The sequence below is a fragment of the Trachemys scripta genome, chromosome 11 (genome assembly GCF_013100865.1).
Source record: "Trachemys scripta elegans isolate TJP31775 chromosome 11, CAS_Tse_1.0, whole genome shotgun sequence".
Lineage (NCBI taxonomy): Eukaryota > Metazoa > Chordata > Testudines > Emydidae > Trachemys > Trachemys scripta.
The window spans coordinates 7,809,372-7,937,722 of NC_048308.1; the positions used below are offsets into that span (position 1 = coordinate 7,809,372).

The 128,351-nt window shown below is 45.2% G+C and overlaps 1 protein-coding gene across 2 annotated transcripts; it reads right to left on the bottom strand.

The window, feature by feature from the left end:
• Window positions 1-39,870: 39,870 nt before the first annotated feature.
• Window positions 39,871-80,626, bottom strand: TFCP2L1 (transcription factor CP2 like 1). 2 transcript variants are annotated; one of them, XM_034786464.1, is made up of 15 exons: window positions 80,517-80,626; window positions 74,385-74,536; window positions 57,806-57,882; window positions 56,283-56,388; window positions 55,910-56,016; window positions 55,085-55,237; window positions 53,351-53,461; window positions 51,441-51,532; window positions 49,891-49,939; window positions 49,700-49,793; window positions 47,848-47,938; window positions 47,004-47,104; window positions 45,635-45,777; window positions 43,179-43,230; window positions 39,871-42,212 (listed from the first exon to the last, which is right to left on the bottom strand). In XM_034786464.1, exons 1-15 carry the CDS (start codon window positions 80,576-80,578, stop codon window positions 42,175-42,177), a joined length of 1,428 nt encoding a protein of 475 aa, XP_034642355.1. In that variant the 5' UTR covers window positions 80,579-80,626; the 3' UTR covers window positions 39,871-42,174. The 2 variants fall into 2 exon arrangements, with proteins under 2 accessions (XP_034642355.1, XP_034642356.1); XM_034786465.1 differs by lacking the exons at window positions 57,806-57,882; window positions 80,517-80,626 and having other exon boundaries at window positions 74,385-74,509.
• Between the last annotated feature and the right edge of the window lie 47,725 nt (window positions 80,627-128,351).

Consider the following 128,351-nt stretch of genomic DNA (forward strand, 5'->3'; position numbering starts at 1 on the left):
ACTTCTTCGGGATGCATCCGAAGAAGTGGGCAGTAGCCCACGAAAGCTTATGCTCTAATAAATTTGTTAGTCTCTAAGGTGCCACAAGTACTCCTGTTCTTTTTGCGGATACAGACTAACACGGCTGCTACTCTGAAACCTGCTTTGATCTGTTTGCTATCTCTTATAGAGACTTAAAATCTATCTTATGTAGTTAATAAACTTGTTTTGTTTAAAACCAATGTGTGTGGAAATTATAACCTGGGGCAGAAAGCTGTTGCATCTCTCTCTCCACATTGAGAGAAGGGACAAATTTCATGAGCTTATGCTGTACAGTTCTCTGTGCAGCGCAAGGGGGTATAATTTTGGGTTTACGCTCCAGAAAGGGGTCCGTGCCTTAGGAATTGGGAGGTGCCTTCGCTGAGCCTTCCCATGCAGAGCTGATCTCAGCATGTGTATGTTTAGCTGCAGCTGGGTGTGTCCCTACCTGTATGTGTGCTAGTAAAGCGCTGTCTGAAGCCTGGGGAAGGGTTTGACAGGTTGCATAGTAGTACAGTGTAAAGGGAGCCCAGGCTGGTGGGTTAGGCAGGCTCAGTGGTACCCCAGTTCCAAGTGGCACCCAGGGGGGAACCGGTCACAGTTCCATAGCATTTTCTTGCCTTTTGCACTCCACCCCAGCAATGGCTTCATCCCATACACAGTGGCTGCTGCTAAAGCCAGCAGATTCTACACAGCACAAAGAGATACCATTACCACAGATTTCCACTGTAATCAAATAGGAAATAATTTCAATAACTGATAGCAAATATGGATAATGGCAACAATTCTCTATTGATTTCAATTAGTAATAGAGTCTGGGATCCTTCACAACGCAAGGCACTATTACTAGGGGCTCATCGTTCTCTATATAATGCCTCACTAACAGACCTTGAATTGCCCAAGAAATGCACAAAAACTACATAGTAAATTTACAATCCGGACAGGGATCATGTCTGGACATTAGTATTTTTGCCTCTTTGGCCCAAGCAGTGAACTAATATTTAGTTCCTTGAGAGTTGTTTCTATTTGGATAAGGTTTCAATGAAACAAGTCAGCTATATTATTCTGTAGTGCAACCCCATTTGTTTTCAAAAAGCCCTGTTTACCAGAGCACAATGCAAACAACAGCAGGTAGTTTCCTTGCAATGCAGCAAGCTCTATGCCCAAGATGCTCAGGGCCATGCTCACAACTGCTTCTTTTGGCTTTCTGCCTCCAACACACACAGGCTGCAAAATACTGCCTAGCCCCTGCATTTGCAACCAGAAAACTGCCAAGCCACACAGTACCTCTGACCTGTCATTTGCCTTCGGCAGTCCCTCCATTCTTTGTAGCTGTCTACCACCACCTACATGGGCTTAACTGTTCTGAAAATTAATCTGATAGAGAGCTTTGCACTCCCATTGACTTTTGTGAATGGCTGTCAATCAAAACTGCACCCAATTGTAACCATCTGCACCTTTCAGCATAACCGCACTGTGGAGACAGTGCAGTGTGCAACACACCTCTGGTGGCCCTATGGTCCCTCATCCCTTGGGAGCGTGAAGTTCAAATGTACCCACAATATGGAATCAGAGAGGAACTGGAGAGGCAGTGGAGGTTTTAGAAAATACATTTGCTGTATTTACATTTTAAAAGTGTGCCCACTTTCACACCCAAACCATTTCCAAGTTGTTCCAAGAGCCCTTCAGAGAGTAACAAGCCATGACTGCATGAAGCTTTAATTGCTCCTAGATAGGGGAGCCATCCCAAACTCATGCTGGTGGAACCTTTGTACCACCCCACCCCATCATTCATCATCTCTAGATGAAGCACATGTTATGCTCGAGTCCTTAGTACACTTAACCTGCATCTGCCATTATACGGAAGCATCCTAAAGCAAAGTTCCTAAATCTATGCTGTCAAGTATCAAAGGGGTAGCCGTGTTAGTCTGGATCTGTAAAAAGCAACAAAGAGTCTATAAGGTGCCACAGGACTAACAGATGTATTGGAGCATAAGCTTTTGTGGGTGAATACCCACTTCAGACGCATCTATGCTGTCAGCCAACCAACCGAGTTGCCGTGTAGCAACAAATTGTTGTGTTGTATACCTATCACAACATTAGGGAGGCACATTTTGCACCTGGATGTTTATTCTTGCTTGCCCTAAGCCACCATAGTGTGCAGTGTTGTTGTAACCAAGGTTACACAGAGCTCTTCTTCAGCTGCCAGAAGAAGAGCTCCGTGTAGCTCGAAGGCTCAGTCTCTCTCACCTACAGAAGCTGGTCCAATAAAAGAATATTACCTCACCCTCCTTGTCTCTAACAGTGTTAATGCTGAACAAACAGGGAGCCCCTCAGGTTATTATTCACTCTGACTAGCTTCTAAAAATACCTCTCCTCCCGCTGGCTACTGCCTTAGAAGTCTCCACTCCTAAGGCCATAACAAACGCTGACACAGCAATTTCTGCCCTCTGCTTAACCTGTCACCTCACTTAACACCTCACAGGGAGAGGCTGCCTAACTCAAGGAAGGTTTGTTCCTCCTGCTCATAGCCTCCACCGGCAAGACCCTGAATGTCTCCTACCAAGGTCTGAGCATGGCAGCCACTCCCATTAGACTGGATCTGAAGAGTAACATTAAAGTTGTATTTAGCATGTTTGTTTGCATCATTGTTTAGTCACAACAACATTAACGAGTGGATATAACTGTCATTGGGAATGGAGTCCATATTATTGTAGTCTAGCAGCTAGAGTAGATTGTAGCTTCTTTTCCCTAATGTGCTTATACAAGAGGTAGAAATCCAGTACTGCACCCCTTCTGAGTTACTACCAGATTCAATTTTTATCTGCTGATTTAAGGATATTTACTTCACGTATTTTGACATGAGACGTTGGCAATTTGTGTTTTGATAGTTCTGAAGTTTTAACTTTTTCAATCTCAACGTCTGTCATTAAATAATGGTATGATCCCTGGCCCTTTGTCTGACCGTCTCTCCCCACCCCCACCCCACACACACAATTTCCAGCAACCGAGTAGATAATTGAAAAAGCGCTTAAAATAAATGGATACTGTCAAAACCATAAAAAATAGAAGTTGCATTCTGCCAATTCTATTTATCAGTCATTTGTTCTTCATTCCCCACATCATGTATTTATAAAAATCTTCTTCCCTTCAGACTTTCACCCCTCAAAAAACCTTATCTCCCCTCCTCCGTTTCCTGCACAGTCTATTTATATAAAATAAAACAGTCATTCATGCAGCCACATTGGCCATTTACTGTCCCTTCTCATTCTTCCCCAAAGTTACCTCTGAAATCAAACACCTTTGGTTTGCTGTGCTCTGTGAACTTTTTTTCTTTCTATGTTCAAATTCATGACTTCTTGTCTTTGGGTCCAAGCTTCCCTATTGTGTTCATGATCTGCACCATTTCCTACCTACCTGGAAGAAGCACGCATCTCTGCTTTCTGAGTCACTAAACTGTCGTTTTCAGAATCTGTCTGATGACGGGTGTTTAGTTGCTTTTGTTACCAAACAGGTATCCAAGTATTTAAAATTCCTTATATGAATATTGTTCTGCTGTTTGTTAGGGCATCTTTAGAGTTGCTCCAGGAATATTTTGTTCTTACTTTTTCTAGTCCTGAGGGTCTATAGCACATGCCAATGGTCACATCGCCTTTGTTTTCAGGTCTTAACCATTACCCAGAGTTTTCACCCCTGCTTTATGCATGTCATCTGTAGCTCACTAGCATCAACCTGTAACATGCTATAGCAGCATTCACCACCCCTTCTTACTCCAGTTATCCCACTAGATCATAACCAGCACCATGTATTAATCTTTCTTTGATGTAGAGGCAGTTTAGTACATTCATGTTCCATTGCAGGATAATTCCATTTTCTGCCTTGTTTCGTTGGTTGGAATTACATGCCAGATTAGTTGACCTGAACAAGGACTTGATTTTAGTGTAGTCCCAAGAGAGGCAGACTAGCAGTTGGCATGAATTGTCATAGCTTCATTGAAGCCAAGGAGCTATGACAATTTACACCAGCTGAAGATCTGTCCCTTGGAGTTAATGCCTCATCTGCCCATGTCCCTAATCCAGAGTGTTGCCTCACCTCCCACACTGCATTGCTCCAGAGACTCCCGACCCGCCTTTCTACTACACTGATCTCCAAGATATGGGCTGATCTCTCCAGGGCTTTTGGTTGTATTGATTCTTCCTCATGGCAGATTTTATTTTAGATCTACCTACCTCGGTTCTTTTACTGTGCCCTGTTATCATTGCAGTATTAGTTCTGATGTTACTTTACAACCCACTGCTAGTGCTGTACCTTAAGTTTCTTTTCCATGAGCTCAGGCTCTAATGTCTCAAAACTACACAGGATGTAAACCTTCTATTTTATTAGCCATGAGCTACCAGGTAAATTCAGCTTACAAAAAAGTCAGCTTTGTGTCTTAGGTTACAGTGACAATATTGGTGAGTTCACGACTGATGTGTCAACAAGATTCTGAGGACACTGTCACACAGGTGGCAATAAAGATGTTAGAGAAACAAGGTGAGTGACGCAATATCTTTTATTGGACCAACTTCTGTTGCTGAGAGACAAGCTTTCAAGCTAGAGCTTGTCTCTCGCCAACAGAAGTTGATCCAATAAAAGATATTACTTCACCCACCTTGTCTCTCTAACATCCTGGGACCAACAGGACTAAGACACTGCAAACCAAGTTGTTCATTAACTTCCAAAGCCGAAATTGTGTTAGTTTAGAATCCCGTCTCCCTCCCCCAAACAAAGACAGAAACAGAGGGAAAGAAGATGCTTGCTCTGCTACAGTCTGATGTGGGTGGCCAAACCTGGCACCCTCTTCTCAAGCAGACAGGGATGTCCTTGTCCATAAACAATTAGAGAGACTGAAAGTCAGGGAGCAGGAGGCGGGGTCAGTTTAACAGACAAAGTCCCCTCTCTCTCCACAGCAGGAGGATCAAACAAAGCCGCACCAGATGAGCAGGCAGGGACCACATCCAACATGGCGAGATTACATTGTCAAAGCTCAAGAGACACCATAACCCCAACGCTCAGTTGGCTTGATGCCAATTAGACCTACAACTTGGAGTGGAGAATAAGAGCAAAAGAAAAGGGACACAGCAAGAAAGGAGGAATAAAACCCAAGGGAAGGGCTTATCCTCTGTTATCCCTGGTTGACCACTAGCCACCTGGAAGCCACTGAGAGTTCCAGGAGTCCTTTCCCCAAACCATCAGGACCTTGACTTTTTCTGGAAAGCATTTAAGGCTAATATTGTCAAGGCATATAAACTGTCTGAATCTATCAAAGAACTCCCAGTTCCCAAAACAAGTCCAAGTAGATCAGCCTCTCAGCATGACTCTGGTCAAGGAAGTGGAGCCATTGTTCAAATGACTTAAGTCATTAGAGTCTCAAGAACAGGTGGGTGGGTTCTATTGTAACAATCGTCCTCTGCCATGGCATCCAAGCACCTTCATTGTGGTATCTGAATGCATCAAGGTACATGAAAGTAAGAGTCTGGCCCAATGGTGGAGGGGGTCTCAGATTATTCAAATTCCCTTACAGACTTCAACCTTCCACATCCCATTTTGTACAGCACTGTGATCAGATGTTAATATTTCATCTACTAATGTGTGCTGTGGTGGGTACCTCAAAACCTATAGCCGATTAGTGCCATAAAATATATTTTAATAGTTACAAGCTGAATTAATTTGTATGCCCTCTTATCTAGGAAGCATGAGAACAGAATTCTTGCACTAGGCAATGTGGTTTTTATCAGCAGCCTTACCTAGAGTGCCATGCTGAAATGGATCCATTCATCACAAGCAGATTTTTAGCTTTATGGGATCTTGTGCATTTTGGTTTTGGTGTCGTTGAAGTACAATTAATTTATTTTGACTAACTGCACATGACAATAAGGAGTTATAACCCAAGATGTCACAAAATTAAAGGAAACAATTAGAACACAGAGATCAAGGCTGCGTCAGAGGCATCCCTGGATGCCTCACCTGAGCTCAGACCCACCTCCCTCAGCACTTGAGAGCCAATGAACCCCATGGAACAAATCTGTGGGAATGCTAATTCACAGTAGTGCCAGGGAATGTTCCATATTAGCTTGTGTTGTTCACACCCACATTACAGCCATGATGTAACTCTGCATACATTTCCATCAAATCCAGAACAACTGATTCAATAAGAACGTTTGTCTCAGGAAAACAATGGGGTCGACACATCATTCTGGCACCAAACTCCGGTACCCACCTGTTTTTTCACATGCCCATCCTTGGTGATTCTTCATTATCCACTATGTGAAGAGTGCAGGCTGTCAGCAGCGCTATTAACGAGCCCCATACAGTTTGGCATCTGCAGAGCGTATTTCGTTTCAGAATGATCAGAAGTTAATACAGCAGCAGATACAGAAGCAATGGGTGGGGAGATTGTGTCTCAACCTTTCAATCAAGCAGCTACCTGTCAGCCTACAGGACAATAGGCCAAACTCAGCAGTGATGTATAAAGTGATGTATAAAGTGCTGTGTGCTACCCTAAGGGAGTCCCTGGTAGGGGAATGAATATGCCGAGGGACCAGGAGAGCTAAGCATGGGAGTGAGCTAATGTAGGCATGAGCATGGGGAGGAGGGATAGCTCAGTGGTTTGCACATTGGCCTGCTAAATCCAGGGTTGTGAGTTCAATTCCTAAGGGAGCCATTTAGGGAACTGGGGCAAAAAACTGTCTGGAGATTGGTCCTGCTTTGAGAAGGGGGATGGACTAGATGACCTCCTGAGGTCCCTTCCAACTCTGATATTGTAATTTCTACCATCTATCCCTCTTCTGGAAGGCTGGTACACCTCCTCTCCTTTCTGGTTCCTCAGACTGCAAGATCCCAATCCTGCTCTGTAGGGATACCCCTCTGTCCACACAACCCCACTGAACTCCAGGGAAAGTCCCCCCCATTTTTTGTTTTCCCACAGTCAAAAATAAAAGTCATTTATGGGAAGAGACTGTCTAGGAAGGAGTACGGCAGATAGGGATCTAGGGGTTATAGTGGACCACAAGCTAAATATGAGTCAACAGTGTGATGCTGTTGCAAAAAAAGCTAACATGATTCTGGGATGTATTAACAGGTGTGTTGTGAGCAAGACACGAGAAGTCATTCTTCCGCTCTACTCAGGCCTCAGCTGGAGTATCGTGTCCAGTTCTGGGCACCGCATTTTAAAAAAGATGTGGAGAAATTGGAGCGGGTCCAGAGAAGAGCAACAAGAATGATTAAAAGTCTTGAGAACATGACCTATGAAGGAAGGCTGAAAGAATTGGGTTTGTTTAGTTTGGAAAAGAGAAGACTGAGAGGGGACATGATAGCAGTTTTCAGGTATTTAAAAGGGTGTCATAAGGAGGAGGGAGAAAACTTGTTCACCTTAGCCTCTAAGGATAGAACCAGAAGCAATGGGTTTAAACTGCAGCAAGGGAGGTCTAGGTTGGACATTAGGAAAAAGTTCCTAACTGTCAGGGTGGTTAAACACTGGAATAAATTGCCTAGGGAGGTTGTGGAATCTCCATCTCTGGAGATATTTAAGAGTAGGTTAGATAAATGTCTATCAGGGCTGGTCTAGACAGTATTTGGTCCTGCCATGCAGGCAGGGGACTGGACTCGATGACCTCTCGAGGTCCCTTCCAGTCCTAGAATCTATGAATCTATGTTGACAGCATGTTCCTGGGACCTTAAAACCCCTTCCCTGAGGTCTGACCCAAAGTCAATGTGAGTCTTTGGATCAGGCCCCCAAAGCAAGCTGCTTGCCCTGCAGGATGAATTCCATTGAATGACGCTGAGAATAAGGCACCCCCTTTCTACAGGGTAAGTGGGATTTTAAGACACCAAGAAAGGGTCCAGGACAGGGCTTCCCTGAATACCATAATTGACAGCTGCCATAACTGCCCCTTGGGGATTATTGGCAACTGGGCCATGTAGAGTATTTACTGTAAACTTACAGCAGCCCAGGCTGGGGGAGCACAAGCCCTCCTTTGCACACCCCCTCCCAAGCTCTCTCTCCTTCACACTATTGGTTCGCGTTCCACCAGATCAATTTTCATTTCAGTTCAGTAACATGCATATAAATTGTTGCCAGAGACATTCTCAGCTAGGTCCAGTCTGCCCAGGATAGCACGTTACGGTAGCCTCATTTTACTATCCAGCCAATGGCTATATCCAAAACGAGTTGATGGGCTTCAATACTATACTAGCAGATAGGTAGCCATGTAGATGGCAGTCTTAGCAGCCTAAACGGACATGGTAACTTGGCCACACTCATGTCTGTGTGTGGTCCATGCAGAACAAACGTGAGGTCCATAGGAAGGACAGCATGAGAGAAGCTTATGCTACCACTATTGTATCTTTTCCAGTGGATCAAGAGAAGATTTCAATCTTCAGAGGTCAAATAGACTCTTAAGATGAATTTAATGGTCATAAAAAGCAAGAGTCTAAGAAGAGCAAAAAACAGTAATACTTGCTGTGTTCTAGAAAACAGCTTCCACCAGAGGACACCATTATAAATGCTGGAGGCAAAGCGGGATTTGGGGTGGAGACTGACAGCACGTAATACTCTCACAACCCCCTGAGGGGTCCTGACCCCCAGTTTGAGAACCCCTGACCTAGAGAAAACAGCACCTTGTGCTTCTGTAAAAGGGCCTAACTAAAGAACTAGTCAACCCTTGCTAGAAAGAAAGAAAGAAATATTTGTAAGAAAACTACCTTGAACGAAGATTGTAGCTTGGTGAGTTAAGTCTTAACCATTACAAAGCACATTTTTACTTTTGTTTGTGTGCTACTCTTTCTATCTTTATTCCTTCTATTTGGTATCCCTTAGCATAACCTGTGTCCTTTTGTTAATAATCTTGTTTTATTTTTACTATAACCCCACTCAGTGCTGTGTTTGAAGGGAAGGCTGTGTTTACCCCCATTATTAAGCTATAATGTACTTTAAAAGAGCAGCAAACTTAATATCTTCTGTGAACCTACAGTGCTAGGGGTTATGCATTCCAGAGAAGCATCTCTGAGGAGCTCAGGGGCTGGAATTCACGGATTGTCACCTGCTAGGCAAGCTTTGGGCTGGGAGAGCTTTGAGGAAGATAGGCTGGTGGGGCAGGGAGCTGACACACTGTCTAACCTCCAGCAAAGCTCAGTCTTGCTTGAGGCAGGGAGGTAACTCAGTGACTCACAGTTCTGGGTGACACCAGCAGCATGTTACAGTAGCGTCCTAAGGGGCCCAGCCCTGGAACTCCTGAAGGGGTTTTCCACCTTCAATCTAAAACAATCCTACGTCACAGGGTAACTTCCTACAGGTCCCATCTCTACCCCCCGGCTACATTAGCACAACCCTTCCAGGCTGCTTCCCAGAGTTCTTATCACCCCAGGCTTTTCCAACCCCACCCAGGCACCCTACCTGGAGAAATCCCAAGCAGCTCCTTCCCTGGCTTTCCTAGTGGAGAGTCCTACAACAGGTCTGGCCTCTCCTAGACTGGGCCTTATATAGTCCTGCTGTGATTTCTCAGCATGTCTTGCAGTCACCTGACCTCTCTGGCCCTATACTCCAATAGAGCCTCTCCTTAAAGGGTCAGAACTCACTGCAGAAATGGGCAGGGTCCAGACCTAGTCTTAAAGGGGCAGCCCACTCTATAACAATGCCCATTCCAGAACAAATCTGCCTTTGCATTTGGATCCCAAGCAGAATCTTTTATTTAAATTTATAAACTGAGCAAATTCAATACGGAAATTAATGTGAGATGATAAACATAGAAGCCCACAACGCCCTTCTGGAGAAGAACCACACTCTAAGCTTCAAAACAGCCCAATGCAGTTTTTACAGAAAGGGAAACTGAGGCATAGAGCAATTAAGTGACTTGCCCACAATAAGCCTGTGACAGAGACAAGCCTGGAACATGGATTGCTTAATCCCCAGGCCCATGTTTTAACCACAAGACCATCCTTCCTCCTTATGGCTCCTGACCAGGGCCCCATTCTGCTAGGTGCTGTACAAACACAGAACAAAAAGTTGGTCTCTGCCCTAAAAAGTGGACAGTCTAAGTAAATACAATTAAAAAAAATTATTGCAACATCACCCTCAAATGCTTCTTTTTCTCAGAGTACACATATAATTTCTCTGAGTAAATGGCAGATGGACAGAACCCAAACATTGCTATTTTTTAAATCTCATAATTTTAAGCTAATATGATTTTGGGGACTGAATCATGATTTTATAATTCATTTATTTCTTTGCTTATTTTAAACATTTGGAATTGGCAATACTATGTACGTACAATGTACTTATGTTAGGAACTTGTCAGCCAGATTTTGCTCATTGATAACAAATACATGTGCAATTGTAGTTTTAAGTGGGAGACTGAAGGTTATAATGCCACAGTTAAACTCTCCAGTACTGGCTATGTCAATATCTTAATTCCAGAGCTTGGTGGCAAAATATATGTAATAGGGATTGTCTCAAACTGCAAAATTTGCATCTGGATTTCTAATGCCCTGAAGTTTGGGGTTGTTCAGAATCTAGGGCTTGGATATACCCATTATAAAGAAAAAGCACCATCTGCAAAATTCATCTCTAGGTTTGCATTATAACCACTGTCAAATATTGGGGTTACTTGCATGCAGAGTTTTGATTCATGCCCCAGTGTGGCTGCTCTCACTTATGCTAAGTTAACTCACTCAAGTGAGCGATGTAATGAAGAGAAAGTTTCTGACCTGAAAACTGCTGTTCACACTTTGTAAACTGCAGTTCTTTATGCAAAGATCTATGTGCTTGTCTTACCACCAAAAACAGACAATCTAGTTCAAGTCTTGGCAGCACTTCAGAGATAATTGTAAGATTTTACGCGAGGAAGGCATTAAAGATTTTCATAGCCCAGTTTCTCTGGTGTTTTGAATTTTGTTTTTAGCTTCTTAACAAGTTAGAGAACTTTTCCTTTATACCAGCAGCGAAACCAAACATGCTGTTTAAAGTTATTATTAGTCATGGATGTCAGTGCTGTCTTTTCTGCAGCTTTTGTTTCATGAAAGATTTTCCTAAATGTGACTCTGTAAATACCATAGTCACAGCACCTAGGTAACTGGAGAGGAGAAAAAACTATCGAGAAATAATGTTTTGCATTGATATAGCACATTTCATTTATTGATCCCAAAGTACTTTTGATAATGGTAATGAAACATCTCAGTCCTCCTGGGAGATAGGCAGCCTTGTACCCATTTTAAAATGAGGCACAGACAGGTTAAAGCCACGTTTTCCCTCAAAGCTTGCATGAACGCATAGAGCCACGTGGGTGCCCAAACCCTGCCATCAGTTATACCTAATTACATTGGCATCTTGATCTGCAACTTGGTTATTAGATAGGTCAGATTCTGATCTCAGTGACACCAATGTAAATGCAGAGTAGCTGCCCTGTCGTCAGTAGAGTTAGTCCAGATTTACTCTGGTGTCACCGAGATCAAAAGTTTGCTTTGTGGGTTTCGAAAAATTCAGAAGACTTATAAAAGTATAAATAGCCTTAGGGGTAGCAACATAGCGAAAGAAGGAACAGATTAGATCCTGGATAGCCATATGCAACAAAACGCTGACCAGGGACGACATCACAGCGAATAGGGGATGAATTTTTAAAACCATTAGCACAGTATTCAGCAGCAGTAAATACAGTCCTAGGGATCTGTAAATGCTGGAATTTAGCATAAGCGAGCAGGCCACATCTGAAATATGAGGGCAAGTCATGCTGCCAGCACTTACGCCAATGCAAGTCCCTGCCACACATCCGCACCGCCTTCTCTGGAGGCTCCCCCTGCCCCACCAGCATCACCTTTGTTTAATCTGGATTCAACGTCATTCAGCTCAGTCTGCCACTGCCCCCGGCCTATCCATGTTATTCTGAATTGTACTGCTCTCCTGCTTTGTACTAAGCGGACTGCGGCTTCCTCCACCCCACCACGCTCAGTTTGGTCTCATCAGACAAAGTACCACCTCATCACACGCTCCTCCTTCTGAGCTAGCTGTATGAGCCCATCAGAGGTCTTTGTGGCCATGCACTAGCCCCCTCCCTCTGAATGAGCCAGACTTTGGGAAATAGCTTAGGTGATTTATAAGGCCAACTCTAAGCCCCCTAGGTCAGAGACTGTCTCTTTGTTCTGCATTTGTACAGCACCTAGCACAGTGGGGTACTGATCCATGACTAGGCTCCTAGGCACTATGGTAATACAAATACTAATAATACATCACATACTTTTGCTTGTGTGCAGTGCCAATACTGTCAATCAGGAGTGTGATTCTTTTTTTTTTTTTTTTTTTGCTACATTTTCTACCTTCAACCTTTTCTTGTACTATTTGTGGGTATGGGGACAGCTGGGTATAGGCCTGCCCAAAACTAAATGCCCCCCCCCTCAACTAAGGGGGAGGGACCATAGGCCCAGTTCACAAGTGAGTACCTGGGACAATGAAACAGGAAACGGGCATTGGAGAGAGGTCAAAGGTTAAAAATCAGGGAACCAGAGGGGGCCACTGAGCAGAAAGCCCCGGACAGCACCCACTGTCCCGCAAATGTGTCTAAGGAGTCAGTAGACACTGCCCTGAGGAAATCTGCCTGGAGAAGTGATCGGGTGAGGGACCAGAAATAGGCCCCACACTAACAGAGCGCAAACACACCCCCATCTGCCTCCCGGTATGTTTGATGGCCATCTTGGCCACAGCCAGGAGGAGGTTGATGAGGAGGTCCTGCAATTTTGTGGGGCCACGGATGGGATGGGCATGAATTAGGAGGTGCAGGGAGAAGTGCACCCAGAACCTCAGTAACAGGTTCTGGACGAGCCGGGAGAGGGGCTGCAACCTGACTCATCCTATACAGATGCGCGCCAGGGTCTCCCTCTCGCCACAGAAGGGACAGGTGTCAGGGAGTTTGTGCACCGTGTCAGGTACACACACATGCTCACGGCTCCCTGGAGAAGCCTCAATCTTTTCTTGTGTAGACCAGGCCTAAGGGTCTGCAGAGCTGGTTGGATAAGCTGAAGATCCCGGCGTTATTTCATAACCTCAAGTTGCTTGGACAAAACAGTTGAAGGTGATTGCAAATGGCTTGTGCCCCTTTTCCTTCTTTATGAGGTAAAAAACAGGCCTGGAATCTTTGTTGTAAATTGATTTTCCCCCTACTCGTTTTATACATTGGAAACATCAGGAATTTCAAAGCCTGGCTTTGCTGCAGAACCCCTGGGGGCCTCCAAGCATGTTTATTAATAGTTTTAATATCTTAATGGAAGGGGCTGGTGAGCTGAATCGTTTAACAAACGCTTACTTTCTGCTCAGTGTTACGTAAGCATTGACATTAAATGGGTGACAACAACAAACAGTCCGACCAAAGAGCTCTTCATTAGCTTGACTTTCACTCCCTCAGTTCTCTTGTGACAAGTCCCGAATTATTTTTATTGTTTCAAAAAAATATCAGGGGGGGAAAAAAAGAGAAAAACCTTGCAGGCCTCCTTTACTTATCACAAAGAAGAATGTTGAAACATGGAAAGGGTTCAGAAAAGAGCTACGAGACTGATTTGAGGGCTGGAGACCACGTCTCAGGGCTGGCCTACGCTTACAAGTTTTACCGGTGTAACTATGACGCGTGGGGTGTGATTTTTGTTGCTGACATGGCTGATCAGTAAAAGGCCTGCTGTAGAAGTTATCCCAGTATTATCATGCCTTAGACCAACATAGCTTATTTTGGTTTCCAGCTGACACAAGTTAGCTGATTGAGTTAAAGACTACAGGGGAGCCTAGGGTTTACTTTTACTTGCCAACTCGTGAGGAAACTACACACTGCCTTGCCTTCCACTAGGATTTTGCCTTAACTCGAGTTACGGACACTCCTTTTTCCTAGTGAAGACAAGGCCTCTGTAACACTGAGGTCTTGTTTAAACAACAGTTTCTGGATGTGTGATAAGTCAATGTAATTGCCAGTTAACTTGAGTTAACCAACAGAGTGTTAAAAGAACAGGAGTTCTTGTGCCACTTTAGAGACTAACAAATTTATTAGAGCATAAGCTTTCATGGGCTACTGCCCACTTCTTATGCATCCGAAGAAGTGGGCAGTAGCCCACGAAAGCTTATGCTCTAATAAATTTGTTAGTCTCTAAGGTGCCACAAGTACTCCTGTTCTTTTTGCGGATACAGACTAACACGGATGCTACTCTGAAACCAACAGAGTGTTGAATGCTAATATAGCCACAAACCTTTGTTCCTGGTGGTGGCTTACCCAGGAGTTCCTATCTCTACCATCCTTTGTCTCACAGATCTTATCTTTGAGATCCTGTATCATTTTTGTTGCCTATTTCTGCAACATCTTCCTTAAGACCAGCATTTCATGCAGTATTCGAGGGACAGCAGGACCATGTAGAGTGGCACTATAATGCCTCTGATAGTCTATAGAATCCCTCTGTAAACACATAGAGCATACCATTGTCCATTTTGTAACAGCACCTCAGTGAGATCACATAGTTTATGTGCTATCACCCCTTGGTCCTTCCAAGATCATGTCTACACTAGCAGGGCTTTGGAGCTGTGCTCCGGCTCCGCTCCAGCTCCAGGCAAAAACCTGCAGCTCAACTGCTCCGGAGCTGCTCCGGGCTCCAGCTCCAGGCTCCGCTCCAAAGCCCTGTACACTAGGAGCACTTATTGGTACAGGAATACCAATATAATATACCAGCAAAGCACTCCCAGTGTGGACGCAGCTACACCAGCACAACTGCACTTTGTACCAGCATAGAAAAACTCCCTATCCCTCCAAGAGAAACAAACTATACCAGTAAAAGCCAGTATAGCTGTGTCTACACTATGATTTCGTTTCTCCTAGTCTGGGTGTGTGCTGTGCAAAACTCAGTTATGTCAGGTTGAAAGGGCTCACTGGAACCTTTCCTTTGATTTAGAACCGCGAGTAGTTAATTTCACCTTCCCACCCCCTAAGATTTGGTCCTGGGTGTGAATGAATACCAGTGCTCCCATGAAACAGCTGAAGATGACACGATCCAACTGGTTTCACGAAGCCTTGAGTTCCATCTGACTTTGATGTGAAATGACATTGGCCCCAAGTACACAAAGCTTATTGTGAGCTCTATTCTCCTCTCCCCAAGGGTGTGACTATATATTTAGGACCATGTTCTGGCAGTGCATGAATGTGTGTGAGTGCCACGGTGGGGAGAAAGGCCCAGGAGCTCACAGCACCACCAGAGATGCTGGACATCCCAAAAGAGGGTCAGGCATGCTTGTAGATGGCTGTGGTCCTGCAACCTGCCATCCCCTATACACTAGCTGGCATCCGCAGGAAAACAAACACTGCAAACCTTTTGAAGGGTGGAGCAGCCACACTGCTAGACATTCCTCCACAGACAGACAGGAACTAGTCCAGCACTGAAACTCAGTACTCCTGCCTCTGGCTTCTCCATTCACGCCTTCCTGGAGGGCTGACAGTCCATTTTTAATCCATGCTTTGGTATGCTTTAACTATTTGGTACTCATCCAGTATTTGTCTGAGTTTTCTTATGTGGCACTAAACTGAATGCTTGTCGGTGATCCAAATATATGCTGTCTGCTGTATTCCTTTATCTCCCAAGTCAGTAATTGCTCCAAAGGAGGCTATATGATTGAAATCAGCAGTAACACTTTTTTCTCCCCTGCCATTGTCCTTCAAGATTAAAAAATGCTTCAGATGACAGTGTGGGGAATGAAAAGTGCTTGTAATGTGTGGGAATGGAAGGTTCTGAATACTGGGAAGTGCTTATCAGCCTGTGAGTTGTAATAGCATCAATTAAATCACAATCAAGGTGTGCCACATTAGAGGGGGGAGGGGTAATATTACACAAAGGAATAGATTAATAGATTTTACAGCCAGAATTACTCTGATAATCTAGTCTGGCCTCCTGCATAACATAGGCCAGAAAATTTCACCCAGTAATTCCTGCAGTGGAGGGAATTATTGTTCTATAACGTCTCTAAGTACTGACCTGCCTTAAGGCATATGAATGGAAATGCTGAATATTGATCCAGGGTGGCCCATATAGCCTCTTTCAAGCAAACTGTATCCCATTGTTAGCAACAACTGTTAAAAGGTTATGAAAATATTTTCACAACTAATTATTTTCATCTGCTTGAGGTCCAGGCTCTACCCCCAAGAATGAAGACGAGGCAGGTATCTATCATGGAGAGAGTATCTGCTTAAAAACATAATGTGGAACTCTGCTTTAGCAAGTGTGTGGCTGTATACGGTTTGTCATCATGGGTCACAGAGTTTACGGCCAGACGAGGGCCACCAGATTACCTAGTTTGACTTCCTGCACATCACAGGCCACCAAATCCCACCTATTGAGCCCAATAGCCTGGATTAGACTGAAGTATTGAAGATCCCAGGAGACTAAGCTATTGTGTGCCACAGGCAGAGAACACGATGGGCCAAAGTGTTCTCATGTCCAAGGCTTTGCCATCAGTTTCAGGTCTGCAGCAGCCAGTGTTTTATTTGCAGTCATTCGGATGGTGCACATTCCCTAGTATCTGAGCACCTCACAAACACTGCTGAATTTTGCCTCACACTTATGAGGTAGGGACATACTAACTCTATTCTACTAGAGCCTGCTGAAGACATGTCAAAATCTGGCAATGAACAATGCCTTTTCTACAAAAGGGAAGTTTCCATGAGACAATGTCTGTTTTGTCAATATCTGTCAAGTTTTTGATGAAAATCTGAAAAAGCTAGTAAAAGTTTTAACAAAAAAGAAAAATATGTGTTATATATAGTCTTCAAAGTCTGTTGAAGTGAGCTGCCTTTCCCAACCAGCTCTACATTTTACATGTGAGGGAAATGGGGGTACCAAGGGGTTAAATGACTTGCCTAATGCCTCACAGGAAGATTGTGGCAAAACTGGAAATCACAAGTCTCCTGACTCCTAGTCCAGGTTTTAATCACTGAACCCAGGGCGAGCTCCAGGGTTTTGGCCGCCCCAAGCAGCCAAAAAAAAAAAAAAAAAAACCCCACGATCGTGATCTGCGGCGGCAATTCAGCGGAAGGACCTTCGCTCCCAGCGGGAGTGAGGGACCGTCCGCCGAATTGCCGCCGAATCGCTGGACCTGCCGCCCCTCTCCAGAGTGGCCAACCCAAGCACCTGCTTGACAAGCTGGTGCCTAGAGCCGGCCCTGACTGAACCACCGAGAATAACATCTCTTACCTTCATGCCACAGTGGATTATGAGCCTTCAGGCTCTTGTAAACTAAGTGGCATTGGGTCTTTTAGTCATATTTGGATGGAAGAACAGACAGATGGTGGAGAATCAGTCAGTACTAAACCTGCACCTCCATGTGATATTAAGAGGCAGTAGTGGTGATCTCTTTCTAGTAAGACATTTTAAGGTTGAAGTCCTGACAACCTATGCGAAAGACAGAGTCTTAACTTCAGTGACCTAGCTCAGGCCAGATTATTGGCCTGTTCTGTTTATCTAAAGACCCCTCCAGTTTCAACTAAATAGGAGAGTCTTCTTCATTTCCTGTTCTGAACTTTCATAAAGTGTTGCTGTGCACTGATAAATAGCTCCCATATTCCACACCCCAGGGTGACTGCATTTCAGTGGTGAGATAAGTGGTCTCTATTTAAAGTGCATAGTGAACAGATCAGCTTGATTTTCTAGAGTACTTTATAGCATTGTTTAAGTTATCATTAGCCACACTGAGTGTGGGAGAGATTTTTTGTTTTGATTTGAGCTCATGTGGTACATTAACTTGGCTCACAATAGCAGTCACATTTCTGCTGCCCTTATCCTGACTCGCTTCTTGTGGTAACTGAGTACTTACCTTCAGAGACAACTCCAGAAGACAGAGGACAGGCGCATGGGCCTGAGAGGGAGATGATTAGATTACAGTAGGTCCTTGTTAGTCTGTGCCTTTGCTAGTTTTAGCACTGTGTCATTCAGACAGCTGTCTGACTCCACATCTCAGCAAAGACCGAGGAGCAAAGGATACAATTCTGAGGCCTCATATTATTACAACTTTTGTATTTTTACAGAATATACCACAAAACATTAATTAACACTAAATGTCCCCTGCCAGAATAAATGAACAAAGAACATTCTAAATGGCATTAACTTTTTTTTTTTTTTTTTTTTTTGTGAGAGGGTTGTTTCATTTGACCCAAGACTATTTTTTTTCAAGGGGTGGCAGTAGACTCCTTTATGACCTTTAGGCCATTGGTTACAGCACTCACCGTGGGATGTGGAAGACCCAGGTTTGATTCCCCCTGACCCAGTGACTATTCATAGTCATTCATAATGGCAGTTCATCAGGCCAGGGAAAGACAGTGAAAATGATTCAATGGTTAGGGTGCTCCCCCAGAGTGTAGGAGCCCCAAGTCCATATCCATGCTCCAATAATGTGTTATAAAAAGTGGAACAGCTTCAACAGGAGAAAAGCCTTGTCCTAAAACATCCTGTAGCCCACTGGTTAGGGCTGCCTCCTGAAATTTAGGAGACTGAAATTCAAATCCCTTCTCCACATCAGGCAGAGGAGTGGGGGGATTCAGCCCCAGGTCCCCTGCATTGTGGGTGAGTCTTCTAACCCCTAACCAGTTATGGGGAGCGCATTTCTGTGCAAAAAGAACAGGAGTACTTGTGGCACCTTAGAGACTAACAAATTTATTAGAGCATAAGCTTTCGTAGACTACAGCCCACTTCTTCGGATGCATACAGAGTGGAATAAATATTGAGGAGATATATATACACACATACAGAGAGCATAAACAGGTGGGAGTTGTCTTACCAACTCTGAGAGGCCAATTAAGTAAGAGAAAAAAAACTTTTGAAGTGATAATCAAGATAGCCCAGTACAGACAGTTTGATAAGAAGTGTGAGAATACTACAAGGGGAGATAGATTCAATGTTTGTAATGGCTCAGCCATTCCCAGTCCTTATTCAATCCTTTGTTGATTGTGTGCAAAAGGAGTCTGAATACTGAAAACAAGAATCTTGGCCATAACTATTCAGCATATTTTTGTCAAATTTGAATAGTTTTGGGTTGACCAAAACAGCATTTTTCAGTGATCAAACTATTTGTCCAAGAATTCCATCCAGCTCTACTGCAAGCACAGAAATATGGACGGCTACAGTGCAGCTCTGCAGGGGTGAGGGGCTGCCCCCTCCACCCTGCTTAAAGCTCTATGGGCCAAAGAAATGACATTTCATATGACTGAGCATATGACCCCCTTGCCATGATGAAAAGGCAAGTAAATAATAACACCTTATCAAATCATGATTTTTCATAGCTTTCCTTTGGAACTGGGTCAGCTCTTTCCAAATTCATGCGGCTAAATCAGCTAGCAGTAAACAGCTGTGGTTTTTCCCTTCGGTTAACATGGTGAGGTCCATCACCTTCACAACCCAGAGGGACAAATCCTTACTGAATCCTTGTTCAGACAAATTCCAAAAGGTGCTAAGATTTGACCAACCACACAAGTCTATGGCAAATCCAATCATGGGCAGATACACTCTGGCCCTATCTGGATTTGTTACATTGTCACTGCTTAACCCTGCACCTAAAAATGGATAGTAGCTTGTTTTTCCCAGATATATGGCAATGCATCCTAGGGACCCACTTTGCAGCTAGCCCTGTGCCGATGCACTAGAAGGGGAGAGGACGTGGGAGTCCCTTCCCAAGGGGATCCATGCAGGAGGCGGTCAGAATCCAACTGCAAAGCTCCGGGGAACAAAATGCAGGGACAGAACCATCAGTCTTGCACATGGGAGCAGTCCCCAAAGATGTAGGGAGAGCCATCCCCACTGCATGCTCCCATCAGGAACGAGGAGCCATTCTGATTTATACAGGCGCAATGCCTCTTTTCACTGCACTTGAGCTGAATGTGCCCTGCCCACAGCTATAACTGAGCCCGACATACGCTAGGGCAGGACTGTGTAATCTGTTCTGCTCGTTTTAAAAGCTATGAAGTCACGTTCTGATCATGGGCACTTTGAAAATGTCTCTTCTGCTTATATAGGAAGTGGGTTTTTTTTCCTTTCATCCCTTTGCCCTGTCCATGATTGTGTGTTAACTCCTTACGCTAACCAATCTGTTCATCTTGTATTTATCTGTGATACTCGGAGTACATTCCCCAGACTTGAAGCAGAGCTGCGTGTAAGCTCAAAAGCTTGTCTATCTCATCAACAGAAGTCAGTCCAATAAAAGATATTACCTCACCCACCGGGTCTCTCTCCTGCGCATGGCACATTATAGTGGCATAAATTATAGCTGTGTATTTAAAGGGAGAAAGGTATGTATCTTTCTACTTTTCTGCTTAAGAATATAATCATGGAACTTGGGCTATAAGAATTCTGTCAGAAAAGCCTCCATTGAGGTTAGGGCACTGGTGGGGGACGGGTTCAAGTCTCTACTCCACCTCAGACTTCCTGGGTGATCTTGAGCAAGTCACTTAACTTCTCCGGGCCTCAAATTTTCCATCTTTAAAATGGGGCCTTAGCACTTCCCTACCTCACAGGGGCTGTGTGATGAAATACTGTGAGGCGCTTCGATATTATGGAAATGGGGTTCCCACAAGTACCTTTGATAGATAGTTATTACTATTTATTATGATCAATGCCCACCATCCTCTGCAGTACAGAGACAGAACACGATTAGAGGTGGGCAGGAACTGGCATTTCCAGCTGCAAGAAATTTCACATTTTCAAAAAAAATCCCATTCTAATTCTGAAAGAAAAGTCAGAAATACAAGATTTCCTGGGGACTGGGAATTCTCAAAAAATCCATTTCAGAAAAACCAAAACAGAACGTTTCAAAAATGATCTGGGCTGGCTCCCCAGGCTGCCCACCCAGCTCCCCGGCGACTTGCCAGAAAACCAGTTGGGCAGCCCACCCATACACTAGGCAGGCAGGCCAGGGAACTCTGCACTCAAGGGAGCACAGCAGACAGACAACCTAGGGACCAACCCCACTAGGGATCCAACCCCGCACCCACCAGGGTAGCTGTGGTAGATTCAGGGAGCTGCAGATACAGGTAAGCTGCCATGAAGCTGGGGACCCCCAGATCTCAAGTTCCTCAGCAGTCCAATTGGTGAGAGCCTGGAAATCCAAGCCCACAGCAGCCTGCCAGGGGGGTGTCAGTGGAACTCATTACTCCTGGGAATGTTTCAATTCCACTGAATCAGCATGTTCCCATGGAAAAATGCTGCATCAGAACATTCCAACCAGCTCTAGTCAGTGACACAAAACTCCTAGAACCAGTAATAAGTTTTACTTTGGCCAGACTTCAGGAGGAGGTGGGAGACAATCCTTTCTTTGAGAATCTGCCTGCAGCCCCGATGAAGTTGCCTGTAACAATCCGTCATTGACAACGATTGAATAGCTAGTCACAGGCTTTGCTATAGAATGGCAAGATCATCACGGCAATAATCCTGATCCATTTTAACTCACTAAAGTTGGCAGAAACATGAGTGTGTCGCCAGTGAGGTAAAGAAATTTACCTCCCTGGCCTGATGCAAAGGCCCCCGTTGATTTCAAGGGACTTTGGATCAAGCCCAGAGATTAGATGCTTTTCAAAAGATACGAGTTCCTTTAGAACTCTAGCAACCTACTTTCCTTGAGCAGAGCTGGTTTTACAACTTTTCCAAGGACAGGTGAGAGTTTTCTAATGGTGGTGCTGGTGGTGGGGAGAGTAGATGGGGAAGGGAATGTGGGACACCAGTTTGTCAACAAAGCAGCCAATAAGCAATTTTTTTTTTATGAGGGCCACAAGGGGAGGCTCTGGACAGGAAGATCTAGACAAACCTGTTTGCCCAAAGTTCCTGAAGTTGTGTGAGCGATGTTCCTTGCCTTGCTTTTTATAGCTCTTCCATAGCTTAAGGCACAAAGAACCGCACACCCATCCTCTCCAGAAATATGTCCTTTCCAGGCCAGAACTTGTTACAGTCGCAAATAAAATCTGTCAGGTACCCTGGTCAAGTCAGTAGCATTTTAAGATGACAGTTTACATTTTGAAAGCAATGAGAACAAAATGTCCAGATTAAATAACTTAATAAGCAAGAATGTACCTTAGGCTATCCATGTTCTACCCTGCTCCACTGCCCTTCATGTACTGAAGTGAACAATGAATTAAATTAGGTCTTGCCAAGGGGAAAAAAAAATCTGCTGTACTGTTATGTCGTAATAGCCCATTTAGGAAAGGAGGCAGTAGTATTTTTGGATGGAAAAACGTTTACATCTGGGATTGTTACATGCATTTTTAAAGTGGCTCCGTCACCCCAGATTGATATGAGAGAGAGAGAAATCTTTCCTTGAAAGGCTCTGAAAAAATTATAGTGGAAATTTTTTTTTTTTTTTAAATGAGTAAACATTCCAGGGCAGTGTTTGCAACTGCAGCACTGACGTTAATGCAGGGAAAACTGGGTTAGATGGTGTAAAATTAATTACATGTTTTGAAAAGTTAAATTCCTCATCCAGCCCCTCAAAAACAAACTATTTTATTAATTATTTGTATTGTCGTGGCCCAGGACCCTACAGTCTGTGCTCCAAAGAGCTTACAATCTACCTACTTAAGGACTCTCATTCTTCAAACACTTACAGATGGGTTTCAGTGGAACTGCTCGCAGTAGTGAAGTTAAGCACATGTGGAAATGTTTGAGGATCAGGGTCTAAGCAACAACACAGCTGTGTTCTTAGGACTTCGTCTTCCCCTCCCCTACTCTCTCTCTCTTATGTTTCTTTCTTTCTTTTTTTTAAAAAGACTCTGAGCAAATTGTAAACTCTGAGGGACAGGGACTGCCTCTTAAATTTGGCCCTGCTCCTGCAAAGGGAGTCATCTCTGCAGAGCCCCTTTGAAGTGAGTGGGATGCTGAATGGACATAAGAACCAGGCCTTTGCAGTCTGCAAAGTGAAGAGTGTTGTATAGTGACAACTGTGCTAAAATTACAAGCTGTCACTTTAAATTTAAGGGGTTTCTTGGTCCTGCTTTCAGGTCTAGGGGGCTCTGTAGGGAAGCAAGCAATCTGGCTCTTGTGGAGTTAGACTGCAAAGAGCCAGCCTCTAGCAAGGTGGGATGAGTTGTGCCTCTTTGGCTAGGGAGCAGCCTGCTTTCTCTCTCTCTCTCTGTTTTTTAGGTTCTTATGTTAGGGTTCTTGATTCTAAGAAATAAAAATAGTGTTACTCTGGAATCTTCCAGAAAGCTAAAAACATAAAATACTCCAACTTCTCTGTTTATATGCTGTGAACAATGTGTAAAATAACCACCTGCTGGGGGATCATCACAGACCCCTGCACTCATGTGGAGTCCCCTTGACTTCACAGGACAGAGGGCTGTGCTAGAGGATCTCAGGGCCTTTGAGGTAAGATTTGGAACAGATAAAAAAATAGTTTAAATACCCAACAAATTAAATGCTATTTGATTTTCAGGCTGAACAATTGTTCTCCACATTTTAAAAATCAATTATTCTTTACATTTTAATACTAGGTGATAACCATCCTGTAGGGTAAAATCCCACTCTGGATTTCCCATATACACTTTGTGTACGTTTTACAAGCTCCCTGGGGCACTGGTGCTGGGCCCTGCACAGAGTGGAGTACATCAGCAGCACTAAACTAATAACACTAATAGTGAGAAACACACTAGAACTTGACCCTCTTGAGTATGCCTGTAAGTAGGGCCCTGCCAAATTCACAACCAGGAATAATTCATCACGGACCATGAAATCTGGTCTCTCCCCATGAAATTTGGTCTTTTGTGTCCTTTCACCTTATACTATACAGATTTCATGGGGGAGACCAGCATTTCTCAAACTGGGGATCCTGACCCAAAAAGCAGGTTGCTGAGGGGTCACAAGGTTATTTTAGGGGGGGTCACGGTATTGGCACCCTTACTTCTGCGCTGACTTCAGAGCTGGGCAGCCAGAAGGCGGAGGCTGTTGGCCAAGCGCCCAGTTCTGAAAGCAGCAGCACAGAAGTAACAGTGGCAGTACCATGCCATGCCATCTTTACTTCTGCGCTGCTGCTGGCAGCTGCTCTGCCTTCAGAGCTGGGTTCCCGCCAACAGCCACCACTCTCTGGCCACCCAGCCCTGAAGGTAGCACTGCCACCAGCAGCAGCACAGACGTAAGGGTGGCAGAACCGCAACCCCCCTACAATAACCCCCACAACTCCTTTTTGGGTCAGGACCACTACAGTTACAACACTGTGAAATTTCATATTTAAATATCTGAAATCATGAAATTTACTATTTTTAGAATCCTATGACTGTGAAATTGACCAAAATGGACCATGAATTTGGAAGGGCCCTACCTATAAGCAAGGCAATCGTCTTTTCCTGAGACTGGGCCCTCCCATTGCGTTGGGATCCCTTTTCAGAGTTATGGCAACTGGGCCAAATTCAGCCCTTCTATAAACAGATATAACTTGTGGTCTTAGCAATGTGGACTCCTGTCCATTGTGACATGGATCTGTTAGCCAATATATATGTTTGTTATGAATGTGGCACAGCACCCTAATATCTATTACATGCACAATGTTAACACCGTGCATATTATATCATGTATGAAGGTTAGGTAGTACCCTTAAGCTGTATAAACAGAGGAATGTATTATGCTTTTCCCAGAATGCTGGTCACTCTTGTTCACACATGCTAACGTATGTCCCATAACACTTTGTAATACATGTAGTTGAACTCTGCTCTTGACACAAATACAAAATCTGTCAGAAATAAGATGTATGAATAATATGTCCTGGTATAGTTTGGAGGTGCCTCCATGGCCCAGGGACACCTGGAATGTGGTATAGAAAACAAAGATAAGGAAGATACAGCAAAACAAGAAACTGATACAGATTGGTGGGTTGAGTCCTGGGTGATGTACAGAGTACTTTTAGCTTGCAAACAACTACAGTATAAATACAGGTAAGTTGAATGCATACTTTTGAAGCAGACCTTCTATATAAGGTGAACGCTGGAAGATTGCTTCCGAGAAAGGATGGTACGTATTTCTCTTTTTCATGATGTACAGCTTTGACTTTGACTAATAAACAGACTAAGCTTCGCTATTTGGTTTCTCAAATATTCTTAATATTGAACCAAAAGTGTAATCAAGTAATTGGCTATACCTAGTTAACAAATCCAAACCACCAATATCCTTTCACACAGGTCAGATTGCCATCAGAGAAAAATGACTTTCACCCACATTGAATTCAAACCAGTGACCTAGAGTTGAGAATCTCTGCTCCCACTAACACAGAGGTAACAGGTTCCACCCTCCCCAGCCATGTATTCCTTTTCCAATCAAGAAAAATGCAAAGATGAGTTAGCTCAGTCATTAAGCCTGATGTTATTTCACTTCTGTCATTGTATAGTGACACCATCAGTCAGTTCAACCATAGATTTTCCAGCTGCAATTAGCATGTGTTCATGCTTCTGTCAAGACAAAACACCGACTGATGACTGTGTCCTCACAAAAACTGCCAGATTTAGAATGAAGTGTCTGTCAAGTTACGTTCCTTCCATTTACTGAAGGAAAAATATGAAGTTAGCAGATACACCCCGTTTTTGTTTTAAATGGTCATTACTAAGGATAAGATTATGTCACGGAGGTCATGGCTTCATCCCCCTTCCCCTGCACCCCCCCTCAGGCTTCAGTCATCCCCCCCCGTCAGCCCACCACCGCCACCCATTATTTTTAGTAGAAGTCACAGACGGGTCACGGGTTTCCATTAATTTTTGTTTATTGCCCACAACCTCTCCATGACTTTTCCTAAAAATAACCATGACAAAATCTTAACCTTAGTCATTGCCAAAGAATGAGCTGGTCTAAGTGATTATACCTAGACACTCTTATGTTGTTTTATCCTTTTCCTCCCACCCAACCCAGAAGATGCACAAATCTTCCTTAATTTTTATATTCCTAGATTCCTTAAGGCCAGAAGGTGCCATGATGATTATCGAATCTGACCTCCCAGATAACACAGGGCATGGAATGTCACCTAGTGATGACCTAGGCCATAACTTCTGGTTGAACTAGAGTATATCGTCTAGAAAGACATTCAATCTTGATTTAAAGATTCCAATGGATGGAAATTCACCACATCCCTTGCTAGCTTCCAATAGTTAGGGTTGTGGTTCACCTCAAAATCTCCTGCATTCTATTTATGTTATGTAGGGATATTTTATGGTGTTCTTCATTGTATCCCAGCAAGACCCTGTCAATACCATTTCATGACCAACAGTTAGCAACTCAAAGAATCAGAAGACATCCAGAGACAAGAATAGCAAGAGATCCTTGCAGCTCAGTTGCTGGAAGGACATAGGTAACAGCACATTGCACCCAACTCTATCAGCCGTTCCTGGTCCCTGTGTTTACTATGTTGGCTCTGGAAAGTATTTGGCTAGGTTATCATTACTGTCCTCTAGCCAATCTTGCAGAGGTACAGTTTTTATTGAGTCTGGGTTGTTTGGGAATCATCTTTAGCTTACAAACCTAGTCATGGCAAAGTCTTATAATGTTAGACTTGCCCAGACTGGCTAAGCCAGACTTTTAGTAGCTACAAGGCAAAAGGAGAGATAGGAAAGAGAAATAAGAGGATGGAAATTGACACACCAGGAAAAGATTAGCAGGAACCTTAGATGTTCTCATCTCAGGAGCGGTTCAGGACATAGTCCTGGAGACAACGATGTCATCTGGTTCCTTCTCCTCATCTGACCTAAACCTATTTCATGATGCAGAAGATAAGGCCCCATGATGGGATGGTAAATCCCTTGGAGAACAGTCAACAGCAGTGAGGATACTGCTGCCTCCTGTGGAAATAGGGAGGGGGAGGGGGAGGAAAGAACAGGGATTTTTTTTAAAAAAACAACAAGGGTTTGGCACGCCCCAGACCCTACTTCCCAGCGGGAACTCGAGGGCCGGATTAAAATCTCTGGAAGGCCAGAAGTGGCCCGCGGGCCGTAGTTTGCCCACCTCTGAGCTAGCCTGAGTGCTGTTTGTGTCACTGCTGACCCACTACTATTTTTAGATGCTAGCCTGAGCAGAGGTAGCACAGGAATGTCTACACGGGATGGAAATCACAACTCCCAGCTCATGCTCTTGGAGTCAAACACACAGCCCAAAGCCAACCACCTGCAGACATACAGAAAGGGATAGCTCAGTGGTTTGAGCATTGGCCTGCTAAACCCAGGGTTGTGAGCTCAGCCCTTGAGGGGGCCATTTAGGGGATTGATCCTGCTTTGAGCAGGAGGTTGAACTAGATGATCTCCTGAGGTCCCCTTCCAATGATGATCTATGTGGTGGAAAAAATCCCCAAAGTTTTATTAGCAGATCGAAAAAGGATGTAAAGGGGGTGGGTCATTGAGGCTTGTGGATGAGGGGCTCTTCAGGCTACAGCGTGGAGAGAGGGCTCAGAGAAGGAGGTGGCATCCAAAAATGGAACAACTTGGTCATGATGTTCCCTCCATTTTTCTCTGTGTGAGACAATTGAATAGAGCTGGTTGGAAAATTAGGCTCTTTTCCCCAGGAAAAAATGTAAACTTTTTGTTAAAAAGCCAAAAATGGAAAATTTCATCTAGTATCTGCCAGAAATTAACAAATTTTGATTTACAGACCATTTTGGGTTTTACGTTTGCTGGCAAATATGTAAATTTTTCTAGACAAGTGGACACTTTCCCACCAAAAAAGTTTTGACAGAGATTTTTTTCCAACCAGCCTTACAGCTGAATAATTGCAGAGCTCAAACACGACACCTTTTGCATGAGCCCAGCCTCTCCCACGCCTATTCGCTCCCTCATCCTATCTATGTCCCCAAATGCCTCTCCCACCAAAGACTCCCTCCTTATTCACCCTGTTCGCTCTCTCGCTCTGTTCTGTCACTCACCCTCTGCTTCTCCCCCCTTGCTTTCACAGTGGAAGAGAAAAGAATAAACGGGTGAGGGGGGAGAAATAAAGCCAGGCGAAGGAGAAAGTAAAAGAGAGGGAGGAATTAAGAGAGGTGGGGAAAGAAAGGGAAGGAGAATGAGAGAAGAGGCGGGAAAGAAAAGAAGAGAGGGAGAGAAAAGTGGAACTGAGCCTTGGAGCACAATCCCCCTCTCCTGCCCTCAACCTGACAGGAACAGCTTGGAAAGGAGCATCACCAGACCCCTTCCCACCCCTTGTTCTGTCTCATCAGTGGCCCTCAATCTCTCCTTTTGAAGCTGTTCCACTGGGAATAAATCATTTTGAAAGTCACTGGAGCGGGGGGGACTGGCTCCTGAGTCTCCCTGATGTGTGCTCTAACCACCTCGCTTGCCTCTTTCTCTCTGCCCCAGTGATTCTTTCATTAGTTATTCACAGTGAAACCACTTCAACGGGAGAGACTGGGGGCTTCCCCACAACAGAATATCCCACAGGCCAAGGCACTCCCCTGAAAGGTGGCAACGCCCTGCTCAAATCCCTTCTCCCCCTCAGGAGAGAGGGTTTGCATCCAAGAGGGGCAGGGGCAGAATTTAGGCCTTGGCATCTCCCACTGGCTAGCTTAGGCAGGGAGCCACCTAGCATGGTGGCTTTTATGAATCCCATTCTGAGACACCTATCAGAACATAGGAATGGTCAGACCAATGGTCCATCCAGCCCAGTATCCTGTCTTCCAGCAGTGGTCAGTACCATACACTTCAGAGGAAATGAACAGAATAGGGCAATTATTGAGTTATCAATCCCCTGTCATCCACTCCTAGCATCTGGCAGTCACTGTAGCCTAGGCGCCTAACTCAGTCTTTGTGAATCCCGATGATTTTCTAGGTGCCTAAAAGTTAGGCAGGGTCACACTAAGCATCATCTTGCCTACGTTTCTTTGTGAATCTAGCCCTAACTCTCTGGTGTTTCTTGTTTCCCTAAAGCCACGTTGCACTATGCATTTTGAAGACAAACTCCCTGTTTCAGTGGGGAGAGTTCCATTTCAGAATCCAAGGCATGATCTTCAAACATCAGGAGGTGTAACTCACTGCAAATCTTGCTCCACTTTTTCAGACCCTCTTAATTATTTTGGATGAAGGTCATCTCAAAGCAGTCTCCTCTTGTGCACCAAGTATGAACCCAAACCCTTTGATCGTTTGTCATACCTACTAAGGTAGGTATGCTCTGTGAGGAAATGGGCAAATCCTTTCACCTCTCTGTGCCTAAGGTCACCCAACAGACCATGAATAGAACTTAGGTCCCTTGCCTCTCAATCTGGCGCCTGTCAATGTGGCTATGCATTTGAGGAAGTGGTTTTTTTACCCATGAAAGCTTATGCCCAAATAAATCTGTTAGTCTTTAAGGTGCCACCTGACTCCTCGTTGTTTTTGTGGATACAGACTAACATGGCTACTCCTCTGATATGGGGCTGGTGTCATTCTTTTGCTTTGTAGCTGTGGGGATCAGAGAAAAAGAAAGAAGAGCTTTGAGACATGATTTTAAAAAGCAAGGTTCATGGGACATGGATGAACTGATTTCAAGGAGACTAGACTGTAGTTTATCAGAAAACAAGATTTGGCAATATCCTTAGCTAAAATTTGGATAACAAAGCAATTGACCAAATTCTCCCATGATTTTGCAACATCATAGAATTCAGTGAGGTTATAACATAATTGTGGGGTTAGAGCAAAATTGTACTCAGTATTTTCCGCTAGTTTTTTGTGTATTTTTACACTTTTTTAGATTGCAATGTTTTGAGCAGCAATGGGTTGCCACTGTATCATTCTCTTTCCTTTCAATTGGGGGAGAAGAAGAAGTGAGAGGATTTGCCCTTGTTTTGCTTCTTTAATATATATTGAAAGGACCTAATCTTGTTGTTTTAATGTTTGGTTCTTTTATATTGGAAATTCAGGTCTGGTTTTCTAACAGACTAGACTGAAAACTTCAGGGCTAGCAGTATTATAATATCAGAGATACCTCATAAATGGAGATGATTTCCCTACAGACTGTGTGTTAACATCTGTTTAGTTCTACTCCAGTTATAAGAAAAGAACACTTTGTTAAAGTTTTGAGAGCTCCACACATTCTGTTTAAGGATTCTGCATCTCTAGGTTCTCCATCTGAGACCACATGCATACACAAGGAAGACAAGACTAGGCATTCCTGATATTTCTCGGCGTTTGTCTAAACTGACATGATAAAGCCAGCCACCTACCTGACTGCAAAGTTGCGATCAGCATTGCATTAGCTAACGTGACTCTTCCAGGGCACGTTCTACTTCAGTGTAATTTTCTAATGAAGGCAAGCCCTACAGTAAAAAACAAAAGCCCAAATCCTCTAAATTAAAAACAAAACATAAACCTTCCAGGTGTTCCTTATAAAATATAAAGAAGAAATAAAAGAGATCACAGATTATTTGCCTCTGCAGTTCACCTTTAATTCGGATTCTATCACAATTAAAATTTGCCACAGCCTCATACCACTTTAAGATGTTTCCTGTTGGAATTACATGAATTAATTCCTAAGCTGGCACTAAATGCCCAGAAATTGCTTATTCTGGGAGATTTCATGACTCCCCAAGGTGACCTTTAAAATTCTCTCACATGGCAATGCTTCATAATTTTGCATTTGCGCAATCGCATCTAGCATGTTGTTACTCCAACCAAAAAGGTCACATTCTTAACCTCATTATTTAATTAAATTTGAACCATATGAAAATGGTTTCTCAGTTACTCACTTTCTCCGATCATTCTATATTGTTGTTTAATCATCATGACTGGAGATTCCGATTTTTAAACATCTGACTTGAGCCCATGACTGCTCTTCATAATCTTCCTTTTCATGTCATACTTCATCCTTCTCATTTCAAAAACAGAAGAGCCAGGAAAAATCTGGAAAGACAAAGACAGACATTTTCTTTTGCCATGTGGGAAAAATAATATACATTTTTAAGAACAGATTTAAAAATTTTATTAAGAGGATGTTAAAAAAAAAGTAAGCAGAGTTTGAGCATAGATGTTTCTGGTTATCAGGGAATAACGTACAGATTATCGAGAGTGCAAAGTTTGGTTTAAGATCAGGTGGCATAAGGAATACATAATCTGCAATATCCCCGATTGGGGGTAAAGGGTTGATGGGTAAAAGTACAGGCATTGAGATATGAGGGTATGAAGTTCATAAAATGCACAGAATTTTTCAAAGGAAATAATTCCATCTGCTACCTATGGAAAAGATGATGTTCTTGGGCAATTTGTTTAGTTGCTCTATGCTGCAGTTCCCACACTGGTGTAATTGGGATAATAATGGTTAACTGTATTTTCAGATAAATAGTGCTATATAAATAATGATTAGTAGTAAGCCCATTTTTCTGTAATTCTTTCATTGCAATGTCTTGTGCATTCGCTCTGAGGGTGGCATTCATCCAAGTGTAGAGAGCCAGCACAAGGCATAGGACCACTTACGTCCCCACTTAAGGACAAACACATAATTGATGCCTAACCTTGAATGTATTAGGCCTGTCTTTTACCTATTATTGGTTTCCGTTTTTTCCCCCTCCTCAGGCAAAGGTCAAGAGAAACACATTGTTAATTATCAGTCTTTATGTTGGCCTTCAAATTGGGTTTTGTTTCTTTTTTGTCTTTTAAATAATGCGAATTAAAGTTGCAGCACATAGCTTCAGATTTGCAGCCACTTGGCTTGACGTGCATTAGGCTTGTAAGAAACTAGTAGGAAGCCGGGTCTTTTGGGTGAGGTGCTGGAATGAGCCTTGAGCACTGACTATCCATGCTGGGAGCTGCTGATTCTCAGCCCCTTTGAAAACCAGGTCTCCGGTGTTTTTGGCACATTGCAGCCAGCAGAGCGAATGTCAGGTCACGTAACATACCTCCACTCATGGTATTCTAGTTAGCTCACTAAAAATAGAACGGAGGATGCCAGGGTTGGGAATATAAGTGAGTCCATACCCAGGGAGGCAGGCTTGTGCAGCTGGCACTGAACCCCATATCGTGGCATCCTTGCTAGATACACGCTTAGTTCCCAATCTGTAAAATGAGGCTACTACTAGTGTCTTTCTCCCACCTGTTGTATGTCTTACCTATTTAGATTGTAAGGTTTTCAGAGGGGAGAGCCCACCTCTGATGTTTGTACAGCACCTAGCCCCGTGAGACCTTTATTTGATTAGGCTGCCTAGGCTCTACCATACTATCTATAATAATAGAAGAAGGGTATAACCCTTCTTCTGCCAGTACCTATGGAAGCTATTACTCATGGAGAGAGAGCGAGAGAGAGAGAGGTTTCCATGACTGTGCCAGTAATCTCAACTGAAAGACTACATTGTTTTATAAGGTGGAAAAAGTCAATTAAAAAAATAGTTTGCTTGTTGTTGTGGATTTAAATGAGATTAGTCCAATGCTTTGACCAAGCAGTTCTAACCTCAGCACTTGGCTTGCCTCACGCGTGAAAGGCTGTTTTCAACTCTTGTCCAGCCTTAACACAATTACAGCTATTGTTTTCTGGTGAATTTGCAGAGGGTTTTTTTTGTTAAATCTGTTCTTGTAGGTCATTTAGCAAAGACCTCAAACTTACCAAAGTTGACTCTTACCCTAGTTCTAAATCCTTCTTATTTAGCTAAAAGAGGGATCAAGAATTCATCTTTGGTTTTAACTAAACCCATCGGCTCTGAGCTTCGGTCTTATCACAGAAAAGAAACAGCTTTGCTTCAACTTGGCGATGTGACATGCTGGTCTCAGCTGAGCCTGGGGGACATGCACCCCTCACCTTAATAATGTGGATCATGCTCTATTTGACCAATTAGTCTGTTCTCGGTCCATACTTGCCTTGTACCATACATCGTTACTACTGCCAAGACCTTACCTTTATGAGGCTCCTACAGTACATTACAGACTTTATATATGCAAAGAGGGATCATTTCATCCATCACGAACATGTAGTCACCTCTGGAGAAGTGAACAGTGCATAGCACGCCACTGCATACTTGTTCAGGACAGAGAATGAAGAGAAATATCTCCAAAGCCCATCTACACTAAACTTTATTTTCATAGAGTTTCCCACCAGCACTACCTTCAGTGCAGCTCCACTGGTAATAGAACCAGGGGGTGCACTAGCCAAGAGAGGCTGCCATGTCCTCTCAGGCTACGTCTATGCTATGAGCTAGGGGTGTGACTCCCCTGCTCGTGTACATAGACTCACGCTCCGTCAGTGAGAACTAGCAGGAGTACAAATTGCAATGTAGCCGTGCTAATGGCACTAGAGGCACTGCTGAGACGTGCAGAGTACAAACGTGCCTGAAACTGGGGGGTATGTGCTCAGCACAGCTCAGCCATGCCGCTGCTGCCGCCGCTACCCTGTTATTTATGCTCAGGCTAGCTCAGTGAGAGCTAGTGGGAGTATGGGAACCATGAGTAGGCGAATTGCACCCCTAGCGCGTAGTAGAGACGTAGCCTTAGTGTAACCTGTGCTTACATGCGAGTTTCCTGCTCACTCACTCCTGGCTAGGTCACGGACAGGGGTTGGTGAGTCTGCAAGTGCTTCTGGGTGAGTTGTTCTCATCCTTTAGCTGAGGCTTATGCTTTTGGAGCCAGAAGTGCTGGGTTCAATCCCTGCAGACAATCCAGCTAGGGATGTTATGGTTTGTACGGTATGACCGTGCCACCTAGGAGCCGTAGTCATGGACCAGAACCCCGCTGTGCTAGGTGCTGCACAAACAGAACAAAGAGCTAGCCCCTGCCCAAAGAGTTGACAATCTACACATAAGACAAGAGACAACAGATGGATAGACAGACCAAGGAAACAATGAGACAGTATTGCCTAAATAGACAAGACAAGCCCGGGGGAGGGGGTCTAACACAGACAGTGAACAATGTGGTGGCAGCAAAAGTCATGTTAGGTCCTTGATTTTGGGGGTGGAGGGGTTAAGTTAGAAGGGAAGAGGAAACAAGGCAGGGGAGAAAAGGGTAGGAGGGCTGGGGCAGATGTTCAGGGAAGCTAAGATGAAGAGACTGAGGGAGCGGAAAGAGAAAGGAGCAAACAGCCAAACCTGCACAGGACAGAAAATCAGAACTCTCTACAGTTTTGACTGGAATGTGCAAAGGTCAGACAGAAATTCCCAGCTTTGACTTGCTTCTGTCATACCAGGTAGAGTCTCTGGCCAGCTCCTCTCTGCAGCCCATATGGCCGGGGGGGGGGGGGGGTGTTTTGAAGGGAGGTCCTGCATGGATCCTAGCACCCGCAAAGTGCCTGTGGAGGGTCTCCCATTCCCAGTCCTGGGGTCTGAAGGGTGCTGGGAGGAAGAGGTGGCCCTTGCCGGGCCCCACCAGTGCAGCAGTCTCTGCTCCTGCTACATAACCCTGCTTTGAGTGGCTCGAACTTCTCAACAATGGGAGCCATGGCACAGACTGGCAGCTCACTCCATTGCAGTTGCACTCACGGGCAGTATCAATGAGTAATTTTAAGGACAAGACAGCTAGTATAGACAACTCTCTCCCTTCAGAATGCAGTGGTTATATCCGTTTCCAGTTCTCTTTGGAGAACTAATCAGGGGCCCCAATCATTTTCAGTTCAGAAGCAGCCATCACTAAGCCTTGTGTAATGTTTTCTGTGCCACCATCCACATGCAGCCCTAGGTTTGTAATTCAAATACTTCTAACTGGAAGTCAAAAGAACAAATTGGAATTGCTCTCGGACATGGCATGCCAAGCTGAGTCATTGAGTGAGTCTTGGAAGTGTCTGCTGACATCAGAAATCCACAACCTTTGAAGAAACGTAGCTAGCATCCCAAGCAGTATGTAATTAACAGAACTCTACAAGGAATTATAATTGATATCCTGATGGAATCAAAGGGAAGGAGATATGCTTCTTCTCCCTTTGCCTTGTTCTTGCTACTCGGGCTGGTGAAAAGCATTATTTGTATGCAATTCGGGAACGGTTTTCTCTAACTGCCCGTTATTAATATATCCATGTTTCAATGTTAGCTCAGCAAATACATATTTATTAGAGACACTGCTCAGCTAGGCTAATAACGTACACACTAAAAGACAGATTCTAGATCAGTTTCAGGTTCTCCTCTCTTGCCACCACTTCAATATGTTCCACCACATAAGAATTGTCAAATGAGAGATGGCTTTACAAGTGAAACAAATGCTTTTTCTTTGCTGGACTCTTCTTATCTTTTAGGACGTAGGTTCTCAAGACTGAGAAAAAGCCATTGCATCTATTGATTAACAAAACTGAAGTCAAAAGTTGTGCGCTAAGTGATTGAAAGCACTGATCTGTTATTAAAGACTTTGGTATTTGTAATTATTTTTACATGAAAGAGATATATTTTCCCACTCCCTCAACCCAGATTAGATGTGAATATTTCGCTACATTGTAGATTCACTTTATTTCCCTGTCCAGGTCTACGCTATAAACTTACATCGGTATAACTACATTGCTCAAGGGTGTGAAAAATCCACCCCCGAGTGATGCAGTTATACCGACCTAACCACCCGTGTGGACAGGAGAGCATCTCCCGTCAATATAGCTACTGCCTTTCAGGGAGGTGGATTAACTACACTGACAGGAGCAGCACTCCTGTGTCTTCACTGAAGCGCTACAGCCGCATCGCTGTATATTTTAAGTGTAGACCTGCCCCCAGGAAATAACTTTGTTTGCAACAAACCAAAATGTCCTAGTGTAGTTTAATGACTGTGGTTCTCCAACACCTGCACTCTGACAAATAGCGATGGTGCTTCGCATGGGGTTCTAAGCTCCCTACCTTCAGGTTCAGTTCTGGAGGACCTCAATCCCCTCGTCTTTAATGGACTGAAGACAGTCAGCACCTTGCAGGAGGCGGCTCCTGTTCGTGAGCTGCGTTGGGCATCCATCTCGCAGTCACTTGGTTGTGCATGTGCTACTCCAACCCGCAATGGAGCTTGAACAGCTCAAAGTGGAGGGTGCAGGCCCACACTCTACTGCAGGTTAGAGCTCACTAAGCGAATAGGAACTGGTGGACTCTGGGTGGTGCAACCGAGGATTTGGCACCTGATGCTCCTTTCCGTCACAGCATTTTAAACACAGAGCATTAAGTCATCGGCATTAAACAGTCTAGCGAGAGAAGAGCCAGGCCACCAGGACCAAACTAATGGCTGCCCCATGTGGCCACTTGACACAGGCTCCAGCTACATAAGGTGGCATCCAACCACTCGCAGGACCCCTTGAGGAGTTCCCCTGACGTAAGTATCAGGGGGTAGCCGTGTTAGTCTGGATCCACAAAAAGAACGAGGAGTCCGGTGGCACCTTAAAGACTAAGGGATTTATTAGGGCATAAGCCTTCGTGGGTAAAAAACCCACTTCTTCAGCATGTGCTGACACTGCACAACCACCACTGCCTTCTGCAGGAGCCTCCAGCATAGAAGACATGTGGTTGCTCCTGGGAAGAGGAAGGGGAAGGGTGGCATGGCCCATAGTGTTTCTATAGCCCAGTTATTCCCCACTGCTGGAATGGGGCATAGAGACTTTTGGCAGCCAGGTGAAGTTAGAGCAACCCCAGCAGAGGAGCAATGGTAATAAACCCAACTTTGCCCACTCCTTCCAGGCTCAACCCTGCAAACATTTTGGCCCTGTTCAGGCAAAGCACCGAAGGGCTAGAGCAATCAGCACATAGCAGGATCAAAACCTTTGGTCCCTACACGGAGCTGAGCTCAGGCAGGGAGATGAATCTAGGCCTTTGCCCGGCAAACTGATAGTGCCATCTGTTAACGGTGCCACAAGACATCCTTCCACAGCGAAAAGGACCATCCGCCTCAACCCAAGTTTAAAGGACAATATATTTCATCAGACAAAATATTTCTTACAAACAAGTTTATTTGCATTTTGACTGGAGCACAGATTCTAGATACAGATTTCTTTTCTTCTGCACAACAGTACAATAGCCAGTGCAAAATATGCTTTTTATTTCACGTACAAAAAAAAAAAAAAAACCAAAAAGGTGTGGCAGTATTACTCACAACTGGTATGCCTCAGCCTCCATTCTAACCACCTCCATTCACCCTTTGCTAATCACAGACTTACTGGTCAATGGCTGCATTGTCAGCGAAGAGAGGGGACTCCCATAGCCCTTGGAAAGAAAAACACCTACCCCAAGCAAACTGGGAAAACAACTTTAAATTTAGAGAAATACAAGCCATTAAAAAAAAAAAAAAAACCCTGAAAAACCTTGGGGGAGAAGGAAGGGGGGGGGGCGAGAGCTGAACAAATTTTAGGGAATTACCAAAAAAAGGCACAAATCTGAAATGCACAGAAAATTAAGCACTATCTTAACCCATTTTTAAACAGACGGGTGAATTAAAATATACGCCCAGTCTGCCTTTTCATATGCATCCATAGAAAAGATACCAATCCCAGTACAACTTTTGCCCCACTCAGAGTACATTGTGCTGTATCATAATCTTAGCAAAGTATTAAGGAGTATTGGCTTATTATGCAGAAAGTTAACCATTTCATTTCATAGCTGAAGGAGGAAGAAAATAATCACAATCTGAGCAAGCATTTCTTTGAAAGTACAGTCAAATGAAACCCCTAGCACTGTGATCCTTTGGAGGATTGTTGGAATTACAACAAAACATTTAAGCAATACATCATCAAGCTATCATAGTTGCTGTGTGGTTGTTCCGCTCAGGGAATAGCTTTTATTCCAAAGCTTTGCCCAATCTATTTTTTTAAAACTGTATTTAACTCAGTCTTCCAGAAGCTACAATATAGAGTAACAGAATTAGTATAAAAATATGGTTGTCTTTACCAAGGCACTGTTTATACCATAGAAACGCATCAAATTTCAAGCGTACCAAGCTTAATTCAAACCACAGCAATGATTACATACTTTTAAATTTCTACCCAATGGGACCAGTTGGGTCTCTAAGCTTGATCAACCAGAGTTCATTACAGTGAATAGAAATTAAACAAAGCAGAATGCCAACTAAAGCCAAAGGACACAGCAAATACCTAGCTCATATACATGTCAATATACACAGGACAGTATATATATTACATTATTAGGAAATTGCCCTCCATAGATTTAAAAAAAAACCCAGATATTCTTCAATGTGTTGAAGCGTTAGATTTTATATCCAGTTAGATCCCACTTAATACAACTAGAGCCAAGTCTGAAAAGCATCAGGAGACATCTCAGACTGTTTAAATTCTGGCCAATTAACATAACAAGGAGTGAGTACCTGGGGAAGCAAGTGGAGTTTGCATTTTGTCTAACAGCAACTGTCTCATTTTAAGAGGAAGGTACTCATTCAAATCAGCACATTTGTACCTTTTCCTCCAGAAGCTGAATAGATGCATATTTAGGTGCTTTCAAGACTTCTCTAACCACCACCAATTAGGCACGAATTGTCCCAACACACTTACTCCTGTATGCCTGTCGATAAAGTGATTTATTAAATAATTTCAGCTGTTGCTCTGTTTTGGGAATATGTTCGTGCCTTGTTACACGCTGGGAGGTGCCAAACTGCTTTCATTCACACCCATCTATCCCGCTCTGAGCCAGAGATTGCATTGTGACTGTTGCAGATCCCATGACCATTCAGGATACAATGTGTGGTTTCATTAGAACCTCCAGGAATCTAAAGTTCTACTGTACACATTCTGGACAAAAAGCTGGAGAGAGGCAAACTACAGAAATCTCATTCTCCTGAGAGACTGAAGCAGGGCTTTAGTTTGGGTTTAAAAGCACATCAGAGAGGGCAAAATCACAACAGGTTTCAGACATTTAGGCACTTGTATAGATTCCAAATCTGCTATACATTAAAACTAAGTTATTCTAAAGTAATTTGAGCATAGTGGAGATTTTTTTCCTTTAGACATTTAACACACATACAGAACAGCCAAGAGGACAAAATCTGAAGTCTTTGCTCAGTCTTTACTCAGGCAAAACATCCATAACTGCAGTGGGAGGTTTGCCTGCATCATGCTCCTAGATTTGACCCAAAGATATTGCTCTGACTGGTGTCCCTATATGCATTGGCAGTGTATTGATAAGGATTTTTGGTCTATGCATCCATCACAGCATAGTCTGTGGATTATACAGCATGATCTTTTTAGTCAATGCAAATTCCCATATAGCCTTTAGGACGTAATAGATTAATAACCTGTCTATGTAGGCGTTCTAAAAAACCCCAGTAGCCCTGAAATCGGGCAGCAGGAAGTTCTTAAAATGCACCATTATAGCCAGGATGCACTTACACAGATTTGTACGGATAGGTTTTCGTTACGCAAGTGCAGTCTCCCAAGCGTCCCATTGAGTCAGTGTAATCCCAGTAGAACTATAGTTATTCCTTCACAAGTTAGGGCATTTCGATACATAAAAGTTGTATCACTAACTATAGGACATTTCATTTCAAAATCAAAGACATTCCGTCCCCCTGACTTGTGCCCAGAGAAGTTCTGCGGCACTGCCTCGGATTCACACTTCATCTTAATCAAGGGGTCCATATAAGGGAATGGAGCACTCAGACTGATAGAACTACGGGGCTCAGATCTTGCACCCAGGAAACAAGGGGCACAAGTAAAGTTCCCTGCTCCAATCTGAATAAAATTCATTCAACCAGAGTTTTGGCCCACCTTTCTGCACAAAGTTTCAGCTGGGGCAGCGTACAAAGCAGCCAATTGGGCAAGAGCAGGGCCTGTATTTGAAATGTTAATTAGCAGAGGAGGCTGGGAAATATCTGTAGTAACTGTTCATTGGGGGGATGAGGGGGCAGGAAGAGGTAGGGTTTTTTTGTTTGTTTGTTTTTTTAACAGAAACACCTTTCCATTGGAAAATGTTGGTTCTCCCTCTTCCCCCCCCCCCCATTTTATTTTATTTTATTTATTTGAAAAAAAAATTAAAAAATTGTTGCGTGTCCATTAGAAATTAATCAATCTGCCAGAGTGCCCTGTATCCCCATTTTCCTCTGTGGGCTGGACTCCATCCCACATTACATCTTCCATAATGCACTATGCCGCCACACACAGCTCCCACTCCACCCCCACTGGCTAAGCTACTACACAATGCATCATGGGAACTGGAGTCCAGCCCACAGGGGAGAAGTGGAGCAGGAGGCACCTGAACTACAACTCATTTTGACAATGTTTTGACACTTCCAAGTTGAAATGTTTTGTTTCAACATTTCCAAAACGGCTGTTTTTCAAAACTTTTCATCCTGTGAAACGTTTTGTATTTCAACTGTTCAGACCAACTCAGGGCAAAAAAAAACAAATGGCAAAGTCTCAATTGCCCACAGGAAAGAAATTCTCATTTTCAATCAGCTCTCCTAATTAGCCACCAAAAAGAGTGAAATGCAACAAGGGCCTGATCCAGCATCAATTGAAATCAATGGGAGCCAGATCAGGCCCATAAAGATGAAAAGGAGAATGGTAGATACAGGCATGCAAACAGGAAGCAAGAATGACACAGCAGATGTATGCGAGGAGCAAGTATTCGGAATGCCCCCTTACCTGATCTTAGATTCAAATAAACTGATTGCATAAACTAACACGGCTACCCCCTGATACTTGATTGCATTTGCTACAGCAGATAGCTGATGTAGAAAACAGAAGCTACCACAACTAAAACCTAACATTTACAGCAAGTATCAGTTACCAAAAACTTTCGTTGAATGGAATAAATCCAGAGTTAAGTTGTCAAGAGATTTAAAGTCATTCTCAAAAAACAATGCACTTGACTGAAGCTATTCTAAGCTAAAAAATATATAGTGTGAATTGTTCCCCTTGATTTGTCCTCATTTGCATCCTCCAAAAAAAAAAAATCATTGGATTGTATGTGTGTACATTTCCATCCATGTGGAGTCCTTCTGGCAGCATGCTAAAATGGAACAATACACATTCACCTCTAGTAGCAACAGTGGAACAGATGAAGCTACCAACAAAAAAAACATTTTTTTTTTTGAAAGCAGGTCTTACAGCTGAGTGAAAAAAGAGAGAGGGCAGCTGGAGAAGAGGTCTAGAGAAAGCTTAGCAGGGTACCAAAAATGGAAATTAGCCCAGTATCTGCTGTGTTGTCAAATTGAATGGGAAGGCAGCAGGACGAAATGCTCACCAGGAGCACCGAGAAGGAGAGGAAAGTGTTGGTTGGTTGTTTTTTTAAAGAGGAAAGATAGAACAATGCAGTATGAATCACAAACAGCCATAACTGACTGGTTATAGGAACACAGGACGGGATGCACACAGATACTTAAATATTTATTGGGCCAGAAAACAAACAGACTTAGGCATCTAAAGATTCCACTTTAATTAAACAATGGAACAACTTCAATAGGAGAAACTGAGGGAACCTCACCTCAGAATTTTCCACAGCCTGGTGGGTAGGGACCTCACCTGAGAGAATCTGAACAGGGATCTTCCATGTTTCTACCCCTCAGGATGAGGGGGGACACTTGCACTGGGGATCTCCCACATCCTGTGAGTGTACCCTATCCACCAGGCTAACGATAAGGAAGGTCTTTCTCCCCTCCCCACAGCTGTTATGTTTTGGGTCCCACACGGGCAGCCAAACACCTGTGTTCCTCCAGTTTGTGGATCACTAGCCAAGATAGGTGCCTCCATGCAGCGTGTTGACTTTGTGGATCGCAGTCAAAGGTGCCTATCTCTCCCCATTCATTGTACAGGGAGCCAAGGTGTCTAAATTGGCTTTGTGGCTCGCAATGTTGTTCCAGGGATTTTCTAGGCACTATGACACTCAATGTTGTTACACCTACGCCCGTTCGTGGATCCCACCCATAGTCCTCTGTCTAGAAAGAGGATAAGAGCTTGTATCTGAGATGAGACTGGTGCTGAACGCAAGAGTACTCAGAAGGCACTGTAGATAAACCAGTTCCAGCCATGAGAATTGCTTTTCGTTTTGCATTTCCCTTTAGAAAAAGGCAGATGTATCTGAGCAATAAGCAGGACCCTCAACAATTTAAAAGCCTAAATAGGAGGGAAGGGGTAGAAAAATACACAGACGCTCTGAAGATATTCTCATCTCCATTCTCAGAAAACCACTTGTCTACGAAGTTTGTTTTTCCTTAAGACCTTTGGTATTTTTCAGTTCAAGGGGGCGCTTTATCCAAATGGATCTTCATGTTTCCAGTCTGGGTTGCAGCAATCTTGGTGAGGCATTGTAGTTTTAGGCTGTTACAGTCCTGCTAGGCCGAGTGGTCATTTTAAAATGATGTGGTAGCCATCGTTGCTTTCAGCTGTAATAGCAAAATGCTTTTCAGTGCAAAGATTATTGCGATCTATTTAATATAAAGAAGATGAAGAAATGTAACATTCTGGTCTTTCCTCTAATGCAGCTTACCCTCTGCTACCATAACTAATTAATAAGGATTAATACTGAACGTTCATACAAAAGCATTTTTAAAAATGATTCTAATAGGCGATTAAGGCTAAATTCTGATAATTTACACTAGTGATGTCAATGGACTTATGCCAAATTGGCACCAGTATAAACAGAGAATATGGGCGAGATCCTCATCTACTGAAAATTGGCTTCCATGGAGCTAAGATGGTTTACACCAATTGAGGTTTGGGCCTTTGAATTCAGTGGCTTTAGAATCCACCTAAATTCAATGTAACAGAGCAGAATTTAGTTTCAGATTTACACTGGTATAAGGGAGGGCAGCATTTGGCCCTAGTACTTATTTTTATGCATTCAGCTACCACTCCAGTTGTGCTTGATGCTAGAGATGCAAATCAGAAAAAGTCAGCCTTTTCCAGATAGCTTAGAAGGGATTCAAGGCTTCAAATGCTTCATGAAGAAGTTAGTCTGAGGATTCATTTACCTGTATACTCACTCTCAGATTCTTATCTCAGAGGATACAGTGGTTCTTCATAAATAAAATCCTTCATTAAGAGGAATAATTACTTTACACCTCAGTTATGTCTAGGCTTATCAGAATATGGATTTAAACGGGGATGAGAGATATTTTAGTCGATTAATGCATTTGACTTTTGCAGTGTTATTTGCTACACATTACTTAAATTTACATGGCCAACAAAGGAAACCAAAGTTTCATTTACAGAACTTTTGGTTATTTATATCTGTCATATCCCATCTTTCCATTTCTCAATTCCCCCCCCCCCACCCCATTCTTTCCCTGAAGTTCTTAGGCAGTTGAAAGCAATAATATAAAACGGTAAGTAGCATCAGAATAGCATACCTTTTAATGTGCTGATAACAAAACAAGACTCATCCTGGAAGTTTTGCACCATCTGAATGGCAGGGAAAAAAAACAAGAACAAAAATTCTTCATAACAGTTGATGTCTTAACATTTTGAGCACAACAAGTTTTAATTCAATGCCCAATATAACTTTTAAAGGGAAGGTCAATCAACTGAGCATCAGATCTTACAAAGCACTGAGCATTTTGCCCCAATACAGCAAAGCAACTGAATATAGGAGTAGTCCATTAAAGCCAATGGGACTAACTCATGCTTAAGTGTTTTTCTGGATCAGACCTATAGTGCTCCTCATTTGCAGGATCGAGTCCAAAGATTACCACACAAATTCATTTTTTCCTACTACATCAAGTCACCCAGTGCATCCCCACTCTGGATCGGGTGAGGGTCTGGCCCTTAAACTGGCCTACCTCCATTGACTTCAGCAGGTTTAGGCCAATTTACATCAGGTGGGGTCAGGATCGTCATGCAGGCTTATTATACATTTACTAGTTTTTCACCAGTCTATTTTTAAGTGTCCCAAGCACCAGGGCTTCTATAACTTCCTTGGGGAGACTATTGTCCCTCTCCAACAAGGCCTGATCTCGCACCACTAAAGTCAGTGGCAAACACCCTTTGAAGTCAACAAGGCCTGACAAGGGCCACAGATCTTACTGTCAGGAAGTTAAAAGTCCTGGATCATATCCTAAGCTGGTATATTTCCATTGATTTCAGTGGAATTATGCCGATTTACAATTGCTGAGATATGGTTCCTTCTTTTAAAGTCTAGTTTACTAGTGAAATATTTGTCCAATGAAAGGACGCCGCTCAGTTAAGAGTAGATCATTGCTATCATTTCATTCTTTTGAATATGAGAGGATGTTTGCTCCTAAAAAAAGGAAAAATGGAGTCCTTCCTGTACATACGGAATATCATTAATGTCCTTAAATAAAATAAACTAGACAGCATACATCGGATTACTTTGCTTACATGTAACATTTGCCTGTTTCTTCCTCTCTGCAAGTAGACAATACACATACACCTTGACCAAAATCATATGACAAACTCAAAGAGAAGAGTGAGATCTCTGCTGGTAGGGTTAGTAGCTAACCTAAGCAGAGCTAGTTACTCATGAGAAGCAAACAGATTTTAAAGAAAAGTCCAGCTTCCATTTAAATCCCCAAATAACTGATCAGGTTGGGCACAGAGTGATGAGCTCCTCTGGAAAAGTGTTACAATGGGAGCTGAGGCCCAGAGCTTGGAAGGCAGTTAAGTGCCTAACTTTTTGAGCTTGTTTGAGACGTTAGCTCCCATTGTGTGCTGAGCACTTGAAAATCTGGCCCCTACCTGTTTAAACTTGACCCCAGTGGCAAGCAGAGCAATTCCACTTCCATTCTCTTGAAGTTCTCATGCTAAGCTCCCTTTCCACCTCTGGTTCCCCTCAGGCTAAGTTAACTCCCCTACTCTCTCTCTCTCTCTCCCCCCCACCCCAAATTAGACTTCACTGCACTGGATGTGTGTGCACCTAATGATGCATGAAGTACATTAACTCAGTGCCTCTCCTTTGCATCACTTGTGCCTCTCTGCCACTAGAGCACAAAAGACCAAAAATAAAGTAATAGATATTGTTAATAAGTAACTTAAGTATTTAATTAAGGCCCCTCACACCAGAGGTAGTTGAGGCAATTCCCTCCCTCACAGGTTGCCTCAAAGCACTTCATGCTTATTAAACGCTGAAGGTTTCTGATTTAATCGGGGTGAAATGGCAAGGAGACTTTCAGAGTACGCATTACAGGCTTAAATTTAGGCCCCATTTGAGTCCCGCTCTCTGCTTCGTTTGCTTTAACAACGTTCCTTTCAGGTGTAGGGCCAGTCCATCTAAATGAAGCTCCTTAAGTGATTCTGGTGCATGAAAAGAGTAAGTCATTTAGAGAAAGAAAGAAGAGTGGGGAATTCACTATGAAGTGTTTGTGTAAGCAGGGAACTGCCAAGAATTCAGGGACTTTGTTACATACACCTAGAAAGCAATGGCTTTGGCTCAATGTCTGCAGCCATTGGCTAAGACGGAAGAGTGACTGGCAAGTGATTTCCGGGTGCCCAACCTTAAAGAGCCTGATTTTCAGATCTGGTACCCAAAAAGTTACCACTTTTGAAATTCACTCATTCATTGGAATGAAGATATATTTCATGCGACAGCAAATATCACTGAAAAGGAACTTCTCTTAAGGAGAAAAAAGGAGAGTTGTATGGCTGAATTCTTTGATTTAAGACTCAAAAATATCTTGGACAAGTGTGATAGTTAAACAAATTTTTTAGGCTTAGTAATCTTGACTAGTTCCCTTGGAGACTCTTACATAGTTTTAAAGGTCAGCTTAACTATAAGAAAAGAAAGAAAGAGTCAGGCAGCTGTCTTGAACTCTGATACTTCAGACCAGATGTGTTTGCTTTAGCCCCTTACCTCATTGCTCACTAATACATGGATCCCTGTAGGTCCTTGCCGATAGATCCGATTTATCTGCTGTGGGGAAATGCTATACAAGTTTGCAATCTTCTCAATTAATTCCAGGGTTGTCAGCTCTTCCAAGAAGACTGCATGATATACTGCAATAATTAAGGAAAACAAGCCTTTATACATACAACCAAAAAGCTTGACTTCAATGAATGAATTGGATATAAAAGATCAAGCGCTAGATCTGGAGCTGGTGTAAGTTAGCATAATGCCTTTGAAGTAGCACCAATTTATACCAGCTAAGGATCTGCCCCAAAAGGCTAATATTTATTTCTCTGCATGTAAGAATGCAAGGAAAATCTAGATATGTTTTGGCCCAGATTTGCCTGCAGAAAGACTCAAGAACTGCCAATAAAACCACACATCACAAGACACTAAATGAAACCCCCTTTATACGAGTGCTAGTTGATTTTCTTAGAGAATCGTTTGATTCTGCTGACCCCATTTTGGCACTTTGGATACATCTGAAAGAATTAGTTTGAGCTGCAGGAAGATGAATGAGTTTCTATATTATAAGAAAAAAACCTAGCACACGTGTAGTTCTTTGCATGCATAGATCTCGAAGCAGAGCCCAGAACAGAACCGGGATCTCCTGATGCCCAATCCTGTGGCCTATCCTCCAGGCCCCCACTACCCTCCGGCATTTCTGCATGTGCCATTCTCAAAAGGGCAGAGTCTTGCATCTGTTCTTCAAATTCTATTAACTGAAACAGTTGCCTAAAGTACAATGCTTGCCATTAAAAAGTCAACATCTCCTATATGGTGTTATCAGTTACTTCCTATTTTACATGTGAGGTGATAACTGCAGTAGATCAGATACCAATGGGTGGTAACGTTTGACAATGTTGATTTTTAGAAGGGTAAAGGGGCCACAATCTCCCTTCCATCAAAGGGCTTGAAGGGGACCATGGAGAACTCCTGAAGTGGGCAGGGCCGGCTTGAGAGAGGGCATGGCCAGGACAGCTGGGAGAGGATGCACTGATTCAATTGGTCTCCTCCGTGGCATTCCATTGTAGGGGCTACTGTGGAGCCACTAGCAGAAACTGCCCTGTGTTGATGGCTCCCTTGAGGGAGGGTGGCAGTGCAAACATCACCTGCCTTTCCTGAATAACCCTCAAGTCAGCACAAGTTGCATCTCTGTGGCAGGCAGGATGCTGTCTGTGCTCCATGCCCTTGTGGAGCTGAAGCCAAACCAGTGGAATTTCAGCTGGGGTGAACCACTGTTAACTTTTCAGACATGGAGCAGTCAGATGTGGAGTTCAGAACCAACGCATCTCATCAGACTAGCACTTATGGGAGCAGAGATCAGGAAACTTACCACACAGATTACCATCTCCATTCTCTCGTTTTTGGTGCAGATGAGACCTGTTCTGCTCTGGTTCTTGACAGACATAAATTGTCATTTTAGGCCTTACGTTTCTATGGGTTTAAAAACAAAAGCGAAATTCTTTGTTATTAGACTGTGTTGTTGGTGTGAACCGGTCCACAATGCACTGGAACAGCTGTGGTGGACTCATTTGGGTAGTACATAAAAAGCAGTTAAGGGGAATCTTGACACTAGTGTTGCAGAGGAGAGGAGATGTGCCAGGAGATTTGGTAACAGAAGCTTCCTAACCCTGGGAGATGATGGAATTGGTGCTGAGCAGACTCGACTCCTATGAAGCAAATAAGATTGAGGGTGTTCAGCACCACACAGGAGGCCCTTAGTACATAGAAGGCCAAAGTCCTCAGTTACTGACTTGAGCCCAGCCCGGTTGGTTAGTGAGTGTAGCCACTGCCTCCTGATGAGGGTTAAGAAGCATTTGTGGGCTCAGTCTTTTTAGTCCATTCAAACCTTGGTTTCTGCTGAGACAGGCAACACAGGTACCAGATGGGATGTGAACATGTCTCTACTGGGAAGCACATTGAGACCGCTAACTGATTCCAAACAGACCACTGAAAACCACATTATGCTAATGACTTTTCACTCATCTCTGACCTAGGCGGTATTCAAACCCATACCTTAGGGTGAATAGCCCATTGCCAACCCCCTGAGCCAACCAGACTCTAAGTAGACCTACTTCGAGGACTTTACAGAGGCGCTGTAACCAGAGACACTGAATTAACACTGGAAGCACCAATGGATGCCGCAATAGTAGTATCTGGAAGAGATAGGTACAAACCTTCCTTTGATTGCATTAAAGAGCCGAATTCCATCAGCAGGCCCACAGATCTGAACAAAATCTTCTTTGGACATCTTCAGTAAGTCAGCACCTAGACATTTCGAGGTTATTTTTAGAGGTTAAACAAAACAAAAGAGCTTCCAAATAATCCGAAACATGTACAGCTGGACCAGTTAAGAGATGCTGGATGAACAGTTAACATTCCCAGGGTGTGCACTGCAATCGATCCCTTCACAACAGATTTTCTGCAAGTCCACAGAATGGCCAATAATGAGCAGTGGTCCAGAGGAAGTGCTTTCAACTGCCACATGCACAAGCTAGACTGAGTTCCTAGTTAGTGGGCCAAAATCTGCTCTCAACTACACAGGTCAATGTGGTTTTAATCGGAGTAACACGAAACAGAATTTGGCCATGAAACCCTTGCTGCCCTAGATGGCTAGGGCTGGTCATGAGTAGAAGACCTAGCTTTCCTGCTGCACAGGGACATTTTAAAATGTCTTCTTGTTGACCAAGATTATGGAGGTCTTAAACTCAACTTGATGACATTTCTGTTTGTCTGTCTGCAACATAACTTTTGAATGCCTCATCTGACCAATTTCAATGTTTCAGAAAACATGCTATTCAGCATTGTTGGGACCATGTCAGTCCCAGAATATTGGAAAGAAAAGGTGGGTGAGGTGTAATCTCTCTTATTAGACCAATTTCAGTTGGTGAGAGAGACAAGAACTTGTCTCTCTCACCAACCGAAGTTGGTCCAATAAGAGAGATTACACCTCATCCACCTGGTTTCTCTGGAGAAAGTACTAGGCAACAATGGATATTGGATTTCCCCTATTGATTTTTGGGGAAATGGGGGACACATGGAGCCTCTGCCTTCTGATTACCACAGCCACAACTTCAAGCATCTCCGCAATTATCTCTAGATCAAACATCGGATTGATGGCACCCATTAATACCATCCAGCATAACAATTCCCAACCTCTCCCCAGCCTCCTAATAGAGTTGGACTCATTGACACCTTGACAAACTGAATGGATTTATCTCCCAGATTAGCAATGGTGGGGAAGGGGAGAAATGGGGTGTACACACAGGCACTGGCACCTGGGGGGAGAATGGAGGATTGCACGGGAGGCACACAGAGCCCCTCATATTGGAGGGAAGGTTGGAAAAGAGGTGCACACAGAGCTACTAGCATACGATGTGGGGAGGAGGGAAGTGGGTGACCCTGATATGAGAGAGGGAAAATGGGAGGCACACAGAACCCCTGTCAGGGTGGGGAGGAAGGGAGAGAAGTTGCAGAGAGTCCCTGAAACAGAAGGAGTTGGGAGGTTGCCCCACAGGGAGCTTGTAGGTGGGGAGACAGAGGGAACCAAGGAGCCCCGATATGTCCAATAAGCTCAGCCTTCTCAAGCTACAAAGTGTGTCGCCTCCTAGATATTGTACCTTTCAGATATTCACAGTCAGTTCCTTCCTCGAACGCATGATGAAAGTTAGCTTAAATTGGAACAACCCATGCACATTTCATGCACCAATGAGAGAGAGTAGAATTTCAGTGACCGAGATTTTCAAAACCAAGTTGCCCAAAATTAGACTTCAAAGCCCAGATTTTGGCACCTAAATGAGTGGCCCAGTTCACACAAGTGCTGAGTATTTAAGCAGCTCCGATTAAGATTATATAGGGACTTAGGAACTTAACTTTAGGCATCCAGTTTTGGAAACCCTGACCAATCTTTTTTAGGGTTCGTCCAAACCGCAGCTCACCGTTTTCTTTGACAAACGCTACCAACCTCCAAAGAATGATCCACGCTTGTACCAGAAAAACAAAACAAAAACACGGACCACTTAAACTCACCCGAGAAACTTGAGAAGAGTCTACAGAATGGAGAAAACCTATTACGATGAAGCCACTGCTGGACATCTTGAATAGAAGCAGAGGGAAGGAGGTGCTACATTGCAAAAAGAATAAGAGGGTCTTGAAATGAACTGTTCAGCAGTGTCCTAAAAAAAGAAAAGCACCACATTAACATGATCTCAAATACTTACATCGTTGCTGGGAGGCAGGAGCTCCACTTGGTGGGTTGGAGAACTGTTGCTAAAAAATTGTATAAAGCAGGGAGAGAAAAAAACGTTATTTTAAAATTGACATTGAAAATTGTTGGTTGTCTTTCCCCACCCCCAAACCCCTTATCTTGACTGTCAAGAATTTTATGTCAAGTTGACATTTTTCCCCCCTGATTGGATCAGTTATTTTTTAAATCAGTTTGGGCAAAATTCTGCAAGTAAACTTCCATTGACATTGCCCCTTTGTTGTTGCTTTACAAATCCATCTGGATGGAAAGCAGATGGACTTTGTGGGAGGAAAAAAGTTAGTGCCTTCTAATCCCTCTCCGCAAGATCTTGCATTAACTCCTTGAGAGGAATGTGTGCCAAGGAAAAGTGGTGGAGGGAAGTGAAGGGAAGAGAGGTCCATCAGATTTAATAATCCTACTACCATGGAATTAATCTTCAGCAGGTTGCAGAAAGCAAAACATGTTTACTCCTAAATGTCACATTTATAGAATAAAGCTAACCTTGACCCTGAACCATATGATCAGTTGCACACATGCACTCCCATTGGCTTCACTGGAGTTTGCAGAGGTGCAACTGAGGGCATGATCAGGCCCCTTAAGCTCTGTACTGAACCAAAACATCACAGCAACTGTGAGTGCATTGTCAGGTCTCCCACATATTGGGAGGAAAACATTGAGTTCAAACTTTTCAGCTGGGCAAGTCTCTATCCTCAAACCATCATGCTAAGCGGGTCTGACCTGCCAATGCAGGCTGGGCACAAACATTTTACCATCCCTGGGCCAAGCCATCAAACTCCCAGGGATGTTCAAAGGAGTTTGCCTGCGCAAAAACGGAGTAAAGAAGGACCCCATGATTTGACCCCAGTGTTATTATTTTAAACAGGGCAAATTGTATTTGAACAGTGTTAGCCCAAACTGGTTTAAACCATGTTTCAAACAAACATGTTCTATCCTCCAGGGTGGACTGGGCCTTAAAAAAAATGCTAAAGATTTGCCTATAGAGCTAATGATTTACCTTTGAATAGAAGTGAGTGCTCAGAAGAGAGTTATCAGCTAGCATGCTAGTGTCTATTTTTGCAGTCTGAATATTTTCCCCACCCTCACAGGGCCTAAGTCTGTCAGTGCAGAGCAGAGATATCATCAGGCCTGTTTACATACATTAAATTTAAAATGAGAACACTAGATATCCGTTATAAAAACACTTAAGACCTAACACTGCCCTCACTGATGTACAGAGCAGAACTTTCACTGACCATCCCATAGTCTCTCAGTGTAAAATATTATTCCCGTCCCCTGCCCAATACAGCACACAGATCGGGCATGTGTAATCAGACCGTTAAACTGCAAGGAGGTGGGAAATGCAGCCATTTCCTTCTGGGAATTCTTGTGGGAAGAGTGGACTTTAAAGTTGGAATAAGCACTGAGCTCCAGGCTAAGCTGGTTCTTGATCTATTATACGGTATCAAACCAATGCACGCACACATGCTACACGCCAACTGAGAAGAGAAAGCATTTATTACATACCCATCTCCAAGGCTGAAGCTGTTTGGAGAACTGTTGTAACTTGGAGATGGAGCGTTGTTCACTTGATAAGGCAAATCTGGCCATGGAGAACACTAAAAACAAAGCCAATGGGGACACTGAGCAAAGCAGGCTTAAATAGGGGGCCTGATTCTTCCCTCACACCACGTATGGCACTGTCACTCCATTAAGGTCAGCAATTTACCCCTGCTGAAAGGAGGAGCAGGCCTAGTGATCTATACTCTGCATTGCAAGAGGACTGAGGCGGTCCCAAATTAGTTCTAATTGTGCTTTCTCCATATATTCCTTTTCAGAAAGCCTGTCCCAAACTAACACTGAGCCAAACTGTGCTCTTCCTTACATCTGGGCAACACCTATAAATCAATTCTCACTGAAGGCAGGATTTGGCCCGCAATACAGAAGTTTCCCAGCTGCCAGATTCTGGTCTCAATTATAAATCCCAAGTAACTCCAGACTAGAATGACTAATTAGATGAGCCATAGGCACGTCAGTGGAGTTACGTCAGGTTTATACCAGCGTGAGAGCAGAATTTGGCCTGGTAGCAACAAAGGAAGTCAAGTTTATAAATACAGGCTATAGGAAAACCTAAGGCAGGCACACAAAAGGCTACCAAAAACCACTGCAAACATAGGCCTGATTCCACACTCCGTTCCACTGGTGTAAATCCAAAGTAACTTTACTGAAGCCAATGGAGTTGGTTACAGTGATGTAAATCCAGAACAACAACAGAATCTGGCCCTGTAGTCAACCTGTTAAGAGCCCATGACTATACTATGCAGCGTCCCTGTTTGCAGTGATAAAGCAGGAGACAATCTGTGGAATTCTTGGAGTTTTATCACCTCCACAAACACAGCTTTAAACAAATATTTAACTCGTTGGCAACCAGGGCTAGAGGATTTCCTGATTCAATGTGTTAAAGTGCACTGGTACTAACAGCAAGAGCTCTGTATCTGCCCATGCTGTAGGATTAGGTTTCTCTGCACAGCAGGGTCTTGCTGGCAAAGGCTACTAGATTATAGGACAAATTATATGGTATTTGATTATTCCAAGTAACTATAGACCAAAAACTGTTCTCCTAGGGAATGGGGAGAGCTTATTTAAAGCAAGCAAAAAGAAAATTAAATTGTCTTAAGGAGTGAGACACTGTTTAAATAAAAAAAAACTTGATCTTCCCATCAGCGGCAGTTCCAGGACTAAAATGCCAGCCTATAGAACATTCCCATAAGGAAGGTGGTACCTGACTCCTAAACAGATTATAGAGGTGCCCTTGGCTGGTGCTTCTGCAGCCCAATACGGGTTATGCACAAGCTTTAGTGCACAGTGTAATCATGATGTTAAAAAGAAAAAGTAGATCTCATATGACCCATACCTCACACACAACATTCTTCAAACGCGAGCCCATTGTAGAGTGAAGCTAGCAAAGACCAAGCTCACTATAATGGCTTGTTCTAAAGGACATCCATGAAGGAAAGGAAATTGCCAATTGGATCAGACCATCTCTTCCAGCATCCTGTCTTTGACTCCACCCAGTACCAGATGGTTCAGAGGAAAGTGTAAGCCACGTGTATGGGATACTTATTTGGAGGGGACAGTTCAGGGGGTGGTGGGAGGTGAAAGACAAATCGCTCCTTAACCCAGTTAATGGCTGGTTTATGCTCTAAAGCACAAGGGTCCAATATTCCTTATAAACTTTAGTTCCATCTAATATAGCTTTTTATGAAAAGTCTAATCCCTTTTATATAGTTTCATTAAGCTCTCAGTCTCAATGAGACCTTGCCGAGTGGATCCCCACAAACTCATTCAACCCAGGGCAGAAGTCATTCCTTTTGTCATTTTAAGTGTGTGGCCCAACCTATTAAACCAGTGTGCTGTACATGACTGAAGCATCTTACCTCTGTGAGAATGGTCGTATCATAGGAGGGCTGGTATTTCTCCTTCTCTTGGGCAGTCTTCTTCTCCATTTTCTCTCTGTCAGTTTTCTGCTTTCTGTCAGCTCCCTTAGGCTAGAAGCACAGAGTACAAGCTTTTCCTTATGCCTCGCTTCACAGGGTGGGTAACAGGGGGCCATAGGTTTCATCTGATCTGTGCACAAAAGCCTCATTGACATCAATGGGCTTTCTATACATGAAAGAAGGGCAGGACAAGGCCTCTATTTTCCAAGCAGCAGTTCATAGAAAAATCTCTACTGGATCTACAACATCCTTTGTTAACATTGTCATGCCTGTAGCATTTCCTAAACATGTTGAGTGCTACACAAGCTGTTTGCTTTCACAGGATTTGATACTATCTTAGAGCCTGAATCTCTGATGGAGGAACACACTTCAATGAACACCTGCGTTATTTCTCCAGGGACTATAGATGTTATGAAAACTAAAGAGGGGTCAGAGTGGATCACCAAATCCAGCCCCCATGCTCCCCACCAGTCTATGGGGAAGTTTAGATTCAGATCTAACCGAAACCCTGATCACCCGTCCCGAAATGGATTCAAGTACCTGCTCGTTCCAGGTTTGCCAAAAAGCTTCAGACATGAACAGAGACCGAGAACTAGGCTGCCCATCTTCCTCTCCTCTATGCCACACAACGGAGAACTACTTGCAACATTTAAGGCCCTTCTCGAGGGCTTATCTGAGAGTAGTCTAGGGAGTCGTTATTCTCCTCCGCTACTCAGGAAGAGCTAACTAAAAACTAACTAAACTAAAAAAGGAGCCAGATTCTGCTCTCAGTTCTATGGGTGTAAATCCAGAGCATGCCACTGAAGCCAGTGAAAACACTCTGGATTTATACAATGTAATAGATCAGGGGTCTCCAATGCGGTGCCTGCGGGCGTCATGGCGCCCGCTGGGCACCTGTGGGCGCCTGCCTACTGGCTGCCGGAAAAGCAGCCGCCAAAATGCCGCCAAGAAGCGGCAAGGTCAAGAAGCGCTACCGCCAAAATGCCACTGAATTTTGGCGGCATTTTGGCGGCGACGCCGCTTGACATTGCCGCTTCACGGCAGCATTTCGGTGGCTGCTTGTCCGGCGGCTATGGTCCTCGGCGGCTGGTCATCTGGCACCCGCCCCATGGAACAAGTTGGGGACCACTGTAATAGAGCAAAGGTTGGCTTTGGTATCTTAACAGGCAGTGACAGAAGTTACCAAGTGCCGGGACTGGAGCAGGTAGAATATACGCACCATCTCTATGGCTAATTCTTTCCCGCTATTGGTGACTCAATGAGCAATACCTTTTACGGTTGAAGAGACTCGGATATGAGAGCTCTATTCTGTGCATTCGTGCCTTCCCAAGGAGCTGTGAGCCCCTCCAAGCAGAGTTGATTGTTTAAAAATCCAGAGAACAGAAAGGACTGAGATCTGGGCAGATCTCGGTCTGAGTGCATGAAGCCGGTCCACTGAACGTAGCTAGCTGTGCAGTGCACTTTGAGATCTCTGTTGCTAGGATGTTGTGCCTTTTCCATAACAGGTGCTACTGATAAGAGTACGAGCGCACCTGTTTAATACCTTTATTCTTTTGCTTTATTGTAATGCCTGAAATACTAACAAACATTTTTAAAACCTTGCACACAGCAAGAGCAATATTCCCAGTGTCTCGAACTCCAGAGAGAATTTGGGAAAACCGAACTAGCCCATACCTTGAACACTTTGATCTGGCAGCTTGCAGAATGCAAGTGTTCGGTATATTCGCCATTCTCATTCTGTTTAAATGTGTCGATTTGTATCCTGAAGGGCACCCCTTTCTCTCCACCATGTTTCCTTGGCGTAAATTCTGTACTGATGCAATGTACCTGGCGAAACAGAAGCTGTCTTTATAACTAGAGATGGCTCAAAGTTGCAAAAGATCTGAATTTCAAGCCCCCGAAGTTCAGGCGTGTATGCAAGTGGGGGTTTCAAGTTTAGTTCTGGCCCATCTCTTATTTTCTGGAGGAAACGTAGAAAGAGTTCAGAACAAAATAAAGAGAGTTCAGAAGAGTGACAGGACAAGCAGCCTGGAGAAAAACTGAACATATAGAAAAGCAGGCTTTGGTGTCGCATACATACAGATTTAAAAAAATAAAATAGATATTAAGGGTGGGAAAGCCCCATGAAGTCTGAGATTTTGCAGACTCTGAGCCATTTGGGGTGTTTGCAAAACTAGAGTTTATGGCCTTTTCCCCCCCATAAATGAAACCCATCTTTAAGAGGAGAGTGGATATTTAAAGAGACATACAGATCATTCTACCTACAACAGGGCCTGTGCTGTGTGTTAAGAATAGAAGATGCAGCCCCACCCCCAAAAACTAAATTGGCACAAGTGAATATCCTATAAATAGGACATCAATGCACACACTCATCGATGGAGCATGGGTATTTTCCTTAGTATATTTCTTTCCCACACCTCAGATACTTTTTCAGTCTCTGTGTACCCTTATTCCATCATACCATTCCATTTACTGCATGCAAATCCATTCATTCCTTACCTGAATGAATGCAGATGCTCTTTTGGACGGATCCCACAGAAATTCAACAGTGTTTAGCTGGGTCGGGCTGGCCCTGGGATCTAAGATACCGACTGACAGTGGGATATCTGTAGAAGAAAACCCCTAAAATTTTAAAAATATTAAATTGAAGACAACCAACCAAGTTTTCATACAGTTACCAGACTCATTTGAAAAGCCAAGACAACCAACGAGGTATCCAGTTTAAACCAATGCAGCTGTGGTTTCTTTCACCCCTCCCTGCACATGCACACACCATTACAATTTTTCTAAAAAAGCAAACTCTGAAAAATCCTTCACGCAGCTCACAGCCAGCTCCAAACACTTTATGGGAACCATAATGAAATAATCTCACCTATATCAAGGATGCGGTCCCCAGGCCGGCTCCATCTCCAGCCCTCCAGCTGCTGGTGTTCTGTGTATTGCAGACGCCGATCATGGAAAACCACCCGAAGGATGCTCTGTTAAGAGAGGAGGGCAAAATGAATTAGGGGAGCCAGAAGCCCTTTTCCGGAGAGGATTTTGGTTTCCCAGTGTCAGAGATGGGGGTCTGATCTGTTCCTCCTCCATGAGTCTAACTCCCATCGAGGAGGAGATCAGAGTGTCCCAGTGAAAGCCACCCATCTCCATTTATGTCAAATTCCATTGAGAGATGGTTCATCAAGGCAATGCTCTCTTTGAACTTCAGAGACCTTGTCAATGGGAATTTGCCTTGATTCCAGCAATCTATGGCCAAGCCATTGATGTAGGGTTTGCCCCAGTGCACCTCTTCCAGTGTAGACTACGAAAGCCTCTGTTTGCACCAACAGAGCTTGCTCCCCTTTCACTTCAGGTTTGGACTGGTGCAGCTACATCAGTGGCCAGAGACCAAATGCCCAGAATCAGGGCAAATGCCCATTGCAGGCAAAGCCAAAGAGACTTTGTACTAATGTATTGCTTTGCATATGCAAAGTGCTGCACTGCCACAAGCTAATTATCCCTCACCTCCCAGTTTCCAAGTCCATTGTCTTGCTGTTGCCATCCATTCAGAATGGAAGTGAGAGATTAATTTTGCATATAAAATTAGAGAAAGGCCCAAACCAAAACCTAGATCCAAGCACTTGCTTGCTCTCCTAGCAAGAGAGCGTGTGTGCAAATCTGAACCCAGAGCCACGTTTTATAAATCCTTCCTGTCATGGGCTGAATAAAAAACATGGAATTCAAATATGCTTGAACTCTGGAGATGGTCTAAATCCAGATCTGGATCCAAATTTTGCAAATGGCCCTTCTCTAATGAAAATCCCTGGATCACAACCACAAGAATTTGGGCAAGGAGGGCTTGAAACCAGAACCAAGATCTGGATCCAAAAATCCCTGTATTTGTAAAATTCAAACCCCAGAGTCAAACAACCCAGAACTCAGGAGGTAGTTCTGTATGTTGTGGGTTGAGTCCATCACTAACGTAAACTTGAGCTGTGTAAGACCTGTGTGAGAAAGCTATGTGAAAAGCTGGAGTCCTCCTTCTGAACACGTATCTGAGCCCAGGTGCATTGAACCTGGGGTTGGTTTATAGCTTTGCATGGGTTAAGCCAGTAGATGAAGTGATGCTCAATGGTTTCAGCCCAGTTTAGCTTTGAATTTTGGGATTCATCTGAACCCAAAACTCAGAGTGAAACTCTGAGGGCACGATTGTAACCAAAGCAAAGGTTTAGATGAAACCCTGCAAAGCAAAACTGCACATGCAGCTCTAACCAACTCAGGAATCAGGCCTTCAGTCCTGCTCCCATTAAAGTCAATGGCAAAATATCTCCCATTGTCCTCCATGATAAGCACGGTCAGGGCCTTGATTTGTGTCTGTATGTAGTAGCAGGAAGAAAAGAAATCTATATTTCTCCTTACCTTTACATATTTTGTGTTTAAATCTTGAAACTCTCCCAATTTCCTATTCTCAAGTAGACGGATTTCATAAGACTGACCTAGAGTTTAAGGAAACATTTCCAAGGTGTTTAACATGTTGTAGCAATGAGAGAGTCATGCTGGCATTCATGTTGCTAATAAAGCATAAGACTGATCAGGGAAGGGTCATTCTTGGCAACATAACTCGTTTGTCCCATTAATGAGTGGACATTAACGCAAGGCAGAAATTTGAGGGGAAGATAGTCCTGTGGTTAATGCCCTGGAGTGGGCATTAGGAGATTTAGGCTCATTTCCCAGCTCTGCCACAGATTTCTTGTTAGACTCTGGGAAAGTCACTTAATCTTTGTACTGTCATTCCCCACATAAAATGGGGACAATAGCACTTATTCCTTTGTCTTGTCTACTTGGTCTAAGTATTGAAGTCTCTTACTATATGTATGTACAGTACCTAGCACAATAGGGCCTCTGAGCTCTACTAGAATGCCCGGGATAATAATCTGAAGCTGATCTTGCTTTCCTTATCACGAGCTTCAAAAGGATTTTTGGGTGCCCAGGGATCACAAGATTGGGCTTGATTGTGGCCTTCCACCATACAGAAATTAGCTCTGACGCTTGTTCGTGCAGGACCAGCGGTGATGGTTTTCTATCATTGTGAGGGATTCAAATCCAAGTATTGGTTTCTTCCATATTAAGAAATTTGCTGATAGTCATATATACTGATGCTATTGTCTGGACCTGGTAAGCACCTGGACATAAGGTACCAGAACCTGGACCGTGCAATGAACCTTTTGTGTATAACCAACTCTGTGTAGTAAACCAGTGCCTGAACAAGGGCAGAACACGATCAATACAATAAATGAAGGGAGTAGATACACAATAGCTGGTTTTTCCAGTTTATCTTGCTGCCCCCTACCCACCCCCCCCTTTAGTGAAGAATGCAGATCATCCTAGAACAAGGCACTCTGAAATGGTGATTGGTTCAGATTTTCTAGCTTAACCAAGGTCATTTTAGCACTGATCCGCCAAAAGACCGCATAGCAGATACATCTGCCCCCAAGCAGCTGCCATTGGTAAAGGAAAAATGCTACATTTCTGGATCCAAATCTGTAAATAGCAGTAGATTTAGGACAGCAGAACTAATGGAAAGATATTGCATTAGAACAGGGTTCCTCTTGGGAATTGCAGCATTGCAGGTTGGCAATGTGAGTGTAGGCAATGTCACTGGAGTGCTGGGATAGTCCAAGCTTATTCTGCTGTCTGGAAAAAAAGAGTAGAGAGGCCATATTCTATCTTCAGTGTTTGCACACCACTCCCACAGATGTCAATGGGAGTTCCACATGCAGGCTATGACCCTTGAATCCAACAACTGGCTAAAGGAGAAAAGGAAACCACATGTAGCTACAGATTAATTACTTGGTGTTAGAAATATATATAAATCTCAGCCCACATTTTGCAAAATCCACCATTTTTACTTCCAAGGAGAACTATATTTTGTAGCAAAACAGACTGTTGGACTGAGACGATGGTGTCTGTAAACCAATAATCCCAGCACACAATGCCATGGGAAATCTTGTGTTCGTACCAAGGAAATAGTCCATTGAGTATTCTCTTGATCAGGAATATAACTTTATTCACATGGCAATTTCAGAGAAATTTAGTTCACTGAAACACTTCAGAAATGCCACATGTCTTGTACAGATTTCATAACAACGCTACATAAGCATGTGCTTGACTTTAAGAATGTGAGTAACTCCACTTTCTTCATTGGAACTTAAAGCACTTAAAGTTAAGCACATGCTTAGTGCTTTGCATGAATGGGACCTTACTTTCCTCAGACATTCCTGGAATTCCAACCTGACCAAAAAAAAAAAGCCCCAAGGTTCATTTACAGAAAATTCAGTCGTTTACTAGAAAACACAGACAAGTAATTGCATGTGGCAGGGAGATGAGGATGTGACCATAAATGGGAGGGGAGATGAGCCAAGATGATCTTTCTGTTAAGGTGAATGCTATGAGAGTGTGAGAACCCTCCGTTTAAGTGCCCTACGTAACCTATCAAGTGTTTATGCAAAGGCACTGGCTCTGCGTAAGCCAAATTGTTACACAATAAGAACAAAATACTCACAGGGCCCAATTCAGATGCCACTTACACTGGTAGAAGTCAGGTTTATCCCAACAAAACCCATGGTGTTACATTAGCGTAAGCCCCCGGCTGTTCCCACTGCTGTTATTTCATTACAGCACCACAGATTTTTGACAAAGCCAAATGGAAATAATTGGTCCATCAAAGATGGCTCCGTTTTGGTCTAACTTTCATTGGTAGCATGACTTTACACATCTCATTGCCTCAATGGATTTAGCTCCTCTCAGATCCCTCTTGTACTTACAGAGCTTTACTGTGCAAATATTAACCCAATTAATCACCACCCAAAGCCTACTTTATTATTTGAGAGACCACACACTTCTCTAGAGGTAGATGGGTCTTTCTAGCCTCATTCTACATATGGAGAACTGCAATAGAAAGGCTAAGTGACTTGATCAAGGCCACAAAGTAACTCAGAGCCAGAGCCAGGACTAGCACTAGGTAGTTTCTTGTTCTCAGTCAAATGCTCAGGGTACCGGACAGCTTGATACTTGGTGGCATATTTGCTATTGGTTCTCCCATTAGCCTCTATTGTCCAGCCTTGGTTTATCATTAGCTGTTCACATAAAACAAAAGACCTTACTGGCATAAGAAAGTTGGCCCTACCCCCTCTAGGCTGTCTTTATTCACCAGATAAACTAACAAGTCACTGTGCACCATGTGCTTTCCTACCAACAACAAACAAAATAGCCACATTCTGGATACAAAATGAAGGCTTGAACTGGCAAAAGTTCCACGCATGAAGTTACCATTGAAGTCAGGTTCAATGGATCAGACCTCAAACTGGCTAGAAACAGAGGTTCAGCTCTTTAATAAATGCTGCCTCCAAGAAGGGCTCTGTTATTTTAATATTATGGACACCAAAAGGCGTAAAATGTTTTGGTTCAAAATATATGGATCAAGTGAAAGAAGCCATTGAACTTAATATGGATTCCCTGAAAATCATCATTCGAAAGGATATTCATACACTAGCTGGTTCCCCTTCAACCTGAGTGTTAAATACAGATTCCATCACAAAATAATTAAATATTAAGAATGTTCCTAGTTGAGCTTCCTACACATAAATTGTCTCCTATGGAAAACACTTCCCTTCCACACCCACCCCTGAAACCAAGTTTTAGACTACAGGTCAGGTTAACATCCCTACCAGCATTCCCATAAATATCATTAACGCTAGAACAGGGCACAAACAGGACCGGATTTAAGGGCAGTGGTACCAGCACAGCCGTGTCGATATAGAAGCTGAAATGCTTGTTCTCGGCTTCTCCACAAAACCTTCCCTCAGTGTCACAACTAAGGAAAATCTGAATTAACCTGGTAGTTAGGGGTTACATTCTCTTCTCAGTTATACAGTGCAACCCCATTGTCTGAGGAGAATTTGACCCTATACCAACATGCCAAATATTCTCTTCCATTGATAGTACTTTGGTACTGATAATACTTAAGGTATCACATTCTCAAAAGTGCACCTCCCTATGGTTTAATCCGCTGTATCAACTTGGAGGGGGATTTCTTTGGTTCATGGCTGATGCTCTGCTAGCTTTCACCACTGTTGATAGAAATTGTAGTGTAGACAGGGCTGAGGCCTTCATGCATTTTTACCACAGCATAGTCTAGACCTGCTCTGAGCAGAGTTCAATAATACAGTGGTAAAGACACCGGAGCCCTGTCTGCACTACAGCTTCCACCAATGGCTAAGTTGCACCAGTGGACAATTACATAGGGTCCCCCTTTCGCTATTGTGGACATACTGTTGAAATGGTTCCACTGGGTATAAATAATTGTGGAGTCATTAGATCCAGAGAGGGAGAACAAGTCTAGAGACCAGTGCTTAGTGCACCCCTGGAAGGTGGGTGACCCAGAATCGAGTCCCCTCGCTCCTGTGACTCTTTATATTTATATCCACTGGAACAACTTCAACAGGAGAGACTGAGGGACGCCAACATCAGAATCTCTCAGATTTATGATTAGACTAGAGCACACTCTTCAGAGGTGTGGGAGACCTTCTAGTCTAATGTGGATACCAAGCTGGGAGGGCTTACAAGTGCTTTGGAGAATAGGATTAAAATTCAAAATTATCTGGACAAACTGGAAACATGGTTTGAAGTAAACAGGATGAAATTCAATAAGGACAAATGCAAAATACTCCACGTAGGAAGGAACAATTAGTTGCACACATACAAAATGGGAATATTGCAGAAAGGGATCTACGGGTCATAGTGGATCATAAGCTAAATATGAGTCATCAGTGTTACACTGCTGAAAAGAAAAAAAAAAAGCAAACATCATTCTGGGATGTATTAGCAGGAGTGTTGTAAGCAAGACACAAGAAAAGTAATTCTTCCGCTCTACTCCTCATTGATTAGGCCTCAACTGGAGTATTGTGTCCAGTTCTGGGCGCCACATTTCAGGAAAGATGTGGACAAATTGGAGAAACTCCAGAGAAGACCAACAAAAATGATTAACGGTCTAGAAAACATGACCTATGAGGACAGATTGAAAAAAATAGGTTTGTTTACTCTGGAGAAGCAAAGACAGAGGGGACATGATAACAGTTTTCAAGTGAATAAGTACAAGGAGGAGGGAGAAAAATTGTTCTCCTTAACCTCTTAGGATAGGACAAGAAGCAATGGGCTTAAATTGTAGCAAGGGCGGTTTAGGTTGGACATTAGGAAAAACTTCCTAACTATCAGGAAGTTATAGTTGAGCACTGGAATAAATTGCCTAAGGAGGTTGCGGAATCTCCATCGTTGGAGATTTTTAAGAGTGGGTTAGATAAAACCCATCAGGGATGGTCTTGATAATAGTTAGCCCTGCCTTGAGTGCAGGGGACTGGACTAAATGACCTCTCCAGGTCCCTTCCTGTCCTACGGTTCTATGATTCCATAATCCTTTCTACCACTCAAGCAGAGGCAGGAAACCGGCATTTGGATACCTAGAGCTTGGCAGCAGCACGAAAGGCCAGAGGGAGAAACCTGGGCACCAAGGGAACCGTTACCCTGAATGTTTAGGCAAATACAGAGTTCAGCAGGAATGCTGGGGATCACAGTGGAGCCTAAAACTAGGACTTGCCACCTAAGTCCTTGTAGTGGGGTGGCTGCCCCACTCTTGGAGAACAGGGACTGAGAGCAGCTGAGGGAGTGGCTGACCACAGGTGTAGCCAGCTCAATCAGGGTCCAGCAGGCCCTGATAAGAGGGCTGGAGGCCAGGAGCTTCTCTCACTCTCACTGTGGAGAGAGAAGGACTTAGCTGTCTGGGAATAAGGTACCTGAACTGGAGCAGTACTGGGGAAGGGCAAAGGGAGCTGGGGAGCTCCAGCCTGGTAACCCCCAGGCTGCAGGGCTTGGGGGTGAGGCAAAGGCAGCAGGTCCTAACCCCCTTGCCAATGATGAGTGGCCACTACAGACTGCAGTTTGCCCCAGTGAGTGGGAGCTAGATGCTGACTGGCAGTAGCCACTGAGGCAAGATGGGTTTAGAGGGTTGGGGGATCCCCTAGGAGGGGAAACCCAGAGTAAGGTGGTACTGCTGGGGGCAGAACCCTGAGAAAAGGGGCACCAGGGTCTGGGAGGGACACGGGGCCTAAGGCAGGCAAAACACCGGCCAGAAGGAGGCACTCCTGGGAGCTGGAGTTGAGCTAATTCCCCAGATGACCAGCAGGAGGCGCCGCGCCAGTGAGTATCACCTACCTAGCCAGTCCCCCTTTGGGTATGTCTACACTGCAATTAAAAACCAGCAGCTGGCCTGTGCCAGTTGGCTCAGGGGCTATTTAATTGCAGTGCAGACGCTCCCTGCGAGGTGGGAGGGTCCCAGAGCTTGGGCTGCAGCCAGAGCCTGAATGTCTACACAGCAATTAAACAATCCCTTAGCTCCAGCCAGCAGACACAGGCCAGACATGGGTGTCTAATTGCAATGTAGACATACCTTCAGTGGATCTGGGCCAAAATGCCTCGTCTTCACTGTGATTTTACCTCAGGCTAGCTCACACATGTTTGTTAGCCTGCGGTAACAAAAAATACACACACACACACACACACACACACACACACACACTTTTTTTTTAAGCAGTGAAGAAAAGGCCAAAGAGGCAATTTGCCTCACACTTCACCGAAATCTTCATAGGCACTACCCTAGCCTCTGACCTAGCTTTATTACAGCAAGTCTGTAGGGAGGATGTTGTACGGAAGTTTGTGTTTAAAAAGGGCAGTTCCTGAACAACAGACGTTTACACAATCCCATTACAGGAGTTTATGCTCTGTAGCTGTACAAACAAGACTAGGATATGACAAAGTAGTAAACCACCCAGGCACACAATGTTCCTAACTTCTACTTCATGAAACAACTCCACCTGTCTTAAAAAGAGATTTATGGGCAGTTTACTTTTGTTACTTATATTGTCCCTGACAATTAATGCAGCTTAAAATTTAATTGTTGCTATCATTAGCAAACTTCTGACATCCATGTTCTTTTGTGCCAAAGGTAAGGATGACAAAAATAACCCTCTCACTTAACAAGAGGTCACTAGACTAGTTCACGTGCTGAACAGGTACGCACGCAACACTTAATTCCATTAATCTTCAGCAAGTGGATTGCTGGGATTTAGTCACTACCGATCGTAGGAGTTTTCTGATTTTAAGAAGAATTATTTTATAATCTAAGGGTACATTTTGTAAAAACACTAAACTCTTTCCCACACAACTACCAATCCTATTGCAGTTACCAGTTTGGCTTTACATTTCTAATGTCCTTTACACCGCAAGGTCTCCGTTTTCTACACAACACGTTAACATGTTATGCTGATTTCCAGCTATGGCTTCAGTATGCCAAACTAATCGGCTCCAGGCCTGTTTAGAAAAGTAACTAGCTCACCTAGCTAGAATATAAAAGATTAGGTTTTATGTATAATATGTTCGCCAAATCAGTGGAAGCCAGACACAGAAAAATATACTCTTCCTTAATATATGGTCCTAGTGACACAAAGAGGGCCTAGAAAGATAGAATCAAACTGGAAACTGTTTAAGGATTAAGCCAGAGGTGGGCAAACGATGGCCTGCGGGACCATCCTGCCCGGCTGGGGAGGCTAGCCCCCGGCCCCTCTCCTGCTGTCCTCCCTCCCCCACAGCCATGCAGGCAGCGCTCTAGGTGGCGGGGTTGCGCACTCCTGCCGAGCAGCACGGCAGCGTGTCTGGCTCCGGCCAGGCGGTGCGGCTGCCAGACATGCTGCTCTGAGCGGCATGGTAAGGGGGCAGGGGCCGGATAACGGGCAGGGGGTCCTGGGGGGCAGTCAGGGGACAGGGAGTAGGGGGTGGTTGGATGGGGCAGAGGTTCTGTGGGGGCTGTCAGGGGATGGGGGAGGGGTGGATAAGCATGGGAGTACCAGGGGGCCTGTCAGGAGACTGGGAGCAGGGGGGTTGGATAGGGGGTGGGGTCCGGGGGCAGTTAGGGGCGGGGGATCCCGGGAGGAGGTGGTTAGGGGACAAGGAGGGGGAGGTTGGATGGGTGGGGGATTCTGAGGGGGGCAGTCAGGGGGTAGGATATGGGAGGGGGCGGATAGGGGGCAGGGCCAGGCTGTTTGGGGAGGCACAACCTTCCCTACCCGGCCCTCCTTACAGTTTTGCAACCCCAATGTGGCCCTCGGGCCAAAAAGTTTGCCCATCCCTGGATTAAGCTAAACTATGGTCCACCGCAATAAAAATTCCATTTAGCAACTTAACAAGGACCCGCAAAATGCAGCATTGATAAAGGTGAAAGCACAGCTTGGAGGGGAAGGAAGGGAAAAGCCATTCTCCAAAACTCCAGCGCGCACAAGGCAGGCAGGCAGAACACCTTAATGAGACCATTCAGAGGGATGGGCATCCAGAAAGACTTTCAGTGGGTTAGTCAATAAATCCTCAAGCTAAAGCAGCAAGATATTTTCAGGGCATGGGGCCACCTGATCATGCATACTTTATGCCACACACGTACTTCAGCTAGAGACAAGCAAAAGTGACACCCTGCTCCCTGCACACCCCCTGTACACACAGGCATTAGCAGTGCCAGGTGGGTGACAATTCTCCCATCCTAGACCACAAGTGACACTGGAAGCTGCTCCGTGGTTGCTTATTGTAGCCTCAGGGGTGTGTAAGCTCAACAGATGCAGCAGGAGATATTTAGCCAATGGATGTTGGGGATCCACTAGCTACATGACAGGCCACCCTCGAACCTCCCTCCTGTGCGAAGAGGATGGAACCCGGGGGGGGGGGGGGGGAAACGTGTGGGCGCCAGGGAATGCAGCCCCCACATGGCTCCACTATGTCCCACTCTGTCCAAGGGTCTTCCACAGCCCTTCCTTGGACCAGAGGATTATGCTCACAGTCAGTCTCTGCCCTGATTTTCATTACAGAGGGGTTGGAGGAATATAATGGAGTGCAGTTCAGGTGTTCAATCTAATACCAATTTATATAGCCGCCCTTCCAACAGTTCTCTTCCTGTATTTGTCTCCTCCTGTGGCTTCTTCTCTCCTCTTTTCAACCCTTTGTCCCCCCTCCCTCCCATGCACATCTCTTCCCTCCTGTACCTCTCAACACACACTCAAGAGCCAGGTTGGTTGGCGGGAAGGCTCAGCGCTCTGCACCAGCACTCACCTCAGCTTGAGTCTGCTCAAACTTCTGCAAACAATCTAGTTCCCATTGGGCATGCTCAGAGGCTTACAGGTATCAAAATTACATCATCTCATTGGCATGGTGACACAGACCCTTTGTTCAAGTTTAGTTAATAATCCCTCTGCGGCAACACTTCCTACTTTGAACTAAGAGCATGTACCAGCCAACAGGTTCTGAAACACTTTACAGTTCCTAAATTAGTCACCTGCACTTAAATTCAGCCCTGTGTATGGCTGGCTCATTCCCTGGGGTAATAGCTGACATGACTTACTCTGGGTTGATTGTAGTATGGTGGCTGTTACTTGGCCTGGCTGGTGTCTATAATGATTTTAGTAGCTGGGGAATGAGGTAGTTCTCTATTCCTTGGGGAATAGATTTCACCTTTGCCTCCTGAATCAATAAGGATCTAGCACGTTTACACGTGTAATGAGTAAATCTCGATTACATGTTCGGTACCTCTGCCTGTCCAGATCCAAGCATGTAATCACATACTCTCTGCCAGTGAGGTAAAGGCCCTTGCTGGCTTCCAGTTGATATTGTCTGTCCTGCTATGCAGCTGATACCATCTAGTGCACAAGTTTCCTGGCTGCAAGTTTTGACACTGCGATTTTTAGGTCCGTCACGGTAACATTTGTTTCTTTTGTGGCTTTTGCAAGCCTAGTATTTGCTCACGTTTCCCAGGTTACCAAGAGGAAGGATGGTCTTGTGGCTGGAGTGCTGCAGAGGGACTCAGAAGAGCTGGGGTCCAATCCTCAGCTCTGCCAAGGGCTTCTTGTGTGATGCTGGGCAAGTCACTTAATCCTTCTCTGCCTTAGGTCCCAATCGGTCAGATGGGGATAATGCAGCCTGTCTCTCAAATTTGGCTGTCTTGTCTATTTAGATTAACTATTTGGGCCAGGGGCTGTCATATTAAATTTGTACAGGACCTTGTACCTTTAGCTCAGTGGGACCTCTATGCACTACTGCAATACAAACTAACAACAATGAGGTCTAGTGGAAAGTCAAATCCCTACTTGTCTGCTCACTAGCACCTGTGCTGGGAAAGCCAATCCACCTAGCAGCACACTTTGAAGATACAGTAGGACAGATCTGTGTCATGTTTAGCTTTCATGGAAAGTTTTTCACTGTCTGAATAGCTCTCAGACAAACCGTTACTCAGGGATTACTAGGAATAATGAACGAGGATGGATTAACAGCCTCAAACACAAAAGATAGAGCACATCATTACAACATTGCAGGAGATGACTAGTCTCTTATTTCCAGAGAGAATAGTGTTTTCTATTTAAGCACAGAATAGGTGCAGTATGTTAGTGTCAGCAGCAGTGCAACCTTCCCTGCATTGGCCCATCGGAATGCCTTAACCCTGACCTGGAGGCTTCTCACCTAGGGATGAGGATGTATTTCCATACCCAGGCCTGGTCATTCACTCCTTGCTCTCTCTGCTAAAAATAACCAAGAGTGCCAGTGCGTGCCGGATGTGCTGTGTGGGGAAAGAGACTGTGCTGTGGACAGCCACCCATTAGGAAGGAGACAGACTCTTCGCTCATCTCTCATAGCATGTACAACCCACGTGACTAAGCTACAGCACCAGTTGGTACATCAGCACGAGGAGCATCCCCTGGGTTTCCTAGAACACCCAACCTAAACAAATGCAGGGAAGAAAGTGAAGTAAAGGGGTCCCCTAAGAAGGGGCAATTCCAAACCTCTTTACAGCATACAGATCAGGTATTGGCATCTCCTTCATTGATCTACAAAGCCAACAACCAGTAGAGAGAGCTTGGTTAGAACAAGGATCCACAATGCCTCCAAACTGCTTATTCATGACCTAAAGTACAGCTTTTGAAGACACTTCAAGGTAGAAACAGCTAATTAGGAAATGCCTCTAGCTGCTTGGATTGACAGGTGCTTTAATTCAGAACTCAAATGCAGTAGAAATATAGGAGAAACTTCAGTACCAAAGTTACAAACATCCAGAAAAGTACCAAGCGCAAATAAAAAGGTTCATGTAAATGTTCCAGAAGTCTTGCTGATTGTCACCAATGAGAAACCGGGTCCAATCCTGAAGTCTACACGTAGTCCTGAACCTGGTCTCACCTACACCAGCATAAATCCACAGACACCAACAGTCACTGCTGCTTTGTGAGAGTAGAACCAGGTCCAGAGACCGCAGCAGAAGTTTTGCCTGAGTGAGGACTGCAAATTCACTGACTTCCATTTAATCCAGATGGTAGTAAAGAGAGGATATCAGGAAGGATAGAAAACAGTCTCCCAGGTTAAGGGCAGCCAGGAGATTCCTGCTTCCTATGGAAAGTTGTGCTCTGATGCTCTGCTTATTCCAAGCCCCTTGTCGCCTGAAGCAAGATTGATGGCCACGTTAGCGATGGTGTGGTTTGGAGATAGCACTGTGTATCCTGCACTGCCATGTAGTGGTAAAGCTGCCAAACGTATGGGAGAGGCAAGAAAAATGCTGCTAGCAAAATGAAGGGGCTGGAGTAGGACACCAAGAACCTATCCAGACTTGCTTGTAATTGAGGTAAGAGGGCCAACTCCATCCCCTGAGCTTGAGGTTATGTCTACACTACCACTTATGTCAGTAAAACCTATGTCACTCAGGGGTGTGAATATTACACACACACACACACACACACACACCGAACAACAAGTTACACCAGCAAAAGTGGCAGTGTGCATAGCAGTATGTTGGCAGGAAAGCTTCTCCCGCCGACATAGCTACCGCTGCTTGTTGGGGTAGATTAATTATATTGATGGAAGCGCTCTCTCCTGTCAGCCTAGAGCAGCTACACAAGAGATCTTACAACAGCGCCGCTGTAAGCTCTCTAGTGTAGACACAACCTGAGAAGTACCAACAGAAGGACAAAAAGTCTCAACAGCTGGTCATGAAAGTGAAGAGAAAGAAGAACCAACTTCACAAACAATTCTTAGAAATGATGGGAAACCAGGGACAGCCCAAAAATGTGTCAAGGAGGAGAGATTCTAAGGCATCTGCAGAGCACATATTAGCAAAGGGTAGGCCAGAAGGGGATTTAATTCTTTGGAAGGCTCAAGATCTTGTCAATAATTGCAATGACAATTAGGAAAACAGCCAATTTCTGAGTCACGCAAAATGAAAATAATATTCTTGCAAATGCAGCTATAATTAACCAAGAACCACACCCAGTCAGAGCTGGTCTCCCAGCTTTCTGTACTCTTCGTTTAGGCAAATAAAAGACTGTTCCAGGAAACATACAAATATTCAAGCACAGTCATGACCCTATAAAAATTCAGTTCCGTGAGAGTTAATGTCAATACAAAACAGCTTTCTTCATTTCCATAAATCTCCAAGCATAAAATCCAATTTTCCAGCTACAGAAGAGTCCTGTGGCCAGATTTGGAGACTTAAAATTTAACCAAAGCAAAGGTTTTCTTTCTACTTTCTCCTCTAGATAGCTCTATCTCCTCCGCAGACAACTAGGATTTCAGAGGGTCTTCTTCAAATCACCTCTCACTTTCCTATACTTCCCATGCCTGCTCTGCTGGCACTACTTCCTGCTGGCACAATTGCTCGAACTCACCTTCATTTGCCCTTTTTCCACATTCAGGATGGTAACCATGTTGAAAAGTATTTGGGCAGGGACTGCCATATTAAGTTTGTACAGGACCTTGCACCTTTAGCTTGGTTGGGGCCTCTATTCACTACTGCAATACAAATTCGGCTGTTAGATGATTTGCAGCCACAACCCCCGCTGGTACAAACCACGGAATACAAACTGTATCAAGACACCTTGCTAATGGGATAGTTTGTAGAAGGGTTGCTGGTCAATAAGGTTTTTAAGACAATCCACTGAAACAGCATTTAAAAAAAACCAGGCTAGTTCCAACGGTGTTTGAAAACAGTTGGCCCCAAATGGCTCCATTTTAGCAGGGTTCTGGCTCCAGTTTCACAATGAATGAGGGAGCGAAGGGGAGGAGACTGCGAAAGACAAGAGTAAGGAGTCAGTCACTGGAGCGCAGACTGCGTGGATCGGACTATTCAGTTATTTGACCTGTAGGCTGGGTCTCTCACTGCAGCCAACAAGAATGTAGGGTTTCAACCTTTTGCCAATGAGCTTGGCCTCTTGTCAACTTAATACAACAGTTAAGACTAAATGCCTCAATGTCCTTCATAAACCCTCCCCACCGGGCACACTATCCTCTCATAACCTGGGAGTCCTCTTCAACTCCCCTCTTTCCCCCATCCCCTCCGCCGCTCCCATCCAGGAGAATCCAGTCCACATCTCCTCCTCCAAAATATTTCACCTTTTCTCTGTCTGCACAGCTAAAAACTCTTCCTAACCCTAGTCATCTGTCCCTAGGGTATATACCCTTCCCCTATGTGGCCTCCCCAACCCCCATCTTAGCAGTGGCTGCATGGACTGGAGGGGGCTAAGATCTTCCTAGCCAGTTCTTCAGGCCATTTCAGCCCCATCCAATTCCCTCTACTGGCTCCTTCCCCACTATACTAAGCTCAAAATTCTTACCATCACCTTCAAAGGCACTACTTAGTTCTGCCCATCCTCTCTTATTGATCCTCCTTATTCCTTCACTCAGTTAACAATGGCAACCTCAAGGCCCCATATCAGACTCCGGAGCTTTCTTCCAAGCTTGGCCCTACACATGGAACATCCTTCCTGAGCTGGTCCACAAATGCCCTCCCCTCCACACGCTCCCTCCCCATCTCCTTCATTGGGTCATATCTGGCATTGGTTTGTGAGCTCCTCAGGGAAGAGATCAGGCCTTTGTAACACAAAGTGGAAGTTTTATGGCGCTCAAGACTCAGGAATAGTTCCAATGGAGAAAGACATTTCTCCTCAAAACAAAATGGTATTTAGACTAAAAGACTATTTTTTGTTTTTAAATTAACAAATGCATGTCCTACTTTTCTACTCCAGAGAGGTCAATGCTCCCACAAGACTTTTGACACACAGGGAATGGGAAGAAGACATTTATAAATACTTCTCTCTAGGAGTTTACAAACACAAGTGCCCATTTTAATCAGACCTCATCATCTGCCAGTTCAAAGGGACTCTGTCATGGGACTACAAGGCAAATTAGGATTTATTTTTAACCTAGTGTAAAACCGTTGCTTAGATACCCACAAGAGAAATGTACCACATCTGATTGGAAGGCGGAATTTAAAATTGCTTCTCCCCACCCCACAAGAGATTACCCCATAAATATTATTTTAAAACAATCCCTAGACCTAGACCAAGACAAGCTTTGGCTTTTGCTCAGAAAAGGCCAGGTCTATATCAAAGCGAGAGACATGCTAGCAGGGCTCTGGCACCTTTCCCAAGCCATGCCCTACCCAGCAGAGTAGGGCTAAATCCTCTCCTTCCTATTGGGAGGGGCAGTGTGTGGAGCGCAAAGCAGAGCTGGCTGCAAATATATACCAAGAGACTACCCGCTGGAGTGGGGCAAGGTGGCTTCAAGCAGGAGCATGCCTTGAGCATGGGTGAAATTCATCTGCATACCCAGATCCAACCACTTAAGCAGTGCACAGACCTCGATTTCAAGGCAATGTTCTAGTCACTTCGGGTATGTCTACCCTACAATTAGACACTCGTGGCGGGCTCAGGGGGCTGTTTAACTGCAGTGTACACATGCTGAAGACAGAGCAGGATTCCGCGCTTATACCATTCACATTCTACTCTAGTCATGTTCTTCCGCATTGTAGTTCAGTCCAGCTAGCCACGGCTGCGGCCAGCTTGCTTGTGACCCCACTAGAGACAAGGCCAAAACTGGACCTTCCCCTACTCCTTTAGGCAAATCCATTCTAGGTGGGATTGTCAGAAATGCTCAACACTGGCCTAACTGTGCTTCAAATGAAGTCACTGCTAAGAGTCCCATCCATTTCCATGGGAACGGATTTAGGCCAAAGCAGAGCACTTTTGAAAACCCCAGTCTGTGTGCCTGTCACACGGTGCAAGCCTGTTGATTTCCCTATTATAACAAGGGCAGAAGTTGGCTCCTTGGCCAGGTCCACATGGGGATACTCAGGGCATGTCTACACTTACCTCTGGAGCAATCGATCCAGCAGGGCCACCCAGAGGATTCAGCACTTCGGCGGCGGGTCCCGGGGCGGAAGGACCCCCCACCGCGGGTCATCGGGGCACTTCGGCGGCGGGTCCCGGAGCGGAAGGACCCCCCGCCACCGAATTGCCCCCGAAGACCCGGAGCGGAAGAAGTTCCGGGGGCCCAGGCCCCGCAAGAGTTTTCCGGGGCCCCCGGAGCGAGTGAAGACCCCATTCCAGGAGCCCCGAAAAAACTCTCATGGGGGCCCCTGCGGGGCCTAGGGCAAATTGCCCCACTTGCCCCCCCCAGGCGGCCCTGCGATCCAGCAGGGGTCAATTTATCACGTCTAGTAAAGACGCGATAATTGACTGCCAAGCGCTCTTCCGTCGACTCCGATACTCCACCGGAGCGAGAGGTACAGGCGGAGTCAACGGGGGAGCGTCAGCAGTCGACTTACCTCAGTGAAGATACTGCAGTAAGTAGATCTAAGTACGTTGACTTCAGCTACGTTATTCATGTAGCTGAAGTTGCGTAACTTAGATTGATCCCCCAGTGTAGACCAGGCCTCAGGAGAGGTAAGGCAAATCAGTGATGAATGGTATGAAGTCAATGCCCAGGCACTGGTGTGTTAAACATCCCATTTGGATGCTCTCTGTAACTTAATCGTCCTCCACACACTCATATTTCCAGCTTTGTTTAAAAAAAAATCCAAAGATTAAATTACAGCAAATGAAGATCACTTTACTCCTAAGTAAAAGCATCCACGTGGTTGTTCTGATACACTTTAACTTACATGCACTGACCCCACGTCTTTAATTGATTTGCCTTAGTCTTCCTGAGAATCCTCATGTAGCCAAGCCCTTTGTCTCTTACAAAGATGGAGCAGGAGATGCCCCATTTTCAAAGCCATTGACAGACAACAGGGAACAAAGCCCAAAGACACAATGGAATTTATCAGGAGATGTTCAAACATGATCAGTCTCAACTTTAGAAAAGGAACTTTAGACTGTCCATTCACGGAAATCTGATGGTTAGCCAGGAGCGCTCTCCAGCCTCTGTATGCAGAGCCAAGGGAAGAACTGCAAATAAGCAGCTCCACCCTTCTCTGGGGCTAAGGCTGAGTTGGAGGAGAGAGCACTTTGAAATGGGCTTGGGTATTTTGCAGGCGGAGACCTTATTTTGCTGCTGGTTGCTTTTAATGCCAAGTTAGATGCTTAGCTGTGTCATCTACAGAAGCACGGAGCAATGACATTCCACCACTGGGATGAGATAGGGCCAGCATGAGTGAGGTCACACTCTTCATGGAACAACACGGGAGCATCATATGCCTTCCTAGCCCATCCACTGGCAATTCCATGACACAGAGCTAGGGCACTCATAACTGAGTTGTGTCAGTGATACTCCTAACGCTTACCAGTCTGCCAACTTCACCCATCCCCACTGGGCTCCCCCCACCCCATTGCTGAGGAACTAATGCATGTCAAAAAGCAAAAATTCAAATTATCTCAGTAGAATCCAGCACCTGCTACATGGAAACGTGTGGGCCAATCCCCAGCTGGCGTGAGTCAGCTATGAATTCAGTGGTGCTTCACCAATTGACACCAGCTGAAAACCTGACCCATATAGGCACAAAATTCAAAGTTTTCCCCCCAGGCAAAACAAAGGAGCATAATTCAATTGTTTTATAATGAGCCATTTCCAAGGGACATTCCCTCCTTTCGTTTCTTACCTTGGTTGAGATAGGTAAGGGTTTCTTCATGCAGCTTTACAGCAGGGGATGTGGCTGTGCAGAGAACATACTGAAACGGAGGCAGTTTGGTGTCATTCTCAGGAGACAGCTGGGGCTCCTCCTGTTTGAAGATCGGCAGTGCAAGGACATCACTGAAACACAGAATTAACACATGTTTACTTACAGCAACTTAGAGGAACACAAGGCAAGAATCCAAAGGTGAAATTCTCTCACTCTGGACTCGTGGGTGATGATCCAACAGCGCAGAAGAGATGGAGCTGACTTCTCACGCACAATGAGTTACACGCAGTAGAGCTGGAAGGTGTGAATTCCAACTCAGGGTAGACCTAAGAGTGCTAGCTCTGATCAAGCTTGCGTGCTAAAAATAGAAGTATAGCTGTGGCAGGGTGAGCTGCAGAAGGGGATAACAGTCCCCATTAGATACCTATGACCATGGTAGTTAGTCCCCCCCCACCCGCCCCGCCCCACTGTGGCTACACTTTTATTTTTAGAGCACTAGCTAAATTAGAGCTAGCACAGGTATGTCTCCTCAATCTGGAATGTACACCTTCCAGCTCTAGTGTAGATATTTCCTTTTAGGGTACAAAGAGTTTGGCTTGTGCAGCATAACAGTGCATGGAGTCCCCCAGTTCAGTAAGTTAGTACCAAGCACACTTTAGCACATAGCATCAGTACAATGGAAGGTCCTCAAGAATTACTTGAGTTAGTAAAAACTAGAGCTGGTTGAGAAGTGGGTTTTGTACCGGGAGAGGGAGGTGGGTGCAAGGAAATGATGAAAACTAACATTGCAACAAAAGTGAACGGCCTTTTGAAGAAAGTTTTGGGGTTTTCATCCCAAGGGGAAAAAAATTTTCAGAGAAAGTAAAAATAAGCCCTGGATGCACTCTAGTAAGAACACTGGGATGTGATTTTTTTTTTTAACCGGAATTTGCTACCTACCAGTCAGATTCCTTGATTAATTCTGCACAACAAAGCAACAGCCCCTTCTCTCAAAAGTAAGGCATCCTTCCTTGTGCCTACTAATCCCATCCATTTGCTTCTCACAGAAAATAGCCTTCTCCCAAACAAGCTATGCCCTTCCTCTATCTAACTCTTCCCATTCCCCCACAAAACCATGCCTCTCCCTCCTACAATGTAGACACACTCCCTGTAAACTTATCCCATCCTCCCAAAGCCAATCAACTCACCCTGCGCTCGTCACTCCCTCAAAATTCAGCCTGCCCCGACCAACAATTGGTGTGACTAATAACTCAGGGCTGGTCAGGGCACCTCAGGATAAAGGGTGGGGAGGCTGGGGGAGGCCTGGCCAGAGTTAAGCAATGCAGTCATAGGGTTAACAAATGATGGGTATTGGGAATGAGCTTTCTTCCACAACAATCCACAGTCACTCTGCCATGCAACCAGTTTATATGGCCTGTTGGGATGTGGATGCTTCATGCTACCATGTTAAATAGCTTCAGGATTTCGCCCATATTGAATAACATGCTTCTGTATGTACCGTTTGCACTAGAAGATAGTGCTCAGCCTTGGAGTTCAACTCAAAACATTGTGGCTCAGTCCAGGGTTTTGTTCTAGCCCATTAGAGTCACCAGTCACCAGGCTGGATCCAGAGTACTCCTGTTCTTCTTTTTAGGCTGGATCCAGATATCCCACCTTCTCCAAAATAGATCAGATCCAGCCATTTGGCCTAGGCCCCTCTCTCATTCTAATTTAAAAGCCTTTAGAGTTTGATCTGTCCACAATATAGTGCCTGAAAAATAGTAGTGTGGACCCCGTCAGGCACAGGTACAAGCTAATCACCCAAGCTCAGACACAGGGGGTCGGGCAGCTTTGGACTCAACTCAACAGCTAACCCAGGCTATTACTTTTAGCATGCTAACTCAAGCATCCCCTCCCTGAGGGGTTCTCTCCCAGCTGTAGTTAGACATACCCTATGAAAATAGAGGCCAGTGTTAGCAGCCTTATCTCGCTATGCCGAAGTATAAAGAACGACATTAGTCTTCCCCGCTTCTCCAACACTGAACCCTACTTCTGTTCATTCTGTACTGTTTGTAAGACTACTAAAGTCTAACCCGGTCACCTCCTGGCTTGGAACAGAAATCTTTACAGCCATCTGTTGTCTCCACCGGGCACATGAAACCCCTTGACTTCCAAGTTATTGAGGCAGCAGCTCCATCCATTGCATTAATGTTTATGTGCACAAACAAGCATCAAAAAATAACTGTCTAGGCACATGGAAAGGAGCGGTGGCTTGCGCAGTTAAGAGCATTAACTCTGCCCATGCAGGTTAATGATCCACTTGTTGTTAGCTTTTAACTCGCAGCACTACAACCTTGGGGAGCTCTCTCCAGGCCATTAAATCAAATGGTAAAGACTCAAAAGTTCCTGGTTCAAAAACAGTCACTCCCATTTATGGAGAAAAAGCCATGGAGCAGATCAAGCAAAGTGTGGGGAGAGTCAGGCGTTTTTTCATCTATAGCCACCATGAAAAAGTCCAGCCCCATTCGTTTCACTGGTATTAGATGCGATCACAATTCTTGCCTAACTGAAACACCAACTTTTTCCTATATGATGATGAAGACTTATTACAGTAAAGAAGATCCAAATGCCTACAGATTGATTTTGAAAACAGTATTTCTTCTACAGGGACCCCATAATACTTTCCACACTCACATATAGGAATCATTCTCCACTGAAATGCAGTCACCTCTGCTGCACAGGAACACTTATTCATGCACTAGCTACACAATGCCACGAGGATGCAAGTTGCTTTACAGAAAATATAACACAGGTCCCTGTTCAAAGGCTCTACAATCTAAGAACCCAATCCCCCAAATGCAAACAAACAGCCAGTGGGCCCATAATTAACAACTTTGGGCAAAGATACATTCCTCATCTGGCTGAAATGACACGGGGAAATTTAGGGAGGCAGAAGTCAAGTGGCTACATTCCATATATCACAGTCCAATTTAATTCCTCTAAACTTGCAAAGAGTGCTATAGGATAGTTAATGACCACAAGCATTGAAGGACCCTTAATTTCATCTGAAAGGTTAGTGGAAAGTCTAATCATAAAAAACAATTGGGAAACTGCACAAAAAAGTGCTATTGTATCCAAGTAAACAGCATTTTTATTCTCACAGGGCCTAATCCAAAGCCCACTAACTAGAACGTGCTATAGATCAGACCCACAAAGAACATTTGACTTTATGGTACTTGGCGCATAGTGTATCAAGAGTCTGGCAACAAGACAAGGTTTTAGCAGCCAGTCAAGGCCTGAGATCATATACATGGCAGGCATATAAATTCAGGCATGGCAAATAGAACTGAACAAAAATTGTGAAGTGCTGTCCTGTCTACCATTTTGGAGAGCAGTTTTTTCTATAACTGAGGCTCCGTAACAGTTCCCATCTTATTTCATACAGAACTTATTTTTAAAGTTTCACTTTTCAGCTAAAGTTTTCCAGGACTGGTCTCTGCCTAAGGTCAAATGCACTTACCATATCTTTTTTTTTTTTTTTTGGAGGTGCGGGGAAGGAGTTTGTTGAAGTAAGTGAATCCACCATTGGGAGAATAAGGAGAGTGAAACAAATCAACACTGTTCCCATGGAGGGGGCGGGGGGGAAGAAATCAAGATTCTCCCCCACCCCCCAAAAAAAACCCAACTTTAAGGCCAGGTCTACACTACAGACTTCTGCCCATATAGCCATCCATTAGTGATGTGAACAGCGCACCAGCAGAAGTCCCTAGTGCAAACAGCTACTACATTTTTACCAGTATAGCTTGCTACACTCACGGGGCGTGATTTTCCTCTAGTCTTTTTTGACAGGGACAGCTGCATCCACTCTAGGAAGGCTTTGCTGGTAAAGTATTCATAGACCAGTAAAGCGCTCAGCCTCCTAGTGTAGACCTGACCTCAGGTCCTGCTTGTACGGGGATTTTTGGCAGTATTACACTTACACCAAAATACACCCCAATGCAGATGGACGGCACTGGGGTAAAAGAGGCATTGGGCTGATGTACCCTGGTAAACTATCAAAGTCCATCACACACGAGCCTCTTTTGCACAGCCGCAGTGTTTCTGCCTCAGAGATTGCACTGGTGGTGTAGATACATCCGTGTAGTTGTCTGTGCACCTTTTCCTAGTCTAGACAAGCCTCAACAAGTCTGGCAGAAAAGTAGCCGTCACCGAAAACACGTGTCTTCAAATGTTCCAGTGCAAAATTGGGGTTGTATTGAACAGCGTTAGGAGGCATCAGAAGTCTTTGGGTTGTATATCATCACCTGTCACTGTACTATGAGTGAATGGCATGCTCTCCATGTTCCTAACAGCCAAGGCAGCCTTCACACTGTACCAGCCCTTGGGTTGATGCAGCCTGCTTCACCCATTTACCAGCTCCACGCAGAGGGAGCTGGGCAACAACCCGATCTAAGTTATTAATACGCATACCTCGAGGGTTGAGAACATGAGCACCCTAGATGGTTTAAGATACAGTGGCCCTTCATGGCAATGAACAAGTGGCCTCTATGTAAGGGTGGGGGAGAAGTACTCAAATCGAATACCGTTCCACTGGAGAACAACAAGGGATTTTGTACTTAAAGCATCCTATGCATATAGGGCTAGAGTTTAAGAATGCATGACTAGCAGCTTAAAGGAAGAGATTACCAGGCTTTTGAGGGCTTAAATGGGCAAGCTGGATGTTCCCGCAGATAGCGGTTACACGGAAATATGCTTTGAAAATGACAAGCCATTTGGTTGTGAACCAGACTCTCTGCTGGTATAAATCAGCACTTATCCACTTCCACTGAGTTATGCCATTTTCCACCCGCTGAAAGTCTTCCCCTATATATTTGAAACAATTTTCATAAACATTCAGCAAAGTCAAAAATGAAATTCCCAGTTGTCTATTAGAGGGGTGCAAATGTGGGGTTGTTCTACATATATTGCCATGCTGCAGACTGTATTGTTTAACTGCCCCTGTGCTTAAATTAGCCATTTAATTCAATGTGACTGGTGTGAAAACAAGACAGGATATAACTGGTTTTGACAAGCTCACAACCAGAGGTTGGAGCCAGTTAGCCATCGTCCAAAAAGAAAAAAAAGAAACATCTGATCCTGAGAAAATCTGATGTCTTCCTAATTTCCAAGGCAGCATTTTCTACAGCCACTGGCCAGTGCTTTGCAGAGAGTTGGAACTGCTCCCTTTGAAATGCTCTAGTTAAATCTCTACAGAAGAAGGCAACCCTCAAGGGCGATCGTCCAAAGATCAATAGCCAGCAGTGTCTAATAAAGACCCTTTCAACGCGATTTAACCCCCAGCTCTGGTAAGAAGTGGGGAGAGCCCAGTTTAGCTTTCTGTGACTCAAAGCCAAAGCTACACAAATTCCTTAAGCCTGTTCATAGTTATAGGCAGCAAAGGTGGGAACGTTTCCAAGGGTACCCAAAAAGAACAAAACTTTCTAGGAAGCGGATTTTCCTGGAAACAGCACAAGACAGCTCAAATTAATCCCAAACCACGGGCAGATTCGCCGCTCATTTATTCGGATTATACTGGTTTCACACCAATGTAACCCGAGTGGCGTTACTCCAGATCTACACCAGCCAGAGGAGATCCACGCGGTGTAGCTGTGCACACCAACACTTCTGCCCCTCGCCGAGGGGATTTTTCTCTAGACAACACGGGTTGCAACGGAGGCTGGCTTCGCCCAGAGCCAGCGGCACACGCGACGCGGCGCGGCAGGGCAGTGTCAGCTGAGGACAGTGGGGAAGCGCCAGTTGGGTGACACGCTGCCAAGAGTGGGACGCGGAGCCCCCAGCACAGCGCAGTAGAGACACGGCGGGGGGCGCCCCATCCACGCCTGAGCGCCCCCCCAGCCGGAACGTGCAGTGGGGCCAGCCTGCGCCTCTCCCCATGCTGCCCCAGGCAAAAGGCACCGGGCTCTCCAATGCGCCTGGAGCGCACCAGCGCCCACCCTTCCCCGATGCGCTCCCCTTCTCCTCCGGCTTCTCTCTGCCCCTAGGGCCCCAGTCCCGCCAAGGGCTGCCCTGACCGGAGCTGGCACCCCGCGGGCAGGGGCGGTCACTGCGCCCGGGGCAGGGCGCCGGACTCACCGCAGGTAGCTGCCGGTGGAGTGCTGGTTGTAGTGCTCGGGCTGCGTGTGCCAGAACAGCATCTTGGGGAGCCCCGGGGAGCCAGGCGCCCAGCCTGGCACAGCGCGCACCACTCCGGACCGCGGCCGCCCGCGCCGCTACCTGCGCTTTTATTGCCCAGCCCCGCCGCAGGCCGGCCGCTTGGCCGGGCCCTCCCCCTGCTCCTCCTCTCCGCGGCCCGGGCGGCTCCACCCGGGCCTGGCTGGGCGGGCGGGGCTCGCAGGTGGATGTGCCGCGGCGGTTTCCCTGGAAAGAGGGCAGGATAACTAATCCCACAGGTGTCCCACAGTACAAGGGCAGGGCACCCAAACGTGCCCCAGAGAGGGGGGTGAGCAGGACACACAATCCTATAGGTGCCCCAGAGAAGGAGGCAGGGCACCCAAACCGATAGGTGCACCAGAGAAGAGGGGTAGGGCATCCAATCCCATAGGTGCCGCAGAGAAGGAGGCAGGGTACCCAGTCCCATAGGTGCCCCAGAGAAGGAGGCAGGGCACCCAAACCCATAGGTGCCATGGGGGGACAGGGCACCCAATCCCATAGGTTCCCCAGAGAAGTGGGGCATGGCACCCAATCCCATAGGTGCCATAGAGAAGTGGGGCATGGCACCCAATCCCATAGGTGCCCTGGGGAGGAGGGGCAGAGCTCCCAATCCTATAGGTGTCCCAGGAAGGAGGGGGGCAGGTAGGTGACCCAATCCCATAGACACCCCAGAGAGGATTAAAGTGTCCATGTCATAAGCTCCCAAAGGTGTTGGACTAGATAGAGGCATCTCTGTGGAGAACAGCCTCTGAGTCCTCCTCCTTTGCCTTAGGCAGCAGTTGGGTTTCCAGGAGGAGCCCTGTGGGAGTGTCTGTGTCCCTCCCCTCTCCCTGTGGCTCACAGTCTGGCACGTCATTCCAGGCAGTAGGTTAACTCCTCACCTACCCATGCCACCCAGGGCTTGGTTTTCCCTTCCAAATGGCTGTGAGTGCACGTGCATCCGTCCACACATGGGTGCAGAGCCACTCCCTTTGCACTGAGACTCAGGCAGCACCAAGCGAGCAGGAGCCTCCCACAAGTCCCCTGCTGGGGCCTTCTCTGGTGGGTGGTCCCTAGTGGGGGTACCTCCGGCACTGACTCCTACGCTATCCACTCTGCAGCCCCAGCAAAGGGCCAGGGATAGTGAGTGGCAGGAGCACAGCGCACTCAGCCACCCCCAGCTCTTGTATGGTCTTTAGAGGACCATAACCAGCTAATGTAAGTTAGAGCATCTGGGGCTGTTCTAACCAGCTCCAACCCCCTGACATCCAGCAGCCCCAGCAGAAGCTGGGTAGGGAAGGGAATCGGCCCCATAGACTGACTTCCTGGCACCAGGAAGTTTAAATCCACTCTTTTTATACAATGGTCCTTTATGTGAGTGAGTTTGTCCCAAAATTTCTCCTCCCAGTGTTTTTGTGATGTTTACTGTCTTTGGCTATCATCGGCCACCCCAGAGGCAGCTGCATTTAAATGGCAGTGCGTGCTAGGTATATAGTAAAGCCCTCAGGGATTCGTTATGATGCAGGGTGTTGTGTGTATGTAAGGTATTATTATTGTAAATGACATGCTCCGTAAAAAGATGTTCTTTATTAAATAGCACCAGAAGTGCTTGGGGCTTGGCCTATGTTACCACTTATATACCACTGATGGTTCTCCAGAAATAAAGTATACACATTAAAAGCCAGGTAGCCGGGGCTAGAATAAGCAACAGCTGTATGTAAATTGTTGTATTTGTTTACATAAAATAAAAGCTATGCCTTTTAAAACCATAGGCTCACTCATAGATTTAAAGGGAGTCTGTCAAGTATCTTTTCATCATAGATTGTTTATAGTCTGAGGTACAGTATGTGCTCCAGATATTTTTTTAAAAGCAGCTCTCTTCCCATCATGCCCTGGGGTCATGCCAGCAACGCCCATCGACTTCAGTGAGGGTTAGATGTGTGGACACGCGATAACCATTCAAGTTTATTTTAATGTATCTGTTCTATTATTGAAGGTCATCAGATTATTGTAACTGCATCTCTGGCCTCTGGTATGTGGCCTGTCTGGTACACTAGACCCTCACATTAATGAATTTAGCATCACAACATTTTGCGAGGTGGGAAATTTATCCCCATTTTACAGATCAGGAGCTGAGAGGTTCAATGACTTGCCCAAGGTCACACGGGAAACCTGTGGCAGAGCTGAACACTGGCCCAGTCCAGTCTTTTAACCATAAGAACACCCTGCCTGTCCCCCACAGCATATATCTCCCCTTCTAGTCTGACCAAAATGCTGCTGCTAAAGTCATCTTGCCCTCCCACACCAACTGTGCCACACCAGCCCCTTCCCTGCATCCCTCAATCTGTTTTTCTACTGCATCAAATTCAAGCATCTCATCCAAACCCACAACGCCCTATATATTCTCATCCCTATCTGCAGCTGTGCTTCATTTTCATCCTTATGCCCCCTAGGCTCTTCACAGTCCTCTCAGTTTAGTTTCCTTTTTCCAGTCTCAGCCTCAGCCCCGCTACCAGGTCTTCCCACCTGTCCTTCAGATGAGATGTAAAACTGAGCTCACACTCCCTGTGATTATTAAGGACCTCATGGCACATTTTTGCGAGAGTAGGCCTGTTAACCCCAAGGATCCTAGTACAATTTGAACTGAGGTAACTACAATCTCCTCACCTACCTTCCTCCTTGCAGTTTCAATCAGAGTCACTATTCTTCCCTTCCTCTTCTAAACTGTTAGGTGGTGTTTCTGTACGTTGTTTAACAACTGCTATATTCTACCCCAGAGGTGATTGCATTTCAGTGGTAGGTGAGGGTATTGTTTATTATTATTTAACATTTATACTGTATTAACACCTCAAGGCCACGAACAGCTTGACCTCCATTGTGCTAGGTGCTGTACAAACACAAATAGATGCCAGTCCCTTTTCCAAAGAGGTTACAGTCTAAAAAGATACTTGAATCCCGTGTATTTGTTACCTACTTCACAGAGGTGTTGGAGGGCTGAGTCAGCTAATATCTGTAAAGTATTTTGAGAAATATATTTATCAGTATTTATTGTTTTCAAACTAAGAAGGTGTCACAAACTGAGAACTTTAATAGAAGAGAGAGACAGTATTAAATGTACTTTGTAGTGTCTCTTTAAAGTAGCTTCTCTTTTTTACCCTTCTATAGTGCAATAAGAAAGCTTGCTTCTTTCAAAGCAAAATTATTCATTCTAGATTGCATTTTTAAATGCTTTTAAAAATATTTAGCAATAAATGCACAGCTCAGTTCACACAAGTCAACATCTGAGCAACACAGCTGTTCAGGTACTTGCTGGAGCAAAGTACCTAAATATAGTTCTTGGACAGAGACTCAGCACTACATTTGTTGAGGTGTCCAGAGACTTCTGAAATAGTAATTATCCTTCCACAATTCTGGACCCATTGCAGCATTGACTGGAAAAATACATGATTTAGTCCTAGAGTGCAAGGCCATGTGAATGATCCAATCAGATCTGGCCTGTCAATATTTTGTTTGCTTCATTTCTAGAAATTTAATGTTGGAGGTCAAGTGAGTTTAAAATAATTCTGTTTATTTCCTCTCCTGTTTCGTTATTGTCGCTAAATGTACAAAACAAAGTTCCGTTTGCTGACCATCTTCTCCTCCCAGCACTTTTCTTCTCGGACCCTCCCTTTCTCAGCCAAATCTGTGGGGAAAAGACATCTCTGTTTTTCATATACCTCTCCTGAAACCAATTCTGCTTCATTCCCAGTCAAACTTCTGCTCCTCTCACAGTGTGAAAACTCTCCCACAGTATCAAATCTGCTCTCCCGGTTTTCAAAACTTGCCCCAAATTACAGATCTGGGGTCTCTCTCTCTCTCTGTCTGCTTTTTTTCCCCCTCCCCCTTTCTTCTGCTCATCCAACCCCCGCCCATCTCTCTGCCCCTTACATAGTCTCCAATTCACACAAAAGTCTTCCCCTCCACAGCTTCTGTCACCTGGATCATCATTCCACCTTATCTCACTTCCCTCTCAGATGCAAGTCTCCCGCTTCTGCTTTTCCTATGGCTCTAATAGGGCCGGCTCCAGCTTTTCTGCCGCCCCAAGTGGAAAAAAAAAAAAAAAAGAAGACGACAACGAGCGGCGGCACTTCGGCGGCGGCTAAATCGTGCCGCTTCTTTGGCAGCAGGTCCTCCCTCTTTTCCTCTTTGGCGGCAATTCGGCAGCAGCTCAAAGAGGAAGAGAGGGAATGAGGGACCTGCCGCTGAAGACCTGGACGTGCCGCCCCGATACCGGACAGAGTGCCGCCCTTTTGAATTGGCCGCCCCAAGCACCTGCTTCCTACACTGGTGCCTGGAGCCGGCCCTGGGCTCTAATCTCTCTCTCCCCCTCTCCTTAGTTACTCGTTCCTTGTTCTGCTGCAAAAGGCTTTGTCCATATGATTAAAAGTGGGCAGGATAAATATTTAACTCAGTTTGTTATGTCAGGTAACTCTGTAACGCATTTTGGGATACAGTTTGTATGAAAGATTCGGTACAAAGTAAGGATTCAGGCCTACTGACACAGCTGGGCATGACATTTACTATAATAATTAGTCTGGTTGCTAGGCCAGACTACTGCTAGGCCCTCTTCTGTAATGGAGCCTCCTGGCCTGAAGGTAGGACCAGGAAACCCCCCTGGAGCATATTTAAAGCTGACAATTTCAGTACCATTTTCAACGCACCACACTTGACTTCCAATGCAATTTAGGAGCCTTAACTCACTTTTGAAAATGTGACAGGTTCCTAAATCAGTTAGGCACTTTTGTACGCTAGGTACCCCCAAAATGCCCTATGCCCACTGGCAAGTGTTTCCAGGAGCACGTTCTAACATATTGTACTGTACAGCGTAGCTTCCAAAACGTGCCAATTGGCTCATACAGCAATGGGGTTTTTGTAAGTTGCCCTGTGAGGCATGAACCAGGGTGTCCGACATTGGCACAGATCCCACAAAATATAATCCACTATTTAAAGGGAAAGAATTTGCTCTCCTCCTTTTTGTTGTCATCAGGATCACACAGCTTCTTTACCTTCACTCTTCAAATGTCCATGTAATTGCTTTGTTCCTGGCTAAGGGCTAGTGCAGATAGACATGCTTGCCGGTGGGAAGGCAATCGTGATAACAAAGGCAGTTCCATCTGCTACATGAACTATCTACAGTATCAGGCAAGAAGAATATCCAAGAATATGCCATGTGGATGTGAGGGGGATTTTGCTTAGGGTCCATGCCCACACTGAGATGCAGAAATTCTTCTAGGACACTGGTTCCATATCCTGAGAATTAAAATGTCTGGATGAACTGCAGGTATTTTGACATTCAGGGAAGCCAGAGCATTAATCCAAACACTGAACATCCTTTAAGAAAAATCAACATGGCGCCTTTGTGTGAAGAGCACTGACATGTGTATTACTTGTGTTATGTATATCCGTGCTCTAGTCAATTGTAGGAGTTTTACAATGTTCCTTCGTGTGCATTTACGTGTCAATGTGTTATGGCAACTAAATATAGAATTATGGAAAGAGAAAGAATGCAGAGTTTATTTCCTCTCAATTACAGATTTTTATACATTAAAAAACAATAACTTGCATTGACATACTCCCTATCTTTCCAAAGGATGCCAAAATGATGGATCAACCATAGCCCCAGTCCAGCAATCTGATTCCTCATAGCAGACCCCTGCGCCCACCCAAAGCCCATTGACTTTAGAGGGTTACTGCTCAGATCCACCTGTAGGACTGAGGGCTATACAAACGGGATCACATCACCTATCACTCATACACAGTAGTTTGGAGTGGAATGTTTGCTTAGCAGCTCACAGCAACATTACATAATAGCTAAAGACTTGTGTATCCAACTGACACTGTATAAGGATATTGGGCAAGCAGAATATGATTACCCATGTTGGAGTTTTGCCAAGATATCAGAACTACCAGCCCTACTCTGGCAAAAAGTGCTTTGAACTATTTCTAGAGGAGCAATTAGTCACCAGTCAACCCTGTCACTGGGCTTCAGAGTTAAACACATTGAGCAGAAGGCCCTCATTCATCTCAGAGAGCTGTTGTCTCTGAAACTTAATGATGACAATTTAAATCTCAGCATTGATAACTATTTATTCCAGAGCAATTCCAAACCACCTCCTAAGCCTTACTGGGTGTCCAGCGAGGGCCCCACATGTCCCTTACCCAAAGGCCCAAACCTCCAGAAATTCTGGCATCAGCACAAATACTGGTGACGCATTGAAAAGTGAATTTAGGGACAGAGTAAAACCAACCTGAACTTAATATCAAAGCACATAACACAGAGACTCCCACACAGATTGGTTTTAATTAATGGAATAAGAAAATAATCCAAACATTTTCTCATTTACCAGAAGCTGCCACCAAATATCCGCTGTTGCCAAATCTCCAGTCATTGCTGCAGAATCTAGGTCCAGTTTGCAAGCCTTGATCAGTATTATCACTGGTAATTACAATGGCCCTGATTTTATCAGCTGAATTGAACTATGTATTATTTTCTTTCCCAATGAACATTTCTTTTATAACCCTGTTGTGAAAACAAACATGTTTATACAATGGTATGACTGATGATGGGACAACAAAGTAGAAGCTTTTAATGTTGGTACTACATCTACTGGCACTGGATTTCACATTGCAGTGCCAAGCTTCACTCACCAGAAAGACAACTCTAGCCCCACCAGCAAACTTTTTGGTTAGTTTTATGTCCTATGCAAACACAGTGTTTATTGTTTACGTTGCTACAGTGCTGGAAACAGAAGATCCAGAGAGCTTATGTAACTCACAGAAACAAGATTTAGGAGATGGTTTAAGAAAGGATAGGCTGCACTTTTATTGCTTTAAGCAGTTTGTTTCACAGCAAAAGGTTTCCTCAAACTCCAGTACTTTATTAGTAATTGTGGTTACTATGGTAGTGCCTAGGGACCAACCAAGATCAGAGCGCCCTGTAGATGAGCGCCCCCTGGTGGCCTCAAGGCAGCCCCGAATGCCACTCTTCACCTCAGTTTCCCTTCTTGGATCCCCAGATAAACTCCACACAGAGTTTTTCCAGTCCAATCACAACAACCCTCCTCAGGGTCTGACTTATTAACTTAAAGTTCAAAACTAAACACACAATCCTTCCCTCGTGAGATTGGTCAGAATCAGGCAACACTCAGCTAGAGCTGTTCCCCTGGTCTCAGGATCTTCCCTGCAGAGGCCTCTCTCATTCTCACCACAGCCACCTTCTGCTCTTTACAGGAAACTGCCTGATTCCTCTCAGGTGGGGCTCATTCTGTAATCAGGGTTGGTTGGCCTCAGGCTGTCCAGCCCAAGGACAAGCCCATTGTGCTGAGTGCTTACAGACGTATAGCAAAAGACAGATGCTGTCCCAAACCCTAAATAGACATGACAAACACAGGGTGGGGGGGAGGAATAAAATACAGGAGCAGAGTGATCAGAGTGACAGGGGACATGGTAGGGTTTAGGTCAGGAGGGGGTTTGCTGACAAGGGAAAGGAGGGAGTGAAAGGGTGAGAAGAGGGAGGGGAGGAAGTTATGAGGGTGAGGTGAAGAGACCTGGGATGGGAAAGATTTGGAGCAAAAAGCCAAAGTACTGCAGCTAACATTAATTTAGGGCCTGGAATGGCAAATGCCAGCCAGTCACATCAGTGCATACTACACATGTCCGTAACAGTTTGCAGAACCAAGCCCTTCATTAGTCTGTGTGCTTAATGCTCTACTTCTTAGCGTATGCTCAACATGCCTCAGGTGGCACATGATCAGGATTCATCACCAAATTTGGTCCACTGGTTGGATCATTAGCTTGCCTGGGCCAGGTACTGACAGAGCGCGACATGAACGCTGATCCATGCCCCTCAATGCTCCACTGCCTTATGTAGTTATTTATGCTTGTGCAAAGTGAGTGTAATATGTGTCCAAATCTGGATTTTCTGCTCCTTTGGTGTTTGACCACCACTTTTCCCTGTAAATGGCAACACAAGGCAGTGGAGAACAGGCCCAATCTTTGTAAAGTGTTGTCAAGATGGCAGGTCCTAAATAATCAACATGACAGTAGAAGATACAAACTACATAATGAACATCCCTGTGAGGTCCGACGAATGTCAGGAAAAGAAAGCTACCCCTGTTCAGTTACAATCGGATCATGTAACTGAAATCAGAGGGCCCAATTCTCCGCTGCCCTTCTCAATAGCCTTTGTGTAGCCACTTATGAAAATGTGATGTGAAAAGTGATCAGAATTGCAGCATTTGACACCCATTTGGCACAGACGGACAGATTACACAAGGAGCCGGGCTGTACAGAAGTGGGTATGTCTACACTAAGCTTTTTCCCCTCCAGTCAATTGATTTCCGGTTCGCTGGAAGCAGTTCACACATTGGGAAAGGCTAGTCTGGAAACTGCCCAAACCTTTGTGCTAAAGTAAAACCAAGCGGTTAGAAGCCTGGAACAAAAATGTGGGGCGCGTCCAGACTAGCCTTATCAAAAATCTTACCTCCCTTGAGTTTCCTGGCAACCGGGTAAAAATCTCCAGTGACGAAAAGGCCCCCTGGGGTAACACTGGAAAGAGAGGAGAATTGGGCCCAACTGATTCTATTTCTACAAAGTTAAAAAAAAGGGGGTCAGAAAAAAGTATTTGAAAAATTAACCCAGTACACCGCCCCCACCCCTGTTTGTGGGCACTGTTATAACAGTATAAAAGTGCTCATCCCAGTCTAGCTTATTCCTATAAAGGAAGGGTAATAAACAAGGCCAGTGTAAGTGCATCCATAACTGCACCCAATTTCATTAGTTCAGTAGAAAACTTACACCCCTAACCAACTTAGTTACCTCAGTACGAATGCTGTGGTTAGACCAAGTCTTCGGGCTTATCTACATGGGGACATGCAGGGCTTGTCTATACGGCACAGTAAAGCGCACCAGTGGGGTGCGATTTATAAAGTGCTCTAACGTTCTGCACTTTAACTGCCCTGCACAGAGCCTGCTGGCATGCTCTGAAAGGTACGTATAGGATGATGTTAACAAGAATGAGGTACCTTTTAAAGTGGGCTGGAGGGTCTCAACAGGGTAGTCTGCCGTGCAGACACGCCCCCAGGAAAATTAATCTGAATTACTCAAAGGGGTGAATTTAAAGAATAGTTAAACCACATCAAACCTCTGTGTGGACGTACACATTCAGAATTAAAGTGACCTAATTCAGTTTAGCTTAATTCACTTCCAAAATTCCAAGTTAGTCTTCTCCGCTCGTGTCTCAGCCTGTATCACTCACGGAGTTTATGCAGGTGCTGGGGTGACTTCCTGCAAAACCTCTGAGCTGGCCACTTCCCCTTCCTGGATGGTGAAGGCCAGTGCAGCAGTACTAGGTCCACTGTTGGTTGAGGCAGTCGGTGGTTCCCCACAGCAGTGGGGGAAGGGTAGAGAAGAGTGCAAGTAGCTCTTAAAGAAGCTATCATGAGGCCAATGATCAAACCAATCGTTGATGCTTAGCATTACTCCTTGATCTGGTGCCTTAAAAAGTTTAAGTTCATTCATAGATTTCGAGGCAAAAATAGAAACATTTCCAACACATACATAGATATATACACACACCTATGTATAGGAAACAGATCTCACACAGAGATAGCGTAAACCAAACCAAAACTGGAACAGCAGTTTAAAAAAATGAGCAAAAGTAGGTCATGATAGTTTACCGAAAATAAAGCCAGTGTTGTGTTTTCATACAATACAGAGAGCTGGGTGGGAGATGAAATTTCTGACCTATGAAAAATTTCAAGTTTTTAGAATTTTTTTCATCCTGAATCAGGCCAAAACACTCAAAAAATTTTGTGGGACTAAAAAGCCGCAATATTTCTAATAGAAAACACGAAAATATTCCTGCAGTGGGAATTTTTCAGTGTTTCTGAAACAAAATATGTTCCATGAGTGGCTCCCTGGAAGCCTGTCTGGTGGGTTGCCCGTCTTCCCAGGTTCCTTGGATTCTCCAGCTCCCCACCTGGCTGAGGAACTGGGCAGCCCAGGGAGCTGGGTGCCTGCCAACCCTTTTTCACTCAGCAGGTGTTCAGACTAGGGAACGCATTGCCACAAGATGCCATCAAGACCTAGAATTGAACAAGATATAAAGAGAGAGGTTGGATGACTATTTGGATAACAAGAAAATCCAGAGTTATAATAATTAATGCCAAGAGAAAAGGAGAGTTTGGGAAGGAATGCATAAGACCTCATGCCTTGGGGTTTAAAACAATCTCTAACTACTAGGGATTAGGATGAAACCCTCAAGGTTGGCAAATTACCCCATATCTGCTGTGCCTACTATGGGCTTTCCTGCACCTTCCTCTGAAGCATCTGGTGCTGACCACTGTTGGAGACAGTTCGCTGGAGTAGATGGATCATGGGTCTGATCTGGTATGGCAATTCCTATGAGCCTATGCCTCAGCATGACATAAAAAAATCCATTGCAATCGTGGTCAGTTTAAGGTTTTCTTTAGGATGCAGAAACAGTATACTGAACACCCAACTACCCAACAGCACTACCGTCAGTCAAATTCCTCCGTCAGCCCATACTGATCAATGCAATGTCTGCACAGGTTGACTTTTTTTACAGGGGTCCCCTAATGAAGGTGAGTGTTTGGGCGCAGAAGGATTCAGAGGGTTAGATCCGGAACCAGCATAGTAACAATGACATTTGTGTAGGACACAAAAGGAGACATTCCCGTGAATGTAAACCCACCATTTGTGAAATGAATCCAGTATAATAATTAGACACAGTTCGGCATGTATAAAGATCTGAAATACTCAACCCCTTAAGACATGCATATCACTGCAGGGCAGAAGTAACCATGAAAATTTGTGTCACAAAGTCTTTAATCTTAAATCCTTTAAAGACAGTTTAGCGCCTTGAAAAGAGAATGTTTTAAGTTTGTGTCCATAAGTTGCCATTGAATGGTTATTTAGTACACCCTTTGTACTGTATCATCATTATTCATTGTAACCCACAAAAAGTACTGGGTCCTGTAAAAATAAATAAGATGACTCTTAAATAGTGCTGGTCAAAGGCAGAAATTCTATTCTATGGGAAATTCTGAAATTGTGGGGGTGGGGGTGGGGGTGGTGGGAGTCATTTAATTTTGGAACAACAAGTAGAAACTTCAAAATTTCCCACTAAAGGAAAAATCCAAAAAAACTTCATTTTGAAAGTTTCAAAACGAAATGGAGCTAAGCTAGATGAAGTCAATGGGAGTTAGCCCAAGTAAGGACTGAATAAAAACTCTCTCTATATATTAGGCATTTATATGGCACATATCACTATAGTATTTAGAAGTCAAATTAAGACATGCATTAAGACAACTGTCTCATGATCTGCCCTGTTACATGCTAAGGGCCAACCCGTGTAATCAAACCAGCGTCCAAACATGGCTTAGCAAAGTCCTGGATCAAACAGCAATGGGAAAAAGTGGGGGGGAACCTGCAAAAAGTGATTTCCCTGACAGCCACTTTAACAGAACCATAGGCCCAGCTCTACAAATTTGCCAATTTAACATTGAAGGTAAGTCTTGCTCTAAAAGGGACTAGCTAGCTAGCATTATGCTAGACAAGCTGATTGATGTCCTCACCCAGCAAGAAACTCAGATCAAATAATGACGCCCGAGACTCATGTTGCCATACTGCCTGCTACAATCTCGTTGCTTCCCTCCAGCACCCAAAACACATCATTGCCACGTGCATCAAGCAGGGAATTAAGCATTATGACATGATAGACGCCAGGAGCAATTCCAGAACCTTCCCTATCTTAGTAAGAATCGACAAGATGATGGTGGTTAACGTGTACAAACCACTGCATACAGACTGGCCTTCTCTTCCATTACCCACAGCCTATCATCCAGCTATGTATGTCGGTGATTTCAATAGTCACCACATAATGTAGAGCTATATTAATAATTATTTTGTGAACGAGGCACTTGTGGAATGGTCAGCAAATGAAGACATACTTTCTTTTTTATGTGACAGATAGCGACATTTTTCATTTCTCCTGCTGGCTAACAGACTCCACCCGAATCTCTGTTTCCCACCAAAGATCAGTTCAGAATTCTTCAGAATGCCTCCAGAACTATTCAGGGCCACTTTCCACACAGTCAGCACTGCCCAGTGATAATCCACCTTGGGACTGAACTCCTGGTAGTTCTGGCATCGCCCAAACCGCGATGGAACTTTCAAACGACAAACTGGCCAGGAGGCACTGCAACAATTGAGACCACATTGATTAAATTCCACCCAACTCTAAATGTGTGTCACTTGGCTCATCCAAATAGCTGCAAAGAAAAACATCTTTAGCAATCCAAAAGGATATATCTCATGCTGGAAACCAGAAACAGAAAGGCTATTAAAGGAGTACCAAACATCTGGTGACCCAAATACTGCAACATCTCTACTAGAGTCACTGAAATTAGCACATCATCAACGATCCATCAAGAAGGTTCAAGCTCTGGATTTCACTCCTTCCAGATACAAAGCTTGTTGCATCAGCGTGGGGCTGCAAACCCAGTGAAAGATCGAAATCCTGATGTCTCAGCTGATGCAATTTCAAGAACTCAGCTCCTTGTGAACTCAAAAACACCAGAGGACAAATCTATTAAGTGCAAAGTGCACAGAGAGCTCCAACAAATAATCAGTCCTGGGAGGAGGTAAAATGGGAGGAGGTAAATGCTCTATTTACCTCCTCCCAGTATCATCCTTCACTGATAAGGAGGTAAAAAGAGCCCCTCACTCACAAAAGCCAAGAAACCTGCAGGACCTGACGGTGTCTTTCCAGAATTTCTTAGGAGCCAAACGATGGAAATGGCTGTCAGGACTGTCCTCCAATATCCATTTTTCAGGGCTCTTCCTGAGCAGGGCCGGCTTTAGGCCGATTCCCCCAAATCGGGCCCTGTGCCCTAAAGAAGAGCGCCTAACTTAGGCACCTTTTTAATTTTTTTACTCATCCAGCAGTGGTCCAGGTCTTCGGCGGCGGGTCCTTCACTCGCTCCGGGTCTTCGGCGGCATTTCGGCGGCGGGTCCTTCAGTGCCGCGGAAGACCCGGAGCAAGTGAAGGACCCGCACCGAAGTGCTGCCAAAGACCCGGACCACTGCCGGGTATTCGAATCGGGCCCAGCACTTCCTAAAGCCGGCCCTGTTCCTGAGGATCTGGCACAAGGCTATGGCTACTGGAAGCCAACCAATAATCCCTTATTGTACCAGCCCATATCACTCCTGTGTATGTTGTGCCAGCTCATGGAGAGAGAATGTGATTGGTAAGGATTATACCACTTGTAGAAGCAATGTTACCAAATGAACAAGCAAGTTTCCAAACAGGCCACAGTTGCACTGACCAAGTATTAGCCTTCTCAAAACACACTGAGGTAGGATCCAGAAAAAACTGAAAATCAGGGCAGCTTTCCGCAGCCTATGACACTGTGTGGAGGAATGGCCTTCTTCTGAAAGCCAGCAAAATTATCCCATGCAGTGCAACAATAAAATTCTTCCGAGAAGTTCTGACCAACCATTGTTTTTGTGTTTTCCTTGGTAACCAATAATGGCGTACCACAGGGTTCAGTCCTAGCACCAATCCTGTTTAATATCTACACCTGAGACCTTCCCCAAACATCATCACAGAAATTTGTCTATACTGATGACATTGTTCTGACTATACAGGAATGGGATTTACCTACCATAGAACAAACCATAACCAAGGGCCTTAAAACCATGAGAAAATATTTCCTATATTGACATCTAAAACTAAACCCCACTAAAATTATCATGTCAGCATTTGATCTAAACAGTTGAAAGGCTAGCATGGGACTGCATGTGCCTTTCTATGATCAACAGATAAGACACCATCCTACCCCAAAATATCTTGGTGTAGAGACTGAAGCCTCACAGACCACCAGCACTTGTAAAATATCCATGACAAAATAAATATGCATGTAAAGCTCATCCGGAAACTGGCAGATATGACCCGGGGTGCCGATGCAAAAACACTCTACAGACCTCTTCACTCGCCCCTGCCTACTCTATCGCAGACTACTGGATACAGGGTCCATACATTACTTGTTGATTCCCAACTTAACACTGTCATGTGGATCATTACGGGCATAGTAAAGTCAACGCCACAACCATGGCTTCCTGTGCTGGCACACATCTATCCAACCCAAATTCGTCACAATATGAGAATCCTTCAGGAGTTCCATCATATTCAAGGGAACAAGAATCTACCGATGCAAGCCGATCTAAATAATATACCAAGATTATGACTCAAATCCAGAAAACCTTTCTGGCTTGCAGAGCAAGAGCTCAAAGACGCTGGGTTTTCCCCTGAAGATCAATGGCAAGCAAGGTGCAAGGGAGCGAATGTCCTGAATGAACACCTCATCAACGACCCAATCAAAGAACCCAGCGGCTTTTCACGCTCAGGGAAAATATGGTCCACTTTGAACCACATCCATACATCACATGGCAGATGCACCTGCTTCCTCCATATAGGGGGACACAGCAGACACAGACAGTGGAAACAGACTTCAGACTATGGAACGCCTCATTAACCAGTGTCCCGGCCTGTCATATCCTGGTGGTAACCCAGCCATCCACTCCATGTCACCAAAGCGATCAATTGGATCACCAACCTAGAGGGGGACATCTAGCATTACTGTTTTTAAGCCATTCTAAAGAAGTCTGTAATGAACCTTGCTTTTGGTGTAACTACCTGTAAACGTTCTGCTGTAGGCCACATGGGTAAAGAGTTTTCAGAGGTTCATAAAGTACTTAGTAGAGCTTCAGGTCACTCAGTCTGAGTCTGCCTAGCACTCAGGCCCATGTTCAATTCAGACCTCCCTCTAGGTCAGAGGTCCCCAAACTGTGGGACACAGAGGAACGTTCAGGGGGAGGTGTAGCAGGGTATGGGCCAGCCCACATAGGGGGCGGGGAGGGAGCACCACCCGGTTCTGCTCTTCCCCGGTTCTGCTCCGGCCCCACCCCCAGCCCTGGCCTCAGCTCTGACCCCTGGCTCCTGGTCTGGCTGTGGCTCCACTCCTGGCCCCGGCTGCAGCCCCAGCCCTACCCCCAGCCTCAGCCCCAGCCCTGACTACAGCCCCACTGTGGCTTTGCTCCTGGTCCTGCTCCCAGCCCCAGATCCACCCCCAGCCGCGGCACCGGCCTCAACTCCTGGCCTCAACTGCAGCCCAACTCCCAGCCACAACTCCAGCCCTAACCATGGCCCTGTTCCTGGCCCTGGCTCCCGACCGTGGCTCCTAGGGGGTATAGACAGATCACATTACAGGTAGGGAGATGTAAAAAGTTTGGGGACCACTGCTCTAGGTCCTCACATCCAGGCTATGTCTAAATCTTGGCAATTCTTTCTGCATAACCTCTCTAAGACAAAACCTTTCCTATCCAGCCACACAGTGAAAAGTCTTGTCCAAGCTCTCATAATCTCAGGTCTTGATTACTGCAATGTCTCTCTGGCTTTGACAAATGCAATCTTGCCCCGCTCAAATCCATTCAGAATGCTGATGGAAAGATTATTTTCCTAGCCCATCCCCCTGATGATATCATCCTTCTCTTTGAATCCCTCCACTGGTTTCCCCTTTCTCTATCTCACGTCTTATTCGCTGCAAAGCAGTTGATGTTTGCCTATGATTAGTTCATGATACCAGCCTTCACTGTCCGCTTTTCAAACAGGAACCTTTGTTCTTTCTCCCATGCTGCCCCTCACACTTGGGAGGTGCTCCCCATAAACATCTTCCAACCTGTTTCATGATCCATCTTCAAATCCCTCCTTAAAACTCTCCTTTGATGTGATACCTACCAAAACTTGACAGCGGTCGGGCTGCTGGCGTTCTGTGACAACCCGCTGACCAATATTGTCTCATTGTACTTCCCCATTTGTCCGTATCCGTCCGTTGCCTCTTGTATTTGGACTGTAGGCTCCTTGGAACATGGACCATCCTATGCTGGAACAGTGCCTTGCACAATGGCGTCCTTGTCTCCGACGGGGGCTCCTAGGTGCTATATTAATACAGTGATAAATAATAATAAAGAATAATAAAGAAAACCATTAGAATGTATCCCTTTCCCCTACTCTCCCTCCTCTTCCCCGCACCTCGCAGTCATTATTATTATTAATTCCAACCTGATTTCAGTCTACACAGAGTTTGTGTGAACAAATACAATCAGAATGGCATTGTACAGTTAGCACATTACTGGACTAGATGCAGTAATCCCTGAACAAAATTCCAGGGCCTGTGTTTTCCAGGAGGTCAGGCTGGATGATTATAAAGGTCGCTTCTGGCCTTAAAGACATCTGTGAATGAATCACAGTGCAGTGCTGAGCTCATGCGCTGCTAGGCAATTTTTCTATAAACAATTTAATCTTTGAGATCTGAGCTTTGAAAACAAACGGAAGAGACACAACTCTGATGTCAGGATTTCAAATGCATTAGAGCCCCTCGGGCTAGGGAAGCAAACATACGCCGTAGGTCTCAGCCATTACAAATGTCAGCTGGTCCCTTGGCTAGCACACAACAGTTCATCAACAGAATTGTTATAAGACAGAAAAGATTTGTCAGGTGCCAGTGCATGATCACAACTGGGTATCGCGTGTAGTTTTAAGTGTCTCGCTATTTGGAGGTAACTGCATAACAGTAGCACCTGACAAAGCAGGGTTAGTATCATGGTCCTCTCAGAAGGAGAATTAGGGTCAGACACTCAGCAAGTGTACATCAGTGTAGCGCTGTTGACTTCAATGGAACTACACCCATTTCCACCAGCTGTGGCCCTTGGTATGAGCTACACACAGGCTATGGTGACACTACAAACTTTGCTCAATGCAAGTTATGTTGTCATGCAGCCACCGAATTTGTATATCACTCTAGCACGTGCAAACTTGGCTTCTTGCAAGGGCACCACACGTACACACCAAGAGTGCTTGTGTCGAAGTTAAGTGCGGTGCATTATGGGTAAATACCCCAGTGTGCCACACACTGCCATCCTGTGCAATGCCTTTTGGGACATTTTCACAGTATTATGTGGGATAGTAATGATTTGCCAAGGGATTTCTGGGAGCTAGGGGCCAAGTTCCCAGCATGCACCTTTCTCTATCCCATAATACAGTCCACATCCCATAATTTTCACACCGTTTTTTAAAAAAATCCTACAAACCTGTGTGGAGCTTTTCGGTCTCTGCCAGCTCTGGTGCCTGCGGAGCTCAGCACTATTCTCATAACAGTTGCAAATCAAGGATACACTATTCTCCTGTATTTGAAGCCCTTCTGGATCAACTAGGGTCACACGGAGGAAGATGAGGAGATCTTCAAGGAGAGTTTGTTTATGGGCATAGAGAAAAATGTCCAGGTGGCTGATGGCATTCCCAGAGCAGCTGTAGATGATGGAATGCCACTTCTAGACCTAAGAAACGAGCACTGACTGGTGGGATCGCTTTGTAATGCAGGTGTGGAATGATGCACAGTGGCTGAAGACCTTTCGGATGCAAAAGGCCACATTCCTGGATCTGTTTGCCGGGCAGCCCTCCAGTGCTTGGACACCAGAATGAGAGCTGCTTTTACAGTTGAAAAGCAAGTGGCGATGGTGCTCTAGTTTGCAACACCGGATTGCTACCAGACAGTGGGAAATCATTTTGAAGTTGGAAACTCTACAGTTGGAGCCCTTGTCATGCAAATGTACAGGGCCATTAATTGTCTCATGCTACACAGGACTGTGACTCTCGAACCATGTGCAGGACATAGTGGATGGATTTGCAGCAATGGAGTTCTCAAACAGTGGTGGGGCAATAGATGGAATGTATATCCTATTTCAGCACCAGCCCACCTTGCTACTGAGTACACCAACAAAGAGGGCTACATTGCCACTTTTATACTAGACGTTAGTGGATCACCAGAGATGTTTCATTGCTATTAATGTGGGTTTGGTCAGGGAGGGTGCATGAGGCTTGCATCTTTAACAACACAGGACTGTTCAGAAAGCTGCAAGCAGGGATATTCTTTCCCAGGCTGTGGATTGCCATTGGTTTTTCTCCCTGGCTCATGAAGCCATAGACTGGCCAGCACCAATGAAAGCTTCAAGTACTGGCACAGTAGGTGCAGAACAACTCTGGAAAGTGCTAGTGGTAGATTGAAGGGCTGCTGACATTCTCACTAGATTAGACCTTAGCGAGAAAAACATCCCAGTGGTTATAGCTGCATGTTGTATCCTGCATAATATATGTGAGGCAAAGGGCGGGACGCTGCCAGCAGGGTGGAGCTACTGTCTGCTGAATTTGAACAGCCGGACACCAGGGCTACTACAAACGGATATAAACTGGCCGTCGGGAAGTCTAGGCTTGAAATTAGATGAAGGTTTCTAACCATCAGAGGGGTGAAGTTCTGGAACAGCCTTCTGAGGGAAACTGTGGGGGCGAAAGACCTCTCTGGCTTTAAGATTAAGCTTGATAAGTTTATGGAGGGGATGGTTTTATGGGATAAAGTGATTTTAGTCAATAGGTCAATAACGTGCCATCGCTGGTAATTAGTAACAATCGTCAATGATGGGATATTAAAAGTTACTACAGAGAACTTTTTCCGGAGGGTCTAGCTGGAGAATCTTGCCCGCATGCTCAGGGTTCAGCTGATCACCATATTTGGGGTCGGGAAGGAATTTTCCTCCAGGGTAGATTGGCAGAGGCCCTGGAGGTTTTTCGCCTTCCTCTGCAGCATGGGGCAGGGGTCGCTTGCTAGAGGATTCTCTGCGACTTGAAGTCCTTAAATCATGATTTGGGGACTTCAACAGCTGAGTCAAGGGAGAGAATTATTCCAGGAGTGGGTGGGTCAGCTATTGTGGCCCGCATCATGCAGGAGGTCAGACTAGATGATCATAATGGTCCCTTCTGACCTTAAAGTCTATGAGTCTAAGAGCCCAATGTGGAGCTGTGTGTTTGAGGGTGGCTTTAAAGGTTTATAGTCAGTCAGCTGCAATTGTGTTGTCTCTTGAGATAGTGTCTATCTTCTCTTTTTTAAATTATGTATGTTTTGGTTTCTGCCTGCAGGAATCTATTCTGTTGTGTCTCCTACAAATTATAAATACTGCTGAGCCTGGTGCTATGAATTGCATGGTGCTTGCTACCCATTTATAACTGTGGTTGGGGGGGGGGGGATTTCCTGGTGCTATGAATTCTGTGGTGCTTGAAGTGCCCTTACAATTACTGTTTGATTTCTTGGTGGCTGCTCTGCGCTCTGTAATGTTTGCTGTGAACTAATCAAGATCTTTTGATTCTCCAAAAAGAGAACTTTATTGCTTGCAAAAATTCGGTGCACAAAATCAAAGCGCAAACACGCACGTACAACGTCACACCAACCTCTAACATAACTTAATGGGGTGAAACTTTCAAAATGCCTGCTGAAAAGAAAGTAAACATTTATGTCCATTTGTGTAAACAAAAAGGTAGTTCAGTGTAGTCCATTGTGGCAACATAGACACTCATTTGTGGTTGGCACAGGTCAGGCTATGCAAAATTGTTTTTCCTTGCTGTCCCCGGCATCGGGTGTTAGGGGTAAGGATGCAGTCCGTGATGCTATGTGGTACCTTGGGGGGATAGGGGAAGGTAGGGAATGCGCAAGAGGGGGTCAAGCAGATGCACGGGTCATGGCGGGAGATGACAGCTCCTCTGGCCCTGGGGCCGCGGGGGGAGATTCAGCTCCTCAGACTGCCGGGGGAGAGTGAAGAGCCATGGGGGGGAGGGGAAGAGCCAAGTCTTCCAGCTACGTGGGAAGGGGAGGGGGAGAACCAGCTCCTCTGGCTACAAGGGACACAGAAAGTGCCCCTCCAAAAATGGCCGAATTTTTATTCCTGTGCATGCCCCTGATGATGATGTTCTCCAAGGTGTGCAGAGGCTGATAAGTCCAGGATTTTGGGTCACCTGTAGGTCAACCAGGATCTGCAGCATTTGGGTTTGCTGCCTGAAAAGACCCATTATGTCTTGATACATTTCCTGCTACTTGTCCTGCTGGGACTCCTTGGCCTTTTCCCTGTCCCCTCTGTCCTTCTGCATGCTCTCAGTCATCTTGGCCCTCCAAGCCCTCTGTTCATGGTCCAGCGCAGCACTGGCTTGGAGGATCTTGCAGAACATTGCCAGGGGGTGTAGTGAAGGCCAAAAGTATAACAGATAAGTTCATGGAGGATAGGTCCATTCGATGGCTCTTAGCCAGGATGGGCAGGGATGCAACACCATGCTCTGAGTGTCCCTAGCCTCTGTTCAGTTAGATGCTGGGACTGGATGACAGGGGATGGCTCACGGGATAATTACCCTGTTCTGTTAATTCCCTCTGAAGCACCTGGCATTGGCAGGATACTGGGCTATTTGGACCATTGGTCTGACCCAGTATAGCTGATCTTATGTCCTCCCTTAGTCCTCTTTCTTCTCCTCCCCATTAGGGTCAGGCAATCTGAAGGCATGGAGGGGGCACCCCTCAAGGCTGCTGATAAAAGCAGGCAGATGTGCCGTTCAATTTAATGTCACGACAAAAAGGGAAAGATGAGTTTCAAAACTCCCCTTATTCCCATAAATACTTTTAAGAAGAAATACTTATTGACACTTCAGCTTTGGAGTAGCTTGATACAGCACTAGTCTCCATCTCCAACCATGGTGAGTACGGCCCGGCAGGGGGAAAGCTGGGGGAATTTTCTGTAGTATGAAGCAATCAAATTTCAACTCTGATCCATGGCTTCAAGTCTAGGGCAATGACAGTGAATATTGGCACGATTTTCCACAGGCACTGGTGATTTGGGCTGATATTTCACTCCTGAGGTTCACAGGGGCACAGAGATCCCAACTGCTACTGGCATCCCAAAGCCGCCCAGGCCTGTATCCCGCTAGCCTGTTGGCTGCAATGGTGCCAGATGAACTCAACACAGCATGGCATGAGAAAGCATCCTATAGGGGAGGAAGAAATAAAGTAGCCACCCCTAGAAACCTTTGGGAGGGGATTGCACAGTATCTCTATGAAAGTTTCATCAAGATATCTCAGGAGGATAAAAGGGACATCCCGCTCCACACAAAGAAAGTGCACCATCCAACAGAGGAATGAAAATCAGATGCCAGCTCTCCCTCTGTTTGTTCTATCTCTACCTGAGCACGGGACACCAAATTGATGTGGATCATGCAATCGGACTGCCATAGAGCCGTTCAAGAATTTGTTTTGAATTTACTTCCTAACTTTCCATTTTCTCATAATATACCAGGAAAGCAATGACAAGCTGATACCCTTGTCTTGTAAGGTTGGGGATGTAGGGGAGAGGACAGAAAAGCCAATAGAACAATGCAAGAAAAAATGCACATCCACACTGACCCTAACTCCCTTCCCTTTCATCAGAGGGCTCGTCTGCACTTGCCTGGCAGAACTGGCTAGACTCCTGCAGCGTTTCAAATAGGTCCTGGCTCGCAGCATGGTTGGAGTCATCCGCCATATCCCCTTCTCCGCCTCCTCACTGTTCACAGCAAAGGTCTCCATCTTAGGCTCCTCCGAGGTATCCCCAGTGGTTTGTGGGGTCCGGGTGGAGTCACCACCAAGTACAACATGCAGTTTGTTGTAAAAGCCAGATTTCTTGTAGCCCTCCCCTACCTTATGGTATCCCTGGTGGAGTTGCTTCATTTTCATATGGCACTGCTGCTGATCCCTGTTTTACTCTTTTGCCTGCATCCCCCATGCAACCGGCTTGTAGACAGCCATGTTTCTATGGCCAATCTGTAGCTTTCACAGTCTCTTCTCTCCAAAGGCCCAGGAGATCCAACAGGTCTTGTCTGCTCCTTCAGGAATGCCTTTAGTACCTCTGTTTGCATGGAGCTGTGGTCAGTTGGATGCAGAAAACAAAGGTGAGGTACTTGGTGTGCTTGCTAAGGCAGGCAACAAGGGAAGGCCATTTCAAAAACATGTGAGAGTTTTAAAAGCAGGGGAGAGGCCTTCCAGTATCTGTGACTTCTGGGCAGTGCAGTTTTAAATGGTGAGCAGATTGGTCACTGTCACAGGGACTTGGGCATTGTGGGACATTGGGTTGACACAGGTCATGCAGTCTCTATACTCGTAGAGCACAGTAGGTCGACTGTGGCTCTGTGCCATTCGGGGAGGTGTTTTTATTGTGTCACTGTAATTGGGCATTTACATTGGCCAGAGACAAATTTGAGTGTAGACACATGCACAAATAGGTCGATGCCAGGTGACTTGCATCGACCTAAGTTTGTAGTGTAGACCAGGTATCACTGTAGACACAGAGCGTCATTTTGTCTGCCTGTGTTTCTACAATAGGGCTGTGTGATGGTGCGTGTATCCCTCACAGCTGCCAAAATGGTTAATATGCATCTGCAAGGCCAATTAACATACTGGGCTGCACCTGGAGGGACAACCCAACCAGGATTAACTGAGGAAAAAGCCCAGCTGGGGTGGAGCAGGGAGAGGACTACAAAGGGAGGAGAGGTGGAGGTGGAGAGCAGAAGAGGACTGCCAGAGAAATGCCTATCACTCTTGGAACAAAGCTCCTAGACTTAACCTTTTGTGCTAATGAACTGGATAATAGTGAAGATGATAACACTAAGCTAATATATACTGATTGTTGGGAATAAGTGGGGAGCAGGTAGGATAAAAACTCAAAAATTCCTCATGTAAGGAGGGTAAAGAAGAGGATAAAGGATCTTAGTGAATAGAAAGTCTTAAAAGAAGCCAAAATCTATAGCTATGGGGAAATACTCTATCACTGGAAAACCACTACCCCTGAGAGAGGCATGGAATTATATCACAAAATAAACAAAAGGAGAAAAATGATAAATATACAAGATATAGAAAATTTATATCTCCATGAAAAGTGGAAGGAATGGGTAGAGTGGGAATAGCTTTCTGCGTGCCTGCATTCAGACTCAAAAAAGCCATAAGACCAATTAACTTTATCTCTGTCTTCATGGCTATTGTTGGCACTAACTTGGGCCTTAGATGTGTGGCCAGCTGCCGCGGCCAACCTGTCTGATTCCTTATCAGGGCTGCCAGCACTATACAATGGCAAGTTTGACAGCAGAAACTATATCCTTAATGAAATATTACCGCTAAGAACCGAACTGGAGCAATTGGATGTGACCATAGGCCTAGCATGGATTCCAGCACATGTAGGGATAGCTGGTAACAAATTGGCAGGCAAAGAGGCAAAAAATGCTATTAAGGCTGACCAAGTTGACCTCGAGGTGCCCTTAAGCAAACTAGGATTTAAACACTTAAAAATGAGCTAAGGAAGGAATGGCAAGAATTGCAGGCACATGAAATAAAGGGAGCAGGGGAGGGAATCCATGAAGCTTGTCCAACAGCTGAAAATGCTGATATAACCCAAGCCCTGTGAGGAAGAGTGAAGTGGCTCTATTCAAAATGTTAACAGGTCATGGTGGATTAAACAGTAATCTATTTCTAATAAACAAGCATAAGGATGGAGTGAGCAAAAATGTAAGGTCCAGGAAACCATAAATCATCTCCTATGGAATTGTAAAGACTGTACCAGTAGAGGAGATATTTATAAGGAAAACTCAGAAGAAGAAAATTTTCTTTGCCACACCTACGCAGAATATAAGGAAAATAGGCCCAATGTTTAAAAAAAAAAGCTCTTCTGCAATTCTTTACGAATACTGGGAAAGATGACAGATTTTAAGTCAGAACCTATCTATGGAGTCCACTGAATGGCAGTCATGGACTCAGGAAGTGAGTCTGCTGTACCACAAAAGCCAAGGTTGAAGAAGGAGGCTGCAGGGAGAGATTCTGCAGTCACTCACCGGGATTAAAGAGAGTGGAGAGAACAGGAGGGTCAAGGAGGAAGCCCAGGGGAGAATTGGTGAGTGGAGAAGTCTGGCAGGAGGCCAGGAGAGAGACAAAGCAGCCATTGGGAGTGGAGCAGGCTTCGGGGGTAAGTCCTGATAAAAGGGCAGGAACTGGACTTCCAGGGAGAAAGCCTGGGAGGTGTTCAGTGGAGGAACAGCAAAGGGAATTTAAGAGTCATGAAAGGCCAAGCCTAAGGAAGATGGAAGTTGGTCTGAGTTTGTACCTTTAGTTTGGATTTGTTAAGGCATTACGGGGAGGACTCCGAGTCCTAGCCCTGAGTGAATGGTGAACCCAGAAACGTGTGGAAGGAGAATGCCGGAGAAAGGTTGAGTAGGAGGAAGCCCAGCAAGACAGCAGCAAAGAGTTGGATGAAGCAGTCCTCTGTTGCTGGCTATAGGATCCCTGGGCTGGAAAATGTTGTAGTGAGGGTCCACGTTCCCCTACCAGCCTCTGGTATGGTGACATGTGGCTGGAGAAGGGAACAAGGATGACAGAGAGCCCTGAGAAAAGAAAGTGAGGACCATGGGGCCTACAGTCAAAGCCGAGGACCTGATACAAGTTCTTGGAACTTGGTTTGTTGGACTTTTTGTTACCCTCGAAGGAATGGACTTAAATTGAGACCTGGCTGGAAAGCCGCGTTGTGGGAATCGACAGGCCACTGGAGGACCAGAGAGGCTGTGAGCAAGGGGCGCCAAATGGGGAGAGAGTCGCTACGCCACACTCGGCCATGAGGAGGCATTCTAGAGGTGAGTCGCCCCCTTCACAGGTGGGTTGAACATTTTCCATCAAAACTGGTTCTCGATGGAAAATTGGGATGTCAACAAAATGACATTTTTCACAAAAAATGTCTCCTCCTGCAGAAAATGTGAGCTATTTGTAAAAAAAAACCCAAAAACTTTAAGGATTTTGTTTTTTTGATGAAAAGTCAGAATTTTCCATGCCGGGGGCGGGGGGGAATGGAACCCACTTGCTGACCAGCTCTGTTCTATAATAATGCCAAGGAATTTCATAGGGCTATGCAGCCACAGATGTCAATGCATTTTACAATGGAAGGGAAGCATCTTAATCCTTATTTGAGCAGATGAGGAAAGTGGCAATTAAGTGATTTGCTCAAGGTCAGACAGAAGTGACATAAGCCAGTATAGAACCCAGGTCTCCTACATGTGATCCAGTAGATCATTCTGCTCTTATTGTTCACCAGCTCTTAGAATCACAGAATATCAGGGTTGGAAGGGACCTCAGGAGGTCATCTAGTCCAACCCCCTGCTCAAAGCAGGACCAATTCCCAGACAGATTTTTGCCCCAGATCCCTAAATGGCCCCCTTAAGGATTGAACTCATAACCCTGGGTTTAGCAAGCCAATACTCAAACCACTGAGCTATCCCTTAATTCAATGGTGCTATACTGATATACACCAGCTGAAGGTCCGGCCCTAATTGTTTCCTATTCCACAGCTCACACCTCCTTTTCCACATTAAGAATTGTGCTGTTAAATCCAGTTGTAGACAGCACAGTTGTCAACTGAAGCCTTAGTCAGGGCTCAGCCATCTACAACGCAGTGATTTTAAAAGCAGCAGATGTCAGAGTCCCAGGAGATATAATTTGGCAGAGATAAACTATGATCTGTTAGCTTGAAGACCTTGAAAAAGTTGACAAGTGGTTGTACAAATGTCTTTCCTCTGTCAGCCCAGCCATTGGTCAAGGGTAGTGACTGCTGAGTGATAGGCTGCATGGAGTGTCTTGATCTGTAATCTGATTGGGAAGCAGCCAATTCTTACACACACAGTGATAAGAGGGATTTTCAAATACTCATTTGCAGAGATTTTTGCCAAGAGCGTTAACGGTATTGTCCAGTTCTCTCTGTCCCAGAACAGCCTTTCATCAGCTCTTCTATCAGCCGGTGCCAACGGGAGACAATCTGTATCCATGTGCTCTTCAGGCCAGCTCCTCAGCTGGTGCAAGGGGGCACAGCTCATTTGGCCCAGTTGACATCAATGGAGCTATGACCATTGACACCAGCAGAGCATCTGTAAACCCTCCTGCTCCCTCTCACCCCTCCCCCCATACTACTTGGTAAGTGCTGGTGAAAGGTGCCAGATGGACAGCCCTGAAACAGACGTTCTCTCTTTACCCACACTGAACCTACACTGCAACTGTGCAAGCTGTAAACTCTTTGGGGAAAGGGCCATCATTTTACTCTCTGTGTGTATGTAACACCAACAGACCCCGGTCATCTGTGGGTGAGATCAAACCTGGGACGTCTGGAGCTAAATGCATGAGACTCTACTGCATGAGCTAAAAGCCACATTGCTCTTAGCTAAGGCTGTAGAGCAGACTCAATCTCTAAGTGGCCTTGGTGCCACTAGAGAGGACAGAGCACCACACCCAGGAGGTGTGTGGATTTCAATGGTCTTGCCCCTGAGAGGGGGCCTCTGGTTACAACCACAGTACAAAAATAGATAACTCTAATCCCACCCACAAGTCGCCTGAACTGAGGAGCCACCTATAGACATTGGGTCTATGTGGCCCATTAAGCCTTTGGCATCTCTGCTGCAACTCCCAACAAGGGTCAGTTAGGACCAACTGCCATGGTGGTTTTTGCAGTGTCCACTGGACCGAGGTGCTCAACGCATGGCATGTCGCCCACTGTCGCAGCCACGAACATAAGAACATAAGAACGGCCGTACCGGGTCAGACCAAAGGTCCCTCCAGCCCAGTATCCTGCCTACCGACAGTGGCCAATGCCAGATGCCCCAGAGGGAGTGAACCTAACAGGCAATGATCAAGTGATCTCTCTCCTGCTGTCCAGCTCTACCCTCTGACAAACAGAGGCTAGCGACACCATTCCTTACCCATCCTGGCTAATAGCCATTAATGGACTTAACCTCCATGAATTTATCCAGTTCTCTTTTAAACTCTGTTATAGTCCTAACCTTCACAAACTCCTCAGGCAAGGAGGTTGACTGTGCGCTGTGTGAAGAAGAACTTCCTTTTATTTGTTTTAAACCAGCTGCCCATTAATTTCATTTGGTGGCCCCTAGTTCTTATATTATGGGAACAAGTAAATAACATTTCCTTATTCACTTTCTCCACATCATTCATGATTTTATATACCGCTATCATATCCCCCCTTAGTCTCCTCTTTTCCAAGCTGAAAAGTCCTAGCCTCTTTAATCTCTCCTCATATGGGATCCGTTCCAAACCCCTAATCATTTTAGTTGCCCTTTTCTGAACTTTTTCTAATGCGAGGATATCTTTTTTTAGATGAGGAGACCACATCTATATGCAATATTCAAGTGTCAAGTTCAAGGTCTCAGTCCTTATCTTCATGGCCCTCAGTGGCCTGGGCCCGGGCATCTACAAGATCACCTGACGTTCTGGGACGTAGGCGCTACTCAGCAGCTCCGCTCCTCAGGAACATGGAATGTAACTCCCTATCCGAGGGGGTGGGAACGTGTGCTTCAGGTTTATAAAGCCCTATGGGATCCTCAGATGACAGATGCTAGGGAAGTATGAAGTATTTTGGTTTTTTTAATTCAGAGGCAGGGTGGGCAATGCAGCCACATGATTTACAAGCGGAGGGACTGTGCCTTTAAGTAGCCGAGATTAAGCTGCTGCCCCAGTGATGATGGGAGAACATGGTTGCTCCTGCCTGCTTTACCTGGGCGCCTGTGAACATCGGCATGCATTTGCATAAAAGACCTTTCATTGATTTACCTTGGACTGTATCACTGATGAAACACATGTGCAGCTCAGAGATGGCTCTTGCACCACCTCTCAGAAAACCGGGCTTGTTCCTGGTACCACTGTTCACCTCATGGGAAGACAATAGGGACCCATGTTTTGCAGTGCTACGTAAGTGCTGGTTTTAGATATTTGCAAAGTATCTACAATTATGGGGCCAGATGCAACCCTTGGACTATGCATAGGCATGTGTCCAAAAAGCTGAGCTAGGAGGGGACAGGCAGGGTGCAAATTTTGTGCCCCACTCCCTTCAAGCCTTTGGAGCTCACACAGATTCTCCATGGCCAGAGCCGTGTATGTGGCAAGTCCTACGATCAAGGGTGCAGTCCATGCATTTTAGCACACACGCCCTCTGATCCAGCTGCCCTGTATCTTGTACAGACTACTCTCACTCCGGGGAGACATGACCTGGTTGGAGGACTGTAGCCAAAGGTAGACACAGAGTCGTATTAACGCTGCCTTTGCTGTGCTGAGGTGCCCCCCGTATCCATGCTATGAGGGAAATCCTGCTCCTGTGAAAAACAACTGAGTACCAGGGCTGTGTGGAGGACCTGTGTGAATGAAGGGAAAATAGACACCTCCTCCTCAAGCCAGTCTGTGGGGCACTCCAGTGTGTGGGTTATAGTAGCAGCTGTAGGCCACTGCATCCGTGGACATTGGTCTTGGGCCAGTGATTCTGTCCTGTGCACTACATCGGTCTGCCTACAAGTCCTGCTCCATTACCCTGCAGAGAGAATTTCCCTTTGTTGCCTGCCCCAGATGCAGCAGTAACAGCTTTCCTGCTGCGGGATGGGGCTTGAAGGGGCAGGATCTGGGCATAAATGTCCCTCTTTACTTATCGCTTTCTAGGTGCTGATAGAGATCTGGTTGCTGTAGCATCAGCCCACAGAGTTGGCTCATTGCTAGTTTAACTGTAGACATCGCATGATTTTTATGGAGGGGATGTTATTTCCCGCCACTGGGGTCAGAAACAAAAGGTCTGATTGGGCATTAGCTCTGGAGCCAATAAACATAGCACATGTTGAAAGCCATACCTTATATTTGGGCTAACCCAGAAACAAAATTAGGTCACTGGGTTATGGAAGAACTACAATTCTGTGAAGTAACTGTGGAAAAAAGAAAAGCAACACATGCTGGTAAGTGGTTGACTCTGGTCCCCTAGACTTAGGTGATCCTTATGATTCAGGTCTCATATGGAAAGGCATAACGAGTGGGGTACCGCAGGGGTCTGTTTTGGGACCAGCGCTGTTCAATATCTTCATCAACGACTTAGATATTGGCATAGAAAGTACTCTTATTAAGTTTGCAGATGATACCAAATTGGGAGGGATTGCAACTGCTTTGGAGGACAGGGTCATAATTCAAAATGATCTGGACAAATTGAAAAAATGGTCTGAGTTAAACAGGATGAAGTTTAACAAAGACAAATGCAAAGTGCTCCACTTAGGAAGAAAAAATCAGTGTCACACATACAGAATGGGAAGAGACTGTCTAGGAAGGAGTACAGCAGAAAGGGATCTAGGGGTTATAGTGGACCACAAGCTAAATATGAGTCAACAGTGTGATGCTGTTGCAAAAAAAGCAAACATGATTCTGGGATGTATTAACAGGTGTGTTGTGAGCAAGACACGAGAAGTCATTCTTCCACTCTACTCTGCTCTGGTTAGGCCTCAGCTGGAGTATTGTGTCCAGTTCTGGGCACCGCATTTCAAGAAAGATGTGGAGAAATTGGAAAGGGTCCAGAGAAGAGCAACAAGAATGATTAAAGGTCTTGAGAACATGACCTATGAAGGAAGGCTGAAAGAATTGGGTTTGTTTAGTTTGGAAAAGAGAAGACTGAGAGGGGACGTGATAGCAGTTTTTAGGTATCTAAACGGGTGTCATAAGGAGGAGGGAGAAAACTTGTTCACCTTAGCCTCTAAGGATAGAACAAGAAGCAATGGGCTTAAACTGCAGCAAGGGAGGACTAGGTTGGACATTAGGAAAAAGTTCTTAACTGTCAGGGTGGTTAAACACTGGAATAAATTGCCTAGGGAGGTTGTGGAATCTCCATCTCTGGAGATATTTAAGAGTAGGTTAGATAAATGTCTATCAGGGATGGTCTAGACAGTATTTGGTCCTGCCATGTGGGCAGGGGACTGGACTCGATGACCTCTCGAGGTTCCTTCCAGTCTTAGAATCTATGAATCTATGATCAAATCAGCTCTTTTGGGTGCCTAAAATGGATATTTGTGTAATTAAAGAGCCCACCTGAGTGCCCAAAATTCAGGCACGTGGCAGAGAGGTGAAGAGTGATCGCACCAGTCTGGCTCCATGGCTCAGGAACTCGGAGTTCAGTTCCTGGCTCTTACCTTGGTCAATTCACGTAGAGCTTGCCTACACTACCACTTAAGTTGATGTAATTTACATTGCTCAGGGGTATGAAAAAGCCACCACCCAAGTAACATCGACCAAAGTGCTGTCCACACCAGCGCTAAGTCGGTGGGAGACATTGTCCAACCGACATAGCTCCCGCCTCTCACTGAGGTGGAGTAATTATTCTGACAGGAGACCAGTCTCCCATCGGCCTAGCACGTCTTCACCAGACAGTTGTGCAGACTAGCCCTTAATCTCTCTGGGGAAGTGCATCCAACATGATGTTAAACATGGTTTTGCCTTCAGAGAGAAATGGGGCACTTAGATTTAAAAACACAACCAGTTGTGGTTGTGCTTACATTTAGAAGGGATTTTGAGAAACTCCCTCCTTTCATAATATAGTATTTATGAAATTATAATCCCCGTTATATAAATACCCATAATATTATACATCACTTTCAATAACTTTATTGCTATAGTCAGATAGAGATGTGCTGCCCCAAAGATGAATACATGGATGTATCGATATATGGTCTCTGTGGGGTAGATGGAAGCTTTTAGAAAATAAGTCGGTCTTGGATTGGGGTCCATTGTTAGACAGGGCTATGCTGTCTCATAGTCTGAGGCACTGTTACTTGGTGGTTCTTTGGATTTCCTATAGTGAAATAGAAAAGATTTCTGTCCATTTTAGTCCATACATTACCCAGTGCACTTGGCTCATGACCACAGCCAGGGGCTTGCTTCCTTGGGATGCAGCTACCCAAAGGAAATTTTTGGAGCCTGAGAAGAGGGAAGCAAAAAGGAAGAGGCATGTGAGTAGCAGGGTCCTGCTTGAAGAGGCTCAGAGGAGCTGTAGACCTCCAATGGCACTGGGGATATATGCACCCATCGCAGTGTTGTGGGTACTGAGCGCGTGAGAGCACAATGGGGTCCTGGCCCAGGACTGGGAATCATAGGCACTGCTGTTAATGCAAATTATAATTAATTATACATTTCACCCAAAGAGCCCCAACCCCAGCAGCAGAGGGTCAGGGACTCACAGGGTCTCCTCTCAGACAGTCACTTGCTGTGACACTTGGAGGATCTCCTACCCACGCACTGACTTAGGGCTACACCATCACTTGGGATACACCAGGCAGTGAGAAGTAGAGCTGTGCAAATAATTGATTTTTCAGTTCTCAACAACAGAAAAAAATGTTTTGGGTCTGTCAAGACAGCTGGGCCGTGGCAGGCCCAGGCTAGAGCAGGGGCAGGTACAGGCTGGAGCAGGAGTAGTTTGTCAGAACTACCAGGCAGCTGGAAATATCCCCTAAAAGGTAGCAACATGGAGCAGACTGGAGTGGCTGCTTCTATTAGGAACACATATACCTGCCTTGGGATCACATGGTTAGGCCCTAGCTAGTGGATTGGCTGGACCATTGGGACTCACAGATATTTACCTTAGATGACTCATTAGGATCTCAACACTCATCAGGGTCGACTGGAAACAAAACCGTTTTTTGGCAAAATGAAAACATCAAAAAAATTGTTTTCATGGAGTTTTGACCTTTTTTTTTTTTTGGTTAGAAAGAATAAAATGGAAGCAAATTTCTAACCACAAACTTGTGTCAAATGGAAAACTCATGTTTTAACTTTTTGAGGAATATTTTGTCTCTTCTTTTACGGATGAAACAGTTCAGCAATACTGACCTGAATTCGCTAAATGGTTCAGTCCACCCAAATACACATTTTTTTGGCCGGGAAAAGGTTCATCTGAAGAATTTTGAGCAGCTCACGTGAGAATCCCCTTTGTGCCTCAGATGGGCTACCCCAAGCAGGGGTCCAGGTGTGTAGGGATAAGTGGGACTACTTGCCTGGATATTCCTACATAGCTCAAGTGGTTTGAGTATTGGCCTGCTAAACCCAGGGTTGTGAGTTCAATCCTTGAGGGGGCTATTTAGGGATCTAGGGCAAAACTCTGTCTGGGGATTGGTCCTGCTTTGAATAGGGGGTTGGTCTAGATGACCTCCTGAGGTCCCTTCCAGCCCTGATAGTCTATGATTCTAGGAGCAAGCAGGTGAGGAGTGGGCAGAGCCTTGGCTCCATCCCCTCTACTCGCTGACTAGAATGATTGAGCCAGTGCAGAAGGTTAATAATTTCTCACTGGTGTAGGCCGGCAGCAAAGTACTACCCCTCCTCCCAGAGTAAGAGGGACTTAGAGAGGAACTTGGACTGAGTCCTAGTGCCTCCTGGGGCTGCTTCTACAATGGGGCAACTTATATGTAACCCTTAGGTCAGGGCTGTGATGAAAGGCAGAATGAAGCCCTTAGTGTGTGAGCTGACCTGCCGAGAATTAGATGGTACAATCAGCAGGCTATTCAGAAGGAGCCACATGATTAATAACTGGCACATTTCAGGATGTTTGACTCCTTTGGTTTTCATTGCTTCCCGGACTCCTTCCTAGAAAATGCTCTTTTGCAAATGTCTTCAAACATGGGCTGCTACTGCAAATGAAACAGGATCTATTGGGTTTTCTAAACTACATCATTGATGGGTTTGTTCTACTCCCATTCAATCACTAATTCACTAATAAAGAAGCATCCCTTCTCGTCTGCGTATTTGATCTAATCACAACTCAGCACTGCACGTCCGTAGTGCCTTCCATCGGAGGATCCCAAAGCGCTTAGCAGCATTAATGAAACAAGAATCAACCTGGGGTGGGGGGGGGAGGTGGGTAATCAATCTTGTTTTGCAAGTGGGGAAACTGAGGACCTGCCCAAAGTCACACAGCGAGTGAGTGCCAGAGTGGGAAACAAACTCCACATCCCCTAACTCCCAGTGTGCCGTGTTAACCCCAAGACCAGCCTTTCTCCCTCAAGTGATATGGGAAATATTTTTATAGCTCAGTGGTTCCAAACTTTTTACTAAGGCAACCCACCAGCTGCAATTTGTCATTTTTGGGGACCCATCATGACCTGTATAGAGCGCCTGTGCGTGTGGATGTGTGCGTCTGTGTCTCTAAAATAATATTTACTATTTTTAATTTTTAAAAAATATTCGAACATGAAAGAAAAAAGAAAAACACAAAATTGCATGCTTTTCACATGGCTAACTCCCCTCCCCAGCACCCTGCTTCCCCCTCCCTTCCCCCCCTTCCCTCTCCTCCCCTTCCCGCCCCAGCCTGGCTTGGTCTCCAAGCTCCCTGCTCAGCTCCCCCCAGATCCCTTGCTGTGTCTCCCAGCCCTGCCCCCTCCGTGGACAGAGAACAGTAACAGGGTTCCTGCTACACCCCCGTAGTTTGAGGTCCTCACTTCTTTCAGTGAGAGTGGAAGACAGGCTACACCAAAACAACAGCAAACCCAGAACAGCCCCGCAGGCTGCCTGTCTCTGTGCTGGGAGACAATTTGCCTCTCACAGTTCCTTTCAGGTCAGGGGTGCCAAAGACAGAGACCAAACAGCACAGATTCCCCTCTCAGCAAGAGTCTTCCTCTGTGTCAAGGTGCAGAGAGCACCCCTCTTGCCAACACTGCTCCCCTCCTTGGCCCCGTGGGTTCGCCAGGCCAAACCTGAATGGTGCTGTGACCTCGTGCACCCGGTCACAACACCACTCAGTTTGGGAACCCTCTCAAATGGGGGGCCTGGGACAAACTGTCCTCCCTAGGCAGCCCTACTAGGGAAGAGCATTTCTGGGGCACACAAAGGGTGGGGATTAGTGACGTGTGACCCATCTAGACCCTTCCCACGACCCTCTGGTGGGGCAGGACCCAATGTTTGAGAAACACAGGTATAGACACTCATTTAGTGGGAATGGGGACGAAAATTCAATTTGGAATGACGGGATTGTTGTGTATAGGTACAATTCCAGTTTCTAGGTTTCAATGTGTCAGTTGCTGCCTGGGTTTATTTATTTTATGGCACATACAAATTGGGATCTCTAACTCTTTGCTAGGGTTTCTTCCCTTCCTCCCCACTTTCTTTCTTTCTTTCTTTCCATCAGAATTAGTTACATAAATATTGACAACATTTCAAGTACTGTACAACTGGATTCAGCTGCTAGAATCTCTCCCCAGCAATATATTATTCTAGAGTGTCAGGGTCACAGACAGTTCTAGGCTGTGGATGCCTCTTTGCAGGAAAAAGCAGGAAAAAACTGGCAGGGAGTGGAAACTAGTGGCAAGCAGATTAGAAACATAGCCTTCTATTTATAGACTAGCAGCAGAATTGTCAGCGACTGCCCCTGCGGTGCATCACAAACAGTTTAACCTTTTCAAGTCCTGACCACAAAAGAATGGTAAATAGAGAGAAAAGGAAAACAAACCCACAAGACGTACAACATCAGAAATACACAGGCATTTCTCTGTAGCATTAGTGAGTCATGCAGCTGTGGAGTAGACAGGCAACAGCTGCAATTACTGTCTGAATGACACACACCCACACACTGGGTGGGGATTAGAACCCTTTGTGTTTCAGCCCCAAATTTCTTCTAGCTGTCACTAGTAGCAGGTCCCATAGCCACTCTGTGGCCTCAGATACCAGGAGGTAACATCGCACATTCAAAGCCAATGAATTCTCTTGTGGACGGAGCCTGGAGATGGAAGTCGAGTTCTGGGCTCTATTCCCAGCACTGCTGCGGGACCTGGGGCAAGTCACTGGATCGTCTGCATCTCAGTTTGCCTAAATGTAAAATGTGGATAATACGATTTGCGGAGCGTAAAATGGCTAGGATCCAACCCACGCTACTATGTCTTGCAGGGGTCCTGTAAGAACGCCAGCGAAACCAGCACTGCTGAACTCCTGCTAACCTTGGTCACCTGTCTTAATGGCCAGCAAAATCTCAGTGCCCCCTTATTAATCACATTGGGCCATTGGGCCCCCTACTATACAGGCAAGGATTGCGTTCCGTTTGGTTGCTGCTGTTCACATACCTGGCTAAAATGAATGCACCGAGATCTCCACTGAAAGGAGCTGCATAAATGCAAAGGACTATGATTCCAGAGACAAGCCTGGGGTTGCAATATTCAGCTCTGAATCCAAAGTCCTCAGAGCTGAGGGGTGTTTGGGCTCAGTTGGGTTGGCCCAGACCCGAGGATATTGACACCTTTGGAATTTGGAGTGGTGAACCAGTCTGGAAAAGAGAGAAATGCATCAGAATCTCAAAACTCAACAGAAATCAAACAGAACCTGCTCTGTCTTGGAGATCTGGAAGAGTTTAGAAGACTTTCCCCAATCCTCTTATCGACAAGGCCTACCTAGAGAACTGAATAGAGAATGAGATCTCTTTAAACCAGCCTATACATTTCCCCAGGACTATTGTTGTTATTAAATTATATAAAGTGATTTAAAAGTCCTATAGAAAGGCTGTCAGTCTATATATGTTTTTAGAGGGATTGCTATGAGACCCTATTCGAGCTGTATAGAGAACCCTATCAGATTCACCCCAGTAAACTCTATAGGGCTTTTCCATAATAGGGCACCACTATTTATCATTTTCACAGCTCCTCTGCACTGTTCCAGGAGGGGGACTGGTAGCAGAAGTGCTCGAATAACGTGAGAGAGGCTGTTCTTGGAATACTTCCGGCTCCACTGAAGGCAAGTACTACCAGAACTATCTCCTGTGTTCATGAGGTTTCCAATGCAAGAGGTTCAGGGGAGCATCCGCACTTCTAGGGTGCTTATCTGAATCTAAGCTCCAAACATCAGGGGTTCAGACCCCACTAGGTTATTAGACACATGAGATGAGAAGGCCACCGTTCAGAGGAACGTATGATCTAAAAATAGACACATAACACTGCTCTACAGCCAAAATGCTTCTGAAATAAATGTAGTCAAACTTTACTAATTCTGGGTCACTGAGAACGAAAATGATGCTTAAAATTGTTGATTGGCTCTAGTTTTCAAGATATGCTATTGGGTCAGTATATACGACCCTTAACTTGGGAATGGCGGAGGATAAGCGAGTTATAAAGGGAAGGGATCTCAATTTAAACCAGAAATGACTAAAATACATCTTTGACTGGATCTATGAATAAATCTATGACTGGGTTTGGACAGTACTTGCTTTTTAGGCAAAACAATGAATGATGCAATCTGAAGCTGGTATTGCGTCATACATGATATGAATTGCATCATGTTATTCCTAGAAGTCATGGATGATGCAATCATAACAAAACTTACATCACTCTGCTGAACAAATTGCCCTATATCAGCTCTAGAAATCATACAGTGTCGTGCTCTCTTATTTGTCAATGTTTGATTTTGCAAAGGGACACAGTTCTGTTTAGCCAAAGTGAGCAGAGATGCCTCGTACTTGTGTGAACAGTGCAGATAACTTCTGCTATGTTTGTGGTGAAGTGACTTTTGCATCACAAAAGCGCAGTATAACCACTATGGTTAAGAAAGCCTATCACCTTTATTTTGGCTGCAAAATTGGAGATCAGGACAAGAGGTGGGCCCCACACATATGCTGCAACACTTGTGCAACAAATCTTCGCCAGTGGTTGAACAGGAAAAGGAAATCTATGCCTTTTGCAGTGCCAATGATTTGGAGAGAGCCAACAGATCATACCAGCAATTGTTACTTCTGCATGGTGCCTCCAGTTGGGAAAGGTGTGTCAAAGAAGAAAAAGTGGACTGTGCATTATCCAAACATTCCATCAGCTATATGCCCAGTACCCCATGGAGAAGGACTGCCGGTTCCTGATGCACCAGAATCATTCTCACTTGAGTCAGACGAGGAAGAGGAAGAGGATGAAACTTCTGGTCCTGAACCATCAATGTCACAGGACCCACATTTTCTCCCATCCTCCTCCTCTGAACCACACCTCATAACACAAGGTGAACTGAATGACCTTGTCAGGGATTTGGAACTACCCAAGAGTAAGGCAGAGCTGTTGGGCTCCAGACTACAGCAGTGGAATCTCCTGGCAGGTGATGTTAGGGTTTCCATGTTCCGTGACCGTCAAAAGGATCTTGTCCCATTCTTTTTCATGGAAGATGATCTTGTAGCCTGCAACAACATCGATGGTGTGATGGCAGCCCTCAACATCGTTCATGATCCAGATGAGTGGAGACTGTTCATTGATTCATCGAAGATGAGTCTTAAAGCTGTTTTACTGCATAATGGCAATGTTTTGCCATCAATTCCAGTTGGTCATGCAGTCCATATGAAGGAAACCTATGACAAAATGAAACAACTTTTGAAGTGCATAAACTATGACCAACATCAGTGGCAGCTTTGTGGTGATTTGAAGGTTGTTGCTCTCTTGCTTGGTCTGCAGACTGGATACACAAAGTACTGCTGTTTTCTCTGCGAATGGGATAGTCGTGCAAGAGATTCCCACTACATCAAGAAAGATTGGTCACTCCAACAGTCATTGGAGCCTGGGAGGAAAAGTGTTCAGCATCCACCACTTGTTGAATCAAGGAAGATTTTGTTACCACCCTTACCCATCAAGCTGGGTCTGATGAAGAACTTTGTCAAGGCCATTGACAAAACACAAGCAGCTTTCAAGTACCTTCATGGAAAATTTCCAAGGTTAAGTGAAGCTAAGATAAAGGAAGGTGTCTTTGTCGGTCCTCAGATTCGTGAACTTCTTCGAGATGATGCATTTGACAATGCACTGCGTGGCAAGGAAAAGACAGCATGGAAAGCCTTCCAGTTAGTGGCAATAAATTTTCTCGGAAACAACAAGGCAGACAACTGCAGGTTGTTGGTGGAAAACCTCCTCAAGGCATATAAAAGCCTTGGTTGCAACATGTCACTAAAGATACGTTTTTTGCACTCTCATCTAGATTTTTTTCCACCGAACTGCGGAGCAGTGAGCAACAAGCACGTCGAGCGATTTCACCAGGACATTGCAACAATGGAGAAACGCTATCAGGGCAAATGGAGTCCATCAATGCTTGCAGACTATTGCTGGACAGTGACAAGAGATGCTCCATTTAATGAATACAAGAGACAAGCCAAGAAGCGCCGAGTAGACACTGAATAGGACTAAACTATGTACATAATAGTTTTTTGCCTTTTGTTTCATAATAAATTTTATTTATATAAACCTTTTGCTGATTTTTAAAGTGTTACATAAACAGGACAGGTGAAATATTATCATGTAAAGCAACCATAAACACATGAAAAGACCTAGGTTTACAATTTATGATTAAAACTCTACTATCTACACAATATACATAGACATAAAATGTAAAAACTTAAATATCTTAGAAACAGTAGCCAATCAGTTGTTTTAATTGTCATATTTGAATTCAGCACATCAAAATACATAATAAATAGCACATTTTATCTCTGAAGCAGACGACTTCTCAAAAATTGTGTAATGAACAAAGATCAAGATGGGATGGTGGGCAAGATCTAAGGCACTAGGGAAGGAGAAATAAGAGAAGTCAAGGCCAAGGCAACAGAATCATTGGGAGAGCATCAGTTTTGAAGGAAAGCAGGTCAGATAGGACCAGATTCATATTGATTTGAATGGGAATCAGATCGGACACATCATTTGTATTGTTTCTCACATTTCCTATTCTTTTTGTCTGTCTGTTGGTCTGTTTTCACAATCGCAGGAGTAACTAGATCCAGTGCGGAGATCGCCAGAGGGAAGCTAGCTCTGAGGAGGGATATAGATGACAGGAGTAGGTCCCTTCTCACAACAGAATCACATCCTTGTGCAGGATTTCCACATGGCCTGAGCAGGAGAGGTCACATTCTGAGAACTGTTTGCACTTTGCAATTTGCTGCCGGAATTCTGGTAAATCATCAATGCAGGGGCATTGTATAGAGGAACTTTTGGACTGAGGAAATCAGCAGACATGGTACTTAAAACATTCCCCATTAAACACAAAATTGTCCCGGGGTCTACTGGGATTGTGGAGTAAATTGGGCTCTGGACTCTTTCACCTTTCCCTTGCCATCTCAACTCCAGCCCAGGTTGGTGACCAAAAGTGGTTGCTGGCTAGAGCTGTTTAGTATGCTATGAGGGATGAGTTTCATGGTCTCAGCCCTGCATCACTAAAGCCATTTCCACCACACCTGGTAGCATCCTTGTTGGCCAACTCAGTGAGGCCAAGGTTGGAATGGTCCAGGGAAGCTGAACTAATGCCATCTGTACCTTGTGTCTCCCTCCTGGTCCCTCTAGGTCAGGTTGAGGCATCTCAGCAGGTGGGGCTGAGAAGTTTTCACTGCTGTCGCTGCTTTGTTAATAAGCAGAGACCGCACAGTCTCCAGGCCTGCAAGCTGGCTCCTGTCAGCAGCTACCTGCTGAATTCACACAGTTCTTTTTTCCAACCTGTTTGCTCCCTTTCTAAGACGTAGTAGCTGTGTTTTCAAACAAGAGTTCCCTCGGGCCCCTCTCCTCTTACAGCACGTGCGTGAAATCACGCCCTCACCAAACACGGTAATTCACAGTAAGTCAAAGCTGCAAGTGCCTTGTTCCCCCCATGCCTTCCAAGCCAGGACAGTTCATCCCCAACATGCAAAGCACTGCAAAACCAGGTGAAGTTAATATTCCCCTGACAAAAGTATGGCAGCAAAACACAAACCACCATCCTCAGGGAACCGGGAGAGGCAGCGCGGTGACACTTGTAGTGCACGGTAACAGGTCCACATGGCAAGTCAGCACCTGGCAGGCTAGCGTGCTGCAGAGTCCCTCCCCAGCATGCCGTTCACTGACGCACCATGTAGACAAGCCCTGAGGTCATAAGTATCACAATCATTAGCACATTCATCCTTACAACACCCCTGTGACACGGGGCAGAGCTATTAGCCCCATTTTGCAGATGGAGAACTGAGGCACAGAGAGAATAAGCAACTTGCCCAAGGTCCTGCAGGAAGCCTGGAGAAGAGCAGAGAACTGAACGGAGGTCCTAGCCTCATGCCCTAGCCACCAGACAACCCTTCCTGTCATAGGCATACGACGGCGATGAGCTTGGCAGAAATCCCAAGGAGAGTAGATTGGTGCTAGGACAGAGGGAAGAGTGTCCCTATAAATCCAGTTGAATGTAACATCGGGATTCCAATGATGGTGTCAGTATTTCCGCCCGCTGTAGCCAGTGAATGACATTAGTGACGTACTACGGTGGTTATTTATGTACTAACGCAGGACATCGCGTTGGGACAAATGCCCAACTGGGAGGAGTCAATGCTTTGTGGCACAGACGAAGAATCCCCACTAGTCATTAACCCCCAGGAAGTGTCTTGCTGTAAGGTAGTTATTGCTAGTTGAAGGTAATAAACACAGGCGGATGGATTTTTCCTTTCAACGGGTGATGCCTAAGGGGACGATTTGGACACCGATTTTTTTTTAGTAAATTTTCCAGCAAAGGTACAGGAAAAAAATGAAAAGGCCCAGAAAGGTCACCAAATAATGTAGGATTTCGCTACATCAACTATGCAAGAGGTGAGGCTGGAGGAGGAGGGGCAGTGTTGGAGAGCAAACCTGCCCTGCACTCACAGGACATGACTCCCCACGCCACGCATTGCAACCTGGCACACAAGGTCACAGCCCCACTCCCGTTTGGCCCACTTGCCCCTCCGTTGGTGGAGATGGAGGGGAAGATGGGCCAAACCTGAGTGGTTCTGTGACCACTCAGGTCGCACCACCACTCAGTTGGGGGCCTAATCCAATGTGATTTTACAGCCAAGATTTCACAGACCGTATTCAAATTCTCAATTTCCGTGACCACCGCGGCAAAGTGGCAACTCTAGTGATGCAGTTGTATCTGGTCTCATTCTGCCAGCTCTTATATCCCTCTTTAACCACTGGTTAGCCAGGCTGCTTAGCCAAGCAGGCTAGTCCAGCTTGCTAGGTTTCTCCCTCCCATACAAAAGCTGCGGTTTGGAGGATTTTAATTAAAGGCTCTTAACTTGCATTTATCTGAGTTGAATCTGGTTGGGCCACATCCTGGGCTGGTGGAAATCAGCAGCGCTCCTTTGAGGTTATACTGATTTACACCTGCTGACGATCTGGCCCATAGTGTTGTTCCCTGCCTACATGTCTAATATCTCTGGTTCCCTTTGGATTAATTCCCTCCCCTTGCTAGTGATCCTAATCTTTCTCACCTGCCCATTTCATTACCGGGTGGTTACCTCCCCTCAGCCAGGCCACTAATGTAAATGTTAAATAAAACCCGACCATGATGGATCACTGGATGATTACCTGTTCTGTTCATTCCCTCTGGGCACCTGGCATTGGCCACTGTTGGAAGACAGGACACTAGGATAGATGGACCACTGGTCTGACCCAGTATGGCCACTCTTATGTTTCTTATGTAAGAGCAGCAGCAAAGATGCTTTCCTGCAGCTTTAATTGTTCCTCCCCAATTCCCCATCACGTTTTAAAACACGACTACACAGTTGCGACATTTTCGCCGCTTGTTCCTTTCGCTCAAGCCAACATACAAGTTCCGATTTGCCGAGTATTCCCATCCATGCTCTCCACCGACAGCTATTTTTACCAGATTTTCATTACTTCTTAATTGACCTAAATCCTTTCCCTCCCTTTTCTTGTTAAGGATGGATTTAAAGAGAAGGAGTTCATTATCTCAGCCGTTTTTGAATATTATTCATTTCATCCCTTGCCTCGTTAATTACTCGTTACTTTCTCTTTAGTGCTGCTTTGTCCCCTGATCTATTTGTAAACAGCCTTGTTCTCACCCTTAATCCTCTGGACCAGCGGTAACTCATTCTGGTTTTTGCTGCCCTTCTTTTCCCTTGCAACCCTCCACTGGCTGTTGTGCCCCCAGAGCAGGTTCCATTTTATCCCCAGGCCAGAGAGGCTGTTTTTTGTTCCTTACACACCCAAATTTCCAGAGGAACTGTCGCCTGACGTGCCTTAATGCTGGTGGCAGAGATTCTGTCTTTTCTAAGGCCTGTGGCACAGAAGATGCAGCCTAGGGGCAAAGGGTTTTAATTTCGCCATCTTTGAACCCTCCCGATTTTGGCTCCAGGCACTGGAGTTGCCCCCTGTGTAGCAGATCCCTGGAGGCCTGTCTAGGTTACGGTAGCCTTCCTGCTCTGCCCTATGCGCCCTAGCGCTGCCTGGAGTCAGTGCTGTAGCTTGACCCTTCTCCGGGCTGGAGAAACAGAAGAGCTGCTACGTATGGATCCATCACACTTCTGGAGACGATGGATCCCTGCCGAGGGGGGGTCAAGAAGCCCATAGAGGGCGGATCGTATTGGAGAGCTGCTAAAGGGAGCTGTTCAGGGGTGCCATGAGGCGTGGGTGAGGGGGTGGATAGCAGCAGAAGGCCCAAACTCAGGGTTCTGTCAGTAGATATTTTCCCTCCTGCTGTAAGGCCACGGAAGCTCAGTGCTGGTGAATTTTGCATTGATTGAAATTGCACTAGCCATGCCATTATCCCCGTGGATTTCCTCTGCAATAATCTGACTCTCTGCTGACAAAAGACGTTGGATTGGAAAACAGAATAAGATGATCAATCAGTTAGTTTCCTGTTTGTCTGTAAATAATTCCCTGCCCCCCTCTTTTCTGTTGGACACTCATAGCCTTGATTCCAATATATCCATATTTCTATGTATCTTGGTAGGATAAAAATAATGCACAGTACCCAAACATGTTGCATCAGGGCTTCAGCTTCATCTAGCCAGTATTTCCTGAGCCTGTGATTGAGGTCAAATGTCCAAGGCAATCTTGGAACCATTTAACCATTTTATACATTTTCCCTTCACAGTTACAAATGAGAACATTAGTTACAAATATGTTACCATGCCACTGTCTGTTCACAAGCCCTCACATCATGAATGGAAGGCAGCTTGTGCCTACCCACTCAGATAATTATCCCGTTACAGCAATTATCTAACAGCCTATAGGATTTGCAATTTTCCACATACATCCCTGATGCAGGGAGGCCAAATTAACAGGTCACTGAACAGGGATTGCTGCGAGCTAAGTGTTATTCTCAACTCTGCTACTGACATACTATGTGATCTTGGGCATGTCTCTTCACCTCCCTCTGCCTCTATTTCCATTCCAACTCTGTGTCTGTCTTGTAAGCTCTGTGGGACAGGGACTGTCTCTGCAGCTTTTAGCACAGTGGGGTCTGGAACTCAGTTGGGATCTCTAATAATAAATAATATTTGGGGGGGGAGGGGTGCATGCAAGGTTTATTTTCAAAACCTGAATAAATGGGCAATATTTGGCACCAACCCCCATTCCAGGCCTTCTGTGATACAATACCGTGAGTTCCTGGAAAGTGCAACATGCCATTTCAAAACTGCATTTGGCTTAAGTTCCTTTCCAAGCGACAATGTTCTCAGGCTCTGAATGAGAACATTGTCCTACGCAGCTTCCCCAAGCCTTAATATCAACAAGATTTTAATTACCTTCAGAAACTGGTGTGGCGGGGAGATCGTTGTCTTTCTGTTCTCCTTTCTGGCTGGCTCACAAACCTTTCAGCTCCCGTCAGTGCTTTCTGCCTTCTCTGCGGGGGCCGATCCTGCTATCCGTTGTGCCTAGACTGCAGCATCATGGCCCCTCTACGAGAGCTTTTCTACAGTTTATCATAGCATTTAAAAGAGCAACACATGAAGGTCAGGTTGGTATCTTTTTTGGCATCTGTTTTACAGCTGATTAAGAAAACACCGCATCCCAGCATAGGCATTAAACAAATATCCCCAAAAGCTCATTCCATCAGGAGCCTAGGACCCCGATCCTGCTCCCATTGAAGGTAAAGGTAAAACTCAAGTTGATTTCAGTAGTATTGGGATTAAGCTCAAGGGGGAATTAAAAGGAGGAGGGTGAAGGAAAGGTTTTTCTTCCAGCTGTCCTGGTCGTCTTCTCATTTTGGGTAGCAGCTAAGGCACATGCACCATGGGAAGTTTTTCACCTGGTTTCGACTGTACCAGGAAACTGGTGTTCTCTGAATCCACTGGAGAGATGTTCCCATTACTCACGCGCCAGCACGAGACAGGCTTTTTGGCATCCATGAAGTTGTGAGTCCCCATGCTGAAGTCGATATTTGTCTCCTGTGTCAAAGATCATCTCTGATATTTAGCACCCAGCAACTAGGAGGGAGGTGGAGCCGGAGAGAGACCTTCATAGGCTGCAACTAAGGGTCTGGCTTCGTGGGAATGCTTTACCAGTTATCAGAGATGGTCAAAAATTTTCCATCCACACCATTTCCAAGAGAATCCCCCTCCTCCCCCGCCCACCAAAAAACCTGTCAGCTTTCCATGGAAAATTCAGATTTTTCATTAAAAATATATATATATATTTTGGCCCAAACACAATATTTTGATTCAGACAGACAGTCACAGTGCCTCATGGGCGCTGTAGTTTGGTTGCCTCATGTCTTCATCCTCCTCTATGGACCAGGCCCCCCTACTTGAACTACATCTTCCATGATGCACCACAGCCAGGACCTGCCATCATACACCACCTCCCTCCTCTAAGATAGCAGCTCTCATTCCAGGATCAGAGTGGCTTTTGGTGGGTTTGCTTAAACCCCATCCCAAGCAACATAACGTAAACCAAAAAAGCCTCTCTTCTATTGGAATAAGTGTTCACATGGGGCCTTATATGGGTATAACTATATTGTTTAAATCAGTGGTTCTCAACTGATTACACATTGTGGGCCGCTTATGTGTTACCTGGGCCACAGGGTCCAGGTGGCAGCGCAGCAGCATCCCCGACCCTCACTGCACGGGGCAGCTGGCTGCCCGCCCTAGGCCCCAGGCCATGCCATGCGGCTGCCCCGGACCAGCCAGACCCTGACTGGGGAGCTTGCTGCAGGGCTGGCCAAGAGCCCCAGACCCTTCAGGGCCCACCGGCAGCCCCAACCCGGACTCCGACCCTGCTGCGCTGGGTGGCGAATTCAGCCCGGCCTGACCCGTCGGTGCCGGGCAGCTGGGAACCCGGGACCCTTGGCACGCAGGCAGCCTTTAGCACACAGCTGAGCTGGGCCGCAGCTGTGTGCTAATTTGGCTGCGGGTTGAGAACCGCTGCTTTAAATTCACACCTCTAGTGTGTCTGAAAAAAAGTCTGAAAAACCTTTCCCACATAGACAGGGCCTAAGTGCATCAGAGTTGATGCAGTGGTTTGGGGCGCACGGCTCAGGGCTGGAGTTGTAACAAAAGTACTGCGGAGTCACGGGCAAGTGGTATCTTTCCCTGTGAATTTGAAACACCATTTTAAAAGTTTTGTGGGGTTCTACCACTTGGCACGTCCCTCTTGGATCCCCAGCCTGTGAGCTCCATCACAGCATCCAACGTCTCTTTCAGTTTCTTTATAATGCACTTGTTTGGGCTTCACATTGCCACTGTACTTTCCCATCCCCCCCTTTCCTCTCCAAGCTATACCCTAGAATCATAGAAACGTAGGGCTGGAAGGGACCTCAAGAGGTCATCTAGTCCATCTGCCTGTTGGACCAGAGGTTGGCAAACATCTGTCATTTTAAGCCTCTCACACCCACGCCCTCTTATTTCACCACTATTATTATTTATCTATGTTATTGTGGGAATGCCCAGGAACCAACACTGGGGCCTCACAGTGCTAGGAACTATACAAAGCATAACAGACAGTCTGGTCTCGTGTCCAACTTGCCAGTACATCCATAATTCTGCCAATTCCAACTTTCCCTCGCTCACATCACTGAGTAATTCCATGATAAATTACGGCATAATTAGGGATCTAAAGTGATCCTGGGCCAAGTTCCAGAACTTGCCCTATAAAGACTTGGACCAGTGTCAAAAAAGGCTGCTGATCCAAGAAATGAACGACAGATTTATGTTTGGATATCTCCAGGAAAACCACAATGCCTAGAAATGATGTGGGATTCTCAGCTTTGACACGGTGCTTAGACTGTTTTGAGAAACATTGAAACTCACATAATTCTGATTACCACCTGACATTTTTTTTTTAATACTTGTTTCAATACAAACCTGATTTTGGTGACTGCTATTTCAAAAATGAACTAGAGCTCGAAATCAGTACTTTATGCCATTAGAAAGCAAGTGGGAATTCCAGTCTTCATGGTCCTGTGACTGGTGGTTCCCTCCCCAGGGCCTGATCCAAAGGAAAGACCTTCATTGAATTTAGTGACGTTGCCTCAGCCCTTAGTACCGTCAATCCCCACAGCATGTGCTCTGTATCTTCCCATTGGAATCTCTTTCTGAAAGTGCTACAGACGGCAAGTCTGATGTAGGCTGGCGTTATTCCCTATGTATCCCTCCTTGTCTGTCTGTCACATCATGCCGGCAGAGCGGATATTGTGCGAGACGTGGCTGCTACGATCGCCATGGAATTGACGTGTGGGGGAAGGAGTCAGAATGACAAGATTTTAAAATGTGGGTGTCCTCGTTTTGCTGAGTTATTAAACATTAAGTTTTCAGAGCGTCCTGAGTGCAGAGGGCCACAAAACTGAAATATGAGGTAATGACCAAGTGTAACTCTAGCACAGAGTAGAATAGCGCTGGCCAGGGGGCTAGGCCAAAATTTGCACTCCCACTACAATGTTCCCTTGTGACTGGAGTGCCCACAAGGGTGAAGCTTTGGGGAGCATAAGCCACTGGGGACACTTGGAGGTTAGCACTGGTCTTGGGGCCTAGCTCAACAGCACCCTGGGTCCAACAGCCCAAGAAGTGGTGCCAAACAGAGCAGCTGCACCCCCAGAGTATGGGTGAGTGACCCCGAACTAGAGACGCTGTCTGGATGCTGCTCAGGTGCTGTTGTCTTGGGAGCACATGGGGTCCCAGAGTTGGCTCCAATCCACAGTGAGGGACTCGGCCAGGGCTGTCACACTATCCCCAGAAGGATCATAGAATCTCAGGGTTGGAAGAGACCTCAGGAGGTCATCTAGTCCAACCCCCTGCTCAAAGCAGGACCAATCCCCAGACAGATTTTTGCCCTAGATCCCTAAGTGGCCCCCTCAAGGATTGAACGCACAACCCTGGGTTTAGCAGACCAATGCTCAAACCACTGAGCTATCCCTCCTCCCTGAGAAGCTGTTGGAGTCACCAACAGTTTCTATATCCATGGTAAAGAGGCACCATATAGGAACAAGGAAGAAAGTAAAGCTTCCCAAATGGGAGCGCCATGTGCTGGACACAGTTAGGAACTAGTAGAAAAGGGGGGTTTTGGTGGAAGCTAGAATTTACCCTTAATTACTGTGGTATTCTGAGCACCTGAATGGCACACTGGAGTGGATAAGACGTCGATAACCTCAGGTCTGGCGCAGAGAGATTCCGTCTGAGAGAAGATGGAAAGGGAAGTCCAAACAGCTGACTTTATCTCTTGCTTAACCACAGTCTGTTTCCCCTGCATGTTGTGAATTGACTGGAGCTCTCGCTGGGTGCCCAGGAGGCTGAACAAAACACAAAGGGTCTTCTAAGTGCCCATATTAGCTGAAATCTGCATCTCTAGCTTGCACTGCCTCATGCCTAATTTGTAACGCCTCAAACTTCAGAGCTTTATGGAAACTCTCTGGTCTTAAAGACCAGTCTGACCCACGAGCTGAGAATTTGCAAAGACACGGGTCAGACAGAATCAACGGAACGCTACCCGCCCCGTGCTTATAAAACTGGCTGTTGGCACAGCCTCGGAAATGCCTTGGGAAATAGGCATTTGAGCCACATTATAGAGGACAGCCACACGGCGCAATGCTCCCACATACTATTCCAATGAGCAGCATATCCAATCCGAGGTCTCAGCCCTGCAAGATGCTGAGCTCCCTCCACTGCACTGCAGCACCTCCCAAGAGATGGCCAGTTGAGTAGCCAGTGGGCAGAAGGGGGCGCAGACTGGTTCATGGATTGGTACTGGCTCTCTCAGCAGAGAGACGGGTTAAATCAGGG

Bases quoted from the DNA above. Each gene is read 5' to 3' on its own strand.
- TFCP2L1 (XM_034786464.1), bottom strand. From the start codon at position 80,578: ATGCTGTTCTGGCACACGCAGCCCGAGCACTACAACCAGCACTCCACC. The intron at 55,238-55,909 runs GTAAGGAATGAA...CTGTTTCGCCAG, and splicing joins GAGCATCTGCATTCATTCAG to GTACATTGCATCAGTACAGA. The intron at 45,778-47,003 runs GTAAGTTTCCTG...TAATTATTGCAG, and splicing joins TGGAGATGGTAATCTGTGTG to TATATCATGCAGTCTTCTTG.